At 38.4% G+C, this 130,564-nt stretch overlaps 9 protein-coding genes, 2 long non-coding RNA genes and 1 other non-coding gene across 21 annotated transcripts; 8 read left to right on the forward strand and 4 right to left on the reverse strand.

The window, feature by feature from the left end:
- The first annotated feature begins 15,330 nt into the window (after positions 1 to 15,330).
- On the forward strand, positions 15,331 to 17,832 carry rad51ap1 (RAD51 associated protein 1). The gene is made up of 9 exons (XM_087786620.1): positions 15,331 to 15,562; positions 15,637 to 15,680; positions 15,837 to 15,972; positions 16,134 to 16,237; positions 16,379 to 16,465; positions 16,563 to 16,655; positions 16,725 to 16,892; positions 17,232 to 17,369; positions 17,450 to 17,832. The coding sequence occupies exons 1-9, from the start codon at positions 15,546 to 15,548 to the stop codon at positions 17,584 to 17,586; spliced, it is 924 nt and encodes a 307-aa protein (XP_087642746.1). The 5' UTR covers positions 15,331 to 15,545; the 3' UTR covers positions 17,587 to 17,832.
- Positions 17,833 to 18,865: 1,033 nt separating this feature from the next.
- Positions 18,866 to 24,843, reverse strand: ada2b (adenosine deaminase 2b). The gene is made up of 9 exons (XM_087786039.1): positions 24,540 to 24,843; positions 23,595 to 23,814; positions 22,653 to 22,863; positions 22,426 to 22,553; positions 20,802 to 20,892; positions 20,183 to 20,291; positions 19,918 to 20,075; positions 19,079 to 19,281; positions 18,866 to 18,953 (listed from the first exon to the last, which is right to left on the reverse strand). The coding sequence occupies exons 1-9, from the start codon at positions 24,841 to 24,843 to the stop codon at positions 18,866 to 18,868; spliced, it is 1,512 nt and encodes a 503-aa protein (XP_087642165.1).
- Positions 24,844 to 26,370: 1,527 nt separating this feature from the next.
- atp6v1e1b (ATPase H+ transporting V1 subunit E1b) lies at positions 26,371 to 31,063 on the reverse strand. The gene is made up of 10 exons (XM_087786622.1): positions 30,978 to 31,063; positions 30,782 to 30,845; positions 29,397 to 29,462; positions 29,135 to 29,244; positions 28,836 to 28,902; positions 28,679 to 28,768; positions 28,512 to 28,580; positions 28,277 to 28,371; positions 28,117 to 28,204; positions 26,371 to 26,914 (listed from the first exon to the last, which is right to left on the reverse strand). The coding sequence occupies exons 2-10, from the start codon at positions 30,812 to 30,814 to the stop codon at positions 26,852 to 26,854; spliced, it is 681 nt and encodes a 226-aa protein (XP_087642748.1). The 5' UTR covers positions 30,815 to 30,845; positions 30,978 to 31,063; the 3' UTR covers positions 26,371 to 26,851.
- Positions 31,064 to 32,121: 1,058 nt separating this feature from the next.
- LOC148083412 (uncharacterized) lies at positions 32,122 to 37,300 on the forward strand. 3 transcript variants are annotated; one of them, XM_087785746.1, is made up of 2 exons: positions 32,122 to 32,252; positions 36,319 to 37,300. In XM_087785746.1, exon 2 carries the CDS (start codon positions 36,483 to 36,485, stop codon positions 37,119 to 37,121), a length of 639 nt encoding a protein of 212 aa, XP_087641872.1. In that variant the 5' UTR covers positions 32,122 to 32,252; positions 36,319 to 36,482; the 3' UTR covers positions 37,122 to 37,300. The 3 variants fall into 3 exon arrangements, with proteins under 3 accessions (XP_087641872.1, XP_087641871.1, XP_087641873.1); XM_087785745.1 differs by lacking the exon at positions 32,122 to 32,252 and adding an exon at positions 35,190 to 35,329; XM_087785747.1 differs by lacking the exon at positions 32,122 to 32,252 and adding an exon at positions 35,369 to 35,457.
- Positions 37,301 to 42,261: 4,961 nt separating this feature from the next.
- Positions 42,262 to 46,079, forward strand: spic (Spi-C transcription factor (Spi-1/PU.1 related)). Of its 2 annotated transcripts, none has more exons than XM_087785748.1 (4): positions 42,262 to 42,279; positions 42,967 to 43,119; positions 43,182 to 43,284; positions 44,621 to 46,079. In XM_087785748.1, the coding sequence occupies exons 1-4, from the start codon at positions 42,274 to 42,276 to the stop codon at positions 45,088 to 45,090; spliced, it is 732 nt and encodes a 243-aa protein (XP_087641874.1). In that variant the 5' UTR covers positions 42,262 to 42,273; the 3' UTR covers positions 45,091 to 46,079. The 2 variants fall into 2 exon arrangements, with proteins under 2 accessions (XP_087641874.1, XP_087641875.1); XM_087785749.1 differs by having other exon boundaries at positions 43,185 to 43,284.
- Positions 46,080 to 46,516: 437 nt separating this feature from the next.
- On the forward strand, positions 46,517 to 49,474 carry spi2 (Spi-2 proto-oncogene). The gene is made up of 4 exons (XM_087785750.1): positions 46,517 to 46,725; positions 47,532 to 47,611; positions 47,684 to 47,819; positions 48,633 to 49,474. Exons 1-4 carry the CDS (start codon positions 46,629 to 46,631, stop codon positions 48,938 to 48,940), a joined length of 621 nt encoding a protein of 206 aa, XP_087641876.1. The 5' UTR covers positions 46,517 to 46,628; the 3' UTR covers positions 48,941 to 49,474.
- A 2,465-nt stretch (positions 49,475 to 51,939) lies between these two features.
- On the forward strand, positions 51,940 to 78,131 carry mybpc1 (myosin binding protein C1). Of its 6 annotated transcripts, XM_087786629.1 has the most exons (32): positions 51,940 to 52,196; positions 55,770 to 55,796; positions 56,755 to 56,811; positions 57,669 to 57,875; positions 58,339 to 58,383; positions 59,408 to 59,449; positions 59,862 to 59,897; positions 60,369 to 60,479; positions 61,211 to 61,359; positions 61,436 to 61,553; positions 61,628 to 61,679; positions 62,467 to 62,523; positions 64,284 to 64,447; positions 64,533 to 64,665; positions 66,676 to 66,800; positions 66,865 to 66,970; positions 67,517 to 67,683; positions 67,769 to 67,934; positions 67,992 to 68,098; positions 68,185 to 68,321; positions 68,456 to 68,615; positions 68,696 to 68,800; positions 68,863 to 69,051; positions 69,566 to 69,700; positions 70,415 to 70,582; positions 70,655 to 70,743; positions 70,810 to 71,005; positions 71,126 to 71,265; positions 71,343 to 71,502; positions 71,991 to 72,127; positions 72,224 to 72,410; positions 77,557 to 78,131. In XM_087786629.1, exons 1-32 carry the CDS (start codon positions 52,175 to 52,177, stop codon positions 77,652 to 77,654), a joined length of 3,792 nt encoding a protein of 1,263 aa, XP_087642755.1. In that variant the 5' UTR covers positions 51,940 to 52,174; the 3' UTR covers positions 77,655 to 78,131. The 6 variants fall into 6 exon arrangements, with proteins under 6 accessions (XP_087642755.1, XP_087642752.1, XP_087642753.1 ...); XM_087786626.1 differs by lacking the exon at positions 57,669 to 57,875; XM_087786627.1 differs by lacking the exons at positions 56,755 to 56,811; positions 57,669 to 57,875; positions 58,339 to 58,383; positions 59,408 to 59,449.
- Positions 78,132 to 79,534: 1,403 nt separating this feature from the next.
- Positions 79,535 to 88,147, forward strand: chpt1 (choline phosphotransferase 1). Its single transcript, XM_087786630.1, has 8 exons — positions 79,535 to 79,932; positions 82,602 to 82,749; positions 82,817 to 82,958; positions 83,024 to 83,108; positions 84,002 to 84,133; positions 84,199 to 84,357; positions 85,036 to 85,161; positions 86,892 to 88,147. The coding sequence occupies exons 1-8, from the start codon at positions 79,687 to 79,689 to the stop codon at positions 87,006 to 87,008; spliced, it is 1,155 nt and encodes a 384-aa protein (XP_087642756.1). The 5' UTR covers positions 79,535 to 79,686; the 3' UTR covers positions 87,009 to 88,147.
- A 291-nt stretch (positions 88,148 to 88,438) lies between these two features.
- Positions 88,439 to 109,945, reverse strand: gnptab (N-acetylglucosamine-1-phosphate transferase subunits alpha and beta). Of its 2 annotated transcripts, none has more exons than XM_087786631.1 (21): positions 109,687 to 109,945; positions 109,202 to 109,287; positions 107,628 to 107,747; positions 107,187 to 107,237; positions 106,511 to 106,713; positions 106,296 to 106,360; positions 105,997 to 106,131; positions 100,652 to 100,813; positions 99,851 to 100,030; positions 99,593 to 99,763; positions 98,921 to 99,044; positions 98,652 to 98,852; positions 97,118 to 97,965; positions 96,350 to 96,549; positions 96,069 to 96,288; positions 94,812 to 94,925; positions 94,657 to 94,742; positions 94,490 to 94,588; positions 94,263 to 94,430; positions 92,718 to 92,808; positions 88,439 to 89,239 (listed from the first exon to the last, which is right to left on the reverse strand). In XM_087786631.1, the coding sequence occupies exons 1-21, from the start codon at positions 109,846 to 109,848 to the stop codon at positions 89,168 to 89,170; spliced, it is 3,558 nt and encodes a 1,185-aa protein (XP_087642757.1). In that variant the 5' UTR covers positions 109,849 to 109,945; the 3' UTR covers positions 88,439 to 89,167. The 2 variants fall into 2 exon arrangements, with proteins under 2 accessions (XP_087642757.1, XP_087642758.1); XM_087786632.1 differs by having other exon boundaries at positions 109,202 to 109,307; positions 109,660 to 109,945.
- Positions 109,946 to 121,068: 11,123 nt separating this feature from the next.
- trnaq-cug (transfer RNA glutamine (anticodon CUG)) lies at positions 121,069 to 121,140 on the forward strand. Its single transcript has one exon. It is a non-coding gene; the product is annotated as a tRNA-Gln (tRNA).
- A 3,411-nt stretch (positions 121,141 to 124,551) lies between these two features.
- Positions 124,552 to 124,947, forward strand: LOC148083419 (uncharacterized). The gene is made up of 3 exons (XR_015710759.1): positions 124,552 to 124,618; positions 124,685 to 124,747; positions 124,868 to 124,947. It is a non-coding gene; the product is annotated as an uncharacterized LOC148083419 (long non-coding RNA).
- A 3,275-nt stretch (positions 124,948 to 128,222) lies between these two features.
- Positions 128,223 to 128,929, reverse strand: LOC148083420 (uncharacterized). The gene is made up of 3 exons (XR_015710687.1): positions 128,754 to 128,929; positions 128,626 to 128,671; positions 128,223 to 128,279 (listed from the first exon to the last, which is right to left on the reverse strand). It is a non-coding gene; the product is annotated as an uncharacterized LOC148083420 (long non-coding RNA).
- Between the last annotated feature and the right edge of the window lie 1,635 nt (positions 128,930 to 130,564).

Genomic DNA, 130,564 nt, shown 5'->3' on the forward strand with positions numbered 1-130,564 from the left:
TTAGTTCCTTTAAGTGCAATAGAAGACAACTTTTTTTTTAATAATCTCTTATGGTTCACATTAAGTTAATAAGCCAAATCGACTTGATTTGCTGCGTAAGTGTAGACGAGACGAGCAGAAACTGCTGCTCCATCGACTCGCTGTGATCGATCAAGAGTGAGTCAGTTAATGAGACGCTGCTGAGCTGCACAGATGAAATTGGCTAATCGTCGTCCAAAGAAGTCACGCTGAGGCGGCTTTATCTAAACTGCACCGATGCATAAAGACGTATTTACAGAGCAGTCAGCATCGCAAGCTCAAACTATCTCCCTCTTCTGAAAGTTGGTCTCTCCAAGTTTAAATTTAAGGTGAAATTTGGGTTTATTCCCATTAGACCCTCTGATGTTCTGAAGGAGATAAAAATGAATCATGTCATGACAGAATGAACGGACGAGAAGAAGAAGGTAAGAAGCGTTTGACTCTCGTCCTGTTGACTCTTGAGCTGGAGTCACACGTGCAAACATGTGTCCGACAGGACGAGCAGGCAAACATCTTTTGGACATATTTAAAAAGTGTTAGTAACTGGATCCAGGAGTATGTAAAGCTCTTTCAATTACAGTTTTATTAACAGGGGTTACGGCGACAGCATTAAACAACAGCTGGGGAGACCCTGACGTATATACCAGGATTTCTCTGGAATGACATTAGAACGTCTGACGGGGACGGTTTTAAACCTCTGGCCCGAAAATACCCGCTTCATTGAAGCAATGCACGACTAATATTAAATCACTGAATGATCCATGTTTATTCGGTTAGTCCTTTCACAGCTTCCTGAGGATATATATCGCACTAAAGTGACTCTAAAGTTTGTCTTGTTTTTCATAAATCTAAAGAAGTTCTGCTCAATAAATTAAAAACATTTTATACTTCTAGAACTGCTTGACAACCCTCAACCCTTTTGACACCACAGACTGTTTCGATGTCGACATCCGGACCCATCTTTAAATAAATAGTAAAAAAAAAAAAAAAAGCATTACAGGGAAAAAAATGCTTGTCAAGTGCATGGAAAATACATCTTACCATAACGCTGAATCAGCAAGATCTCTGGGAAGAAATCTTGAAAAAAGTCCTTTTTAAGACATTAACTATGGAAGATACTAAAAAATGTTCCAACCCAAGTTGAAACATGTGACTAATATTCATAATTACATGGTGTGATTCTCACAGCTCAGATATTTTCATCTTTACAACCCTGTAACGGACATGATGACACACCGGGGAAGTGATTTTTTGTGGCCCAACCTATTGTTATTAAAAGTATATTAATGTTTACGTCTATATTGTGACCTGTAAAGATGCCATGGTTTAAGATAAGTGAGTTAGCAGATTAACTGTACAACTGACATTGATTGAAATTGAAAGTAAATAAATGCCTTTAATTTGTAAAGAGCCTTTAGAACCTCAAAAAATTAAAGTTCAGTTTAAGATAATGTATAAATAACCTACTAAGGTTTTACTCTCGGCATTTGAAAGAAAATTTCAAATAAAGAAATTGAAAAAATAAATAGAAAATAATGTTTTTTTCAACAATAAAAAGGAAAATCAGGCTTAAAATAAGTTTCTCCTCTTTAATTAATGAACAAACCATTGTCTTGAAATGTTGTGTAAATATGCTTTCCTGTGATTTGGAACTTCCACAAATGTAAGTGAAGTTGGCCACATATGTCTTTGCCACTGCAACTCTAAATGTCAGCAGGTTTATCCGCCCACCTCAGATCGGCCGACACATTATTGAGCAGCCTGCGGAGAAGCGCTGATCGATCGAAAATAATTGGGTTTCCATCCACGAAAGCAAAAGCTTGTAAAATAGTAAGATGCCACCACGCAGTGAACTCGTGGTTGGGATTCTTGCTGAAACAGCTGATGCATAATTCAACAGCCCAAACTGCCCTGTCCTCTGCTGCTTTGTAGAAGTGTGACAGGGAGGTGAAGGGAACACGCTACCAGAATACGCACCGAGTTTTAAATATGCTCCTTCACTGTAAGCCCGGGCTGTAGTACGGAGACAAAAGGCAACATTCTGCACGAGAGTGACCCAAATATAAATATCTTTTCCTGGGAACAGCTTGTGCACTTTGCAGAGAAAGATGTCCCTGCTGCTAAATCTGTCCAGCAGTGACTAAGGAGAAAAAAGCAGAGGTGACATAAACACTTTTTTCTCTTCTGAGTGATACACCAAACTGCAGGCTCTGGGACCACGAGTAAGAGAAAACTAAACTAGTTTCTTTCTTAGATTCCAGAACAGTTCTTTTTTCTGAAATTGTGAATGTAACTGTGAATGGTCGTGTTCGCTACACAGTGTGTCGACGCTTTAATTGCCTGTCACCACAGCCATCGATTTGCTGTTGCCTGTGTAAAGCATGTTCATCACGACCTGTTCCCCGGAGGACTTAGATTCTTTACTGTTCACTGACCATCAGGTTGACTTATCTGTAACACGTCCACAGTCAGACAGTTTTTCTCATCCCATCTTGCTTCTTCAAATAGATAAAAACACCTCACGTACTTGATACCTTCTGCTTAGTTTGAAGAACAGTGGTACCTCGTTGAAACTTCCATCCTAAAGTGGGCGGATAAACTGTAGCTGACATTTAAAGTTGTAGTTGCAAAGATATGTGGCAAACTCAACTTACATTTTGGGGAGTTTCAACGAAGTTTCAACATCAGTGATCTGATCCAGCCTTACACCCCAGCTCGGGCTCTGAGGTCTGTGGATCAGAATCTACTGATGGTTCCTGAACACTTTGTCTTATGTGTCATGGCTTTTTTAAAGTATATAGTTTTAACTGTGTATTGTTTTTGATTGTTAAAGCACTTTGTGACCCAGGTCTAGAAAGGCTCTTAACAAATAACCTTTTCTTACTTACTTATTTACTCGTTTATATCTGAAAATCCCCATCATTAAAACAAATCTGAGATCTGAATCTGTTTTTTTTTTAACTTGTTTAAAACAATGTTAATTTGGACTTGCGAACTCAACATATAAAGTTTCATCCCTCTCAACAAGCCTCTCTGTAATGCCGACGTGAACAGCTACGTTAATGCTTTGCCGTCCAGACAACCAATACCAGCTGTTGATCACTTTTGATACGATACAATAAATAAAAAATGCAGCACTGTGTGCCAAAAAAATGCAAAGAAGCAAGAGCGTTTTTTCAGTGATAATTGGTTTCCTTGCAAACAGTCACATTTTTTCCAATTATTAAAATTGTGTTCTTTCTATTATATTGCATTTGTATTTTATTTGGTTTATCTTTGCTGCTGTAAACCTCAAATTTCCACTCACCCATCAGATCTATTGCCATAGTGACCCGACTGGTCAGTATGTACCACCAGAATGATGCACGATTCATTTTATTTTATAGCTGAATTACTTAGAATAGTTTTTTAAGCATCCAAGAATAGAAAACCAGTTAAGATGAGAAAATGTACATGTGGCAGAAGGAGCTTTAGACGCTTCAGTTTTCAAGACGATTTTAACTGTTGTGAAGGCAGTGTTCTAACAGTGAGGGTATCCAGAAACAATTACCCTTAAGCTACTCTAGCGCTGCTTTAAGATTAGATTTATGACTCACATATACACAAGAAATGTATGAAAGAGACATTTTAACTTCATTCGTTGGACAAAGCTATCTATAAGATCCTTCGTGAATTATGCCATACATGTGTAGAATTGTTCTTCCACCAACTTCAAATCATTTGCATCAGTGCAAGTTCAATCATTTTAGCAACAGAGGCTAAAGTTAAAAAGTTGACACATTATAGCAAGAAACACTTGCTTAACACAATGGAAACAACTCAACACATGATGGACAATTTTGTGCTGTGACTCAACAACTGCACAAATCAAATGTAGGCCATCTTGAACAGATGCTGTAGAATGAAGAAGAAAAGTCTCGAGACTCTCATCTTTTGATATGACGTTATAAACACAATATACTTGTGTTGAACTTTGGTAATAATTATACAATCCTTGAAGAAAAAATTTCACATTTCCGAGCGACTTGCTTTCTCAGTGCAGTCTGAATGCATGTACTTCACCTCCCACTGATGATTAAGAGACAATTCTATTAATCTTTCTAATATTTATTTGAAAAAACACATTCAGTGATGAGGTGGTAAGAGCGTATCTGAGCTACATAAGGGAGACCCTGGACAGATCACACCTATTCCGTAGTGCTGCGTCTAATTGGAAAAACAATTTCCCAAAAGGAGACCTCCTGAGGGATCAATAAAGTTCCACCTACCTACCTACCTATTCTAGACCAGGGGTCACAAACAAACGTTTTGAATTCAATATTATAATGTTTAAATGTATGTAGTATCAAGTTAAATTGTTAATCTTCTGTTTATTTACAATAACTTATACAAAGTCGTCAAATTAATATAATTTAGAATTCATAATGTATTATAAAGCAGAGGGGGTCGAATTCAATCAAACAAGGGGCCAAAAAAATACTTTTGCCGTCTTAGTCGCAACTGAAGCAAAATGTACAAATTGTCAGTAACAGTAAGTATAAGTCTGATTGCAATATTGTTTTTTATTGTTGGAGGCTCAATCTATTCTAACTTTCTCCGTGTTAGACAATCTTTATCACACATTCAAGCACATTTTTTCCTTCAACATAATTTTGACTGTAATTCAAAGTATCTTTATTATTGTTGACATCAATAAACTGTGTTTCTTAGCTTATGTTAAACACATACATCTTTATAGGTCAACATATCAACATGTACATTAATATACTTTGATTTTGAGAAAGCCATCTGGGAGGCCACATGAAATAACTTGGCTGGCCAGAGTTTCTTTCAAAGTCAGAATCAAACTGTAGAAGCCCTTCAAACCACCCATGACCCTTAGAGTGTCTATCAATATACACAGTTCTAGAAAAGACTTGTCGTACAGACTTTTTGGGTCAAGGTTGACACTTTAAGAATATCTATAAAAGCTCTTTTCAAACGTTGAAATCAAGCGTTCTTGTTCGGCGCCTGCAGCACCAACCTCTACGACACCGTTGACAACTTTTTCATTGACATTCTGTCAAGAGAACCAGGTACAGGATCAGTGTCTTTCAAACCTGTCGTCGACAAGTCAACATCTTCCCATCTGCGATGATGTTTTTTACACAAATGAAAAGATGCTCCGATATAAACAACAGGTTTATTTTCAAACGACATGAATCGGCGACACGATCCTGGCCGACCGACAGGTACAAGACACTCGTCTGTTTACTTGGCCCCTACGAAGTCAGACATTTTGTTTTATGGCTGTAGGAAGAGACGGAGATCACAGGAGGTGTCAGCTGCTGAGTCTGCAGCCGATTCCTGTGGCTCCTTTTCCCTCACTCCCAGGAACCCAACACCGAGCCCGGCTGCAGTACCGAGCAGGAGAATGCGAAGAATTCGCTCACACATTTGCTCATTGCTTTGCACGTTCTCACCCCTATATGATGAAAACCACACCGCCACCCTGAGGCTGCTACCACCTTGCTTCCCAGAGGGAGGGCCGGAGGCAGCGGGACGTGAAGACAACAATTTGGCTGGTGAGGAGAGCGTCAGGAATGACCTGCTGCGGAGGGAGTGAGTCATCCTGGACGGAGATCCTGTCCCAGAGCCAACACAACAAAGATCAGATCAGTTATTTTTGTCAAGGCTTGGCTTGGATGAAATCTATATCCACAAGGAGTTGATCAAAGGCTGAGGCACGTCCGCCTGCTAACGCGGGGGTTACTGATAACAAACGATATTCTAGAATGATCCAGAGGATTCGGTGAAGTCATCAGAATCGAAAATAACTTAAGAGCTTGAAAGTCAAACACAGATATCCCTGGGAAAGAGTTGACAGTTTCATGAAGTCGTAACGACCAAACGATTATTACACTTTACTAAGAGCTAAACGTAGATTATATTCCACTGCGACATTGCGAGAGAAGTAAGAAATATTATTAAGAGATATATTCGATTGAGGACTTTGATACTGACGAAGCTTAATGGAGGCAATGAGACACATTAGTAAAAGGCAGGAAAATATTTTACCAGCTTATATCCAGCATTGTGGGGTAATGTGTAGCCTTCATGATGTTACCTTTATTACACATCAAACAGATGATCTGTGGGATTATTAATATTATTTTGATGTAGACAGTTCAGTTTCTTTATCGCTGAAGCAATACCTACATACTGTACTTATACTGTACAAGCTGAGTGATCGAGAACAAGGAGCAGCTGACCTGTCAATCGTCTCAACTATGCAGCATCCATCTCATCCCTGTATTTCATCACAATAATTACAATTATATTAAACTTTCTTCATTCTGTCTTTAAGCCGTTGGACCCATTATGTTTGTTTTGGTGAACTTATGTGGCCCTTACATAATTAAACTGGACAGATCTGATTTAAAACATGTTTTCTCAATCAGAATGGTCAGTAGAAGAACAGAAGAAGGGCTATGGAAATCATCCAGAATTGGGTCGATGACGAAATTATACTGAATTATTTTAAGCGTGTGATCTACAATACAGGCCAAAAGTTTGGACAGACTTCTGAGCTCATTAAAAGTGCTTCTCTCTTAGCTGATTGGTTCTTTCCATTAAATGGATTATATTGTTGTCCAATATTGCTGAATTAACCAGATTCACAACTAAGGGTCCAAACACTATTATTAAGACTAACAAATCCACTAAGTAAAAACCATTTCAGGTGACTTTATTTTGAAGGTCATCAAAAGAATGTCGAAAGTCTACATAGCAGTCATCGGATAAAAGGGTGGGTACTTAAAAGAAACTAGATTATAAGAAAAGTATTCAGTTATTTCACACTTTTATAAGTACATCATTCCACCAAAAACAATTTCCTTCTACTGAGAAAAATCTCTAAATTTAGGAAAATGATGTCACAACATGATGTGGAGCTTGTAATCCATGCATTTTTGTCTTCTCGTTTGGACTATTTAAAGTTTATTTTTGTGTCTAAACAAGAAGGATCTGTCTCGCCTGCAGTTAATACAAAACTCTGCTGCGAGACTTCTGACCAGCTCTAGTAGAAGAACTCACATTTCCCTGATCCTTAAAACTGCATTGGCTGCCAGTTTCTTTCAGGATCAATTTAAAAATTCTGTTTTTTATTCATGGTCAGACCTTACACCAGAGATCTGATCCAGTCTTACATCCCAGCTCAGGCTCTGAGGTCTGTGGATCAGAATCTGCTGATGGTGCACACGCTTCCGTTTTCCTCCCTTTCCTCCCATTCCCTCTGTTTTGTCTACTGACTCCTTCAAGAAACATCTTAAGACCTTCTTATTTGTGCAGGCTTTTTCCAAATGTTCTCGGTCTGCTCTGTTTGTCTCCATGTTGTCTTGGCTTGTGTTTTTTAAATTTGTATGTATTTTTAACTGTGTATTGCTTTTGATTGTTCAAGTGCCTTGTGACCCTGGTCTAGAAATGCACTTTACAAATAACTATTACTTAATTACTCACTTACTAACACATATTCAGTCATAGTTTGGTGTATTCAGCGAGAATCTATTATGTAATAACCATGAAAACTAAGAAAAAGCATTGAAGGAGGTCTGTCCAACATTTTAGCTTGTATGTCTATGCATACGATGTATATCTTGAAAAAACATAGTAGTATTCTTGTTTTATTGATAAATTTACAATCAGCAAACGAGCTGACATATCAAGGGAAGGTTTATATTTAATACAAGCTGAAGTACCCCGCATTGCCCAGGTATAAAACATACATTTTAAAACCATTATGTATTACGTTATGATTGAATTTCATCAAAATTGTACATATTTTTTATAGGGATCTTCTTCCATTGTGTATTGACCTAATGGAGTTGCCTCCCCCCTAAAACCTAGGGGTGGAAACAAATTTCTTAAAGGGGCTACACCGTATATTGTGACTTTTTTCAACCTCAATGAAAGAAAGGACAAAAAAAGAGAGTATTAGGATTATGAACTTAAGAAAAAAGGAAAAATAAAAAATATATAATGCTTTAAGTAACGCTTTGACAAAGTATAACAACGTAATCCAGTTATCATTTAAGATAAAATTGATATTGCATTGTGTATATATATATTTAATATTACATACATTTTATTAACCAATAAATTACAAACAAATTACATTCAATTCATTTAAAAATCATTTTTGGGGATAAGAAATACTAAAATAATTTGACCAAGTAATACGTAGAGAAGTTTTACTAGTAATTAATAAAGATAACTTTTCTCAATGAGAGAATCAGGACCACATTAATACTTCCAAAGGACAGCATGTGGCCCCCAGGTCAGGTCTGTCTTGCACATTTGGTTCCTCTTCCAAGAAGTTCTCAACTCATGGGTTGGGGAGTCACACTCATTGCTAAACATTTAAAACATAAAAAAAAACAAGTATGCGTTTCAAAGAAATAAAAATAAATTCTAAGACCTGCAACAAAACTCTAACCTCGAGAATACGAGTGAGAAAAGTCACAGCAAACATAAAAGTTTATGCTTTGAGCATATGTTGATTCTCAGTAGTGACTCACACGTAGACACCCCCCTCTGGTGTCAAATTTAGGCTAAAGCATCCACTGGTGTCTGTCAGCAGCATAAATCACTGCATTGCAGCATTGCTCTCTCAGAAGGCATCTATTGTCGTCTTTTTTGATGTGTGCGATAATAATAGACGTTTTTAGTTTTGACACAGAGAAACAACAAACGTCTGAATCCTTGTCAACCAAAACAAAAACAGTCACATGACCTTCAGTTACACTGTTACCTGTGATTCCAACACACTTCAATTGATATTGAATCCTGATTATTGATATTTAATAGATACATTGATTGAGGAACAGGGTAGATTCATACACTTCGGAAAAAACTCATCATCATGGAGAAGTATCATTTATGTATTTATTAATTTTGTACAAAGAAAGACAAAATTATTTTGGCTCAATAACAAAATTAATATGTGAACAGTCGTGCACTTTAAAAAAAACTCGATTAGCATGAAATAAAAATATTTTTTTAATGCTTGTTTAATTCAAAGGTAGCAAACAAGATGCCTTCTTACTCAACTCAACTTTATTTACAAAGCAACAACAGCAATAAACAGTAAACACATTAGATTAATACAGTAAAACAAATAAAAGGCACTAAACAACAGGAGAGACTGATGCTGAGATAACAGCCACGGAATAAAAGTGGGTTTTGAGACAAGTCATTACACTAGGAATAACACAAACAAATTGAGAGCACAGACATCCGCCAAGCAGCTCATTTACACACATATTGTGATTTCACTTTCACCGATTATTATTGCAAAAATGTGTTTATTAATATGTTTTATCGATGTTATTTAATTTTCCATTATCATTTATATAAGTGAGCCCAATCTGACATAAGCGTATGCAAGCGCAAGAACAGCTAGTTCTGCCCCACAGAGAGTGACAAACCTTCTAGTGATTCCTGGATCCAAACCATAATTCAGAACACCATGAAAATGGAAAGATTGCTTCCTTTACCCACTATAAATATTTTCTGAAAGTAACATTTTGACCTAATCCTACATTTTTGGAGATATGTTCATCAATGTCCACTGTTGAGTCATGTTAAGAATGTGTCAGGGCCTTATCTTAAACGTCTCTTTGGCCAGCAAGACCCATCAGTTAAAGTGTTTGAAGGTTACATCTAAATTAATATTTCTCACAGGTGACATCGACCCTCAGACGAATAAAGATAAAATAAGAAATAAAAGATCTTTGAAAGCCTTCAGGACGTGATCGTAGGTCCGAGGACGCTTCGTCAAACAGGAGGTGGAAACAGAGAAACTGATATATGGGGTCAGTCAACAAGTGAGACAGCCATGTATCCCAGGCATGAAGCCACGTAAGTCACCGGGGTCTCATGTGCTGCGGTGCTTTTTTTCTCCTGACCCCGGTGTTAAAAGGCCTCTCTAATGAGCCTGCTCCCAGACTGGCCTTTGAGAGCCGGGCTTGAATGCAGGAACACAATGCTGCCTCACACTGCTATGTTGAATAGTGTCGTTGCACAAACGTGGCAGCTCTGAATTATTGCTGCTCCCTTTGATCCTTTTTTTATCCCGACCGCCTGGCGGTCACTTCGTATAATCATGTCGCGGATTCTTCACCCAGAACTGGACCAGTATCACCACCAGTTGCTTGTCGACGGAAGACACAAAACTTTGATTTATAAATCATGTCATTATATATAAAAAAAGAAACGTAAAAATCCTTTATTTCCCAAACAAAAATAAACAATATATAATGTAAATAAAAATATACTGTTCCTTCTTAAATTAATTAAGGGAGAAAAACACCATATAGTGTATACCTCTGCCAAGGAACTCAGATGACTATTTACTTAAAAGGAGTCAAACTTATGCCAATCTTAACCCCTAGCCAAGCAGTTCTCAGCTTTTGTTTTATAAGATATTTGCACAATGTTTTTCAGTCCTCCCTGACAAACGCAAGGTCTTTTTGCATGGAAACAACATTGGGATAATTCGATATTTTTATGAGATTATATATGAAATAGCAAACTTTTGAATGTATGCCATTTTCCAAATTTATATTTATATACATTTAAAATATAGCATACACCATAGACTGCTTTTAATTTTCCTCATCTGACCAGCACTGACCCACAAGACCACCAGCAATACTAGCTTAGCCCATGTTGTGTAAACGAATAATAACATGTTTTGTCACCACGATCACATAGAGTGAGACTTATTTTTATTTATTTATTTGAATTAGGACAATGCATATTCATCAACATGTCAGCATAGAGCAACAGCGTAAATATGCCACAGTTAGCACAATAGCTAATCTTTTGTCCTAAGAAAAGGTTAGATGATAAAGAAAAGAACATAAATACAAGAAATTATATGTTACAGTTAAACCATATACAAGTTACATGTAGGTTAAGATTTGGAAAACTTTGGAATCCAAGACAGAAGGAGAAAAAAAGACAGGTGAGTAATCTAACTGTGAGTCTGGTTAGTTTTCAGCCATTGTTTCAGTGCCATTTTAAATGCTGAATAGGAAGACCAAGTATAGTAGTAGTTGTATAACAGAAGTTTCAGTAGTGAGAAAAGGTCCAATAAAATTGGACAGATTCAACTTAATTAAATGCTGAATTTTCTTAACTGGCTGCTTGAAGTTCAAGTTGGAATCAAAGACTACACCAAGATATTTAAATTGTTTCCACCATATCTAATCTCTCACCATTGACCAGCACAGATGGTTGTTCGCCATCTGCTGGCTGCCGAGAGAAAAACATACAGACTGTTTTTTTTAGTGTTGAGCTACAGACAAGAGTCTTGGCACCATGAATTGCAGAGACTTCACATTTTGTTTCATGAACGTACAAAACAGTGTCATCAGCATATAACTGTACCTTTACAGCTCTACACACATCAGGTAGATTATTGACATATAGACTGAATAAAATTGGTCCGAGTGCTGAGCCTTGTGGGACACCAGCAGTGCATGCAAGAAAGGCAGATTGACAATTATCTATATCGATTTTATAGTTCGATACGTTTGATTTAGTCGATTATTTTAAATATGTTTATTTTTGCAGTTAGTAGCTGTAAAGAATAACATCACCAGCATCCTATTATCGATTCCATATCCTATTATCAAGATAAACTTTAGATTTTACCGAAAAAGGTGTGGAAAAGTTTCAGTTTCAGACAAAAAAAATGAAATTAGCATTCTTGTATACATTTTTAAATGAATTACTGTGTTTAATGGGAAGTGACAAAGCAGATAAACAGGCATATTTTCAAGTGTTTTTTAGCTTTGTCACTAAATAAAATATCTCTATTTCTAACGACAGAAACCAAGTTAAACTAATGGTGGGTTCTGCTGCATGAAATACAAATGTTGAAGTGACAAGTCTTCATACTGAGACCTCTCATCTCCCCTAGCAATTAGCTCTGTGGCCGCCAAGTGTCTGCTCCAAAAAAGCAACATGCCAGTGATTGCGTGCATTTAAAAAAGACAAAGTCCTAGAAAACAAACTACCCCGGAAGCCCGAGATTGACAGATGTGTCTGCCCACTCTGGTGGACCGGCTGAGGCGGTGGTTTTCGTGGTCGCCCCGCTGGAACACGGATGAAGACATTCTGGCTCAAGGCCATTTCTAGGTTAGCATAACAACACCACGCTGACACTACTGCCCCGCCGGATATCCGAAACAACTCGTCAGGACGTGTCAATAACTGACATCCCAGACACTTGACCGACAACTTTGCTGACGCATTTCTGCACTCAAATATCAAAAAAATGTCTGCGAGAGGAGAGTCCTTCCGTCTGCACTCATTAACCTCGAGAGTTGAAAAAGAAAACAACAACAGCACTCCCCGGAAGAGCCATAGAAGGAGAGAAGGTGGCGGACGGACAGAGCCCCACACAAACTACCACTTTGAGCCGGACACAAAGACTGTATTCACATCAGTGGTTGAGGGGAAACTGCCTCCTGACCACTTCCAACTCACTCAAATTGTGTTCAGTGACAACTTCAGCTCCACCCGGAAATGCAGCGAAATGTCCAAAATTCAAAATAGCAGGTTATTAATGGAGAGGATGGGATGTCGCATCACAACCGGAAGGTGATTTATGGTCCTTTGACCTAGATGTGGAATATTGTCGTGACACATTTAATCAGGCGACTCAACAACGTTCACTTTTTTGTTGTTGACTAACTATTTAAGTTTGAATTTTTTCCGAGCTACTTGGGGCGAGAGACAAGACGATCATCTGCAGAACACTGTGTCTTAATAACAAGTGTTTTTAAATCAGATTCCTCTAAAACCCACGGAGAACAAAATAAATTAAATTTTAAGCTTGGTAAAAGGCCTTAAAAAATGCTTCCACTGCAAAAAACATTTGGGAAAGTAAAAAAAGAGTATTATGTATTAAACATTTTTCTCATATTTAGAAAATTATATGTCTTCTCTCCAAACAATATATGACAGATGTCAATATTCTAATATCATAATCCGAATTATTTTTATTGCCATCAGCAGTAAGTGTAAGTAAGTAAGTAAGTAATTTTTATTTGTAGAGCGCTTTTCCAGACCAGGGTCACAAAGCGCTTAAACAATCAAAACAATATTCAATAAAGTATATACTTTAAAGGGAAAGATATAACCGTCCACCAATTAGCTTGGTTACAATTGTGCAACATAAAATTTAAAAAAAGAAAAAAATAATATTAATTTGAAAAAAAAAAGAAGAAAAATACAGTTCAATTATTTTCATAGTGCAGGTTATGTTAAGTTCAGACATATACAGTAAGTTTGTGTTCATCAGTTTGATGTTCGAAGGGGAAGAAAATAAATAATAATAGGATTATAATATTGAGCAACAACAATTTAAAACAAAAAATGGTTTCAAAAATAATTTCTAATCTGAAATGTATTCAAAAGATCATTTTCTTCTGAAAAAAGATAATTATGATTATTAGACGAAGGTACGGTAGCAGCACTAACTTCTGACTAACTACTAACTTTAAATTAAAAATACCTGGTGATCAAACTTCAGTTTGTTTCCATTTCTCTGGAACAGCGCACACGTGCATTTGTTTTTAAACATATAGCGTGGGATCGCAATTTCCACCGCAGCTATACACATCATGTCCTGTTCCCTGTTTCAAAAAAAGAAAACAAATCAAACGGTGGTAAAGAAGAGCTGAAGTCCCTCAGATTAATGAGACCTCAGGTCGGGAAATGTTGTCCAAACACATGAACGCGTGTATGGAAGCATGTTGTGACCACACTGTTTGCATGACTGGACCTGATATTTTAGTCATGGCTGTAGGCAGCACTGGAGGAGTTTAGGAATGTGCGACCACACTGGCCCCATCTCTGCAAGTCCGTCTGCCCTGGCCGGGTACAGAGACTCGGACACATCGCATCCACGGACGTCTCCTCCAGGTCCAGTGTGTGACAAACCACAGTCGACAACCACCCACTCACAAAACTGGAAAATGACAACCCTGGAGACAGCTGCCGCTCTCTTAGTGGAATGGTAATGACCTAGACGTTCTAACTTTCACTGCACTTCAGAGGGATCCGTGATCGTTTCCACCCAACGCGTGGGTGACTAAAGACATGGCAGGTTCACGTCAACCCAGAGATAGAACCCTTTCTGAAAACTTTTGAAATATTTCATTGCTTAATGTTTCCCAAGAGAAATATATTTTAAAGATTTAAATTTAAATTCTAAATAGAGCTTACAATTTTCTGAATTAAATAAGTATTTATGTTGTCTTATGAGGCATTTAATTCAAAATACATTTATATTCTGATCGTTAAGCTTTAAGTCATCTGTAACATTTTCACGTTTTTGTGCAAATTGACTTCATATAATATAATATTTGAAATGAAAAGTTCAAGTTCAAAGTGTTTGGAAAATGTGCTGTTATAAAGTATGATGGTTAAAAAGGTACCTCGTTCTTTCTGTGTAATACTGCCATCTACTGCACGACAAGTGGAACATCATTTTGTGGCTCAGATCACCGACCAACTCTGTGAACATTAAAGTGAAAATAACTTTTTATTTTTTAATACAAAGTTAAAAAACTTGAAATGTAAGTTGTCCTAATGATAATGCATTACTCCAAACAGATTTTTATTAAAATAATCTGAGAGTAGAGTTGCACTTTAAATACAATTCTGGTTCTTTATACCTCTATTGTCTTCTGGGACATTTTTGACAGAAGCAATTCGTGACACAATGAAGAAACTTAAAATTGTATACACATAACTTAAAATATTGTTTATATGTGTAACGTGTTTCTGCGTTTTTGACTGTGAATTTTATGTCAATAGATCAAATTTGCGCAAGTTTCTTAACTAAATAAATCGCTAAAAACCATATAAATTGCAACCCTAAATTCAAGTTATGTAGACATAACATGTATATTATACATAGACATAGACATGTCTTTTAAATTAAACATATAACTAAGTGGAGTAAGAAAAAACAAGTGAGTTTACCTGGTGAAGCACAACCTTCCGAGCACCTGTTCACAAACTACAGCTGTCAGAGATCGCAGATTCGTTTGGGCAATTGTACACGTAAATATCAGCACAAATATTTAAATAAAAAAAACGTCTACTGTATTAATATATTACTAATTAAATGACTTCACTCTTTCAGATCAGGATATTGGGAATATTAAAGATAAACTATAAGATTTGGCGAATCTGCTGTGGGTGTTCGTCAGATGCGTAAACAATGCGTCACTTCTGGTCAATTCAGGCGCGCAGTTCAACTCTTGCGCTACTTCAGATATTGTACTTTTATTTGTAAATATTACCATTGTTTTAATCGCTAGTATTTCAATTATCACCCTATACGGAGTCAGCGTCTTGGAAAGTTGTGTTTGACCGATGAGAGTTGAACCGTTTGTACAGACATAAAGTGAAACTGGCAACATGATGTGTTAGCTTGATTCAGCTAATAGTTATAACGACTTTAAACAATGGATCGACCACCGAGGTATGTTGCTATACATTGATTCGACACACGGAATTGAATTGTTTTATAACACTATTGTTATTTTTGTTTTAAAGGAAGACGAAGGCGGTAAATTATTGTGACACTAAAGACTTCGATGGTGAGTTCAGTTACACGATAACGGGACTCTTAAAGCTTCAGTGACACAAAGATTGTGTTTGTGATAGTACATTTGATTATAAACATTAAAACGCATTTAAATCTGAAGTTTAATTGACGATTTTAGATAGTAAACAATGAAACGTTTTCCTCACAGATGAAGATGATTTTGCGTGTGCACCTCCAAGCAAGAGGATAAAGGACGGAGGGAAAAACACTGATCCGAAGAAATCCTCAAGCAAGTCCTCAAGTCAAGACTCCAACTCCGAGCTGTCACAAGGCCTCAAGAAGAGGTGGGTGGTGTGCGTGCGTGCATGCTCCTTTTAATAAGTAACGGATATTTGTTCATTAATAGATGGATAGATAATAACATTCTGACACAAAAACAATAATTTGATCTGATCGTATTTTTGTTCAAAATATCACAATAATTTCTCTGTTTGTATTTTCAAAGGAAGCCTCTGGATGAGAAGCTGCTTGACAGAGATCTTGAGGCCGCCGTCGCTCTCTCGCTTCTTAATAACAGTTTTGTAAATGAAAAATCGTCACATGGAGAAGGTATGTTGTGGCGACAAACACTTGCATCACTATTTTAGTCACAGTTGACTTTTAAAAATTGAAGTTGCTACCGTGGTGATGCATTGATGATTCTTACATTTTTAAAGATTTGTTCATTCACATGATTTCAAATGTCTCCAGGGGATGCTGCCAAAACACCAGTAGATGTGACCTCAGATTTATTACCTCCGGTCCTCTCCAAATTCTGGGAGGACACACCACGTGAAGGTAAATTCTTCTTTTATGTAGCCTTTTATCTGTCACATTTAATTAGTGTTCTGTATGTGTTTTGACTTTAAATTTTTATGTATTTATCTGTCCGAAGACTCGGCAGTACAAGATATAACGGCACCCGCACTGACCGACCTCAAGAAATCTCCCAAAGAAGATGATGATTATTGTCCCAGACCGACACCAGGTTGGAATTGCATCATGTGGCATGCTGAGGCTGGAGCTTCAACACACTGACGTGAAACTGTTGTGACAGAGTCGGAGAGTGACGAGGATTATAGTGAACCGGAGAGCGACGATGAGGAGTTCACAGAGAAGAAAGTGAAAAAAACACCAAAGAAGGAGATGGCAGTGAAGCATGAAAAACCAAAACAGACCAAAGCAGTGAAGAAAGGGAAGCAGACCATGAAAACACCCACAACAGGTTTGTACTAAAGACAAAATAACTGAATATCTTAACCTGTTATTGACGAGCTACTAGATGTTTACTAGATGACTATTAACAACAGTGTTGTATCAAGTACTTTTCGACTAAGGATCATGTGGAACGAGGGAACATAATCAAATAGATTTTAAAGTGGATCATGAGGGCCTGTTGAATGCCAAACACAATTAATTAAATGGAAGTAAATGTGTTCATGGTTTGATCAATTGACAAATAACAGAGATTGTAAAAGGTCAAAGGCTGTTCAAATCACAATCTGGAAATATAAACCAGGAGGAAAACATTTTTCTTAAAGAAATCTTGACTGTGTCTCAACAGCTTCTGCAATAGTCAGAAGTCCACCAGCAGCTAAACCTGCAGCCAAAGGGTCCGCCCCCTCTTCTACAGCATCTTCATCTAAACCTGTGGTACCTCTGAGCCCCGCGGGAGCTAAGATACCAAAGTGGACCCCACCAGGTCAGTGAAATTACCAACAATTAAAAAAACACTTCAACCTTTCAATTATTTTAATTCATAATTCTGCACAATTTAAACAGGTCAGGTTGGTAAAAGTCCTTTAGCATCTCCAGGCTCGGCGGTCAAGTCACCTGGTCAGGGTTTGCGACTGGGATTGTCCCGTCGAGTGCGAGTGAAGCCTCTTCATCCCGGTGTTGGAAACGTGACCACATGTTAAATATTTCACCAGCATCTCTTATCTAAAGTTACGTTCCTGCTGAGGGTGTTTTTCGTCTGGAGTGGTGGTCAGTACTACAGTGGAACATGTTTATCGTGTGCAGCAGTGAAAAGACTTGGTAGCTACTGACCACTGCAGAACGAGAACTCCCAGTTTATGTTTGCAGTATTGTGCCAGTGATCGTCAGCCTGTAGTTTCTCTGTCGACACTTCTTTTAATGAATCAAATGTTTTCTCCTGTGACGTTGTATATTGTGTAAATATGACAAATAAACTTCTGAACAAACCCAAGTTTTTTCTTTATTTACTCTTGGGTCCAAAATGTGTTGTCTAGTTTGGTTACTTTCAGCTGGAGCATCAAAATATGATTTGTTACTTTTCTTCTCTCAAACAACATAGTTTACCTTTATAAAAACAAGTTTAACTAATTAATTTCTTTCCTGAATTGTATCCATAATGTACATAACATTATAACTACATTTTTTAATATTAGTACTTTTTCCCATTTTCTATTGCATATTTTATTTAATTATACTGTTTCTTGTGATTTGTAAGAGTAACTGGTTATTTATTTCCAATATAGGGCCAAACACTGTTTGGACTGCTCCCCCGAGGAAGGAGATTAAGAATTATATTATTATTTATTTCATTAATTTCTAATGAAAAAAAAAGGATGTGCCCTCTTTAATGTAATGTATGATGGTCCAGTACTGCAAAACAAATGTAAAAAGTTGTAAAAACATTTGTAAAGTTTTTCACTTCTGGGCCACTGTAGTACTGTCTAATTTATTTTATTCAATGTATATTTATTTACATTTCTTTCCTGTAATTTAATCACCAGAAGAAAAAAAAATACTGTATTGTGTTTAGATCAAGGGCAATAAAGATTTTTTATTCTGTTGACATCCACGTGGTCTAGTTGGACCGTCAAACCCTAAAAATCCACTTAAAGTTTTCGTCAATCAACTATAAACCATTTTTGGAGACTATCAAAAGCTCTTTGTTAGGTGGTCATAATGTTATGGCTGATGAGCTCTCATGATCATGGGTTCATTGAAAATGACAAACATGCCAGGGAAAGAAAAAATAGGTATATTTGAAATTTATTGTAGAAAACACAATCATCGTAAAAAGTAACTTCGATTTACACATAACCAGTTTTATGATACATTAGAGTTCTGTCCCCTTTTGTTTGTGTTCCTTTCGGTTCTTTTCCAAGTACCTCAAAATAAGGTCGCGAAGTGTGGGCAGACATTCCCGCGGTCCAAGTGAGATCCTTATCATGTATTATCCGAAACGAAGATGTCCCATTTGCTCTGCCACATGACCCGGCCCGTTTCCTTAAGACGATCAGGCAGCGAGCTGAACCTGCACGCACAAGAGTTCCAAGATGACATCACTTATTAGATTAGTCCGAATGATGATCAAAATTAGAATCGGCCCACAGACAAGGCGATATCTGTAATCGTGTGAGGAGGCATTGGTCAGCTGACCTGATGGAGTTGATGGCCAGTTCCTTCAGAGTTCCCAAGTTCGCCTTCAACCCTCCGATGCCCACGAAGGCTTGATAGAAGTCGTAGGAAAGGCCGGTGTTGCCGAACATCGACGGGTCGTCTGAGCTGATTACTATGGGGTGACCTTCCGACATCAGCACGGAGGCCGGGTGGTTCCGGAGGTCCGAGACCAGCTTCAGAACCTAAGGAAGAAGAATCCTTTGTAAGAAACTCTCTTCACAACATGGACTTCATCCACCTTCATCACGATGTGTTGGTGAGGTATCATGATACAGTGTCTTCATTGTGAAAGACCACTAGATGTCACTCTGGCGATAAAGGCCTTCTCAAACTTGTCATTTGAAAATGATACCAGGTTTCATTGTATTAGTAGATCATAATCAAATCTTATAAAACAGAGAGTGACATCTAGTGGCCTTTTAAATTAAGGGTACTGTATCAGGATACCTCATCAACTAATCACTGGTTTCTTCTGTTTCTCCAACAATCTAAAAGTTATGACTGAAGATGTGGAAAAAGGTGGACAGATTCCAAACCTCCATTGACGCAGCCTCTGTCTGACTTTTGAAATCCAACCTTTAACCCTTGTGTTATCTCAGGGTCAATGTGGCCTGAAAACAAATGTGTTTGTGGTATACCTTGTGTTACCTCTGGGTCAAGGTGAACCACCTCCTCCCCTGCGCATGTATTTCTGGAAGCCTAGGGAGGTCGCTCAACTTGACCCCGAGATAACACAAGGGATACCTCAAACAGGTTTGTTTTCGGGGCCCTCGGGTCACCTTGACCCTGAGATAAAACAAGGTTTAAAACAAACTGACCTGGTTGGAGATGGGACACAGCTCCACGGCTACATTTCTTTTCCTTGAGAGTTCTTTGGCGAGCGGGTGGTGAGCCAGCGCATAGCCATGACCGATACGTGAGGTGTTGAAGATCAGAGCGTCCAGCATGTTCTGGTCGACGTCGGTGCCCTCGGTATCTGGAAATCAAACCCCTCATTATCATCAAAGGTAAAAAGAAGGAGATGAAGAGACGCTTACAAGTTCAGTTCACCATTATCGACCAATCATTTGAAACAAGTGTTACCCGTCTCTCCTGCGTGGAAAAAGAACGGCAGCTTATCGCCCAGTTCAGCCGGCAGAGAGAGAGCCTCCCTGAAGTACCACAGACTCCTGCCACTGTCTTCCCTGCCAACCTTTAGGAAACCAAAGTTTAGTTCGTCACGTACATGGGCAAAGTTTGGCCTAGAGTCCACATGAGTATTTATTCAGGCTCTAATGAGGTCAGAATTTATTTTTTTTATATAATATATTTCATTACTAGTTGAACTCTATAACAAGGTAAAAAGGAAAAAGACACCCCTCCACTAAAACCAAATATTTTGAAAAAAAATGTGTTTAATATTGTGTTTATTCTATCATTTCTTGCATAACTACACAGCAAATCTGTTATTTAATTACATTTCTAAGGCTCTGTTTCTTCAGCCTCTTTTTTTGGCCTGGCCAATGAGGAATATATATATAATTAATAAATAAAACACACTATAAAATACACACAAGCAATAATATTGTACATAAAAAAATGGGAACCCAAACCCATGAGATAATACTATAAAATTGAGGATACAAAAGAGCACAAAGAGATCAAACTTGAGGAATATAATTGCAGTTTTCTATTATAGTTTAAATATAAACTTTTCTCTCACCATGTCGAATCCTGCCACGACGTCAGGGAAAGTCTTCTGCAGCTGCATGGCTTCCTTCACTGCCGATTTGACTTCGGCGACGCTCAGAGCTCTGAGAGAGGAAAACCAAATCATGATCATGAATGTTCAATGGAATTAGAGGATCTTTAATGAGGAAGTACAGGTTTGTCCTTCATGAGAATGTCAAACAGTCATCTGAGGCGAAGCTTGTCTTAAGACAGGAAATTAAAGTCAGTTTCCACCAGTAGATGTTTTTTTTTTTCTTCCAGAGCTTCATCATCTGATTTTAAAAGAGTTGTTTGTTGCTATATATTAGATTAATCGAGTTAATCATAGAAACATGCCTCGTGGAGAAAGACTCAAGATGAAATGATTTGTGAGAACACATGAAACCCAGTTGTGTGATTTAATATTCTGCAGCACATCCATCAAAATAATGAAGTCACTTTATGTGCGTCACATCTAAGTAGATAAACGATTATGATGACAGGGTAACCTATTTAGATGCTAGAGTTTAAGATAAGTTAAGGAACCAGGTTAATAGATTATTGTATTAAGTGTAAAAATTTGATTCAAGAAAAGGAATTAATACATCCTGTTTGGTTGATATAAAACGTGCTCCTCAACCAAGAGTGAGAAAATATTTTGGCCTCTTGTATAAATGAGTTTGACAAACTGATCTACACTAGTGAACTTAACTGGCTCCTCATTTGACAGGAAACGTGATTTTTGTTCCCTTTGAATTTTGGGGAGGCTAACCTAACATAACAACCTCTGTGCAGGTGATTTTCTGAGACTCTTGTGGTTGTCTCTGTGTTATCTTGACCTTTTAAGTATTTATTTTATTGGGTATTTTTTAATTGTTTAAGCGCTTTGTGACCCTGGTCTTGAAAAGCGCTCTAAAAATACTACTTACTTACTTACTTACTTAACCAGCCCTCAAAAGAAAACAATATAAAACAAATAAGATAACTTAAGATAACGCCCACCTTGTTTAAGTGCTTCGTGACCCTGGTCTAGAAAGGCTCTTTATAAATAACCGCTACTTACTTACTTACTTACCTTCTTTTGCATTTACTGATAAAAGTATCTTTCCTAACTTAAGCTCAATCCCAAGATCATCATAGAAGATTGTATCTACATTCATCTGCATTTAACCTGATTTTGATACAACCATATTGCGGGCTAAACTAACAAGTTGTTAGGCCGGATTTGGCCCACATGCCAGGTTTTTCTGATTACAACTAGAGGGCGCTAACAGGTGAAAACTAGCCTAAACCCAGAGCTGCAAAGCAACTAATTACATGTTCTCATTTTACTGTAGTTTCAAAGTTTTTCTCTTAATTCTATTAAAAAAACAGTATGCATTGTGAAAGCATAGGATGGGTTAGGTGATCTTCAAAGCGCTGTGATGAATGGGCAGGACAAATTCGATTGATATATCACCATTAAATCATTTTGAAATGGCAACTCAAAAATAATTGGACGATGTTATGTCAGCACTGAAGGTTCCACGGGAGAATGAATGTTTCATTTTTGTGTTCCAGCATTTATTTTAAACGCATGTTCTCCTGCAGGTCATTTTAAGCAACAAAGAGTTCAGTGGGGTCGTGTTTCAAGATACCTGTGGACAGAGATGATGATCCGAGCGCCGAGGAAATCTGGATGAGCTTCAACAAACTTCTTGGTCACCTCTTGAAACATCCTGAGAGTCCAGACCTTGTCGTGGATGGTTCCGTCGAGCTCGTAAGTCTGGAACACAGATGTCATGTTTCAGATGCGTCGAGGTGATGGACGTGATGGTGACACACACACACACACACACACACACACACACACACACACACACACCCTGGAAAGTCCACTCCGGAGTTCCAGGTACAAGATGTTGTCCCGGTGGAGCTCCTCCAGTCCCTGGTATAAGAAGTCCCTGAGCACCGGAGCATGCGTGACCAGACCTGCTGTGGCGATGAAGGCCTTCTCAAACTTGTCCCACACCACGTCCTGGTCCGGGTACTGACGCTCCGGGTCCTCGGTGACCAGAGTCAGCTGCTGCATGAGACTGTGCAAACACAAATGATCCGTTTAAAAGCAGTGGTTGGCAATAGAATGACCTCGGGGGTCACATTATATACTGCAACTGTTGTGAGGGGCCTTTACATTTTTTTTTTTAATTTTAACTTGATTTATTTTTTAGGAAAAATTACTGTATTTTCTGTGGCTATTGGAAAAAAACAATTTCAATACCATTTTAATAAAGTTTTACCTTACCTTACCTTACCTTAAAACAAATGAGGGAAACAAAAAATATAATGAAAGACTTTGACCTTTAAAAACCATTCATTGAAAAAAATATGATCTGTATATTTATGAAGGTAGTTTTGTTTTTTAATTATTCAGTAGTAAAGGTTGCTTTAATGAAAAATATATTTCAATAAAAAAATAGTTCCCCCCCCAAAAAAAATTAAGATTTTATTTATTAACATTTTTTGTTTGTTTAAAGTGTTTTATTTTAATTTAAGTTATATTTTTTTGTGTTCAGGCTTGTTGAGTTTTTTTTTTATCGTTTTTTAAATGAAGTTTAAAAACGTTTTTTTTATTTAAGCTGATTGATTAAAATTGAAAATATTTGTTTTATGTAATAATAAAGAAACCGATCTAACTTTATATATATTCACTGTAATAAGATAATAAATAAATAAATAAAATCGTTAGATGTCTTCTACTCTGGTCTCATGAGGGCCCACATGTGGCCCCGTTAACGTGTGTGAATTAAACATGGCTTCCACTCACCTGTTATCGAAACCTTCTGGATCTTGTTGTCGGAACCGCAGGTTCTGCAGCAGCTGCCAGTAGAAACAGTCCCAGCGCGGGAAGGGTTGACGGTCCGAGAACAAGAACCGGACCGAGTTGTCCCACGTGAAGCAGATGTAGCAGTTCGGCCTGTAGGTGGCGTTCTTCACCAGCCACTCAGCACTGACCAGAGAGGAGCTGTGGATGTGGAGGGCGCCACCTGGTGTCAGGAGAGGAGATCACGATCCTTATTTAGATTTAAATCCAAAGGAAAAAAAGAATATTCATGGTGTACAAATACTCGGTGCCGTATTGGTTCCAGTTCTGACGCAAACAGTAGTTACCAGAACCATTTTGGTGTTTGGTGTCATTGTTTTTCAAAGGAAAAATACAAAAATTCACCATGTATTTAGAGACATAGTCATGACAGTGACCAGACCTCGGACACATACATACACAATTTAGTTCTCAAAATATAACACAACTCACACAAAGCGTGTTTGTTATTCCTTTTATATTATTGTCAAAAATGTCTATAGAAATATATGTTGCCCTGACACTGGCAAGGACAAACATAAGATGTTAAAAAATGTGACAACAATTGGTTTAATTATATTTAAATTTGGACTAAGATATGAAATGTATTTCCAATAAATATTGATGACTTTATAGTAGATTTCAAATAAAATCGATGACCTTTGGCCAGACTTTGTCCGGGTTTGCTTTATTTCTATCAAGTTTACCATTAAATCCCATAAAGAATTTGCACATTTGATACATATATACAAACTCTCATTCAAGCTCATCAATAAAAAACAAGCTGTACTATTGTACATGTTTATCGTATTGTATTATATAGATCAACTTTTGACGATCCGCTTTGGGAACGTCTCATGAGAAGCTGTCACTTAATAAATAAATAAAAATCATGAAAACCTTTCCCACCTTTTGGCATCTTCTGCAGCAGCTGGAAGATCCTGCTCCTCTGGATCAGAGGCTTGGCCTTGAAGAAGTGGATAGCGGGGGGGAAGAGGACCGCCGCCATCTCCTGCTCCTTCAGCTGATGCAGGTACGAGTCCAGCTTCTGCTCTGCCCGGCTCAGGGTCATCTGACCGCCGGTCTGCCTGGAGGCCTCCTGGTGTATCAGGGAGTCTCTCTTGGCCGGGTCGGGCATCGCCTGAGCTCCCCCCGACAGCGACCACAGGAGGGACGCACAGGTGAGCGCGGCCAGGTAGCTGGGGAGGGTCATGACCTCGTGGGATTCAAGAGGTGGTCCTCCTAGTACGTCATCATGATCTTAGTCACTGTCAATGAAAATGATGAGCTTGTCAGAGTTTAAATGGAAAACAGACAAAAATTACAAATCGAAATTTTAAGTAAAAATGTGACAGTAAACTTTGATTGACGATACCAACCAATAGACAAGTTTAAAAGAAATTAAACTTCACCAAATATAGTTTTCTTTTGTCAAACCGTAAAAGAAAACATTGTATGTTTAAGATTACAAAACACTGGAGAAGTTTACAGTGGTAAAATATTTGGGCTTCATCATAGATAAACAAATGTAATTTAAAAGGAAAACAACTTAAAATTGGAAGAAAAATATGTATTATGGTTAATCCAAGTCCTTTAAAAAGTGGCAATAATATTAAAGAACAAAAATGTTACGTAAATATCTTCAACACCTGATGAAGAGCATAGCAGTCGTAGAGAGTCTTTACTAATCATGTTCTCAAACTACTTCAAAGAAATATGAAATGATGGAAAGCTACTGCTCCCATGACATAAATTACCCTCAGCTCAGCCACAAGATGTAATAAATATTATGTTTAGTGAAATAGAAGAGTACGAGTAAGTAACAGATATAATAAGACATGATATGCATTGAGATCTCAAAGAGAATAGTTCTTATCAGTTGAATGTTGTCTGAATACAGACCAAAACTGAATTGTTTTTATTGACTCAGTGAAAATTATTGTTGTTTAAAACTCAACCATTGTAAGTGTAAGACTTAGATAGAACAAAGAACATGTTTGATATGAAATGTACAATAGTTGAAAACTGACTTCAGTTAAAAATGTCTTGATTCTAGTAAAACAAAGTCTGTGATGGTACATGTATGATGTATACAAGCAGAAATGTCTAGGATTGTTTAAAATCACAGTTTTAGGAACAGACAAGTTTGAAAGAAATAAATTAACAAAAAAATAAATAAAAGGTTACGCAACTAAAGATAAAGGATTATTTAAATGAAAACTTAATAAATCTGAGCATTTATATTATTAAATACTAAATTATTATGGTACAAACCCCTTGGGAACTACATGTATATATGCATTAAAAAGTCATTTTCAAATGCCTTAAAACTGTGATGCATGAAAATATTTTAGGTCCATGATCCTTGAGCCAGAATCCATCAGCTGACAAGGAAACATTTTTGACTAACTAGAAGTAAAAAAAACAAACATCAGGCTGATGCTTCATCCGCGTGTTCTAGTTGTTAAAATAGTAAAGAAAATACTTACGAGCAGGAAAAACTCCTCCGTCTCTCCGTCTTGTTGTCGACAGGCGACTGCCATGGGGAAGTGTGAGCAACTGCTCGGAGCAGCAGGATAATTGGGGCATTTTTGTCTGACAACTACCATGTGATGAACTAATGAACGAAGCATGAATGGTTCACCACGGAAGGAGAAAATGCCGAAATGTGTACGTCGCCTCGGCAACGGTGAGTGAGGTCAGCGTGCGGGTGATTACGGGACAAGGAATAAAAGCAATAATTAGATTATAGTTTATTACGTTGTACAACGTCACAATAGAACATTTGGAGGTTGGAGACACAATCAAGAGAAGAACGAAAAACAGCACACACTGATAATTTAATCTTCATATACATACAGTACTGGAATGATAGCACACACTCTTTCATCGTCGCAGGTAACATCAATAAATTATCTCTTCAGGTTCCGCTTCTGAGTCGTAAACGTGCGTTTTTCTGCAAAGGATGCGTGACTCGCTCTTTGTCTTGATCGAATTACGGAGCGACTTGGAGTAAGAAACCCAATTGTCTGGACCGTAAACCAAAAAACCTTCAGCGCCCCCCTTGCACAGAGAAATATCCAGAAATACAACCACGGTGACTCCACAAGCGTTTCATTTTGTAAACCCTTTTTTTTTTTTTACAGACAAGAAGGACGACGTCATTCAAATGATAAACAATAAAAAAAAGGAGATGTTTTGCAGGAACACGGCGGCGCTGCTCAGTCCAGGAACTTGCGGTTTGGGTTGGCACCGAAGAGAGACACTCGGATGTCGGGCATCATCTGCAAACATTAAAGACATAAGGACACCGTCTCAAAGTGGAAGATTTTAATTTGTGAAAAAACAAGGGTTTATTGGCCATCAAATCATATTTGATTGGTTTGTATTTTAATAAAGTGTGTATGAAATCAAATATTTAATTTATATTTACAATTAACCTGCAAATATTCATGGAGTTTGATAATTTTTGTGTTGCTAATATACATCTGGCCGCTAGGTGGCATCAGTTGTTACATCCCCACAGCAAATGGAGCAGTTGAATCCTGGCGATTGGTGAGTATGAGAGGATACAGTCGACTCCAGCAGCTTTTAAAGCTGATGTTTGGACATATTTCGGTTGTCAAACAAATGAAAACAGTTACGACTTCATCAAGAGTCATGTGGTCTGTAAATTCTGCAACACAAGTACTCGACAATACTACACATGTTCACACCTTGTTTCTACAGTATCTCAAAAATAAAAGTAGACCAAGGTTCAGGTTCATATTGTGATCTATAGAGATTCCAATGTTTAATTTAGACACAGAGATTATGGATGTCAACAATTATAAAGAGACTTCACAGTAAAACCGATGTTGAAGCAGAGGAATTTGATGCGTCATATGTAGAAGAAATACAGATAATTAAGATGAATTGAGCCTCAAAGAATGTAGGACAACATCAAACTCATACCTCCTGTTTGTTTTGAGGTTAACACCCATGTATATTATGAATGGGGTCTTAGTTTATCTTAAGGTTTGTTTAACACTTTGACTGTTTGTCTTCATTATTTATCTAAAGTTACCGGTGTCATGCTTCTGAATGTATTCCTGTATAACATCATTGTTATTTTGGTTGTCTGGTGCCGTTATTACCATATTATACAACACCTGAGACAAATAGGTTGTTATTGGCATTGACGATAACAAAATAACGGTTGATAATGGGACAGAAAACAGTTGATTTTCACTCTCCGAGCATGTGCTCGAGCTAGTTTAAAACCACAGATTCTGGTCCAAATGCATCGTGGTGTATGAAAATGTTTGAGCTCTACTGCCACCTGCTGTACTCTTGTGCTCACAGCTTCAACTGTATTTGAAATGCCAAAAAAGGTATACATTTATGAATAGATCAATAAAGTTTTACCTTACCTTACCTTATATAACTATGATAAAATGAATAAATAAATAAATATTGATGTACACGAGGCAACGACGGCAATTACCTGCTGAGCCATCAAGTCCAGTCTGCTCTCCAGAGTGTTGGCCACCTTGATCTTGCCGTCACTGTTGTAGAGCTCGATTCCACCGGATCTGAGCAAAGAAGACCAAAGAGTGACTCTCAGAGTCTCCGGGAAATGTTTCCACTGCAGGATCAACTCTTACATGTCCGGAGAGAGAAAGTTATCCTGGTCAATACGAACTTCCAGATTGTTCTTCACTGCAGCTTTATAGATCGGAATGTTCCTCTGGATGGACGCCTGGAAAAATCTCACTGTTAAAATGTATACTTTCATTTTCAGATGAATTTAAAAGACTGAAAAAATGCATTACAGTGTCAGAGTGTCTTACTTTCACAAACTCATTTGTAAAACAGAAAAGGTGCGACATGGTCACTCACCTGGACCATCTGTACGTCCTGTTTACGGCAGCGCACGGTAACTTTAGTCTCCAGAAGCTGGTAAAATCCCTGACAGGACACACACACACACACAAACACACTTTAATGATCTCGTTCACAAACAGAATGATCAACACAAAGTGAAATATGTGATATTTTGTACTAACCTGGAGCAGCAGGCCGTCCAGCAGAGATGAATACCTGGACTGGTCTTTTGCGATGTTGCAAAGTCGCTGACGTGCCTCGTTCAGCATTTCCTGTAAACAAAATGTTGAATTATTTTTTGTGTTTGTTAGTGTGTGACAGCGCTGTAATCTTATATACCGAGATCATGTCATCACGAGCCTTCAGCACCTTCAGTCGGGCCTGGTTCATCAGGTTGGACATTTGGCTGAGGAGAGAACAAACAACACACACAAAGGTTCCGTTCATAAGAGGCAAGTGTCAGTTTGTTTGTGTGCTAACCTTGGAGACGTTAGCTTACAAAAGAAGGACGGAACTACTAAACACAATTAGGGAACAGGGTGTCGTGCATACAGTTGTCGCTTTGTTAGATAAAGAAGAAAAAAAAAGTGGATAAGGAAGCAAGGGCGAGTGTCCTGTGATGTCGGGACGTGACTCACATTTTCTTTTGCTGTTCGATCTGCTTCTCCTTCTTCTCGTAATACTCCATGATCTTCAGCCTCTGAGTCTGCACCAGTCGGCCTTTCTCGATGTTGAACTCTTCCTCTGCCTGAAAAATATATTTGTTCCTCCTTCTGAGTAAACTTCTTCCACATTTTAAAAATATTCAACAGCTGAACCATCATTTATATCCCAGGACACATGTGTGTGTAGTCCTTGCATGTACAGTTCAATTCAAACTGGTGTTGTAGGCAAACATACCTTTGCATCAATTTCTTCTGCCTTCTCATTGGCCTCTTGCTCAATAAAGGCCATCATGTGCTTGATCTTTTGGGGGGAAAACACATTTTCAGTCAACATAATTATGTCAAACAATTTAACCAGTCATGAATGACTTTGGTCTCAAAATGTTCCATGAAGACTATACGATTTCAAAACCTATTTTTGTAAAACCCGGACACTTTGCTTTGAAGGTTCTATGTGGAGATTCTCAGCTTCACCACTAGGTAGAAGAAATGTCAAGCTAATACCAAAGTTCTTTAAGATTTTACTTGTTTTGTTTTAGTATTAGCATCACCTTCTTGAACAAAACGACAAGTGAATCGCATTCAACTGCTAATGAGACACTTGACATAATCAGATGTGGCCAGTTTTCCTGCTTTTAAACACGTTTGTCATCATTTGATGTGATAAACTAAAAACATGAATACTAGATGAATATTAGGCTGTTGAGAGGCATATTACGAGATGCTATCATTTTTAAACTCAAATCAACTTTCTTCCTCTATCCAATTTAATTTAATATCATTTCTTAATCTGCACCGTGTTAATAGTGAATTTAATGTTGCTCAACTCTACCAATGCAAATTCCCAATTGGTGAAACCCTTCACTGATAATGGCAATAAAAACAATTTTCATTCTGATGAAGAACTTGATTCTGAACAATATTTGTAATTTAAAATAAGGATTGATGGATTTTTAAACTGTCATTCCACTCACAAGGAAATGGGGGAAATTTCTTCCTAGGGCCAGTGAGACAGCGATAAAACATGTTTGTTTTCAGTGAAGATAGGGATGTATATTTGTACGTTTCTTGGTAGTTTTATTGTTTTAAATGACTGGGAGGTACAAAGAGCCATATAAACTCTTTCCGGTGTATATTACACAATTCATATCGACATGGATTTGACTTCTTTGGTGCTTTGGGATCAGAATGAAACGTTCAAAACGACCAACAAATCACCAGGTAACTCACGAGGCCACAACGACCATCAAGTCTTATCAAACATGATCATAGTCCCAGAAGTAGTTTCATGTTCCTCATCAGGCCTGGCATGAGTTCATCATGTGACCCACCTGAGCCTTCTTCCTCCTCTGCGTGTCCCTTTTCATTTTAAATGACAAATATATAAATCTCAATTGTAAACGTGATCGAATAAGACTGTAAAACACTATTAATGTTTAAAATATCTTGCTTGTTTGATAGCTAACATAATGCGAGTCCCTCAATGTCATCCTGTATTTACACACCCCTCAGTGATATTCCAGCCCCCGGAGAACGTGTCACGAAACACCAGCTAGAAATAAGACACTTCCACTCATGATCCGAGGTGACGTTTCTGCAGAATAAATGCGTTTTTATTACCTGTTTCTGAACGTCGGCATCGCTGAGCGCCATGGTTGCTGCTGCTCGTCAGATCCGCTTAGGCCTGTCAAACACACACACACACACACACACACACTTGTGTGTCACAAACACACTACTGTCTCCAACACGTGTTTATCGATCTGACGAAGGACTCAAATATTGCGACGGTGGTGACGGAATGACGTGTACTCACTTGGAAACAGTAAAGAAGGAAGGAATGAATTAATCCTCGCGGTCGTGACTGTAAAGATGTCTTCGCAGGGTCAGCTGACTTCAGCGCGTCACGTGATGTTTACTGCCGGGTTCATAGCCAATCAGGTGGAAGGGAGGCAGAGCCGCTTTTTGACGGCTCGGACGGAGAGCGTGAGACTTTAACTACAAATACATAATTTATACGCTTATTCCTTATTATAATGTTTGTTTTATTGTGCTTGGCAACTTCCACAGTGTGCGTGTGTTCGCGTGCACTCGCTCTTTCTAAACCATAAAGAAGCGTTTTCCTCGATTTGACCTTTTACTGAAACAAAATGATTGACTTATCATTGAAATGATAAGAAAACAGTCTGAGCTCATAAATCTGTCTGTCATGTTTTTTCCATTATGTCACATGATCAAACTGATCATCTAGTTTAAGCGCTTTGTGACCCTGGTCTGGAAAAGCGCTCTACAAATAAAAATTACTTACTTACTTACTTACTTATATAAAACCTATTTTTTTCCAAATCTTTTTTGTTTTAGAGGCAATACACACTCACAAACATTACAAAAAAAACCCAGTTTTTTCAAAATATATGTATATATTAAATTTAATATTAAATAAAATGATACGTTTTTAAATTATCTTTCACCTCATGAGGGCCAAATACGTGAATGCGCACTTTACCCAGGTCTGCTTTATACGAAACCTTTTGTTTTTCTAGCATTATGAACTATCATTTTAATTTTGAAATATTCGAAATAATTCCTTTATCATTCAAATTATTTGTGAAAAAAATGCAATTCACCACTACAAGTGACCTTGAGTGTCAAGAAAGGCACCTTTAAATAAAATGTATTATTAATATTATTACATCTGCCCAGGAGGTGGCACTGGAGCTCACATGTTTCAAGTTTCTGTCATGATTTTCCATGATGTCACATGATCAAACTGATCATCTACTATTTGCGTGGATGAATTACTAGCTGGTTGACCCAGTTGTCCGGCTTCACAGTCCAAAGTGTTGAAATAAACGAACGAATAAACAAAGTTAAAGGAGCCACTGAGCGAGTTCCTGCCAAAGCCTGTGTCATGGATTTGAGCAGCGAGTCGGGAGGGAGAGAGAGACAGGACAGGGAGGGTTGACCAGCTTGTTGTGCATCTTGTTATTTCGGTGCCTCAGCATGCATGTGTGATCTCTGTCTCTGTTTGGTCTTTGCCATCTGACCTCTGCTATCGTTTGTCTTCAGAGTGACTTCAGGAGAACTTCAGGTAGGAGACACGTGGGTTTTCTTCTCTTCACACATATCTGAGTGTGTCAGGATAAGTGATTTCATTTTGGGGGGTCACTATCTAGCGGCTCTGTGTGTGTCAGGTGTGTTATCTATAACTTTGTCAGTGTAGAGGTCATCAGCGGTCACCCCTCTGTTGTGAGGGGCTCGTGACTGTGGAAATAGACGTGATGAATATCACTCAGAAGCAAAGTCTCTTCACACTTGATTTAGCAGCGTGAAGATCATTGTCACTGCTCTGGGATCAATCAGAATCCAATTACCAAACTAGGCCAGGTCGGCATGTGTGGGGATCAAACAGTGGAGCAGGTTGATGAGTTTCCTGGCGAGGACTCACACGATCCTGCGTGGACCAGGATTTAAATGTTTGTTTGATGCTTGTGTTACTGGGATTAGTGGCCGTCACAGGGCGGAGTGTCCACGAGTCAGACAACATGGCAGCAACCTACAAGTCACTTGTAGGGTGAGTGTGTGTGTGTGTGTGTGTGTGAGGGGAACATTCCAGCTCTTGTTTCCACTCAGGAAAGATCAATACCAATATAGATAATGCTTAAGACCAATATGGGAAAAATGTTTCACCTTCATTAATATTAAGCATTAAATCATCAGGCTGAGAGTCTTCAGACTGTTTTAATATTTATTGTTCTATGTTATTAGTAGGAATGTGTATTGGCAAAAATCTAGATTAACAATACATATCACTATACAGGGGCAATGATAATATATTGCGATAATGTAGAAACAAGGATATATTTGTAGTATTGTCGAGTACTTGACTTGGTGTTGCAGTATTTACAGACAACGTGACTCTCGACGTAGATGGTGGAGATGACTGTATCCTCTGGTCCTCAGTCATCAACGGGATTCGAGTAGGGTTGTCATGTTCTTTTAGCTGTGGAGGAGGTTATACCTGCTGCCATCTAGCGGCCAGAAGTTTAATTGCAACACATTGGGGCCTCGGGACAAGAGCATACAGTGGATTGTTTGGACCTATTTTGTTTAAAAAATAAAATAAAAACAGTAACGACTTCATCAAGAGTCATGCAACACCAGCATATATACATATTTCTAGAGTTAAGAGGTCCAGCTACAAGTGAACTATAGGAAGAATTTAAACTTGTTGAGATAAAGGAACACAATGTTCTCATGACGGTCAGGTGAGATGCTGTGAAGTGGAGCACACACAGACCTGTGTGCTAAATGTCACAGTAGATGCCGACACTATTGTGTTACATGTCGAGTTTATGCTTCACACGGTGAGGAGAAACATTGTCAATGTTTTAATACTATACTATGTTTCTTAAGAGAAAGAAAAGAAACCACATCCTGACTCGTAGATCTAAATAACACCAGGATGGACAAAAATAATTCGTTAAAGCCATAAAACGTAAGATTAAACATGTTGTTTCTGGCGACCCTGCCTGTCAGAAAAGTGTAACTGCAATGCCGTAAAACCTCTGGTGCTACATAGTCAAATACAGTGTTTACAAAACAAGATAGACTCTTTTAGCTTAGTGGTCACATGACACTCGCATATCTCTGGGCATACAGACATAGTTACACAGTGAAGATCATTGTTAAAATAATAGCTAAAGATTCTACCTCATGAGACATGAATGTTCAACATTATAACAAATGAAAAGAAAAGTAACAATGTTGAATGTTTCTGATTCAAAAATGTAATTTTTATTAGTTTACATAATGTATACACAATTACTTGAAATTCAAACCTATATTAAATAAATCAAACTCCTTTATAATTTGTCAACAGGGTTCCTGTTGGAAACAGTGCGACCTTGTGGTGGGAGGCTGGAACTTCCACAGTCCTTCAAGAACACTATATATATAGCTATAGGTATAGCTATAGCTATATAACAGCTGCTTGTCATTATCACATGTAATAAACTAGTTTCCATTGAAAAGACAGACACGCAGCAGAGAGACAGACGGCGTGATGTGAACGTGAGAAGGAGGGAGGATCTATTTCGGGTCTGTCACGCTGTTAAATACTTCCTGATGTCACTGAGGTGACACTGACGGTCCAAAACCTTCAGTCTCAAGACTTAAAAAGCCAACGGCTTGATACGGTTTTGTGAAAATGAGAAGAATTTGAATGATACACTTGAAAACGTGACAAGATGACACAGGTTTAATAATGTTAATGCAGGTTCAGGCTATAAATAGAAGCTACAGCACTGAGAGCAAGATTTTCCACTGTAGCGTCAGCAGATGAAACCTGCTTTTGAGTCAAATGTTTTCCTTGTAGACATTTTAACCAGTATTTATCATATTATAAATCTAAATGATACAGTGAGTTAAGTGTGGAAGTAGTACACAAAAAAAGAAGTAGGGGTCAAAGGTCAATGCGTGAGGAGGAGGGGTGTATTCATCCATCACTTCTGTCTGACAGACTAGTTGAGGAAGTGTCACATGCTGCTCAGATCAGCCGTGAGAAAGTTATTTGTGAGACACTGGAAAGAAAGAAAATTTATTTTCCTTATAGTTTTTGATGGTGGGGGGGGTCTCACTTAAGTGATCCTACCTGAGGATGGTCAGATGACATCCCATTGTTTGAACTGTGTACTATTGTTTAGTTTAACCTGGAACACAAACTTTCAACCATCTTAACCTTTTCTGGAACTGAAGCGCGTGTGGCAATAATACATTATTGAATAAACAGCGCCATCTATTGGGTTTTGATCAAACGTACACAACATGATAATACGTAACTGATGACTTTGATACGTCAGGAACTCTCTATACATCGTTATGACTTATTCCATGATATTTGATTTTTGTGATGCATGACAGACTTTATGTTTTCTTTAAAGACATAATTCAAGGACTGGACGTAGCAAATAAAAATAGATCTTCAGACAATTCTTCCTTTAATCCTTTATATTTATCTATGGCTTTTATCTTTTCAATATTCTAACTACCCATAGTATCACATTCATTTTAACACTTATTTTTTATACAAATTGCTTTTCCTGTACTTAGTTGCAAATATGGAAATATCCAAACTTGATTTTTTTTGTTCATGCGGGACTCAGAGAGGTAACAAGAATAGATAGAACTCCTTAAGTTAACTGTTTTCTATGATAACATCGACTCCCTTGAATTCGGAACCACATGCTTGTGAAGCAGCTGTTCAGAGCAGCATCTGGATCCAAGTTATTTTGCCTGTAAGATGGAAAATTCAATTTGACACAGTATTATGTTTTAAAAGACACAGTGGCCTATGAAGATGCTAGTGTTTAAGATTAAGCTGAAAATAACATACGTTTATACATATTTCAAATCCTCTAGACCAGTGACGATGGGTCGGAAAGTATTGCAAGTGGGCCGAGAAATCGTTTCCAAAATGGTATCTTTTTTTTGTTGGAGGGTACATGTAATTATTTAAAATTAAAAATACACATAATAATTTTAAATGTTCAAACTCGTTACATTTAAAAGGATATTAAACATTTTCAAATATTCTTTTTCATTATATTGTGTTCCAATATGTTTCTCCTTTATTGATTTCAGTCCTTTATGTTCAATCTTCAACAAAAAAAAGTGCTAATTATAATGCCTTTATATTTATGGGGTTTGGAGGTGAGCCGAGAAGGTTTTTGAGAATTAAAAGTGGGCCCTGAGTTGTAAAGGTTTGGAGACCACTGCTGTCGACACAAAAGGAAAATTGATTTGGTTGACTGCAAATCATGCTGAATGTAACCCCCAGGATTTAATACAAAATATTGAGATGGGAGTATTGTTAAGAGTTTCCATCATAGAAGGTTTGAACACTTCATTCAAGGCCCTGACTTTGACGCCCATCGCTCTCTCAACTATGTCAACTAGCAGCTGCTTGAGCCATGTGACGCCTTATAAGGATGTTTTTACACCCCTCAAAAACATATTCCAAATAATGTATATATAAAATAGTAGGTGTCTTTATGCTTATTGACGTTCATTCATTTTCTACTGTTAATTCCAGTAACTGGGGAGGTAGGGGGGACAAAGTACACTTGACAGTTGATATGTCTTCCATCTTCTTGCAGTAAACATCAACCTGGAGGGAAAGGCCCCACTGGAGCCCGTCAAGGGAGGAGGAGGTGGCGATGTGGACTCCCGAAGCTCCAGCCCTCCTTCCTTGTGCCACATCAATCCTGAAAGTCCAGAACCGTGGCACAGTGAGAGCCTGCTTGCGGAGTCCTGGTCCACCATGGGCGATATGGACCCCGAAGATGCAAAGAGCCTGGACAGCAGCGACGCGTCGGTCCTGCCCGCCGAAGGAAACTACGTGTTACCCTCTGACATGGTCCACGTGGACCGAGAGGAGGCTGAGATGCTGAAAGTGGAAGCGGAGGACGGAGCGAGGGAAACGGAGGAGGAACAGGAGATGATGTTTACAAGTGTGTTGAGTGTGTTGGGTACTGAGAAGGACCTCGAGGCCATCAAGCAAGAGGAGAACCTTGAGGCTCAGAAGAAAAAAGAGCGTGGAGAGTTCATGCAGGTGGTTCCTCCGATGGCGCTGCCTCCTCTACCCATCGTCAGACTAGATCCCCCATCCGCGACGTCCACCCCTGACCCGGCCACCGTCTCAGAAGTGGTTTACCCCACGTCCGGCCTACTTCCTCCTTCCGTCCTCTCAGTGAAACCGGAGATTCAAACTGTGGAGCCCCCGGAAAAATTCTCACAGGTTCCACTCTCAGATGTAGATGCACCTCAGGTGGAGTCCCACGAGGAACCGGAGCGCTCAGACCCCCAAAAAGAGATCCCGGCGCTGCTGTGCGGTGGAGCGGTGCTGGTCGCTGTGGTGGGCGTGGTGGCGTACGGAGCTGTGGCCTACTGCAGGAAGTAGGGAGTCCAAGAACTGGGATGGTTTCTTCTCCCAAATCGAAAAACTCTTTCACAATCTCATACCATCAATTCTATTGGTTGGTTTTGGTAATTGGAGTCCTACCTCAGTTCACCGTCGAGCTTGTGGCCTTTTGTTTGTTTTGTTGGCAGCAAGTCAATAAATCCGGAAAATATTACCAATGAATGAGTGTTTTTAAATTGCTTTACAAAAAAAAAGAAAAGCGTACAATTACATGATTTTAACAACTTCTGTGATCCGCAAACGGTGACTCCCCCGACGTCGGCTTAAACCAGAGATGCTAAAATGAATGCACTGTTAAAGCGTCACTGGACTTACTGGTTGGATCTATCAACCATCAAACCTGTCGAATGAGTTACTATACAATTAACATTTCAGTCGCATAAAAGTTGATTTATATCACTAATTAAATTGTATATTATGTTTTACTAAGCTCCTCCTTACATCACTGATCTGATCCAGCCTTACACCCCAGCTCGGGCTCTGAGGTCTGTGGATCGGAATCTACTTATGGTTCCACAACACACGGCTCAGGAGCAGAGGAGAGAAATCTTTTCAGGCTGTTGCTCCTAAGCTTTGGAACGATCTTCCTCTCTCTTTGCGCTTGATGGATCTACTGACTCCTTTAAGAAACACCTTAAGACGTTTCTATTTGTTCAGGCTTTTCCTTGAATTTCTCGAACTCCTGTGTTGTTCTCAGTATTATCTTGATCTTTAAAGTATGTACTTTTTTGAGTATTGTTTTGATTGTCTAAGCGCTTTGTGACCCTGGTCTCGAAATGCGCTATATAAATAAATATTACTTACTTACTTACTTACTTACATTTTCCATTTCTTTGGTATTTCTGATTGGAAATAAAGACCTTAAACATAAATTGATAAGAAAAGCATTAAAAAAAATGAACAAATAAGCAACATTATCTGTAAATAAACTTTACAATGAAATTGATCACAAACACCCTTGCTAGATGGTAAGTCTTTCATACTTTTAATTATCATTAAAAGTATGAAATAATATGAGTGCGTTAAGGAAATCATTATGAAATTATTGACATTTTCATATAAATAAAAACAATATATTTTATAGAGAAATCAGATTATTTTTGTTAGGTCAAGTTCATCAAGTAACTGCATCTGTGCAAGAGTGCTTTGAGAAAAGATGAATAGTCGTGACATGAAGTGACATCTGAAAGATTTATAGGGATGAATTGATCAAAATTTCTGAATTTTTTTCGCTGAAATTCGATTGAAATAATCTGTTGTCGGTGATAAAATAATTAAAGAAGCTATTTTGTTGTTAAAACCAAAACACAAGTGTGAAATGACGATTCCTCTGCAATGAATTATACGTTTTTATAATGATAAAAATAATCAAACACATTTATTTTAAAAAAAAAAATCCTGAATATTTGGTTTGAAAAATCAAATGAAATATCAATGCTCTTAAACATAAACATGAACAACAAACAAAATATGCGCAGCAAAACTATCATACACAACAATTCATTAAGCATAGCATAAGTATTCAATTGAAATTCAAAACCCATTTGATTGTAAGATAAATGGCAGTGAGCACGGAGACATCGGTTATTGCCCTGCGGTCACTTGGCTTGATTATCAGTCGGTGGCTTTACAACTTCTTTATTTTCATCCAGTGCCAGTAAATGGAGAAGTAAAATGCGGGTTGACTGGGCTGCGGTCAGCCAGCCGGCTTCACATCAGTCCCAAAGATCACGCTGATACTGAACCGAGAAGAGGAAGGAACAGGCTTCTTTGTTTGGACTGATAATTACAATGGAGAGCAAGTGTGCAGAGAAACTGAAAAACATCAGCTTGTAGTGTGTTTGAGATGGAAATTACTTTTCAAAAGAGGCCGTATGATAGTGAGTGGAGGATTTATGTAACTTAAGTTTAAAGAAAACAACATATAAAAATAAGCACGATAAATAATGTAATAAAATATTTCCACATTGATCAAAAAGGCCCAAAAGTATCTAAATATAAATAAAATAATTCTGAAATGTAAGGTGAAATTGCATAATATTAGGGAGGAAAAACACAAATGAATCGTCAAACTGTATTCACAAAAAGAAGCAGAGGAACATGAAGGCCAGATAAACAAAGGACCTGCGCTCAGTCCAAGTTCAGTCAAATGCAGAAGGTAAAAAATGAGCAAAAGGATTTAAGAAAACTGTCTTCACGTCTATTAACCAAAAGGCAGAGATGCAGGGAGGTGAAGAAGAGAGTGCAGGCATGACAATGGCTGGAGACGACTGACAGGGATGATCTGTGACAGGTGAGTAGCAGCTAAAGGAGAGTGTGAGCTCAGAAGACATTTAATGTGATGGAAAGGTTGAACCAGCTAGTAAAAGAAGATGTGAAGATTGGTTGCAGCCTGTTACAAGGTTACATATTTAAACAAAAAACACATTTTCTCGTCCGATCCATTTGTAACTTTTGATATAATCGGGGGAGCAATGAACTTCAAAAATCTAAAGAATCCAATGAGATGATGGCGTCCGGCAACATGCTTGCCTGCAGTAGCCTAAATAGCTCATGTGTTTAAAAAATGTTATTTTAACTAATAAATTACATTACAAAAAATACATTTCTGTCCTCCTGTCCGATCTCCTACAAATGTGAAAATGTGAATGTTCATGTTGATATTGTGACCTTCAAATATGCCAGTGTTCAAGCTAAGTAAGTAAGTAAAGAAGTAAGTATAAAGCACCTGAACAATCAAAGACAATACACAGTTAAAATATATACTTTAAAAGATCAAGACACATAAGACAAACACAAGAGTTCCAGCAAATCAGGGAAAAGCACAAATAAGAATGTCTTAATATAAGATAATGACATACTTCCAATAAGGTTAAAACTAATATATTTTGATTGTTAATATCTTGAACAATCAAAAACAAAACACAGTTAAAGTACATGCTTTAAAAGGCCAAGACAAAAACAGGCGTCACAGAAAATTAGGGAAAAGCACAAATAAAAACGTCTTAAGATGTTTCTTGAAGGAGTCAGTAGATCATCAAACACAGAGGGAGAGGAAGATCTTTCAAAAGCTTAGGAGCAACAGTCTGGAAGGATTTCTCTCCTCTGGTCCTGAAGAGTGTTCAAGAACCATCAGTAGATTCTGATCCACAGACCTCAGAGCCCGAGCTGGGGTGTAAGGCTGGATCAGATCACTGATGGAAGGAGGAGTCTGACCATGAATAGATCTGAAAGTAAGAACCAGAATTTTTAAATTGATCCTGAAAGAAACTGGAAGCCAGTGAAGAGTTTTAAGGATCGGGGAAATGTGAGTTCTTCTACTGGAGCGGGTCAGAATTCTCACTGCAGAGTTTTGTATTAACTGCAGGCGAGACAGATCCTTCTTGTTTAGACTTGAAAATAAACTGTTACAATAGTCCAGGCGAGAAGACACAAACGCATGGATTACAAGCTCCAGATCATGTTGTGACATTATTTTTCTAAGTTTAGAGATTTTTCTCAGTTGAAGGAAAGTTCCTGGTCAGTTTTCTACAGTGTTGAACTAGAGACATGTCTTTGTTAAATACAACACCCAGGTTTCTCAGGCTCAGTTGGACAGACTGACCTAAAGTCACCCAAGTACTGACTCAACCCTGGAACCTTATCATCAGGAGAAATAACCAGAGTTTCAGTTTTGTCCACATTTAGCTGCAAAGTTTGAGTGTAAATAGTGTGAGTTTGCATTTACTTCACTGACTTTTGTTTACCTTGTGTATAATCAGATCCATCTAAGCAGTCTTTTTATCACAGTGTGATACAGGTAGATTCCAGAAAGGTATGTCTGTAGGTGTGTGTTTGTGTGTTTGCACACATGTGAGTTAGTGAGTTTAGTTGACAGTAATTTCTTTGTCTCTATTTAATGGCCGTGACAATCGTACACTGTGTTATTTATGGAAAGAGACAGAAAGTCTTTTGTGTTCAGGGAACCACACACAGATACACACAACTGCACACAGCAGCCATGCTTCATTTCCAGCCCAACAGGTTGTGGTTTTGGGAATTGATGTAACGGACACAAACACTGTACAGAGGGCTGGAGATCAGGTTTGTGGTCTTTGTCAAGTGTTTTATCACACAAAGGCACATGCAGGAAACATACGTGTGCCCGACACACACACACACACACACACACACACACACACACACACACACACACACAAACACACCCTCTAACAGTAACTTGAAAAATTAGTTATGATAGTGAATGTATTCCAGGTCTAACTGCTGCTCCACTTGCCCGTACTGAAAGAGGAACTTCGGAACCAAGTCAGTTGGTATTTAAAACCGTAAGGCTTCGGAGAAGTGGAAAAAAAGAGTGAGCATCTATTTAAGAGTGAGCTGCATCACCACCACCACCGCCTCTGTTGCTTAACCATTAACTTTTATCGCGTGTGTTTACAGCTTTCCCACCAATTTCATATTCAAATCCACCTCATTTTATGCCTGATAATAAAACAATCTGGAGATAAGTGTGAACTGAGTAAATAATCAAGGGTGGTCAATATGAAATACTTCACCCCCCCCCCCCCCCCCCCCAAAAAAAAGTTTTTGGGTTAGATATTTTAATGCAGCCAAAAATATTCAATTGAGTTGAGTGTTTTTAGCAGCAAAAAGTACATGTTGTGACTAAAGGAGTTAAATGAAAACTGAATTTTAAAAAGTAACTAGCATTCATCACTATTTAATAGATTTTAATTGAATCCATGAATAAAATGTTATACAAGATTTAAAACTGACATAGTTAATAAAATGCATATTTATCTTTAATACATTATTAATACAAAGAGTCATAAGGTTAATATAAGTACAGTATTTTCCTTGGAGGATTTGTGTCATTCATTTGTATAAATACTACATATGGTATGAATAAAACGTTTGCTTCTCATTTAAAACACTACTTCAACGTTAATATTATTGTTCAGGAAAAACACACTCAAAAAAATAAGTGTAGGACGGCTGAAGAATATGAGACCAAATTTAAATTGACCAGCCTCTACTGGATTCATTAATAGGTACAGGAGGCGACGTACACTATATATACACCCCATGACAAAATGCTCACCTGCACAGGTGCGGCACACGACAGACACCAATGATGGTGAGTTGATTACTTTCATTTTTTGGGGGGTATAAATTTAATATTAATGATTTTTTAATCACATATTCAGGAATACATTTTGTAAAAATCTAGTTATATTATATTCGATTATAATTATGGATTTTTCGAATTATTTTTCTAAATATTTATTATCTAGAAAGTATACTATTATCTAATCATTTATTTTTAAGTGTGAATAAAACAGATAATACATTTCATACAAATTAAAATGTATCTTAATAATTATTATAATAATACAAATTTGGAGAAAATTATGCATTGTAAATTCTGATTATTCTGATTAAGTTTGGATAGTAATGATAATGAAAATGTATGTATATATTTTCTATTATCATTTGAAAAAAAAAATCTACTTATTACAATGTTTGACTTCAATATTTAATTAAATTACTGGGTGGAAGAAAATCAAAATATACCGATGTTCATGTTGATGTGATGACCTATATAAAGCTTTACGTTTTTAAGATAAGATAAGGGACAGAGATAATGGATGTCAACAATACAAGATAAACTGAAATATTAAAATCCAACTCCTTGCAGATATACATTGACATTTGACTATTATAACATGTGATTGAATTAGAAAAAACCTCTGATCTAGACGGTTGAATCAAAATATGTGAAGAATTCTGCTGCTCATGGACTCATTTCTCCCCGCGACTCCAGAGCTACGCGGATCAAGATATCAATCAACATTTTCAAGATGCCATCGACGTCATTCAGCAGCATTCTAATAACTACTACGAGTCGTACTCCTGCTGCCTGGTCACGCACCCTGCAGACGTCCCGCCGGCCGCATACGAGTGGCACGAGGCAGCTGTGAGCGCCGAAACATTCACGCTCCTCCTGAAGCTCATGAACTGACTTGTCTCCTCTCACAGCAGGGGTCGAGTCAGTGGCTCCCTGAATCGTCGGCGACTCACTCAGTGCAGACCGAGTCTCCTCGCTACTTCTCTGTCATATCACCGCCCAGAAGCAGTAAAGGTATTGAAGCTAAGCTAACACTGTCGGTGCATCTCTGACTCTCATTGTTTACCTTTTTTAATCACTTTACTCTTAGATTTAATGTTTTTATTCAACGTTTTCATGAAATCCATCCAACTATCTCTATAGTCATCGATTCATCTATTCATCTATTTATCTATTCATCTTTTCATCCATCCGACTAGTGATGTTCTGATGAAGCTTCATGAAGTAGTGTCATTATTTTCAGAGTCCACTAGATGGCGGTCTCTGCACTATTTTCTTTTGTTTTGAAAAACTTTTCTAATGAAACATCACATCATTTTTAAACTGATGGCACCACCTACTGACCTCTAAACAACATGACACTGTTTCATGAAGCTTCATCTACTAAGCTCTATACCCTTCAGAAAAAACAAGAATACATAAACTTTTATCAAAGAATAAAGTTATTAATTGGGGTAAAAGATTGCTGTTAAAATGTAACTTTAAGAAAATGTAACTTTAAAGGTCGTCACTAAAGCTGGTTAACATTTGTCACCTGGAAATAGTTTCTAAACAGTATATGTTCTAGATCAAAAGTCAAAATAAAAAAGTAAAATCAAGATAAATGTTTTAAAGAAAGGTTTTTGTTGTTTTAGATTTATGTTCGTATGATCGTATCTATTGAGATGTCACTGTTTAGAAAAAGCCAATGAACAGATGATCTATGCCAACTGTTGAACAGGGAATGTAACAAATGTAAAAGTCAACAAACAATTTGACGGGATTGGATTGTGAAGGACGACAAACAGAACGTTTCTCAATCAACAATATATTAACCAGTTACAAACTTCCTGTAACTGACAATGTTTTTGTCCCGCAAGCTTTGAGTATATTAAACTTTGATGTTAAATTTAAATTATTATTAGATGTATTTTCCTCTTTCTTTATGTATGATTATCTTAAATTGAAACATAAACAATTGTACTGAATTTAATTGAGGAATAAGTGACGATTTCCTGACTGACTGAATGGGACAAATATGAAGATAACATTTCAATGTATACAATCAATTCAAAATAGAATAAAAGAATAATAAGGTTGTTGTAATTTCAGTTTTTTTTAATCTAGACACATCTGAACTGCTTATACATGAAAAATAAAATAATATATAATAATAATATGTATTTATATATGGACCGAGAAAATTGTTCACCATAACAGAAAAACAATACAATTCAATTAACGCATGCATTAATTAACTATATTTCCTCTTTCTTTATGTGTGATTCCCAAGCATTTAAACAAGAATCAAACTCTTCTCAGGTGTATATAAAGTGATCTTAAGTCACCTTGTGAGTGTTTTAACCCTCAGGTCGTAAGAAGCTGCGGCTCTACGAGTACCTGCACGAAGCTCTGGGCGACCCCAACATGAGCGACTCCATCCAGTGGACGGACAGCAGCAGCGGCATCTTTCACTTCATCTCCAAAAACAAGGAGAAACTGGCCGAGTGTTGGGGTCAACGCAAGGGCAACCGCAAGGTCATGACGTACCAGAAGATGGCGCGAGCCCTGCGGAATTACAGCCGCACGGGGGAGATCATCAAAGTCAGACGCAAACTCACCTACCAGTTCAACGCCGACATCCTGCACAGGCTGGGGTCCGGTCACGGGTTGGGGGGGCTGTCTTACCCGGCCTTGCATGAGGAAGTTCACCCCCTGCAGGAGAGTCCTGCGCAGCACAGTTACGGGTCCGTCGGGCCAGACTGGCACACTTGGTACAGTCACTACCAGCTGCAGGAGGACTACGACATGGCCAGCAGCTTCACCTCCACCAAACTGTGAGGAGAGAAGATGTTAGGAAGTTAAAACTCCTCCAGGGGCCACGTTATATACTGTGACTGTTGTGAGCGGCTGTCGAGCCATAAGAAAGGAGTAGAGGTTGGGAAAAGAAGATATCATTCTAAACATCAAGGGAAATAATCCCATGAAATAAACTTAAAAAATCCAAATTGTATATTTATTTGTAAAAAAAAGATCTCAATATTAACTCAAATTATTAAAGTCCAAGAAATACTGAAGAGAAAGAGGGGAAAGGCCTTAAAAAAGAACTTAAGCAAGTCGTATCATAAAGTAAAGATTTAAACTAGCTATTATTCAATTACATTTTCAAGTAGTTATAAAAGGAAAAATACTAATTCGAGTGGAATATTCAATCATACTTGCTAATTTAAAATAACTTTTGTTTTGCCACTTAATGTCAATAGTGTCATAAAACAACGTTTTTTTGGTTTGGAATGATATCTCACTGAGCGATGGAGAGACAGGAAGTGTCAAGAGTTAATGTGAATCCAGTTTTTCCTTCTCCAAACTGTAACAGAAATTCTCTTTTTCTGACGTGTCCTCGGATGCTTACAGTTCCCAGTTAAAGTAGCAAAATACATCTGATTTTATATTTTTTCTTCTTTTGGAAAGTCTGACTATTAATTCCAGTTTTCAGAATATGTTTTACTTCTAGCAATCGTTATCCCCTAAATTAAATGTAAATTGTCCGTTTCTCATTTATCCCAGTCAATGGGTTCAAAAGCGAGACAACTATACTTACAGTAAACGTTCCTCGCTGTTGAACCCCTAAGTTAATTTAAATTATAGATGTAAATAACATGATAATTCCATAAATAAAAATTCAATTATTGGAGGATAATGATGTTAATAATTTAATATGATATTAAAAGATCATACGTTTAGTAATGTTTTTATGTGAACTCCCAATAATTGCCTAATAACAATGTAAATAATTTAATCATTTTCTATTTAATTATTTTACTGTTTTACTTGCTGAGTTGACGTTTTCAAATTTTTAATAAAAACGTTTCTATTAAAAGTTGGTTTGTGTGAATTATTCGACCAATTTGGGGGCTGTCAAGGTGTGTGTTAAACGTGTCTATAATAATGATAATTCATTTGTTTTTAAAGAAGTCTTAAACTTTGAGCAGAAAGGAGCTTAACAATAAAATGGTGGACAAACTGCATTGACCACCATTGTTGTGAAACACTGCTACAGTTACAAAATAAGAAACGAAGACACATCCTGAGAGGAAAAATGTGGCAGCAAGTGTTGTTTTCCTGCCCGCGATCTGTTGCGTGGACGTTGCCTTCAGGCCGGGTCTTATCTGCCTCAGCGGGGAGGATGTGGTCAGTGCTGGAGCTCTGTGTTAATCGTCTGAATGCTGCTGGTGGTTGGTGTTCATTGTTCCTGTGGAGGAGACAACATTGAGTTATGAAGACAAAACGCTCCTGCAGGGGTATAATAGGACCTCCACACCGTCTCACGCTCACTTAGCTCCGCTTCCTTGATAATCACATGAACGCTGAACGACAAGATGATGTGTCAGGACTCTTGCCAGGGCAGCCAATCAGATCTGGAGGTGATCTTAGAGTTTCTGGGGGAATATTACAGTCAGAAGGCCGAAGATACTGGTGAGTAGAAAGGTTGCTTCTTTAAGTCTATCAAGTTCACTTTAACAAAAAAAACTGACTTTTTGGATAGTGACAGCAGGTTAATATGATTGATTATTTTTTTAAATTTAGGTATGGATTTAAAATAAATGATCAAATACTATAATAATATAATTACATACAAATAATACAAGTCTTTTCTTACTATGAAGTAGAGGAATAAAATAATTTAAAAAAGAAAAAGGGAAAAAGATGATATAATCCAAACTTCAAAAAAGATACTAGAACAGAAAAAAGCAAATTATATTCAAAATTAGCAATAGATGTGTTAAAGAGACATTAATGAAAATATTACAGAGTAGGATACAAAAGCTTATTTAAAAAAGAGTAAGACTCTAAAGTGCAAACATTTATTTTACATAATTTAAAATGTTTAAAGAATCTCGTAATAAAGTAAAACAAAAAAACTATACAGACATAAGAAAACACAAGGTTAAACAGGTACTTCTGCTTATTTTTGAATATACACTACAGAAAGTAGATCACTACAAGAAGTATAAATACACTTGGGTAAAAAGCATCACTGAATAAACAAAACAAAAAAACTGACAAAAACATGACATTAAAGTAAATGAATTCTGAAAAGAATAATAAAATAAAATAAATAAATGTACGTACAATTATGATTTTTTAAATATAGGTGCCTAAGTTGATAGAACCCTGTCAAATTGTAACTATTATGGTAAAACGAAGAGCTTTTTTTAATTGTATGTTTGTTAATATTGTAATTTATATGTGTACATGCTTGGTTGTTTTTTTTTCTCCAGTGTATTTGACAGAAGACTCTGAGGCTCATAACCAAGTGTACCTGGATGAAGTCTCGTGTGGCCAGTACTGGACGACACCTGTGAGTCACCAGTTTCATGCGTGTAAACCCAACGATATGAAACAAATAATACAACATCTGATGTTTCAAAAGGACATCAAACCGGATCCCGAGGTATTACTGGCACACGCCGCCTTGTCAGCCAAAAGCCAAAGTTCCTCACCTGCTCTGGCAAACTTTGCATCAACAACGGTCGTCACCAAACACCAGGTCACCAGGCTGGGGAGGGGTGAGTTCTCCTTTTACCTTTATTGCCTGAGGGGGAATACCTTCCCGTCAGCAGAGTCAATATCATGCCCTGCCTTTACTGTGAAATAAACCCCCACAACAAAGAGGTTTCTGGAAATTGTTGTAAAGAGCTGCAGTCGTGCCACAACTGTGCACACAACCAGGACATTTGACAAATGTGCCAAAATTTGCATTTAGGAGGGAAGCGTTGACTGATGATATTTGAAGAGAAATATTTACTACTAAACAACAGTTTGCCCAAGGAAAATATAAAAATACACTGAACATATTTGGACGACAAAATGACTGAAGAACAGGCAGCAGAGGGCGACACTCACTGTTTAGGTGAATTAAAACTTCTTGACGGTAGGTGGCGCTATGGTACAGTGCACAGCGAGCAAAAATGGGTGAGAGAAACCAGCTCAAGTTTAAATGCTTGGTTATTGATTATTTTGATTAAATAATCAACTAAATAAACACAACATTAGTAGAATACACCAAGATACATACTACTTCAAAGAGAAAAGTATTAATTAGTTATATTTAGATTGTCGTTATCATAAAAATAACTAAATAAAAAAAAACATTGTAGGAAACAATGTATGATGATATACAAAAAAAATACTAAATAAATTAAAATTGCTTTAACAGTAAATACATTTATCCCATTTTATTTTGGTTACTTTTTCTTTTCAAATCTGTTTCAAAATTGTGTCGCAGCTATTTTTTTTAACAGGTTTTGAAAAAATCCAAATATTGAGGAAAAGTATCCTCATTTTACATATTTCAGAAAGTATTTTCCTTCTCATTACAGGTGGGAAAGTGCGTCTCTTTCACTTTCTGTTTGAGATGCTGGAAGACCCGACCATGGCCCACTGTGTGTCTTGGGTCCCGGCCTCTGTGGGGGTTTTCCGCTTCTCCTCCAGGAACAAGGATCAGTTGGCTGCTCTGTGGGGTCAAAGGAAGGGCAACAAGAGGCCGATGACCTACCAGAAGATGTCACGAGCCCTGAGGAATTACGCCCGCTCTGGTGAAATTTTCAAGGTGAAGAAGAAGCTGACGTACAAGTTCAGTGAAAGCACCTTGATGTCGCTCCACAAGTACAACAGAGGACAATTCTGATGCTCAAGTATTCTATAGAACGTGTTGAAACTTTATATTTGAGACATTTTTTTAATCATTAGTGAGGTTCCTTTTTTTCCATAATTATCTGGACTGTGTGTGTAAGTCAAATAAAAAAGTCACAAGTTAACATAAGACCATTTGTTACATAACTATATCTGAATGAATATCCATATCTGAAATCTGTTTATTTTGGGCTTCAAGCCTCCTCAGACTGGGATATATTTTTGTGCAAGCAGCTCTGGTTGGAATCAGGCCCTGCAATTTAATCTGCTAACAAATTATGAAAACAAAGTGCTGACCCTTTCAGAATAAAATTAAAAACAACTTCAGTCCATAAACATGTAGATGAAACGGTGAGAAGATTTGAATTTGAACCTTGTTTATCTCCTGGGCGTGTCTTAATTAAGGTTGGCTGCCCTTCTGGTGCCCACAGATAAATCTCTCAACAACAAGTGCTCCCTTCACTGACTGTGATCTGAACTTAAGCTCCTTTTTAGTCCTCATGTTTATTCAAAACACTGTCTTTATCATTGCATTCAATGTGTTAGGCAAAGGATTGAAATGATGATTCATGTGACTACAGTGATAATCAGGCCAGTATTAGGACAGCGTGACGCCTCGAAGCAGCTGGGACGGAATGATACTTTTGAATTTTTCAGCTCGGAGGTTCTCTGGATGTCAAGTTACACTAAACCAATGGTAGAGTTGCACTTATCAATATCTAACACATTAGTGACTCATTGTACATGTACAAAAACATGTACATTTACATTCAATCACCTATTGTCTCTGCCCTTCTACCTCCTTCTTTGCTCGCTTCCAGTACCATGAATATAAAAACTGGTGCTTTCAGGTACACCATAATTACTAGTGGCACAATTGAGATCAAGTATATGAGGAGGATTTCTCTTTTATCCTCATTGTAGACTGTCATGGTTGGAGGTGAGACTAGGTGATCGTTAGATCAACAAGCGGATCATAGCTGCAGTCTCAGTCCTAACGTCTCTGTGTCTGTCTGTTGTAGTTAAAAAAGAGCTGAGCCAAAAGACAAGAGTCTTGGTTTGCCAGTCCATCCATATTCCTACTCTCTTTTATGCTCATAAATTTTGGGTTGTAACCAAAAGAGCAAATTATCATAGAGATGAGATAGAAAGAGACTTAAAGAAGAACAGCAATACGTTGAGAGAAAGTCAGTTGATGTGGCTCGGGCACATTTTTAGGATTTTCTCATGGGCGCCATCTCCGAGCAGGGTTCCTGGGATATCCTACTAAGAAGAACCAAGGACAAATTGGAGGGCTGGAAGGCAAGTCTCGGATAAGAGATAGAAGATAGATTAATGGATGCTTGACTTTTAAAGTGGTTGACCTTCAAGCAACCTCTTTATTATTAATTGTATTTTAACTACATGATAATCTGACAAACAAAGGTATTCTAAAAGTCTTGCCCCTCAGGGGTTCCCCAATCTTACTTAGTCCCCCAGCAAAAGAGAAACAGGCGAGGGATTGTCGTAGGAAAGGGTATTTATCATCCTTTCAACCAGGGCTAAAAAACTATTCAGAGGACATAGAGTACTGGTATGCTTTAGGACATTTCATTTCTTTGAGCCCAGCAAAACAACAAATCACTTTTCACCAGCAACCCTAAAAATAATCCACTAAAAAAGCCTAGGCCATTTTCAAAAATAAATTTCTCTTGCAGAATGAACTGGCCTCTCAAACAACAGATGGGCTCAATTTTTTTATGAACCAGTTGGTGTCACTGCACTCCGCCTGAATCCCCTCGATGGTCCTTTCCCTCCCTCCCCAGTGTGACCTCATGGCTATATCACCACTATGATGTGAACTCTTGGCCATTTCAGACTGTGCTAAATGGTTTTGTGTTCTTTGTACCAGACCCACATGATACTCGTCTAAGCCTAGTATTTACTGCTGGAGCCCGCTTCAGGTTATAAATGGGCTAACTGTGTCTGTGCCCGTTACCAAGAAAGGTCATACAGATCATACAGAGTAAAGCAAGGCAGCGGCACAATGAAAGACTTCCATATGGAAACAAGATGGGAATTTCGCTGTTTCCGTATGATGTCATATAAAAGACACTAAAATGATTGAGTAATTATTTAGTTTATTACACAGTTTTATAACATCATGATAATAAGTAAGGTAGCTTTGGGCTGCTTGTTTGAAAAGCAAAGCCGTGCTGTGGCTCTCAGATCCACCAGCTTTTACATTGCGCTGGTTAAGCTGGGCTACCTTAGTTCAGGTCACACATGATTTATAACTTGTCTAGACGTGCTAAAAGGATTAATAGGGATCAAAGCAGCTGCATCGATAACACAATTGGCCACCAGATCCCTTATTTCTTGATACACCTGTCAAATGTCAAGGTTTATGAAAGCTTTCTAACTATAGGCTGTATAACCGCAAGCCAGGCATCTCCCCCTTCACTATTATTCTGCCCGCGCAGAAAGCCGGCTGTTCTTGGATTGCATTCCCCCTAGATTACATTTTTATCTGCCATCTGGAGGGAACAACATGCATGCAATTTCTAGACGAACCCAAAACAAACTTTGAATCAAGGGGGCAAAGGTGTGAAAGAAGGAGCTGAAGACATCATCTAGTTAACCTGTAAGGGTGTTATCAATTTAAACAAGGATTATCACAGAGAGGCCTGTTCTCCAGACAATCACTAGACAACACAAGACATGCTACGAAAATGAATGAAGAAAGAACTCACATTAGAGTTCAGCAATCTATCCTTTCAATATGCACCTTTTTAAAACCACCCAAATCAACTGTTTTGATTTTTTGGGTGGCAAGACCAACTATATCAGGGTATCCACCCTCCAGCTGAATTTAGAGTATAAACTTGACATGTAAACAAAATCCTTCATGACAAAGTTGGCATTGTGATGCTACAATGTGGAACAGACAGAGGTGGGGCATGCCGCCCTTCTATATAAGGTCTGAAATCCTGTCCCCCATCGATGTGTCCCCTACCCACACCCCCATTTCTACCCCCGCTAAGATTTCCACACTGTATCCCAGTACCCTCTTCATCTCCCATCACTCTGGTCCAAGGGCGCCCAGGGTTTTATCCTTTTCTTTCGTATCCTCATCATACTCCCTGCCGGACTTAAGGTGCCCCCTTCGCCATCCTAGTCCTCCCTCTCTGAACAGGCTTTTTTTGTCTTCTTTTGGCCACCTGAAGTTGTATTTGGGACGCGGCTCAAGATGCCAGAGCCCACCAAGAAAGGTAGGAGGATGGGACATGCATGTTGCAAAAAATTGCATCCAGATGCATTTTTCCTTTTACAACAAATATTACATTTCAATAAAGAACCACTTTAATTTCATTTTTTTTAATGCTAAATGGTGCAATAATTATTTTTTGTGTTAACAATATATTTGATATAACAATAACTTTGACAATGGTGTTGCATTACTGATACAAGGTATACAAGATGGGTCTGGAAGGAATCCTGCTGTTGAGTGAACTGAAATGTTGGGGAAATGACTGAGGGTGATTAAGAGTTTAGTAACGTGAGCATTGACATTAACGGGCTAAATTTAAAGACATTAAACTTGCTTGATGATTGTCGTTAATGGCGATCAACGAGACGATATTCCACCTCTAGTCACTCGCCTCTGCATAGCAACCCCCCACTCTTTCCTTGGCTCTTACCCACATGACTGTCATCTGCAACATCATGTCCATCAACATTCCTCTTTAATCCTCCTCTGTCTGTCATCATAAGTCACGATTATGTCCAGACTACATTTGCTTTGCTCTTCTGGCCAACCAGACATGCCCATGTAGAGGAAATGAACTTTTTTTGGAAGGGAACATGGAAGGCGGCCTCATTAGAGCTGATACTCGTTTTAATAAAGACACCCTAGGGAGCCGGCATCATTAACATTAAATGTTTGTCTCTAAAGATATCATCTCTCCATCTTAAGCAGTTTGGACTCCTTGCACTCCGGTTGAAATGTCTGCATAAATGTAACAGAAATAGAAATGTATTCTTTGTAAAGCGGTGAACATTGTTCTTAATCCATTTATTGGGCCATGAGCTAAGGAGATGACTTCAAAAATGACTCACATGGATTTCTAGTAGTTATTCTTATTAGATGTTTTGATTTCAGAAAACTCCATATAATTGCATACTAGCATTCTAAACAATGTATCCATTGAAAAAACATTGATTGAGTCAGTAGAATGTGTATAAAAGAGAGAAACATGTCATATCCAATGACAGCTCACACTTCTGTGATACAGCAGGGATTTATTCTTGACATGGTGCTTTGAACTTGTGACCACAGGATCATTGTTGAGTTTAGCAAAAAACCATTGCATTATTTGTAACAGCACATTTGTAAGCCCTCCATGTGTCAGTCTTCTCCCTCGGGTGGTTTTATGTGGTCAGAGCAGAGGGGCTGCCACGGCGAGGCCAGCTTAAGTCCTGAAGTAATGTGAAGTTCAAGGCCAGCTCGGCCTCATTGACAATACGTCTTGTACTGTAAATGAACCTCATGTGTTGCCATAAAGGTCCCTGGGCCCTTTAGTAACAACGCAACAGATAAATAGAAGCAGCAGATTCCAGTGCTGCCCCAAAGACCCTCCACAAATAGCTGCAAAGCCCAGCGGAGTGACCAAAGGAGAGCAGAAATGTATTGTTCTTTAAATGAGTCTGAACAGCTGAAGAAGGAGGAGGCTGTTGTTTCAGACATCATAAAAGTCTGATCAGGAGATGATGAACAGGGTGTTGATGATTGAGTTGCCGACAGACCTCCTGGGACCGAAATTCTTTTCCCTGGAATATTTTAGAATGAGCAGACTTTTAATCCGTACCCCTTGTTCCTCTGCCATCCCCTCCTCCCCTTCCACGAAGCAAAAACAGACACCATTCCTCTTTCCTGAAACTATCCTTCCATCTCTCAGAGGTCAGCCACCCTCTTCAACATCTTACAGTCGAGAAGTTTTTTTTATTACTAAGGTCGCCTTTACACTCAGTCTTTGGCCATTGTAGACGAGCTCCTGTCTCTACCTCTGGATATTTATTGTGGCCAAGGTCCATCACTCTCTCGGGGATCTGATCTTTGACACTGTTTTAGGGTGTTACACAACACAACAACACCCCATAAATCAAACCGGTGTACAGGTATGGGGTGAGACTTGTCAGCAACCATTTGACCCCAGACCTCTTAATAGTTCCAGATGCAGTTTTCTTCCATTCTAATTATAATAACAATAAACGTTCATGCCACTGCTTCAAGTTCATTTATATTTTACACAAAAAAAAAATCTATATTTAGAATGAGAGAGGCTGCTGGAGCGCTGGCTTGTGATGGAGCCTGTATTAGCCTTGTCTGTCTACACGCCAGCAAGGACAACAGCTGAAAATACCTGGAGCTCTGTCAGCTGTGCCTCAGAGGTAAAACAAAACCTTACTTTGCTCTCATTATGACTGTGAAGAGACACAGAACAGGACTGGACATGGATTTTTAGAAAGCAGACACTGAGTTGAGGTTCTAAAAGATCCATGTTTGTCACATCGCTTCGTCCTGCTATTCAAATGATCTACCATGGGGGTGTCTACAATTTGCTCGGGTGGGAGATACTTTTAATACACCATGCCATCATGGTCTACCATGATTTCAGTTTTTCCATGTCCTGTGATCCGCCTTTGAGATCTGCCTATCGGAAACCATTGCAAGATATCACATGCACTGTGCATTAATGATCATTGGCCAAACAGGGCATCGTCCATAAATGACCGCAAAGCTTTTATTAAAACATTAATAAGTCCCTGAAAGAATACACTTTAAGAGATTCCTTAGGAGTTCCAGGTATTTTAGTGCTACAACCAAACTAAGGCTCTCCCTAAATGAACTGAGGAAAGCATTGCTTGTGGATTACCCACATTTGCCATAATGGATTAATCAACAATTCAATGTGTTCTTTGAACAGAGATTTACATCAGAGATTAATATAAGATGCCTGTCACATACTGTGGCACGTTACCAAAGGTTGGATTCGGAGTCAGATTTAATAAATAGCACAAGCAACTATTTGACAAGATGCATATCATATCGTGGCACAAGCAACTTGGAAGAATTAAGTTTTATCAAAGTAGCATAAAGGCTTTGTAAACTTTACTGTTTAAGGTCAAGGAGTGGTTGTTGCAGAGGCAAACCGGCAATAACTTCTTAAGCGTTAAGGCCACCTGAATTCCACCAGTGCCATCTCCAGTTCAAAAGCTGAGAACTCCCTGAGGGACTCTACTCGGCTGTCATCCAGCTAACATGCCCAACCTTCACATGACATGTTCCTTGTTCCAAGTTGGAAGTCGCTGAGGTGTAAGTTGGTCCAAATACCTCCCCATGGAAAGGAGTTTGGGAGCCCCTTTTAGAAGCGCATCCGATAGGAGATAATAGTAGGAGCCAATAGTTGTGAAGACGCCCGGTCAGCACTAAAACAGAGCCCTAGGGATGGTGTGGGATACCCTCAGATGAGATAGGGAGGTTTTGTTAAGAGGATATTGCTTTCTCTGATAAAACTCTTGGCTTTGTTACACAACTTCTTGACTGTTTGTGGTTGCAATTTACAAGTACAATTAGATACAACTCCACTCCTGAATGTGAACAGGACTATCACATTTGGCAATGTTATACAAAATGGTTACCACTTTACCTCGACGGCAGTGATTTTAAAGGCCTTATTAATAGTTATTTTTTGATTGAATAATAAAACAAGACACAAAAAAAACATCTTTCAAGTTGGTCCAACGTGTCCATTGTAATGTCATTTCCTCTTCCTCTTTCCTAGATGAGATGCCAAACGGCCAACCAGAAGGTAAGTGGACCTGATAACTTAAACTAAATAAAATGTGCAATCATTTATCAACAATCGGCTCTAAAAGGTGTTTGCACTTTTATGGTTTCAATGAGCAATCAATGAAATTTAGTCATCAGAAATGTCAAATGACGCAAAAATTCAGCAGTGCGGTCGTGCTCCTGTGGTCAAGGGTGATCAGCAACATTGCCCAGCCTGTCAGCATCTCTTACATTCCTTTGGCCAGCCAGCTGATCCCCCTGTGTTGATTCAGCTGACACCCGACCATCCCGTGTGAGGAAGATGCTGTCACGCTACAGGCATTTTGCCTACAATGGGGTTTGACCTTGAAGGGGCATCGACTCGCGAGTGCAATTTGCTCAGAGGGGTATCAGGCCTAAAATACATTAGGTATAAAAGTTATAAAATGTTATCCAAGTGTCCATTTTGCATTGTGACATTTTGCAACACAGGTTGAAAAATCTTGTTTGAATCATAATATAGAAAATAAAGTAAATAACTATACTAATCACGAAGGGTGTAACGGTTCAAAGTTAGTGTTATTAGAATGGGAATAATGGGGAGGGGGGTTAAATGATAAAAAGAACTGAGTTCTTATGGGAACAGAAAAAAAAAAGAAAATTTATTTGGAAGTTCATGTGAATTTGAAAAAGTTTGGGGCAATAACAAACCTTTACCCCCTTCGTACTTAACATCTTGATTAAAATCCTAATTTTTGTTTACATTTTAACACAAACATTTAAACAAAAATCAAACAATATTTACATGATCTTAAAGGAAGACTGACATGAGTAAATGAGATCCCATGTGTTTTTGTCCACATAGAAGCAGGTCAGTTTGGGAGTATGTGTGTGTTTCTGAGTCACGTTTGCTTGCTAGCGTGGATGTACAGATGTTGGAGCTTTGTGCATATGAAAAGCAGCTTTTCCTTCCACCAACATATTTGTCACACACTCAGACAGTAAAGAAGCCCCTCGCTTACCAGAGATTTGCCTGGAGGTCTCTCCAGCCCCAGGTAGGTAGACCTGACGTGCCTCCTGTTGACACCTGTCACTTCTGCAAACTCGCATCACGGGTTGGTTTGGTGTGTGCCATCACGAGTTTGGTATTTCGACGTAATGGGTCTGCAACAGCACTGTTATTGTGAAAGGTATGATTTTGAGGCAAAATGAAACAACACTGTGGCAAACGGTAAATTGCCGACCAGATGTGCACTCATGTGTATTGAGCAGAACTTGGTCGCATGCTTTTTATGAATGGCGTGTTTGGCAACATTAACATGAAAGTTTTATGTATCTGACTCAAATACTTCACGCCTGGTCTCCAGCAATGACTTCAAAAATATGTGAATACAGTCAAAAATAAAATAAATAAATATGAAATGCTTCCATTTAGTCTATCTAGAGTAGGATCAAGATAAATGTATTCAAATAGTGGTAAAAAGCTAAGTGATGTAAATAGGAATCTACCTCTGAAGACAGGCTTTACTATTACCTCAAAAGAAAAAAACGAATATTGAAGATTACATTTATTAGAACTAAGTATATTCTAAAATCAAATTCAAAATGTTTTTTTATTCACAACAAAGTTTTGTAGTTCTTATTTAGTTAATATATTCATAATCTATTTAAAAAAAAATATGAAGTCAGTGAAGTTAGTTTAACTAATATCACTTGACAGTATTTGAAAGCTATGACCAAATAGGTTCTTATTAACTCTTGAAACCATAAAGAGAGAGCATACTAGTTTACATAGGTGTAAGTCTGTTTGGTCATCAGCTGTAAATACTAATGTCAAGCATTGTCTTGCAAAGCTGTCTGTGTTCGTGCTTGTTGCCTGCGGCTCCAGCTTGCTGCTTTGTCTGCTGTACAGAGGCAGCAAGAGAGGGGGAACTGCCAGTAGGGGCTGGTGAGAAGAAAGCAGGATCCCAAGAGTGTGATAAAGTAGAGGATGATGAGCCGAGCATTACTGAGAACGGCTCGAGCCGACCGCAGTCTGTTGGGGTTGGGTTGAAAGAGCAAACACAATCTGCTTCCACTGCTATACGTGAGGAGGCCCCATGCTCTCCCCCGCCTCATGGTAAGTAAGATTTATTCATCTAGACCTCACACAGGTAAACGATCCCTACATCCTCCCAGTATAGTCCAGTTTAAGTGAGTAATGGAACAATCTTAACATGTATGTAACACTGTGCAACACTATCCAAATACCATAATACCCCAAAAAACATTTGAGAGAGAGTTTATTCAATATCATTGTCAACAGCTTGAGAAAAGTTTAGAAAAAAGATTTGTTCTTCACATTAAAAAATAAACCTCATGTGTCACTGAGGTTTATTCTTGAGAGGTGAGTGGCACCTTTTACAGGACCCTGTTAGAACAATCCTAGGTCCGTTTCCTGCACCTGTATGCACTGCTTGAGCCACGACAGCTTGTGTTGCCTTCCGTTCTTGTCACGCATGTGGGAATCATTGGCTTGCTCTTGTACGATTCAAAGACATTTTTTAAGGTGGGTCTATTTGTCAATGACACCTTTATTGCAGAAGACGATGCTCCAGCCACTTGCCCATCCCCAACACTCCCATCAGGTTTGTAATAAACTTCATCTCACGTATTTATCCGACTTCATGAGAAAAAGAGAGAAAGGGAATTTAATTTAGACTACATTAGATTATCTTATGGAACATCTGGCAGCCAGTGTTGTTGAACCATAGCTCATTTATTATGTTTTTAAGTTAAATATGTAAAATACCCTAATGTTTGTCTGACTACTGACACAAATGTGGCAATGTTTCTCCAAGCACATTTATCTTTATTTTTAATGAAATAAAGGTATAATGTGGCTTTTATAGTTCATGAATAATGATGATACTCTGATACATCATCATGGCTATTCCATTTTTCCTCAATAAATCCTAACAAATGATTCTAGTTAAGCTAGTTATGTTAATTATAGTTGTAGGATCTAATACTAAGAGACAGCTGTGTTCCAAATTATTATTTTGTTTCTAACATTAAATGAAGTGAGTCTTGAGTATCATCAAACAGAAACGTTGTAAACCATCTCCCCGAAAGCAAAATTAAATAAAAATAGATGAGTAATGTAGGGAGATACCACATACCTCTGCCAAAGAATTAATATAAATAAATCACCAAATACAAAATTCTTTACAAATCTCTTGATTGTGAATCAAGCTTTGGTCACTGAGCTAACACTGATGCCCAAATAATAACCCTTAGAGGGCTTCTAATGTGAAAATCAACTACGTTTCAAACGCTAAAGTCTTCTTCTCCAAGATGCAGTAAGTCTCTCATCATGACAATGTTTTATAGTTATTACTACTACAAAGATCTCCCCTCGCTGACATCTTGGTAAACCTCAGGTTACGATAGCGAGAGGCCATTATCAAGTATGTGATTTTGACAATGTTGTTGTTGTTGTTGATGACAGCCAACAACAACATTAGCTCCTTGGCAGAGGTAATAGATTAGAATCTTTATCGATGTCTGACTCTAGCTAAAAAGTTGATGCAAACCTTTGAACAGTTGTAAGTAGGAACACCATAAAAATAACCCTAGTTATTTTAAATAATGAATGTGTTTCTTTCACAGAGGATGCCAATTCACTCAAGAAACTCACAATTGAGCTTCCTCGTAAGACCCTTCTGTTCAATTTTCACCATTTTAGTGCCAAAGTGGCAGCCCTTCTTTACAGTGACCGTCTGAGTGTAGACAACATGCTGGAGACATGTTTTGGTGTGTTTGGAAGATAGTTTTTACATTTAGAAGAAGTGGGTTATTTACAATTTCTTGCTAACTATTTAACACACATGTAAACCCACATTTGTAATCCCAGTCACAGATTACTACAATCACCTTTTCTCTACACATAAATGTGTATTTATGTGTAATATAACCCTGTTATCTTAGCCTGGTCACAGTGCAGAAACACTCACTAATCCTATCCAGACTAATCTTGTTGTCTTTGATCAGTGTGTTTGCTTCAGTGGACTTTACAGTATTATTCTTCACAATATGCTGTAAATTTCTCTCTGTCTTTGTTTAGATGATAGCGTTCCAGCCATGGGAAGGAAAGACTCAGGTAATTAAGTGGTAGTGAAATACACAGTATGTTGATGATACTTAGCTTTATATTATAAAAAGACGACCAACCTTCCATCTAATTGTGAGTAAAACATAAAGTGCTTATCATTTCATTAAAATATTACAATTCATTTGTCGTCAAAGTTAAAGTCAACTTTTTGGACATTTCCAAGGTAACACACTCATTGAGAAACACAACAGTGTTCTGTACAGTATTGCCCCATTTTTGGTACTTCATACCCTGCTTCACGCTACCGCTGTTGCAAGAAGCTTCTTATACCCTGCCGCTGAAAGTGAGGAGATGTGTGCGTGACTCCTGTCTGTCAGTCTGTGTATATGTTGTGGTGATACTAGAACTCAAAGAGGGAATCCAAAGGTGGGTTTTGCGTAATTTGACACGGTTGTTAGACATGCGTTTTTTATAAAACCACAGCACTGCATCATGCATATCTTTCTCCTGAATGAGCAGTGTGGTCTTTGGGAGAAGGTCAGGCTCCAGAGGACCTGGATAAGCCCATCGAAACCCCTCCGCTGTCTACCCTGCTGATAGAGCAACCACAGGGTGGCACTGTGTCTGTGGGTGAGTATCAGAGCTATCCATACAGAGCAAGACGTGCCAAATTGTTCACTTAAATATGCAATATTTCCATATATTTGGTCAATGATAGAATTAAAGGGTCATGTTTTGGGAGATGACTTGTGTTTTAAAGACACAAGTTTAGTATTACACCGAATAGTAACTGTCCTTGACAAGGTGAGTAGTAAACTATCGAGTTTATGTTTATTTATCTGAAAATCAACGATTTACTTCTACGTAATCTAGAACAAAAATAAAGTCATTTATTCAAACCACTAAATATTTACTTCAACAATTAGCTAATTATATGACAATTACAGTAAGATGGGTTTTTATTCTTCTTAATTTAAGCGTTTTAGTTTAACTTTGACATTGTGGTACAAATGGTGATGTGACCAAATCTTTTACGTAAGAACTTGTTTTTGTCACAACCAAAATAGAATCTATAGCTATTAGAGATAATGTTTTCAAGAGACAATGAAAAAGTTCATGAATATGCTATAATTTCAACCTTCATTAGGATCATCAACCTTTTTATTATTAGCAAGAATGTACCTTTTTGAAGTGACAAGTGTTATGATTTTCATGTATTTTTCTTACATGCTTTAAACTATGGCTTGTCAGGTAGCTTTCTGCTTCTCTATTAAAAATACATACTACAAAATATACACTTCTTCCTACACAACAATGACTTATACATCCTATAAGAACATATTAACCGTTTGTCCATTTAGGGGGTGATATCACCTTTGTCGCAAAAGTGGAAGCCAAAGATCTTCTCCGCAAACCTGCTGTTAAGTGGTTTAAAGGAAAATGGATGGATCTAGCCAGCAAAACAGGAAAGCACTTACAGCTAAAGGAAACCTTTGACCGCCAAACAAAGGTACCTCAAGACTAGCACTTGATCACCTGTGGCAGAAGGACTTCAGAAATCTTAATATATGAATTATTTTTGGCAGATACACACGTTTGAAATGCACATCATCAAGGCCAAAGAAAACTATGCAGGAAACTACAGATGTGAGGTGACCTACAAGGACAAGTTTGACAGCTGCTCCTTTGACCTGGAAGTGAAAGGTTGGCCAAATAACACTGATATGTTGGCAAAGTCAGAGGTATATGATAAATTGTGTGTTGAAAATGTTTTACAGAAACTGTGCAAGGCTCACAGAACTTTGACATTCGATCAGCTTTCAAGAGAAGGTAATGAAAGAGTGGCGAGACAAATGAGAGATATTGCCAATAAGTATTTTAAGTTGAAATAGGATACATATAATACATCAGACTGATTTATTATTTACATTCAGTCATCCTTGCTTTAGACATTTAACAGTCAACAGTACACCAATACCTCTTAATTTAATCAATGGTACAAATACTCCAATGAAATAACTTTTCTGTGTAACTTGGCAATTTTTAAAAGGACCAAATCAAGTCTCTAAAATCTCAACATATTGTAATTTATAAACTCCTTTTGATATATATTGTATGATCATAATAAATCATTGATGATATCAGAGACTTTAGCCTTCTTAGGTTAATACAAGTTTTGTCAACAAGAAAACAAGAATTCTTGATTTAAATGATATCATTGTCTTTAAATACAAGAATGTTGTAGGATTAACCTCTCTTACAGGTATGTAGAAACCATGTAGTGTTTCAAAAAGGCCAACGCTTGCATCTGAGCTCCCCCTTAAACAATGAGTACAAAAGTAACACAAAGCATCCCATAATAATTGTTGTCACACCGTGGCAATACCAACTGGGACCAGTCCTGATGTGCCTTACAGAAATGGCCTCATTTAAATCTTAACAAGACAACAAGGATACAATGTGGCGTTTGTGTAAGCAACAATCATTTGTTAGCAGGGAGCTAATACACTGATTGAGCATCAGAACGTTTGTGTTACTCTTTTAGCATTGTTGTTTAGTGCTTGTATCTGTCTCATTTTTGACTGTGTCTTTATTAATGTCTCCTTGTTAACAACAGCAGTGAAGGACAAGAAGATGCAGGAGAGCTTGACTTTAGTGGTCTCCTTAAACATAGGTGAGAGTCACACCCTGAACTTTTGGCGAGTGGAGTTGACGTATTTTCCTCTTTTTGATTTTTTTCAAAATGGTACACGTATTTCAACGGTACAACGAGGATATCAATAATATTTTAAGAATACACTGACAATGTTTACCAGGTAAATTTTATATTTATTTCTGGGCTTGTCTCTTCTTCTCCCCAACATATTCAGAAATCAAAGGTTAGTAGAAAGAGAACCATAGGTATTAAACTTTTAAACCTTACTGCGGGTGAGTACTGTAATCCTGTAGACTTCCTGGCATGACTTGTAGCTCTCGGAGTGGGACGCGCAAGAGTGTTGGCCTCTTGTAGTAAGGTAACACTTCATTTGCAGGCAGCATTCCTGGTAGCTTCACTGGCACTCTGAATGATGAAATGTTGTCATGGCCCCATAAACACATCAGCTGTCATTAAGCTGCTTTATGAGACCAAGAGCACCATTTGGGAATCATTGAGTATGTGCTATTGGGCCAAACAGGAAATGATGCTGAAAAATAGTGTTATCGCTACACTTGAATTTTAATAAGGAACATACAGAAATATCATAATGCTTATTTCCTGGTTGCTTGAAAATAAACAGCTGTAAAACACAAGCAAATAATGGAATAATGGTTTATGCTATTTATTCTGAAACTTTCAGACATTTGGGAAAATGTCAGTGAAAGAAGGTGTTAACTGAAATATTTGTTTTTTAACCTTTCACTCATGTCATTTTAATAATAAAAGTAATCTAACAACATCTCTGAAGTGACGACTCAAACTAACAGCGTCCAAAGTGATGGGCAAAGTCTGATTAATACTGGACAGATGGATTTAGAACGTCAAATATGACTCATTTGAACATGAACCGGACAACAAACTAAAATAAAATGCCATTATTTAAGACTTCACTTCCCATCATTCATGTCTTAATATTGCAGATCATCACCTAGATGAAGTTAAAACAATTGCATTGTGGTCTGTGACGAGTCAGCATCAAGCTTAAAGATCATCACTGACCATTATAATATAGCCTTCATGTTAATTTATTTCATTTAATCAGGTTCAACCAAACCTCCTCATGATCTTATAATTCAGACTTCTTGTCATCATCAATTATTTTGTTAATGAAAATCACAATAACCATTGTTTGTAACCACCATTTGCATAATATCAGCACTACTATCTAAATAGATTTAATCACTTTATTAAAGACTATCAAATTCAAAAAAGTCATATTTTGTTTGATTCCTGCGTGCCTGATCATCCTACAGGTCAAGTGATCCAATCACCAACCATTAATAATGTGGCGTTCAATTTGGAAGGAGGCAGAAGCAAATTAACGTCTTAGAAAACAAAACCATTCTGTGGGCTTTTTTGTGTCCTCAGCACTGTCCACCAAAACACACATGTGAAAAAAGAATCCCAGTGGTGTAAAGAGCATATTTGTGCTCCATTATGCAAACAATGCATTTGATTTTAGTAAAATGATATCAGTAAAAGGGCATGATCATATTAACCCTTAACATGACCAGATCAATTCGCCCATTTATTTCTGCAACATGTTCTGAGGAACAATTTTGAGGCATCAGTCTAAAGTTGTGTTACGTTATTCACTTAATACTTGTTGTTTTTTTCCAAGGAAAACTAGAACGTTTTCCTCAAGCCTAAATATGAGCACTCAGAAGAAGATCCTCAGTACATGTTGCAAACGCCAAATATGGATTAATCCCTAACATATATCTGGTGTAAAATAGGGAGCCAAAACAGGATGACACTCCCGAAGTGGACGTGTGGGAGATCTTGAAGGGAGCTCGGCCCGATGAGTACGAAAAGATTGCCTTCATGTACGGCATAACAGATTTGAGGGGTCTGCTCAAGAGGATGAAGAAGATTCCCAAAGAGGAGAAAAAGAGCGAAGGCAGGTTTTTTATATTTTACTGGCATGATGCAGAAATCTATAGGAAGTGAAGTCGCCTGAAACCTTTTTGAAAATCTGATTATAGCTTTTGCAAAGAAACTGGAGCCTGCCTATCAGGTAGACAAAGGAGGAAAGATCCGCTTGGTGGTGGATCTGGCAGACCCCACTGTGGACCTGAAGTGGTACAAGAACGGACAGGAAATAAGGCCGTCTCCCAAGTAAGTGGTGACACCAGTTTTGGTGTACTGTATGTCTATTCATCACTGGTGTACAAATGAAAGACATACATTCTATGTGTTTCATTTTCCATGTTTTCTGATATTATGCGTTTCATCACTGAATTAAAGGCACATTGGTTCATATAACAATTATTTCCAGTCAAAAGAAAGTCACAAGTTAAAGTCATTGTAATACGTAGGTATTGGCAAACTAGATCAATCACTGAAGCAAAACTAAATAAAAAAAGATATAAGTCAGTCTTTTTTTAACAGGTTAACAAAGTTAAGCAATGTATACAAACCATATAGGAAAATAAAGTTGAAATATAGTAGATTTAAGTAACACAACATGTATACATCATAACAAATTATTTTACTCATAACATTGCTTCATTATTGGAGCTGAGCACATCCTTCGATTTCAAGAAGTTGTGACAAAGTTACTAAAACTGAACTACGTATACTATAGTTAATCAGAATACATCTTTGCAAAGAATTTTTATATGTGAATATTTGTATTGAATATTATGTGAATATGTTTGTGTAAAAAAGGAAAAGGGCTTGTTTTCTATTAATAAGGAGTAATTTTAATAATCATAATCACCAGAATAATAATTTTACATTTTAATTTTACATTCACAGAAACGTAAGATCGGTCCTATGACAATTGCTTGTGTGTTTAACGCAATTGAGCTATTGTTTAAAGTGCTCTCAAATTGGAATCGATTCTTTATGTTGCTGCTCTAGTCTCTATATGTTGCTGCTCTAGTCACTTTATGTTGCTGCTGAAAACATGTGCTTAAGATAATTGTACCTCATTACTCTCCACCTCTTCCCTTAGGAAATGTTTCAATGTTAACCATTGATGTTACTTAGTAAACAAACACAGGCACATTTTGAGTGAAAACTGACTGTACTTACAATATGACCAGATCTTCTAGATCTATATAAATGTAACAATGGTGGGTGAATTGTTGACATTTAAGCTATTCAATGTACTTTTCTGTGCAGGAAAAAGGTAATAACTCCTTTACAGGTCTTTAATCAAGTGTGGCTTTCAAAAATTATCATTATAGCATTTCAGGAGAAGAATTAGACCAGGAAATAAAGCGGTACAGTTAATGGAACCTACAATGAGGGGAGTAAAGGCGTTTAATGTTGGGGATCCAAATGTCTTTTCAAGCTTTGTGTTCTAATCAGATATTTGCTGTGTAAAGTTGACGAGTTGTAATACAGAGGGATACAGGAATGATTAGACACCTCTTCCTAGAACAAAAACTCTAATCTATCCATGCCATTGATTTGTCTTAGATCGAGCAAGAGTTTAGCAAAACTCTGCCGAACATCGGCTATGTTTAGTGAGTAAGTTGGCCTGTCCATAACTTTCTGATGGGAGAGACCACTTAAATGGAGTAGTAGCTCTCCACACCCGAAATGACCCAGGAATGTCTCAGTGGGAGATCATTTCGACAAGTTGTCTTTGCTTTGCTTTCTAGATTTTAATCAAACGCCACACAAGGTTAAAGCCATTTGGGAGGTTATTGCTGTTTTCTGGCTTGGTTTCCTGTGGCTTATATTCCGGGACACCATGTCTGAAAGTCTCTCTTTCGTAACCATGTTACTATACCTGCATGATGTGTCTCTGTCTTTGTCGTGTCTTGACGCTCCTTCCTGTCTGCCATAATTACTTCCTGTGCTCCGGCTCCATTCTGGTTTTGCTGCTGGCCTTAAGTCAAAGGAAGTAAGTTCATTCGCCTGGTCAGTTGTCCCCACTTTGTGATCAACTGCAAATTTGTGTTTGCTTGCTACAATTAGTGCATGCATTGCATTTTGGGACTTAAACAGAATTACATTTTATTGAAGTCAGCTAATGAAGTTTCTTTTTTTACCCCAAATGTGTTTTTGTCACATTATATTATTATCACATGCCACATTTGTGATACAACTATAGTCAAAGTGCATACACATTATTTGATCCTCAAGTGTTGTAACGACCAACTGTCTGCGTAGGTATATATTTGAGCACAAGGGAACACAAAGAATTATGGTCATCAACAACTGTTCCCTAAACGATGACGCTGCCTACTCGGTAGCAGCAGGCGACGAAAAGTGCACCACGGAGTTGTTCGTCAAAGGTATATTAATACATAGTTGCAGAAACAAATGTTAGTTTTGTCTTAAACTCTTGTGTTCTTGCAGAGCTGCCAGTGAAGATCACTAAAAGCCTTGAGGCAGTTAAGACTACAGTGAATGAAAGGATCGAGCTGGAATGTGAGGTTTCAGAGGAAGGTGCTCAAGTTAAATGGTGAGTGTTCGTGTCATCTTTCACCTTTATGAAGGTACAGCTAAAAGTTGTTTTGCACTTTAAAGCCAAGTATTTATCCATTGGTTTACTTGTATTCTTACCTATGTTGATCTAAGTGATTTAACCTTTTGAGACCATTCCTTTTAAACATCGGAAGTTGAATTTCTTTGAAAATGCCTCAAGGGTCCCATCAGTGTATCTTACGGGCCATCCATTTTTGGCGGAAAAAAATGAATAAACAATATATTCCATACTATCTCAGGTATGGTACGGTACGGTCTCTTTCGTAGTTTGCAATGTCCAATATTGATGCCGTATGAAAAGATTGGTTGCTTCCAAATCATTGTTTAGAATGTTTGAATATTTTACTTAGTAGCTTTTGTAGAATTCCTGCCAATTTCTTTCAATGAAATTGGTGTAATTTTGCGATTTCGCAACAAGATGGTGCATGTATCATGTGGTGTCATTTTGCTAAAAGGCAACAATGTAATGTCTCTGCGAGGGGAAACATGGTCTAAGGTGGTGAAATATTAATTTCTCTTTCAGGATGAAGAATGGCGTTGAAGTTCCTACAGGAGTGCGCTCTAGATATAGAGTAAAGAGCGAGGGAACTAAACATTTTTTGGTGATTGATGATGCTTCAAGAGAGGACACCGGGACTTACTCACTCATGGCCACTGGAGGCACAACTGAGGCTCATGTACAAGTTGATTGTAAGCATGATATTTCAATATATAAACATATATATTTTTATTTAACACTGTCTTGACAGTATAGTTCAATTACCTTTTTTTTTAGTGAAACCACTGAAGATCTACCAGGACCTGGTAGATATAAAGGTGTTGCTGGGTGAACCCATCAAACTACACTGTGAGATATACCCAGGCAACGTTCCAGGCCGCTGGTATAGAAATGGTCAGCTGATTCAGCCCAATGATCGCATCAACATCCTCCACAGAAACAAGTAATTGATTAGTTTTGTCATTCAAGTAAAATGCAGCTAAGATCCATACCATTTCAGAAACCACCGCCTTGAAGTTGCGACCAGCTCCCTCCATGACTCAGGAGACTATACTTTTGTACCAGAGGGATATTCACAAAGCCTCTCGGCTAAGGTTCACATTATAGGTAGGTCACTCTGACCATTCTTTTATAATCACTTTATTTATTCAAATGATTTATTAAACCAATGTATGTGCTACGTTACTTTACAGACCCTCCAAGGGTACATTTGGAGAGCATGAACTTCCCAGACAACACTGTGACAATTGTAGCAGGAAATAAACTTCGCTTGGAAATCCCCATTAGTGGAGAGCCAGCTCCCAGGGTGGTGTGGATGAAGGGAGAAAGGGTGAGCTCACATTTAACTGGTTATAAGATGGCTCAAATCCTTTAAGAACTAAAAGCTATCAACAGCTTACCAAACCCAACCCGGCTTTCTGGTGTACACACTAACACAATAACCTAATCCAACTATTTATCCAGGTAATTCTTGATTCTGGTCACCGTGTTCGCGCTGAGACTTATGGTGATCAAACCAGCCTGACCATTGATGTGACAGAGCGAGATGACACCGGCAACTACAAGATAGTCCTACAGAACGAGGCTGGAGAGGCTTCAGCTTCTGTTAAAATAAAAGTTGTTGGTAAGAGGCTCCTGAAATAATAAATTTTTAAATTAACATTTGTGTTGTTATATCATTTTAATGATGTTTTTTATTTGCAGACATCCCTGATGGACCAGAAGCTCCCTTGGTACCTGTGGTAGGAGGTGATTGGTGTTCGATGACATGGGAACCCCCAAAATATGACGGAGGCTCGCCAATATTGGGTAAATATTGTAAAGGTAGTTTAATCGCTCTGTTAAATATTACAATATGATGTGTTTTCAAGGTTACTTTATTGAAAGGAAGAAAAAACAGAGCTCAAGGTGGATGAGATTGAACTTTGACCTGATCAAAGAAACATCTTTTGAACCCAAGAAAATGATTGAGGGCGTGCCCTATGAATTGCGGATCTTTGCTGTCAATGCTATTGGTGTATCCAAGCCAAGTGAACCATCCAAAGCCTTTACACCACTGGGTGAGTTAACTAAATATTTTTGTTTACATCAAATTAGCGGTCAGACACCAGGCCTTTGAGCTTTTACTGTTAGGCAAGTTCACATCATCTGACAACAAGTTCATAACAATACAGAATATGTAAAAGTGTAGCCCTTGAAACATGTGTTACTGATCTGCCCTTGGAACCCAAGTGACACAGCTGTTTTGTCCATTCCTTCCATCCCAAAAATTTTGAATCTGACCTCCACTGAGCATGCAGGAGCTTTAGTAGATATTAAATATGTCTTTATAACGGCTGCCAAACCATCTGCGGATTAGACTTTTGAGAGATTAGCTCTTTAGGGGGGTTCAATGTGAGTTAAATATACTTCTATATAAGAATAGATGGCTGTGGAGGGGACTAATGTGATCTGAAAGAAGACTTATTGCATTCCTACAGCAGCGAGTGGCGCCTCACTCTTTTGTGTTGGCTGTCTGATGTCTCTGTATTTGTTCGATGGCTGTTGACAAAAATAACCGTCTTCTTCTAATAGCTGTGACCAGTGAGCCTACAATGCTGGTTGTGGATGATGTGACTGACACAACAGTGACAGTTAAGTGGCGCCCCCCTGAAACCATTGGTGCTGCTGGTCTTGACGGTTACTTAGTAGAGTACTGCATCGAAGGGAGTAAGTTGTTCTTGCATTCTCTCGTCATGGGGCAAGTGGTGTCCAAAACTTTAAATTATAAACTAAATAAAATTACTTATAGAAAGACTTCCCTGATCAGGGTACTACAGTGTCTAAACCGCTGAAGCAACAGGTAGTTAGATCAATGGCATTCCAGAGTTTTCCAAGTTCTAATACTTCTTACGATGCCTACCAACTTTTATTTAGTTATTAGCTGTTTAAAAGCCATGGGAAAAAAGTCCAACTTTTGGTGATCAGGATTCACGGCCACAATCTAATAACTTCTAAATTGGTCCATCTCCTAGAGATTTTGGCATCTAATACTAATAACATTTAGAAACATTGAAAGAAATTAATTTAAGCTTAAGACAAAAATATGCTTCATAGTTTAAAAAACGATTCTATGATATTTTAAATGTAATTGATTTTTTTTACTACTTTCTACTATTGTAACTAATTTGTTTTATTTTGCGTACCAATACACTTTACAATCATTACAATACAATAATTATCATACATATTCTTTATATTTGCTTTTTAAGTCTTCATATAATAGTACTTTATACTGAAATTAAATTAAATTGAACTAGGATTTATTTCCACTAATAAAGGATATTTTTTTTCACATATTTTGTGATTTATATTGACAATCTTAAAACTGTAAAATGTACGACTGTGATGATTTTTCTAATCCTGTTTTTTTCTAAATTCCAGCTGACGACTGGATTGTATCCAACAAAGAGCTGACAGAGAAAACCAAGCATACAATCACAGGGCTGTCTCCAGGATCAAAAATCTTGGTTCGTGTGAAGGCTATCAACGCCGCAGGAGCCAGCACCCCCCGAACAATTCAGCACTCCGTCCTCGTAAAAGAGGTTATTGGTGAGAAATACATTCTGTGGTTGCATCACCTTCCCAGTTGGCAAAACATTCTCCGAAATTTCATCTCAACAGAGCCCCCTAAGATTCGTGTCCCAAGACACCTGAAACAAACATATACTCGCAGGGTTGGAGAGGCAGTCAACCTGGTGGTTCCATTTATGGTAGGTCCTAATTTGAAAATAACATCACTTGATGCACTTTGTTAAACCTCACAAATTAACTTTCAGGGCAAACCAAGGCCCAAGGTGAACTGGCTAAAGGAGGGGAAACCCATTGAACCAACCCATGTCAGCATTCGTAACACTGACAACGACAGCATCATCTTCATTCGTAAAGCAGAGCGTAGTCACTCAGGGAAGTATGAGATGACCGTACAGGTGGAAAACCATGTCGACACAGCCATCCTTGACATACAGGTTGTAGGTAAGAGCTATTGTAATGGATCACCTCCTCTTACAACTCTACCCTACATATATATCTTGTTGAAAATAATAATATTAATTAGAATAATAATTTCCTCATGGTTATATTTCAACTTTAAAGATCTACCTGGACCACCCCTGACTGTAACAATTGAAGATGTTTGGGGAGGAAATGTGGCCCTTGCCTGGGCTCCACCGAGAGATAATGGCAATGCCCCCATTATAGGCTACACCATTCAAAAAGCAGACAAGAAGACAATGGTCAGTAATTTGTAACATAATTATTGTAGTATTATCCTCACAGTATGGATTCTAACATGCTCGGCTTTGATCAACAGGAATGGTACACATGCCTTGAGCACTATCATCGCACCTGTATTGCCATCACAGAATTGGTGGTTGGGAACGAGTACTTCTTCCGTGTCTACTCAGAGAACATGTGTGGTCTCAGTGAAACAGCAACACAAACCAAAAAGAGTGCTCTTATCGTCAAAGAAGGTACAACTGGCAGTGATATTGTCAACAATAGGCCACTTCATAGGAATTTGGTCATTTCTAGATTACATGACAAGATTACATTGGGAACCCACATAATGAAAGTGCAATATTTGTAAGGTAGATCATAGAAGAATGGTTCATTTTTGTAAAATTGTTTCAGGATAAATGCTATTCAAATACAGTATCATTCTGCCTTTTAAATATTGTTTGGATTTTGATGCATTTTTTAAACATCTTATTAAGTTTTTTTTAAAATATTTTTAACCTGTCATTTTTAAACTAAAATTGAAACTTTTTGCTGATGTTTTTGTTTTTTGGTTCGGAAATATTTTTCTCCTTTTTTATCCCTTCCTAACTGATGTCACACGCACAGCACTTGATGAATAAAGAAACGTTTTCTTTCCCTCATCACTTAGACAAATCCCTCCATGATACCGCTTTGCGATCGTATCATGCACAACCCCATTCCTTTCCCCTTACCCCAACAGGCATGCAGATGAAAATTCCAGAGTATAACGACCACGACTTTAAAGAGGCGCCCAAGTTCACCCAGCCGCTGATCAACACTTTCGCCGTCGCGGGATACAATACAACACTCAACTGCAGTGTCCGGGCCAATCCAAAGGTATGGATACGGTCCACTTTAAACTGCTCGTGCCAGTACAAAACCAATGATACAGATGTTTAAATGCCCAGTCATAATGTTTTGGTTTGCCTGTAGCCCAAAGTGTACTGGATGAAGAACAAGATCATAATTATGGATGACCCACGCTACCGCATGTTCAGCAACCAAGGCGTCTGCACTCTTGAGATCCGGAAGCCCAGTCCTTATGACGGTGGCATGTACACCTGTAGAGCCATCAACGATTTGGGAGAAGACCTAGTAGAGTGCAAGCTGGAGGTCAAAGGTTAGTCTGATCCAGGATGTGGGTTCTATTCCTCAAACGGTTGTCAGAACTGGTTTCCTGAAGATTATATTTTAGATTAGAAATAAAATCTAAAAACAACTAAAAGTCAAGCTGGTGACAAAAGATATAGTAAACTCTCTAGAACCAAAGATAGTAATAATAATACAAAGATCTCATGTTCAACCAACAGAACTGTCAGAGAGGCTCAGAAACTCTTTGTGAAAACGTTGTGTCTTCCCAAAATAAACATGGCTATTAAGGATAGGAAACGCTAAAATAATTATTGACAACTTTGATAGGTAATTAAATCTCACACACAGTGTAACTTATATATTTATATATTTTATTTATGAACTAATATACAAGTCAATAAAAAATGGCCGCCTTGCTGAAAAAGCAAAAAAATGGCAGATGCAGTGAGTAGTTAAACTAATAAAAACAAAAATTACTAAAGCTTTTTCAGAAGGTTTAGAGTAGTCATTAATTCAAAAATATGTTCAACTCATAGAAGACTGCTGGGCAGGAAGAAGAAGTGCATTTATAACTTCTCTCCAGATCACTAGAGAATAATGGCAAACTAAAGAAAACTAAACCGTTTGATTATGACTATTCCCATCTTAATACGTTTTTAACAAAGAGAACAGCTAAATAATAATATAAGTGTATTAAATCAAAATGTGTCTGCAAACATGTACAAACAGTATTATTGGTTAATGGTTCATGTGTGCTGTGTCAAATGTTATGCTTTCACAATGATATTTGATTAACTTGATTCCAACAAACCTTGTTCGTTTACAACCTATAGAAGAAATAAAATGCCACCTTAGTCACATAAAAAAACCCTCTGACTTATGATCTTGACTGATGTTAATTCTTTCTTAACGGATAGAAAAATACAAAATAAGAGCTGATTAATGTATGCCTCTATGTTTCAACTTAATAAAGCTTGTATAAAGAAATAGAAAGTATTCTTCGTTTATTAAAACAATAATAATAAATGAAGTAAAATATAATGATGAAAAGGCTTTTTTGTCCTTAGCTTGACTTTTACAATTTGTTAACTATGTAACATTTATGAATATAAATACCAGAAAGTAACTTTGGGAAGCCCATTCACGATGTCACAGGGTTATAGAGAGAAAATACATCTGGCCATATCCGCAGTGGACATGTAAGTATCAGGTCTTCATCGCACTTAATATTCATAAATTCATCTTTATTATTTTTGGTAAGTTTATACCATAGTGAAAACCTTTTTTTTTAAAGCACTTTTAAGCACTGTTGAACATTCACCATCAGTGGGTGTAAATGTGATCAAGTCGCCATGTAAGCTACCTGTGGGTAAAAACTTGAATTTATGAAGAGTGCGGTGTCTGACCAAGAAGAGTACAATTAATCTGTTCATGTTTTCATGTAATAACTGGTGACACTACCATCACACATGCAGAGGTTCACCTCCCTTCTTCTTTATCCAGTTCAGCTCATTCAGTCATCCCGTCCATCCTCACCACACACCGCCTCCACACACACGTCAGTAGATGTAACATATAGAGCAGTAACGAGTTTCTACAACCTAAGTTAACTCCTCATTTAAAGAGTTCAGTAATTCCCACGCACACACATATAACTCCATGTAAACATTTTGTTAACCCCTGATTCTCTTCTCTCTCCCCCAGTCCAAACTCAAGAATTGTGAATGTATGTTCTCATAAAAGGTAAGCTTTCATATGGATTTGCATATGAAGCTTATTTCATTCATTATGCATCTCTCAGTAAGCCTGCTACCCGCGCTTTCAACCGGAGTCACAGAAAAAGTGTAATCTGAGATAAATGTGATGTGCATGAAAACCTTGAACCCCTCAGCGGTCGGCTGTGTCTTTGACTGCACATGTTGATTTTTCGAGTTTGGTTTTTGTTGTGGGATATAATGTTGTCCGAAACAGACAGGTGAGTAAACATTTTAACCTTTGGTTTTCAAATATCTGTTGAGATAATAGGTATGCTTCAAGAAACCAACAAGAAAAAGTAAATCATTGTGTACAAATGGGGTAGACACTTTCTTTTCTTTCATTAGGAACCCGGACTGCAAACAAAACCTGCATATTTCATTTATCTTTGAGCTGCTTTTATTTTATTTTGGAATTTTAGCATTAAATTGAAAAAAGCAAAAGAAGTTAAAACAACATTGTTTCCAAAATGTAATATTTATATTAATTTCAAAATAAAAATGTACACAAATGTTGAACCTCATACGTGAGAAAATCTGTTACTATTTACAGTTTACTTCTAAAACCTAGCAACATTGTTGCATTAAAGAAATAAGTCCATCAATAAAAAATGAGATTTAGATAGAACTTTATTGATCCCTCAGGAGGTCTTCTTTGGGAAATTGTTTATTACAAATCTATTGTTTATAAAGACAAACTATGTAACCCTCAACAAATAAAAGGTAAAGGTACTGCCGAGGCATATCTGGTAGAACAGGTTTGTTCCTCAGTTGAAACAGCATTTAAAATATATTCGATTTTTTTAATGATAATAATGATTAAATAAAGTAGTTTTAATTTGAAGTTGGTGTGTAACCTAGCGAAGTGTCTGGTTGTTAAACTGTACCAGGTAAGTTACAAACATTTAGCTGAAGAACCTCAAGATAAACAAACGTACTTGCAGATAATACTTTGGCCCCTCCAGTATGATAGTGTTGCATGTTTATGGCACAAGCTTGTAGAAGTAGAAGAAGGAAGTGCAGGCAGGGTGGAGTGATCTGTGAGAGAAAAGCAGCCGATAAGAATGAAGAAAAAACTTTGAAGGACAGTAGTGAAGATTTTCATGATTAATGCTTAAGAGACAGATAACAATATTAAATAAAATAATAATAAATAATTTTACTGCAGCTCCTGATATGACTACTTTTGTGGTAAATATTACGAAATAACTGTTGCATTAATGCCAATATCCATATTTTAATTGTTTAATAATTACTCCTAAACCAAAGAAGTAGTGTAACAAAAGTTAGATTTCATGTCTTTCACAACTAAATATCATCTCCAGGTTTGAAACCATTTAATTTAGATCTAAGGGACAAGTCATACATTGTATGTGGTGCATGCATGTCGTCTGGCCTGTGCATGATTTATTAAGGTATCTAATCTGTCTTAACTAAATTAAATTAAATATGTTCCATCTGCACTTAATCTTCTGCTTGCATAACAAAACAAATTAAAGCACTGTATCATTGTTTTAATTTGATGAATGCACTTACCAATCATTCTTGGTTAGTATAATCAATTAATATATACCAGAATGAACCAGTTACCAGTTGTAGTGGTTTACAATTATCCCATGATCTCTTGAATAGTCACTTGTGACCAATATTTGGAGGTTTGCACTCTGGGTTTCTCATTTATCAACAGTGTGTGTGAAGATTTCTGAGAAGAAAAACAACTTTCTGGAAATTGGTTGGCAATGGAAATTCAGTCTGTAGAAAACTGAACTGAATCTGAACGTATTCTTATACATATGTATAAGCTTGGAGTATTGACTGTATCTGTCCCACCTCCAGTTATACCATGTATGGATGAGGGTTTCATACTTCACCACATGTTCACATAAGTTGTATGATCTACGGAACAATAAATTCACTTCATGCTTCATTGATATTAAATTATTTATTTTTTGAAACTTCAGCTTTCAAATTTGACCAACGAACGCACCTGAAATATATATAATATACAAACATTACCTGAATATAAATATATGTACACAGCACTTTGTTGTTTCTATGTATGTCAATCAAGTGTGAAGTGTCAAACTTTTTTTTTTCTCTGCAAATCCTTGAACTACAATGAAGGTTGAGTGTTTATTTATTTCGCTATCATGGTGTTTTATCATATTCAATATCATATTATTGAATATTTGTTTGCATCTGTATTGTTTTGTGTAAGTGTCTGTGAATGTGTGTAGTAAGAATGAGAATCGTTATTACTTTTTTTTTTTTATTCCGGTGTCCATAAAATCAAATTATTGAAGGACGTATTCATTATAATTAATTTTTTGACAAGATAAATTATAGTCGAGAAAAGCTGTCAACTTACATATTTTAACATTAATTACTCATCATTATTGTGACCAAAAGTTTGTTAAATATTAAGATATATTGAAAGAAGTGTCTTCATAAGGTCTTTCTCCCATCAGGGTTGAAGAGTGCTGCAAGTTAACACATTATAAAACAACAATTATACAATTTACAAGGTGTCACAGACCATTGTTTTCACCCCAACAACTCAAGAAGACCAACAAACACAAGCAAAATATTTTACAAAAAGGAAACTTGCAAAAAGATAAAGTTAACTTATATATTAAAAAATAATAATTACCAGGATTAAAAAAAAAAAAAAAGGATACATATTAGGTTTGCATTTAATTACGGGTAAAAATGTGATAATGTGAGACCGTGAAAATAAAATCCTTCGGATTTACGGCCATGATGGATTTTAATCTACAGTATGCACTTATATTTATCTGTGTGATCGTGTGTGTGAATGTATTTATCGTGTCTTTTGCCTTACTGTTTTATGTTTAATAATAAAAGAAAACAATCCTTAATTTAGGTCCTTTCTTCTAGCTCAAATGTACTATATATTTGATCAGCGACTGCATTGTTATGCATTATCTGTGAATAAGACATATTCCTATGACTCCTATGGCTAACAAAAGTTAGTCATTAGAAAGAAATATATCCACAACCTTTTTTCCTACACATTTCTAGGACTCTTAAGTTATACGTTTCTAATTATCTGCTTAGATCTGTTTGCAATTGTCTGGTGATCTATTTAGGTTGTTGTTAGCCCAATACAGTTTGTGACTTGAAGTCAGTATTAGAACAGCATCCTGGTTGTGGTTTACACATCTTATCAAAGTGTGATTGGCTCCAGCACTGACATCAGATGCAATATTATCTACAAACATTGTTTTCATGGAAAAATCTGACATTTCCTTACCACTGTTGCCAAATGAGGATCCTGACATTGACTATTCTGCTGTTGCTCGATCAGCCTGTTGCCCATCACCTCTTTTTTCTTTTCCTTGCAAGCTTGTTTTCTGCACACGACCCGGCAACATTACAAAGTGTCCTCTTGCCTCCTAGGTGGGTTCACCTTCTACGAGCTCATGCAGCGGGGCGTCCCTTTACACCTGATCGACAAGTACATGAGCGAGACGAAGATTGTGGAGCACGAGAAATAAAATCAAAGACTGTTTAGCTTAGACACGTTTGAGCCTCTTTTCACACTAAGAGAGAGAATGCGGAGAAAAAAGAGGGAAATGATGGAATGGATGCAGGTGGTCTGTAGTGTGGCGTGATGTGTGCTAATTTGGACGTAGTTACTGTAGAAAAAAAATGCCTCACTATCATCTTTGTCACCCTTTTGTTTTGAACCGTCTGCATTGGTTTTGGTTCTTCCTTCTGTGTGTAAAAATACAAGCAAAAACACATACATGCAGTATTTACTATTGATTGTTTCGAAAGAGTCTGTAAAGAGGATGACGTCTAACCTGCTCTCTGGTGTTATTCACAGTTATATAATCCAGCAGTGAGCTTTTGTTCGCGAGTTGCATGAAACCATTTTGGTTCCCCATTGTGATTTCAGGGTTTTGCCTTCAGCGCATGCCTTTGTAATTATGACTATGAATATGTGTTGAAAAATAAAAACTTTTACGAAAGATTTTCCAACGTTAATTATTAAACACATGTGTAAATCATTCTCTTGAGTTTGTCTTAAACAAGAAAAAAACAAATTAATTATCATCATTTTCGGAGGTTTGGCCATAAAATAAAAATCCTTCCAGACTGTTGCTCCTAAGCTTTGGAAAGATCTTCCTCCCTCTGTGTTTGATGATCTACTGACTCCTTCAAGAAACATCTTAGGACGTTTTTATTTGTTCAGGCTTTTCCTTGATTTTCTGGAACTCCTGTTGTGTTATCAGTTTTATCTTGACCTTTAAAGTATATACTTTATTGAGTATTTTTTGATTGTTTAAGCGCTTTGTGACCCTGGTCTAGAAAAGCGCTATACAAATAGAAATTACTTACTTACAATAATAATTTATAGCAAATGAAATAAATTCAAACCAAATACTTATCACAATGTTTGAATAAATTAAACAACTTAATAAATAAGTAAGAACGTAAGAAAACAAGGTTAATTTTAATTGAGGTAGCCTTAATCTGTTAAATAATACTATGAAATATATATTAAGACAATTACGACAAGAGAAAAACTAAACCTAACGAATACAACTGTGTAATAGAGTCTACTGACTCCTTCAAGGAACATATTAAGACGTTTTTATTTGTTCAGGCTTTTCCTTGATTTTCTGGAACTCCTGTGTTTTTCTCAGCGTTATCTGGACCTTTAAAGTATATACTTTATTGAATATTGTTTTGATTGTTTAAGCGCTTTGTGACCCTGGTCTAAAAAAGCGCTATACAAATAGAAATTACTAACTTACACTAATAATTTCAGAATCAGAATCAGAATCAGAAACCTTTATTAGTCCCGCGAGGGGAAATTCGGTTTAACAGCAGCAAGAGAAATAAAAACACCCAGAAATAAAAACGAGAAATAGAATAAAAGATAAATCTGCGCTATATAATATATACACAATCATATTTACATAAATAACAATTTATAGCATATGAAATAAATTCAAACCAAATACTTATCACAATGTTTGAATAAATTATACAACTTAATAAATAAGTAAGAACTTAAGAAAACAAGGTTGGTTTTAATTGAGGTAGCCTTAATCTGTTAAACAATACTATGAACTAGATATCTTGACCTTTAAAGTATATATTTTATTGAATATTGTTTGGATTTTTTAAGCGCTTTGTGACCCTGGTCTGGAAAAGCGCTATATAAATAAAAATTACTTACTTACTTACTTACTTATATAAGAATAGAAACAGCTTTTTTATCCGAATATTGCACGTAGAATAAAACATTTGTATTTTTAAATTACCCGCCGACATTTCAGAGTCGCGTCTTCCGGAAGTTCGTGTCCTCGTTTGGAGTTCGACCTGAAACATATCTGGAGTATCGCACTGCATATGGTTCCGCTGCTGAAATGGCCTACTACCTTCAGCTCCATATGAGCAAATGAGCGGCTTTATTTTGGAGCCGTGTACGCGAAGGTAGCAGTCTTGGAAGAAGAAAAGGGGATTATTTTTGGACTTTTATTCGCAAAAAATCTTGAGGAGCGACCCGGCAGAAGAATGATGGCCCAGCAGCTCCTGTGGTCGGAGCCGCTGTCACCCGCGCAGCTCAAGCGGCTGGAGGAGCACAAATACTCCGCCACCGGACGGTCCCTGCTCGAGCCTCCGTTCCAGGTCTACTGGAACTGGCTCGTAGAACAGATCCCGACGTGGGTCGCCCCGAACACTCTGACCATCGTGGGTCTGGTGGTGAACATCTTGACCACGCTGGTGCTCGTGTGTTATTGTCCCACGGCCACAGAGGAGGTGAGAGAAGCTACACAAGTTTAGTTGTGTGACCCTGAGGGGAACCGGACTGGAACGCGGAAACTACGACCAGTAATTCAATAAAAAGATTGTTGGGGAACAGAAAACTAGTTCTACTTGAAACATGAACTGTATTTGTTTCATAACTTATTCAGGAAATCAAAACATTTTGGAAAATGTAGAACTAAAAGTGTTAATAGCTGAACGTTTGCTTATTGTTCAAAATGATTTCCTATAAAATGTTTAAAATGTTTAAATCTATTATAATAATGTCCTTTACTTCTAGCCATGTGTTACGAGCGTTTTAAATAAGATTATGTAGTTAAGAGGTCGCACCATGTGTCCTCTGTGACTCTCTGGAAGGGAGGACAGTGTTGTTTGTTGTTGTTGGTCTGATCGTGTCATGTATTGTTGCTGACCAATGTAGAGTCAGTGGAAGCACAGTGGACCCTCTTGTTTACTGGGAACTCACCAGAGAAAGAGAGGTTGTTTTTTTTTTACCCCTTTTAAGGTCAAAGTTCACACGTGGAACTGCGAGGTTGACAAGCAGATGGGAAGAGGTTTTAGTCCTATTGATCGGCTGTTGAAGATAGTTCTTCAAAGACCCAGGATATATTTATCTTTATATTGTTGCAACTTTATTATATAACATTAAAAGCAGTAAATGTTAAGTGGAGGCAAATCTGCTCCTACAACTCACTTTATTTTGCTCACAAGAGCTTTTAAGAACTATTACATTCTAGAAACCAGACCACTCTTGTCGTTCCACAAGCTTTTTTTTCTAGAAACAGTCGTAAATTATTCATTTTTTGGTACTTAATTATTAATTTTACAGCCTTGGGCATTACGATTTTCAATGTTTGGATAGAGAAGCTTTATGCTAAAATGATCTATTAATAGTTCAAATGGAGACTGACTTGCATTCTGTTTAAAATCCCTAACTTTTTTGGGCCCTTTACTGTATGTGCCCTGCTTTAGAAGGATTTTAACTGTTAAAAAGTTATATAAAAAATAATGCTCTTATCCTTGTGAGTGCATGAATTCATTTGTATTTCTTTTAATCACAACCATTTCCAGTGAACACCATTATCAGAACAGCTGATCACTACGGTTTGGTCGATAACATGTTCTACTGTGTGGCTGCCTTGTTCTCTGTGGTGGGAGGAAAGTGGAGCAACCAGGGGCGTTAAAAATGACTTTCCTTGGTTATGACGGTGTGATGTTAAAACATGGTGCTATCCCGAATATAATTTGCGATGACTCCACACATTTATTTATGCATTGGTCACATGGTTCTGTTATTCAGAATAGAGTGATACACACACATTTAAATAATTGTGCAGCTGGTGTATAACCTTTACCCTAGTTGGAAGAAAACACGTGTGGTTTTGGACAATTACCACATTTTCTTTTCCTTTTTCATCCATGTATCATTTTTTCTGAAGTGCTTTAAAATAAAGATTTAGTAAATAAAACCAATTGCATTTAAAGTTGTATTAAGATTTAAAGCATTTATTACAACCTTTTTAGTTTATTGTCACAGTTAATTATTTTCTGTGCACGTATTCTGTGCAAGTCATTTAATCAACATATCTATTCCACCTTTCTAGTATCATAACCTTTTTTTCCCTGCTCACAAGATGATATAAGTAACGTTGTCATAATGTTATGAACACATTATTGTTGTATCTATATTTGTGGCAAAATGTTTGTTAGTGTTTCCTTATTTCAGAGTGTAGACTTTGTTGTGACTGGCTTGAGCGTGCATATTTAACCGTGTCTTTCCATGAATCAATAACTGGGCATTCTCTGTGCTAGTTGTTAGTTTGACCTCCTTATATCTCAATGGAAAACAGTTTGTGTAGCATTTCCACGAGTGCAATGTGCACTTAGTGCCTCATAAATAACGTTATAAGGACGCTGACGTCTCCGTTAGGTTATTAATGACTGTTTCTTGTTGTCAATTGTAAAAACAGTATTTTGGATCAAAGCGGCCATTCGTGGTACAAGACAAGTTATAAGACTTTTTTTTTTTCTTTTTTTTTTTTTTCAATAAATGCATCACATGCTGATCTATCTTAAGCAAGTAAAACCAAAGACCCAGAGGCAGCATTAAGTGAATGTTCTTTTCATAAATTCCTTTTCACCGTTTCTAAACAGCACTGCAACCATTTACACGGCAAGCCACATACAAAACTGAAACTAAATAAATGCAGTAGGTCAAAGAGAAAAATGAGCGATCTGAACCTGATATATAATGCATTTTATTTTTACAAGCGTCATTTTTTAATGTAAGCCTTTAAAAACGTTATAATAGAAGTGTCCTAAATAAGTTCTACATATTTGATAAGATCCGATGCTGCTGCGTTTAAACCACACTCTTTGGTCTTAATCATGTCAATGTTTAACAGTGGATACAAGTCTAGAATTTCTACCAAGTAAAAAGCAACTCTCTTGGACTTGTGACCCACTGTGAACTATATTTACAGGAGCGATCAGTTGATCACTCATCATCAGAAGAAGTCCTATAAAGCGGACATCATTAATAGTCATTGTTTTTGTTGCTACCTGTCACACAACGGTCTCTGTCAGGATGAGCAGTTCGACAAGATGTTTCTCTGCTCATTTCAAACTGTAGTTATTGACCTTTGTATCCATCCTCTGTCCAGGCTCCGTCGTGGGCCTTCATCCTCAGTGCCCTGGGGTTGTTTGCGTACCAGTCTCTGGACGCCATCGATGGCAAACAGGCCCGAAGGACCAACAGCAGCTCCGCCCTTGGGGAGCTGTTTGACCACGGCTGTGATGCCGTTTCCACGGGTGCTTTTTCCTGCTCTCTTCACGTTAGTTATATATTTTCTCTAAATGTCTTTCCTGTCGTCTTCAGTCTTCGTCGCCGTCGGAACATGCATTTCCTGTGGCATCGGAATATTCCCCGACTGGATGTTCTTCTGCGGCTTCATCGGCATGTTCATGTTCTTCTGTGCACACTGGCAGACGTACGTCTCGGGGACCCTTCGCTTCGGCCTGTAGGTTTTCAAACACGCACATCCTAAACCGTTGACACCGTTGATTTGACTTGTGATGTGATCAGGGTCGACGTCACCGAGGTACAGATCGCCATCGTCATCATGTACTTGATGTCGGCTGTCGGAGGGGTCGGCCTGTGGCAGTGCACGGTAACGCATCAGAAACCTTGACACGCACAAAAACCTACACGAACAGGAAATGCGTTTAGATTTTTGACCAGATTTTAGTGGTAGTATTTGTGTACACTTACTGTTTTACTCTCTGCTGCCTCTGGAGGTTTGTCTTGAGGAGTGAGCAGGTAAATAATAAGATTCCACTGAAGATGATTAAGCTCTTCAAGCTGAAGTTATTTTGCATTTCAATTTTGCTTGGCCTGTCTGCACAATAGGTGTGAGGAAAAAAAACATACCCTTTTTATTTAAATATTACGATAAGTTATTTTATTTATATATCTTTGGCTTTGAAATATATCTTTTTTTAATCATAGTCTTTTATAGGTTAAAAGCTTCAATTAAACTTCCATCCGCCAAATGACAGCAGTCATTACAAAATCCCACAAGATCTTGCCGATGACTGGAGACAAGAGGATACAGTCGACTCCAGCAGCTCTTAGGGCTGTTTAGAGATGTTTTGGTTTCAAAACTAAGTTTACGACAAGAGTTATGTGGTCCATAAATTCTGCAACACCAGAGTCAAGTACTTGACAATACTACAATTTTATTTGTTCAGGCTTTTCCTTGATTTTCTGGAACTCCTGTTGTTTTATCAGTTTTATCTTGACCTTTAAAATATATACTTTATTGAATATTGTTTTGATTGTTTAAGCGCGTTGTGACCCTGGTCTGGAAAAGCGCTATACAAATAAAAATTACTTACTTACAAATTAATATTGTTCCTACAGTATCACAATATATCTATTTTGGTGTGTATCGTATAGCCAGATTCTTGCCGATACACAACTCTAGGCTGCATTGATATTTAACATAAGATGAAGATAAAGTATATCTTTGCTGCCGTCCTGACTCCAGTTCTGCTCCCACAGCTGCCTGTGCTTGGTTTGAAAATGTACTATTTCCCCATCCTGGGCATCGTCGGCGGTGCTCTGTACTCCTGCTACAACTACTTCTACGTCATCATGAACGGAGGGGTGGGCAAGAACGGCTCCACAGTAGCTGTAAGTTGGCAGCCGAGGCGCAGTCATGCTTGGCACCGGTGTCGTAACAATGTGCTCATGTTCAGGACACCAGCGTGTTGAGTCCTGGCCTGCACATCAGCCTCATCCTCACCGTGGCCTTCATCATCTTCAAGAAGTCGTCGAGCCAACTGTTTGAGCGTCACCCCTGCCTGTACCTGCTGACGTTCGGCATCGTCATCTCCAAGCTCTCCAACAAGCTTGTGGTGAGCCGTGAAACATTGTTGGTTGATTCTGGTGATGGGAGTACGGAAGTGTGTCTGTGCCATCAGTATAGGGAATGATTGAATTTAATATTTAAAATGTTGAAACTTTAAAGTTTATATTAAAAGTTTTTTGTTTTTTTCTTAAATTGAATTGAAATGTTTCTATAAAAGGTTGATATTGTTTAGTGTTTTTATTTTATTTTTTTAATTAATTAATGAATGAAAGAACTTGTATATTGAAAGATTGAATTTTTATTATTTGTATTTTTTTCGCACTAATATACCAACATTTTATATAGAATTTAAAAGGCTACAAATTTAAACATAATGGATTTCAAATAATATTTTTATTTTATTGAAATGTATTATTATTATTATTATTGATATACAAATATGAAACTATGTTTACAAAAAGAAAAAAAACAATAATATTAACCAATTTGAATATATTGTTTTTTAAAAACGGCAAAAATTCAACCCACATTATACAACTTATTAAATGTAATTATTCACAAGAAATAATCCAACTTTTCAATTAAGAATATAAAAACAAAATGCTTGAAAAAAAGACACTTTTTCAACAACATTTCCATAAAAAAGACAAAGTTTGGACCCATATTTGTAGGTATATGAATATTTGATCCAGGTATTTAAATCGTCTACTTTTGACTTCTACAGGTTGCGCACATGACTAAGAGCGAGCTTCACCTGCCAGACACGGCCTTCATCGGGCCGGGCCTTCTCGTACTCAACCAGTACTTCAACAGCTTCATCGACGAGCACATTGTTCTCTGGATCGCCATGGTGAGTGTGCTGATGACCCTGACTGCATGTTTACCTTTTAACTATGTTGGTGTCAACCCTAGTCGTGCTGTAACATCTGAGCTTGTCCTGGTGTCTTCCAATCTAACATTTACCGTATTAAATCAAAATACTTGAGAACCTCTGACAATTAATTGCTGTATGCTTTTTTTTAAGAAACGTGATTAAAGTCAATGTGTGCTGGATGTAAAGAGATAGACAGGTGGCGCTAACTTGCTGTAAGCCTGAGTTTAAAATGTATACAGTATAAGATGTTGATTCTGTATTTGAGCCTTTCAGATAGTGAATGTAGATATACAAGTTTGATTTTATTAATGTTTATGAGATCGATGTCCTGTGAATTGATTGCTTTTGCTACACGACTCGGAGTGGAACGGTCAGCGGATTGTTGCAGACGGTCACATGACTTGGAGCACGAAGGGAAAAACCCAATGTGGAAGTGAAACGTGCAACTCTGTGCGTTCTGTCAAGCCAACATCCGATGTTCAGATTTTCCTTCAGAATCTAAACGGCAGTTCAAAGTTCACAAGGCTGCCCTCTTTTTTTTTAAATGACTGGCGATAAACTTCCACATCTGGAGCAGATCTAATCTGTCGTCTCCAAAACAGCCTTCAACCCCCGACCGATAAGACTCCCTGATAGTATTGTAGGAGCCAGTGATGCATTTCAGCAAAACTGTTTTTTTGTTTTCTGATTTATACTGAATATATCATATTGTACTGACATCACAACATTTTAGTTAGCAAGTACGTCTAACTAGCTAAGAAGTTGAAACATTCTGACTTATCAGACGGATATTAGTCGGTAGTTTCATATGATATCAACATTTGATTGAAGTAATAATAAAGAAGATAAAAGAAGAGATACTACTAGTAATAAGTAAGGGTGTCATGATACAGGGGCAGCAATTCAATATGTTGTGATACTGATACTGTGAACAAGGATATATTTGTAGTATTGTCTGAGTACTTGACTCTACTTGACTCTGGTTTTGCAGAATTTACAGACTGCATGACTTTTGAGGAATTCGTAAGCGCTTTAATTTGTTTTGAAACCAAAATATTACTAAACATTACCTTTAAAAGCTATTTGACTAGACTGTATCCTCTCGCCCTCAGTCATCGCAGGGATCTCACGGAATTTCATTGTTCCATAAGCTGTGGGGAACATAATGACTGCCGCCATCTAGTGGTCTGAAAATTAATTGGCACATAAAAATGCACTAACTGGTGAAGGTATGCTAAAAAAAAGTTAAATAAAAAATAAATAAATGCACAAACAAGAATATTTGCATTTGTTTTATTTACATATATTTTATTGAAATAAAAAAACATAAATAAACTATGCTGAACAGTATAACATGATCTAAAGCCATTTATATAAATGTATATCATCTATACAATGCTGTTGAATATCGATACAGTATTGTGATATTTAAGTGTATCAATACTTTCTTACACCTCTAGTAATAAACTTGGTCTCAAAAACGAATAAGACAAAGTTATTAAGTAAGTTATTTTATCTTTGAGAGACCAAATCCTGGAGGAAAAAAGGAAAAACACCAGAAAAACACTGGGGTCTCAAGACATTTTGTTTGTTGTCAATTGTTGTGCAGTGCATTATGGTTCTACTTTTGTTGGGCTGGATCGTCACATGAACTCAAAGACTCTCCCTGGCACCTCAAAAAATAAATCTAATCGCTCCCTCCACAGGTTCTGTCTCTTGTGGACCTGACCCGCTACTGCACAGGCGTGTGCCTCCAGATCGCCTCCCACTTGAAGATCCGGGTCTTCAGCATCACTCAGCCAAGCCCCGCCCACCGGGACTGACCGCTTGCCCGGCGGGAGGAGGTAGGGGGGGAATCGGACACCTCACCCCTACTGAAAGCAGACAACGAGGACGGGCTGTTGAGCCCAGACCACTGCAGCCTGGACAGAGTGACCACTCTGGATTAAAACTACCAGCAGAAGTAACAAGATGGGGGGAAAAAAAATCACTAAAAGAATTTAATCAAAGAGGATCCTGAGCTGTAGAAGCTCCAGGAGCAAAACATGGACCCAAAAATACTTCCTGTTTGGTCAAGGAAAATACCAAAAAATACTCTGGATGGATGTTTTTGCTGATATCAAAGATTTGCTGATGATGAACGTTAATTTAAAATAATTAAATGTATGGAAAAAAGCGGAGGGCTTGTGAGATGAGAATTTTTTAAACAAAAAAAACATCCTCCTTGATATTGTCAAAAACAGCCGTTTAGTTTTCTTAAAATATTTTTATTTATTGGTTGAATGTGAATCCGATTGAATCGAAAGAGTTCTAATTTGAAATGGGGGGGGGGGGTGTAATGTGGACGTGCAGGTTGTCGCAACAGTTGACGTTGGCGCCGAAAATTACGACGAGCTAGCAACAAAGCCTCTCCACGTTTTATCACATCCGCCCGGGGAGAGTGAATCCATCGCCGTCGACTTGTGACGCGCCAACGTCAAACTTGCTTTCTCTTCTTCTCCCTAAAGGGCTACCAGTTGAAACGCTGAGTTGATTGTACAGAATTCAAGTCGCCTTAAATATGTTCTGTAATTACTGTTAAATTTGTGAATATTCAACTCTTAATAGCTTTGTACATTTATTTTCCTTCTTCAGCAACCGCCTGAGTTTTTCACTACACTGTTTTTTGGGGGGAGTTATGATCAACTCTTTTATAATAATATTTCTATAATCTGAGTTCAGGTTAATCCAGGTTCATAGGGAATAAAATGTATACTTCATTGGAGGTGGTGGTGAGGGGAGTACTTTTATTTAGTTAAAAGAAAAATCTCGGGATTAGACATATTTGGTGTCTTGAGGTTGAATTTTGCAATCAAGAAACTATGCAGTGAAATGTACAACTACATGTTGCACTGTCCAAAGTTGGATCACATTTTTACTAACTAGTGTGGAAATGATTGTAATAAAGAAATTATTTTTCACACTCACTGGGTTGTTTTTTGGTGCAATAACGACAGATTTAATTCTGCTACACGATGAGTTCATCACAAGGTCACGCATCTTCTAGTGATGCGTCCATGAGGCCTCATGAAACAGCTGATTAGGTATCATGATAGTGTCTTCATTTTTGAAAGACCACTAGATGGCGCTCTCCGGTTCAATCAATTGGTAGCTCAGAGAAAGATTACAAAGTGGTTTAATGGTCTTTCAAAATAAAGACCCTGCATCATGTCCCGCAGCAATAATACACAACATTCATAAAAAGAAGTCGACAAGCGTTGGGAGTGAGTTTTATTTCTTCACCACGATGAGAATAAATTAGAAGACATGTCCAGGGTCTGAATTTCAGACAGGAGTGGGTCTGCCGAGAGACCACATGGCTGCAGCGTCACTCGACAAAAAACACACTCAAAAGTACCACATGAATAAAAGTCCTGTTGTTAAATCCCCACACGACAACAAGAACACAAAGATCTTAAAAAGGAATGCAAAAAGGAAGGCACTTCAAGTTTCCAGAGTCGTACACGAGTGACAACGCATCAATTATTTATTCCTATACATCCAAGTTTAATTTAAAGCGACTGTGCAGCAAATTCAAGCAATATTTTAGTCAACTCTTGATTTCTTTATAAAAATGTGAAACTTCCACTGCGCCCGTCGTCACGTCTCGAGCAACAAACAATAAAGACACACTTATTCTTCATTTCAGACGCCGTCAGTTTTGACGGGCGGACTTAAATGCAGACACGGTGCCATGGTCCTGCGTTTTTGACACTTTCACAGTCCTGGCAGGACATGTGAGTGAGGGGCTCCGCAGCAGCGCCGCCGGGGGGTCTTTAGTGTCACTTTGGGAGACCGGCGGAGGTAAGACAACCTAGACGGACCTTTTCCCGGCGGCTCTTGATCAGCGTCGTCCCATCGTTGTGTGTCGTCGCCGTCTCGTCCTCAACACAAACACACACAGGACTGAACGTTCCATCAGCAGACAGAGGCTCGTCGCTCCTCACACGCGTTCGGGGTTGATGTCCTGGGCGGCTCGGCGTCTTGGGAACAGCTTCCTCTTCAGCATGATCAGCTGCCAAAGTTAAATAAACCACATTAAATATAAAGTAGGTGTTTATAAGGGAGGAAATTGAATAGGTCCGCGAGAGGCCGACAGTTTATATTTGAAGGAGGACGTCTCAGTTTCACTCCGATAAATAAACTAAGAAAAAAAAAAGTTGAGAGAAGAAGCCGACACAAACATTAAACCAGTGGGAATACTGGTCCCAGTGGTGGACATTCTCCGCGGGCCACTGCAGCCTATGACCGCCCTCTGCTGGACCTTAACTCCTTTTTTCTTTTACGATACCTTTGCACTAAGAAGTATTTTTACTTCAGTAGACCATTGCTCAAACTTCCTTTAAAAGCCCTGTTATCCACTAATTACATGTATTATTCACCTGTAAAATAGTCACCTGTTCACACTCAATAAAAGAGACTCCGACCTTTCCAAAGCAGGAGCTGGTCATTGACCTTTGCTCAGTCTCAAAGAAAACCATAAGCAACACACTACGCCATAATCCTGCAGTGCACGCAAGGCCCCCCTGCTCACGCCAGCACATGTCCAGGCCCGTCTGAAGTTTGCCAAAGACCATCTGGATGTTCCAGAGGAGAAATTGGAGAAGGTGTGATCAGACAAAAATAGAGCTTTTTGGTCTAAACTTCACTCGCCTTGTTCGGTCTGAACTTCACTCGCCTTGTTCGGTCTGAACTTCGCTCGCCATGTTCGGTCTAAATTACAGTCGCCTAGTTCGGTCTAAACTTTGCTCGCCATGTTCGGTCTAAATTACACTCGCTTAGTTCGGTCTGAACTTCGCTCGCCATGTTCGGTCTAAATTACACTCGCCATGTTCGGTCTAAACTTCGCTCGCCATGTTCGGTCTAAATTACACTCGCCATGTTCGGTCTAAACTTCGCTCGCCATGTTCGGTCTAAATTACACTCGCCTAGTTCAGTCTGAACTTCGATCGCCATGTTCGGTCTAAATTACAGTCGCCTAGTTCGGTCTAAACTTCGCTCGCCATGTTCGGTCTAAATTACACTCGCCATGTTCGGTCTAAACTTCGCTCGCCATGTTCGGTCTAAATTACACTCGCCTAGTTCAGTCTGAACTTTGCTCGCCATGTTCGGTCTAAATTACACTCGCCTAGTTCGGTCTAAACTTCGCTCGCCATGTTCGGTCTAAATTACACTCGCCTAGTTCGGTCTGAACTTCGCTCGCCATGTTCGGTCTAAATTACACTCGCCTAGTTCGGTCTGAACTTCGCTCGCCATGTTCGGTCTGAACTTCGCTCGCCATGTTCGGTCTAAATTACAGTCGCCTAGTTTGGTCTAAACTTCGCTCGCCATGTTCAGTCTAAATTACACTCACCTAGTTCGGTCTGAACTTCGCTCGCCATGTTCGGTCTAAATTACACTCACCTAGTTCGGTCTAAACTTCGCTCGCCATGTTCGGTCTAAATTACACTCGCCTAGTTCGGTCTGAACTTCGCTCGCCATGTTCGGTCTAAATTACACTCGCCTAGTTCAGTCTGAACTTCGCTCGCCATGTTCGGTCTAAATTACACTCGCTTAGTTCGGTCTGAACTTCGCTCGCCATGTTCGGTCTAAATTACACTCGCTTAGTTCGGTCTGAACTTCGCTCGCCATGTTCGGTCTAAATTACACTCGCCATGTTCGGTCTAAACTTCGCTCGCCATGTTCGGTCTAAATTACACTCGCCATGTTCGGTCTAAACTTTGCTCGCCATGTTCGGTCTAAATTACACTCGCTTAGTTCGGTCTGAACTTCGCTCGCCATGTTCGGTCTAAATTACACTCGCCATGTTCGGTCTAAACTTCGCTCGCCATGTTCGGTCTAAATTACACTCGCCATGTTCGGTCTAAACTTCGCTCGCCATGTTCGGTCTAAATTACACTCGCCTAGTTCAGTCTGAACTTCGATCGCCATGTTCGGTCTAAATTACAGTCGCCTAGTTCGGTCTAAACTTCGCTCGCCATGTTCGGTCTAAATTACACTCGCCATGTTCGGTCTAAACTTCGCTCGCCATGTTCGGTCTAAATTACACTCGCCTAGTTCAGTCTGAACTTTGCTCGCCATGTTCGGTCTAAATTACACTCGCCTAGTTCGGTCTAAACTTCGCTCGCCATGTTCGGTCTAAATTACACTCGCCTAGTTCGGTCTGAACTTCGCTCGCCATGTTCGGTCTAAATTACACTCGCCTAGTTCGGTCTGAACTTCGCTCGCCATGTTCGGTCTGAACTTCGCTCGCCATGTTCGGTCTAAATTACAGTCGCCTAGTTTGGTCTAAACTTCGCTCGCCATGTTCAGTCTAAATTACACTCACCTAGTTCGGTCTGAACTTCGCTCGCCATGTTCGGTCTAAATTACACTCACCTAGTTCGGTCTAAACTTCGCTCGCCATGTTCGGTCTAAATTACACTCGCCTAGTTCGGTCTGAACTTCGCTCGCCATGTTCGGTCTAAATTACACTCGCCTAGTTCAGTCTGAACTTCGCTCGCCATGTTCGGTCTAAATTACACTCGCCATGTTCGGTCTAAATTACACTCGCCATGTTCGGTCTAAATTACACTCGCCATGTTCGGTCTAAATTACACTCGCCTAGTTCGGTCTGAACTTCGCTCGCCATGTTCGGTCTAAATTACACTCGCCTAGTTCAGTCTGAACTTCGCTCGCCATGTTCGGTCTAAATTACACTCGCCATGTTCGGTCTAAATTACACTCGCCATGTTCGGTCTAAATTACACTCGCCTAGTTCGGTCTGAACTTCGCTCGCCATGTTCGGTCTAAATTACACTCGCCTAGTTCGGTCTGAACTTCACTCGCCTTGTTCGGTCTGAACTTCACTCGCCATGTTCGGTCTGAACTTATGAACTCGCCTTGTTCGGAGGAAGAAGAAGGTCAAATTCAACCTGAAGAAACGCAGTCAAATGCGTGTTGAGAGGAGGACGGATCGGGACATGTATCGCGAGATCTTGGCCAACAGCCTCTTGCTTCAGTAAGACCATTGAATATAGGTCGTTGACTGTGGCTTTCAGCATGACAACGACCAGAGACACACAGGGCAACAGATTTAGTCCCCAGGCCTCAGAGTTTGACACATTAATAGAAAGTCTTTGGAGGGAACTAAAAGGTCTGTATTTCCCAGCGACAAGGACCTGAAGAAGATCTGAACGGAGGTGTGGGCCAAAACCCCTGTTGCAGTGTGAAAGCAGAAGGTGCATCTTAATGATCTCTTCTTTTACCAGACATATCCATCAGTTTTATTGGTATTGCATCTTAAACACCGGCTATTTTAAAGGTCACCAACATGAACATTGTTCTACTTTGATTTCGGGACAATCATCATGAAACAGATTTTTCCTCCGGGCCTTGAGTTCGTTTTACTTCGTGATGGACAGTTGCAGTATCTAAAGATGCATGTAGAGGGGCAGCAAATGTGTGTGTGTGTGTGTGTGTGTGTGTGTGTGTGTGTGTGTGTGTGCACTGACCTGCTCTGCAAAGAAAGACATCACCGTGAAGATCACCAGTGTCACCAGGACGCAGTGTGTCCAGAACTTTAGCTTGTCTCGGTACAGTCGCCTGGAACACAAAAACTGACATTAAGAGGTGGTCACGTGACGGCGCGCAATGTGATGCAAGGCAGAAGTCAGCAGAATTCGGAGGACAGCACGTCACCGCGGCGACAAGGTGACATCTGCTATCAGCATGTGTCCGTCACTCTCGTAAGTGAGACAGAGGGAGCAGGATTAGCACTGAGGTGGTCTTGCAAACATCTTACAGCCGTCTGAAGCAGCTGCTCTAATTCTAGCACGTCAAAGAAAAACTGGCTTGGACCCCCCCTGAGAGCAGGAGCTGGATCGCTCAGTAGAACCCACCGGAGCCCCCTAAATTTCCCCACGGCCCCCGAAAATTTTACTGATTACTTTTAAAGCTTGCTGTGGTCCGGCTCCCCCTTATATCTCAGACATGCTGACCCCCTATGAGCCGGGCTCGCAATCTCAGATCGTCGGGCAGGGCCCTGTTAGATGTTCCAAAGTCCAGGCTAAAATCAAAAGGGGACAAAGCCTTCTCCATCAGGGCACCTAGACTTTGGAACGGCCTGCCCGAGGAGATAAGACTGGCCGAGTCTGTGCCTTCTTTTAAAAACACGCCTCTTAACCTTTAATCAATGGGCCTTTACTCAGTGTTTTATCATTTTATTTAATAATATTTTCCTTGAATGGAATATGTGTTGTTTTATCTTGATTTATTCCTGTTCTGTTTTAATTGACTGTGTCTTGTTTAACTGTATTTGTTTGCTTTTATTAAAGCACTTTGTAACTACGGTTTAAAAAGTGCTAAATAAATAAAATTATTATTATTATTAGATAATGAATAGTCACAGTTCACTCTGGGTCAAATCCAAAGGCCTTGATGAAATAGTTTTGTATCATAATACAGTGTCTTCATTTTGAAAGGCCACTAGATGTCTCTCTCTGCTTTATAATATTTGCCTTTGTTTCTTGAATAAAACTAGCCTCATTTTGTTAGAGTGACATCTACAATGTATCATTAGTTGTGTGTATTGACAGGAATACGTCTCACGATACAAGGGCAATGATGCCATATATTAAAGATACTGTAGTAACAAGGATATATTTGTAGTATTTTTGAGTACTTGACTCTGGATTTGCAGAACTAACAGATCACATGACTCTTGACAAAGTCATTTGTTTTGAAACCAAAATATGTCCAAATGGAGTCGACTGTATCCTCTTGTACCCAGTCTTCACCAGGATCTGGCAGGATTTTATCGTTCCTCTGGCTGCAGAGGATGTAATGACTAGCGGCCAAAAGTCTAATTATAACACAAAAATGAAAAAAAAAACACTTATGAATATTTGCATTATTGTACATTTAAATACATATATTTTAGACACGCTTTGAGAGTTTAAACTTAAAAAATTACGATAAAAATAAAATATGATTTAAAAGCAATTTTCTTTTTTTTTCAAACGCAATATTAAAGTGAAAACTCTGGCCGTCAATTATACCATTCCTGGAGCTCGTCCATGTGCAGGAAGCGGTTGCGATACTCTCTGGGAAGCTCAAATTGTGAAGCCAGTGGGAACATTGACTCGTAGAAGTCCCTGAGCACAGCTTTGACTGTGGCGGCATCTTTATGGCTGTGGTCAATGTTGTCGTTCAGGCAGATGAACTTCCTGTTGAGCACAGAGGCATTACTTCATCTCAGCCTCACACATCTGGACCGACTCCTTACCTGGGGTTCTTCCTGATGTCGTCCAGCTGTCCCACCACGTGGGACACGTTCGTCCTCACCATCTTGAAGGCGATCTCCTCCTCCCCCATGATCTCAAACCTAAACCACAAAAAGCAAAAGGTTAGCAGCAGCAGCAGCTTCTAGCACAGGATCATTCTGGATCTCACTGGTATTTGTTTCTGTCTTTGAAAGCTTTTTGGATGCGCTCGTAGATGGGTTTGCAGTTGAGGATGAGGCCTTTGGTGACAGGAGGCTGTGGACACCCACAATTACAATGATTTGAATCCCTTAGATAATGTTTTTTGAGCTGATTTGAGCTCACCATGCTGGGGTCGTAGTAGGCCTCCTGAGTGGGGTTGACATGGTGAAGCTCGGTCAGGTTGTTTGGGAGTGCTTTAGAGCAGTTGATCAACATCTGCTCCAGACTAGTCAGGTCCTACAAAAAAAAAAAAATACTGGTAAACACTTCTTTTATCATTTGTTTCCCAAGCAAAGAGTGACCCGACAAGATTAATTGACTAATTAATCAAATGAATCGTAAACAAACTGTGAGGGATTAAATTGAGTCCTGTGATGCGAGACCGAAATGGCTCTTGGCACCGCCGATGAAACTCCTGGTGCCTCCTAATCTTCACTAATCTGACAGAACAATGATAAACCTTCACTTTGGGAGTAATCAAGGACTCCCAAGCAACATTTCCTAGCAGCTGCTGAATCATTTAAATCTGTCTCTCGTTTTATCCTCAGAGTGAACTCACTTGTGTGACCTAAGAAAACTGTCGAAAAAATAACTTTTCCTTCACAGTACGTATAAGATTTTTCAAATGTGAGTCTATTTTTAAAAGTATAACTTAAATAATTATCAAAAGTATGTTACAAGGTCAAACAAGGTCACACAAATGGACACGTTTTTATTTGTTTAGGCTTTTCCTTGATTTTCTGGAACTCCTGTTGTGTTATCAATTTTATCTTGACCTTTAAAGTATACTGTATACTTTATTGAATATTGTTTTGATTGTTTAAGCGCTTTGTGACCCTGGTCTGGAAAAGCGCTATATAAATAAAAATTACTTACTTACTTACTTACTAACACAAAGATCGAACAGACATTAAGAATCAACTTTTAAAGTGCCTCAATCTATTTAAATCCATTTATTTATTTAGCATCAACTTATTTTTTCCCCCATTCTTTTTTTTCAAGAATAATTGATGTAGGGGACAAGATTAATAGAAAGAAAATAGAAGAAACGTCTTAAGTGGTTTGTATCATATTTGCATGATTTATACATAGTTCTAATTTGGTATATTCCATGATAATTCCTCTCAAATCCCTTGTGTTATCTCAGGGTCAAGGTGACCTAGAGTCCCGAAAACAAATGCATTTGTGTTATCCCTTGTGTTGTCCCTGTGTCAACGACCTCCCCGACTGCCAGAAATACATAAATACATATACAGTGGTGGAGGTTGTTGACCTTGAACCGGAGGCCGCACAACGGTTAAAGTTTATCATTAGCTTCTAACATGTAGGTGAGAATGCGTTGAAGAATTGGATGATTGTCTTATCGTTTCTGTTACGGACCTGCAGGCCGAGGGGGAGCTCATGAATCCTGGTGGCAAGAGTCCGGATCTCCCTATCCGACAGAATTCCCGAATGGTCCGTGTCGATTTCGTCAAAAACGTCAGAGACGTTGAGTTGCTGCTGAGTGCTCATCAGGAAATAAAAGTAGGAGAAGGCGAACTGCATGTCCTCAGGGTGGCGCACGCGATGCCCTGACGTCTTGTCGAACTCCTCCGGGAACCTTGTGGAAAACCATCAATGTAAGAATTTGTATCCGTGAAAAAAATGATAATGAGACTTACGTGTCCTGCAGCTCTTGCATGATGAGCCTGTCAATCATGTGCGGCATGTGTGCAGGCACTTTGCGGGACGTGAAGCCAAACTGACCGTTAAGCAGTTTGTTGACGTAGCGCAGCGAGTCGGCAAACGTGTCCGCCAGCCTGCGTCCAGTGGAGGCGCCGTCGCTCTTGTACTGCAGCTCCCGCTTCAGACGCTCTTCCTCCTGCGTACACGGTGACTTTATAATTAACAATATAAGAAGATATCCAATGAATAAGTATTGATATTGAGTCATCTAGTAGAGGTTTGGGGGAAAAAAGAGTTATATTTCAATTTTATCATAGTTCTTTTATGGTTTAAATATACATAAATTGTGTATCAAATAAAGTATAAATATATATTTCTTATTTACAATTAACATTCACAGATTTAATTTTTGTTTTGCAAATTAACTTTTTGTCACTAGATGCAGAAGCTAAAAGAACAATGCAATCCTAAGGACGAGAGGATACATTAGACTCCAGCAGCTTTTGAAGCTGATGTTTGGACATATTTTGGTTTCAAAGCAGTAGCAACTTTGTCAAGAGTCAAGTGGTCTGTAGATTCCATAATACCAGAGTCAAGTACTCGACAATTCCACAAATATATCCTTGTTACTACAGTATCGCAGACCATCTTATCGTTGCCCCTGTATCGTGATACATATCGAATCTTCATATTCTTAACAATACACACGCCTATTATTTAGTGGCTCTTTTCATTAGATGGTCAAAAAAGTCAGGGGTACACACATCTAGCAGTGGTTGGAAGTACTTCCTCCTCTCCCAGGGCAGGAAGCCTCGGTCAGCAGAGACGAAGTGTTGGAGTCTCCTCCCCACTGGTGCTGCGCCCGTTTGACTCTCGGCACTCTTGCCTTTGGAAATGCTGCTCAACACCTTGAACGCCCGAGGCCTCACAATCACCGGGCTGACGGTGTAATGTTTGGGAGTGTCTAGTTGCTCATCTGGAGCTTGATGAAGGACAGGTTTGTCACTCGAGTGAGTGTAGGACTTCAGCAACTCAGCCTTGGTGAGGTTGAAACCCTTTACAGTGATGTCGCCGCTTAGAAGTTTCTCCTCCAGTTTGTGTAGCTCTGCCCGCACCACATCGGGCAACAGTGACTCGTTCAAAGCCGGAACCTTGACAAATGTGGGGTCACTGATTCCCTTCCTGAGGATCTTTGGACCTCTCTTTGCTTCTGGGACATCAGAGAAAACTATGGTTGGCTCGTGTGTTGTTGTTGTCTCTGGCTCCTTGTTGCTTTCTTTGCTCGGGGTGTGAGTTGTGTTGACCTTGGGGAGCTCTCGTGTGTCGACGACCACCGTGAAGATCATGTTGAATTCGGTCTCGTCCTCTTTCTGGAAGGTGATATTGTACTGGATGTTGGTAGAGTTGTAGCCGGGGAGCAGGAGCAGGTGGACGGTCTTCCACTTGTTGGCCACAGACGTGTGTCGCACCACTGGGTTGTCGCCGACGTGCGCCTCGGAAATCCTGTGAGCTACTTTTCTGAAGCTGAAATATGGCCGCAGCTCGCCTACTGGGAGTGTGTAGGTGTTCTGGCTTTTCAACAGGGTGACTTTGTACAGTTCTCCAAACCGATCTGGAAAGATTAATCACAGAGAAGGTATGGAAGGTGACCAGTTCCATTAGAATATTGATTTGTTCAATTTACTGTTGGTTTTTATACTTGCATTTACTTTCCTTAAATATAGAATTGAATTGAATCATTTCTATATAAGAATTACATTTTTATATTGCATAATTTAAATAAATAATTTGTATATTAACATTTTTTTTATATATAATTGTATTAAATCACTTGAAATATTAATTTTCTTTTACACATAGTGTGATGTTGCAATTATAATAATAGTAAAAAAAAAATTCATTTAATATTTCAACATCTTTTAAACTCAATATTAACATGTTGGTATAAGAGTGCAACCAGACAATACCAAAAGATTATCGATCAACTTGATCGAACTTTTAGTAAATCATGGTTGCAATATTAACATTTTAACATTGAACTATATTATCAAAACAAAGGTAATGACTTTTAAAAAATAATAATAATAATTCAATCTAGATATATAAAAAGGATCTCAATAAAACAATGAAGGAGGCCAAAACAACAATTGGGAAGAAAATGCAATTCATTTGACATCAGTCACTACTGTACTTGATAACAAGTATGTTCTATGACTTGGATCTTTTAACAACGTTAAAATAATTCCAGAATCAACAGAGAATGAATAAAAATGCAACATGAACTCTTTAAATCAGTACCTTGTCCACAGTCTCCCACATCAAAGCCACAGTTGAGGACGTTGCAGGCCTGATCACAGAACTTGTCTGCTAACCAAGAGTTGGCACAACCCTGGTTACAGTAGGAGACTCCGCCCAGACCGGCACCGAACTGCCACATCTGGGCTCCAGCTCCACCCCCGACACCCACGCCGGCCGGAAAGCGACTGTTGGCTGCTGTTCCTGTCGTGTCAGAGGTCAGAAGTTATTTGTGTACAACATAAACGTGTTGTGCCCACAGATGTGTGTACCTGTGCAGTCTCCTCCATCCCAGTCACAGGCGGAATTGTTGCACGCCTTGTCGCAGTAGCCATCTTTGATCCACGATCCCGGGCAGCCCTCAGCGCAGTTGGGAACGGGCCAAGTCAAATACACCTGGTGAAGAGTGGTCAGAGACAAATGTTGCTTCGAGTCTCCAGGTTGTGAGACAATGAATAGGACATGCAAACTTCCTTAGGGGTCACATTATATACGTACTGTGACCATGGGCTGTTAAGCCAGAAAAAAGGAGGGACGAAGAAAAGGTGCTTAAAATGAAATGAACACTTTAATATTTTAAAAATACATCTATCAAATGCATTACAATAAAATAGAAATATCGAAAATAAAGTAAAATAATCTCAAATACTTATACAAAAAAAATGATATATAACATTAATTATTTAAAGAAAAAAACATTTGTCCATTTTTTTGGGGGAATTATCTGATATATTTACAAAATGGACAAATTAAAACGAGTAAGAATTTAAAAGACCTAACAAAGAACTTTAACAAATAAATTTGGATTTTTATACATCAGTCTTTCTTTTTTTACTTTGACCTTATCTTGGTTGCAAAGTCTAAGGGCCTCATGTGGCCCCGTCCATATTATGCTGAGCTCTGCATTTGGGGGTCGTACTAGATGTAATGTTCCGGCCGCTTACCTTCTGACCTTTCGAGTGGCTGTAAAAGTCGTCAGGCCAGACATCTTTACCAAACATCACGTCGTCATTGAGGTAGATAAACTTCTGCGAGAGTCCGGGGATGCGATGGATGTGGGTCTCAATGGAAGGAGAGCTAAAGGTGGGCAGGTGGCTTTGGTTCATGAAGACGTCCTGAGATTCAAATCACAACATTTACCATCTCTTGAAGTAGGCCGAGGGTAAAAAGACGTATAATCCTTGTAAACGGTAAAACGTTACCTGGTGTGTGACGACGGTGACCCGCGGGCTATCCAGGTTGAGCCAGGAGGGAATCTGCCCGTTGGTGACGATAAAGATGTGTCGCACCCAGGGGGCGTGTTTCTCCACTGAGCGCAAGGAGTAGCGAAGCTCCTCGTTGTCCTCGAATCGACTGGCTGATACGTCTTCATCCTGTTTGGACTGTCAAGCCAAATAATGTCAACATTGCATGCAAAGTGACCATCTTAGCAATACTTTGGACAATATATATTGAATATAGTCATATATATTGATAAATTAATGAGAGAAGTTTTTTTGTTTTTACACATATAGTTTGATAGTCTTATTATAATAATAAAAACATTTTTGGAATGCAATAAATGTTATTCATAGAATTAAATTCAATATAAAAATGCTGGTATAAAGTGCCCCCAGCCAATAGTTTTGCTTTGGAATCATAATGAATGGTTGATACCAACATTTTTGCATTACATTTAACGACTATGAATAAAAAAAACAACTGTATTTAGTATATTATATTTTAACTATAAGAATCAAACTTTCAAAATTCAAATAATAATTAACAAAAACAAACCTACCTATCTTAAAACGTATAACATATAACAGTTGGATTTCATTATTTAAAAACCAAGATGTATTTCGAAAAAAATGTTTAATATAACCATTTTAAGTTGCAACATTTGAAATGCACTCAACCATTCAATATTATGATGGAACTGATGTACTTCCATACGAGTGGATTAAAAGCTGTGTGTGTCTGTCATATACGACATTCGACTAAAGAATATGGTGAAGTTGCACCTGTGAGATGGCGGTGAGGTCCCAGAACATGTATGCGGGGCTGATGGTCAACTCTTTGCCGTCGATGGTCAAATTCTTCTTGGCCTGCTGGCTGAGATCCGTGAAGTCCTGCTGGGTCTTCAGGTGGAGAAGAGCGATGCTGGCCTCGGAGTACAACTCAAACTGAAAGAAAAGGGCGGACATTGTCTAACTATTTCTTCACCAAATTACGTTCATCTAGACATGTGCACATCACGTAAAAGCAGAACGGGTGGAGTCGAAAATGTTTCTTTCATTAGGAAAAATAACAAGTCAAAGTGATGGGCGACCTCTGAACTATGAGCTATGGCTGGGATGTAGAACAGTGAATAGCTTTGAGGGGTTGATGGGTGAGAGTTTGGAAAATTGTGTGATGTCATCTTCTAAGCAGGGGGTGTAGAGGGGGGGTATATGTCAGGAACTGGCGTTTATGTGATGCATGCGAGAGAGATATCCCTGTCCTCACTCCACTCCAAACTATCCGTCCCTCCTCCTCTCCACTCTAAGCCTCCCAGGAAAAAATGCTCGCCCTCCTATGAGAACGACGCCCTCCATAGAGCTGGTGCGCCGCCAGACTCGGCCCCTGTTTTTAGGTGAGGATTAACCAGGTCTTACAAACCAAGGGGGGTCAGGCCAGGAAAACTCAAGGCCCCGCATCAGGTTGCCGGCCTTTTATAATAGCTCTCGTCGTATAATACACAAAACAGAGGTGTGTGTTTGGCTTGTTGTGTGATACACACACACACACACACCACATCTAAGCCTGTCCACTGACCACATCCTCTGAAACATACCTTATCATTTAACTGACTTTAAAAATCAATATAAGATGCGTTTATCCAGAGATGATATTTTACTGACAGGTGGCAGGTAAAGAACCTACTAAAACTCTCTGTCTGAAAATTAAAGGGTCTCAGATTTTACCCTTTTATAAAGATGCTATATGTTTACATTGCACGAGTTGATCTGAATCTACAATCTCTGCTTTGGATCTGAAAAAGTATTTAAAACAGAGCTTGGATACTTATTTGCTTGAGAGCTTTGACTGGCAGTTTGCGGTTTAAAAATTGAATCCACCATCTCAAGATTGCGAGGCTCTTGACAGCTTTCGGTAGAATCACAACTTGTGGTTGTGTTTACGGTCTCGCTCTGACACAGCTTGTTAATGTAAATAAGTCATCTGCAGCTGGCACACCGGAGAGGTTTCAGTTACTAAATTAATATCCTGCAGACGAAATGGAAGGATAATTTTAGTTTTTAAGTAGCGGAGGGTAGAAAGGATGGCTTGTGAACTCCCATTTGTGGAAGTCAGCAGGACTAATTAAAATAAATATATAAATGATTTAAGCATCCTGCTGACAGTGAGTAATGATATTCGATGACTGAAGATATATGATGATGATTATGATGAGGTGATGATAGATGACATTAAAGTGAATTATTAGAAACCAATTAGGTAGGCAGATCCGCATTAACAGTCAAGTTTACCGTTAGAAGGGAAATCTTATCAAAAATATATATTATAATTTTCATCAACAAATATAAACTGTTCTGCATTATAAATTGTAATACAATTCTATGAGATATACTGTATATGAGATAAATATAATACTTTTACAAAATAATTTTCTCATTACAAGTAAACAATATTTGAATGCCCTAAAGCCATCAAATAACCAACAGCATTGAGTAATATTTCATTTTTGGAAAGGGCCACCAAGTCCTTTCATGTGGTCCACAAGTGATTTTATGAACTATTAATCTCTAGATTAATACTAAAAATTATTTAAAAATGCATACTAAACAGTTTATTTTCATGTCTAAACAAGAAGGATCTGTCTCGCCTGCAGTTGATACAAAACTCTGCAGTGAGAATTCTGAGCTGCTCTAGTAGAAGAACTCACATTTCTCCGATCCTTAAAACTCTGCAATGGCTGCCAGTTTCTTTCAGGATCAATTTTGAAATTCTGGTTCTTACTTTCAGATCTATTCATGGTCAGCCTTACACCTCAGCTCGGGCTCTGAGGTCTGTGGATCAGAATCTACTGATGGTTCCTGAACATGCCTCAGGAGGAGAGAAATCCTTCCAGACTGTTGCTCCTAAGCTTTGGAACGATCTTCCTCTACCTTTGTGTTTGATGGATCTACTGACTCCTTCAAGAAACATCTTAAGAACTTTTTATTTTTGTTTGTTATATGTGTCTTGGCCTTTTAAGGTATATATTTTAACTGTGTTTTTGATTGTTAAAGCGCTTTGTGACCTTGGTCTATAAATGCTCTTTAGAAATAACCATTACTTACTTACTAAAATGAAACTAGACTTTCAACAATACATGTTACTTAAGGACCCATGATGTTCTACAACCTATTTTGTCTTGAGTCAGTGCTAAAAGACATCTTTTTTGTACATTATTTTTAATTTGATTTTTTAATATTATTTTGATTTTTTTTATAGAAAAAGGTTACCTGCTAAAATTTGTCATTGAAAGTTAATATAGAGACATTCTGTTTAAGCCCCTAAATTGTTTTGAGTTTAAAACTTTGGCCCCTTGCTGGGTTGAGGGTCACACCCTTGCTAAAGCAGTAAAAATGTTCAAGTTAACTATGTCAAATTAGTCATTTAAAGCGATAAAAGACAAGAAAAATACTCGTGTTCATTTTACGTCATAATGAAGCAGCATGAGCTAAAGGGGCAGCTGGTCATGTCATGGGGCAGATGATCGGGTGTTGTGGGGCAGCTTCCATCGTCATGGCGAAGGCGGTAACATGGGTTATAAATAGTGACAATCTCTCACCACTGGATCCATGACTCCACACCCTGCACATCACAGCTCTTTAGAGAAGCTGGTGATGAAACTAGGAAACATCTTGAAACCCTGTATTGTACAACTGTGGACCATCGACACTCGAGGATACTGCGCACACATCACAGCCAAAAGTGCAACAGGTAGCTCCGTCAATGTATCGGGGTACGCAGAAGGTCAACGAAATCCTGCTGACCTTTCCCAAGTGCCGTCTGGCGCCGCGCCAAACAGTTGTTCCTCCGTTAACCCTCCGAACCTCAAGCTTAGGTTACAGCTCGAATACCTCCACTTATCACATGAGCATTGACACTGCGACAACCAGGAGTCGCCCGGTGTAACGACTGGCTTTCACGACGACATGTAGGTTAAACACCCGTTGACCTACATATGATATTGATGGTGACATCAACTACTCCATTGTTGCTCCTTCTTTTTGTGACTAGAATTGTAAAACAATCAGAAATGATTTGACCGATTTCTTAATCGTCACAAAAACTCTTTATTTCCACACGATTAGAAGATGATCTCGAAATACACGTTTATTAATTCCGTTTAAAAATGAAATGAAAAGCATTTAATTTCCAAAGTAACATTAGACATTAAACGTGTCCTGGTCACATCATTTAAAAAAAAAAAAAATAATATTGGGGTGTCATCGTCTTCCATCACCATAAAATATGGAACTATATTTTAGCAGAGAAACAAGCCAAGGCCTAGCACTGATTTAACATCAGAGTGAGTTTTATTTTTTCATGCACTACATATTTGTTTTAATTGTAATCTAATTGTCATCGTATTTACCTGCCACACCTTGAAGGACGGCCCATGACTACGTTAAACCAGTCCTGCTGTAAACAAGGTTGTTGATCGCTGATGTAAGAAGTGTGGAAGCATAATTCGTAATCAAAGATAATTTATTAAGAATTTCTGGGTTATGACTAAAGTCCAATAATAATTGTAAAACTATTTTGAATATATCACTACATTCTTTGCAATTCCTTCAAAAACAAAAGGTGGAAAATAGAAAATATACGGGTTAATATTGTTATGAAACATATTATGAAGCATGATTGATAAAGTAGCAGTTGTATAACATTTAAAAACATATTTGATGGAAATCTTAATTTTAGACTAATCTCTTTAATACCTTCAGCTTTTTGTACGAGTTATTTATTGCATTAGAACCAGTCCCACATGCCTCACACACAGCCAGGCTCAACACATTAGTAAAACTTTCGCAACATTCTACAGGGAAACGTCCATCTGAATAAACCTCAGCTCAACACTTAAGAGACACACACTGATCAGCATCAGACAAAAACTCTGGACAAGAGAAAACGCCCAGGTTTAGCACCGTGAAGGATTCTATTCCTGAATGGAAGTAATTTCACAACATTGTGTTCTATAATAAAAAAAAAAAAAGGTATGACTTCCATGAACTATTCATGGACCTAAAACTGAAACAAGTGTATGAATGTAACAACAACAACCTCTGTTGGCGGATAAAAGTATAACAAGAGAAATAACATTTTTTAAAACATTGACGATCGACAGTCTGCTATTAGAGATTATATACAGTATTCACTATTTATTAAGAGTAAAAAAAAATTGATTTTATTTATAAATTTTTAATACTCATTCAAAAAAAGGAGAGAGTGAATCATCATCTTCATGCAGAATAAAATCAAAGTTAAGTCATAGCTTATCATTTTCCTATTAAGATTAATTATGAGACCTAAAGTAAATTAAGTCAATAAAGTTTTACCTTATCTCAAATCAGGAGCTTTATTAGGTCTAAATTAGTTAAATGATATTTGTGATTAAAGGGGCATTGATTAACATATTACTGTCATCATCTTTACAGCAATGAATGTGCAAAATTATACTCCGTCAATCGTGCAGAGTTTATTTGGGATTTTAAATGGAGACATCTTTATCTAATAATGGGATTCAGTAATAATAATGGGTTTCAGTAGCTACTTTTGTGGTTATTATATCAGATAAAATTAATAATAAGAATTTACTTTTTTATTAATGTTGCAAAGATAGCACCACTTTTCAGTACATAAATGCTTTATTGCACAGGTGTCAAACTGGTCCAGAAAAGGGTTGAGACGATGCAGGTTTTGGATCCAACCAGTCAAGCACATACGGTTGAACCAATCAGGCGACTGTAGACAGTAATCAATTAATTGACAGTCAGGTGTTGCTTGTTTAAGCCGACACCTGATTCGTTAACTCATGTGTGTTTGACTGGTTGGAACAAAAACCTGCACCGTCTGGGCCCTTTTCTGGACCAGTTATTGAAATGAACAGTGTTTAGAAAGCCTCAGAGGTCTCTTTGTGTCTCTTGATGTAGCCTAAATCTAGGCCAATCTTGTCTAGCATAACCTAGATTACTTTTTCCACAGCAAATACTGCAATTGGGATACAACCAAATGTTGATTTGGATCACTAAATACGTTTTTTACTTCTAGTGACTAAAACAAAAGATTTTAAAATAAATAAAGTTAAAAAACTGACCTGTTTGATCTTGTCGGTAATGCCTGATGGCAGTTTGACTCGCAGGGACTCTGTTTCTTTAAAAGTAGCAGGGAAGCCACTGAGGTAGGCCAGAGTCTGCATCCGGATCAAACCTGGAGCTTCTTTGTCTGTCGTCTGGAAAACAATTAATAATAAAATGAATGTCGATGACAAGTTAATCCTTTGTCAAATAACATCAATCCGTGAACAAACTAATGCAGTACTTTCGCATGCTAAAAATACTGACTAAATGATTCTCTTATTATTATTATTATTATTATTATTATTTAAGAACTCACCAAGTAACATCTGGACACGGAAAACTTGTGATCCTCCTTTAAAACAACTGAATATGCTTCCTCAGCTGTGGGAGAAACATGAATCAAAATAAGCAATTCTGTCAGTATCTTTACATTTAGACAATCATTCCACTAGATTTCTGTCCACATATTGGATATTGAATAATTTTCACGAATGTAATCATTTTTATCTGCATGCCTGGGTGTCATCTGACCTTCAGCCTGTGAAGAGAAGACTATCACTGAAGCACTAGTGGATGGCTGGAAGGGCTTTTTCATGGCGAGGAGCTCCTTGGCAGCAGAGAAAGACGGCGATATTGATGCAAGATCTTTGACGGTGATGTTGGCAGGCAGGGCTGGATCTAGTGCCAGCATAGGCGCCACGATGCAGTGGGACAGCAGACATTCTGGCTTCACACTGAGGAAACAGAAATGCTCTTAGACTAAAAGCTTAAAAGAAAACGTTGGCTTCTTCCCAATATTTTAGTGTCGATATAGTTATTTTCAGAACACTAAGTCACAATAATCGCCTTTTGATCAATATAAAGATGGCTTCAAACATATATTCAATTACTTTTACATTTTCATGTAAAGAATGTGTGTCATCACCACACATGACTGAAAGACATTAACCTTTAAATATTTTGTCACATAATGTCAATCAATTATTATTATCAATTTACATTTCTGGCTGAAGTTGAAAAAAATTCTAAAAATGATTTCTAAAAAAATACGAGGTAATAATACATGTTCATGTTCTGATATGAATCCAATTTTCTGTTGGCTATGCATTATGTTTCAACAAGAATTTTATTTTTACATTTTAATTTAATTTCAAAAGAAAAAAAGAAAAAAAAAGGTACGGGACAAAAATAATGGGCCGACACTCACCTGTTTTTAGGAGATTCTGTCGCTGCACTGGAATTCTTTCCCAAAAGGTCCCTGTGATAACAGTCAAGTCATTAAAGCAGCAACAAGAGATGAACCCACACCATAATGTAACAGGAAACAAGATAGGGATTTTAATGTGTGATAAGAATGTACTCCAAGGTAGAACTTTAACCTCAGAAATGAGGAAGTGAAGATCCTGATAATGATTTTCAGTGTAAAAAGTTTCCGGTAGAGTCATCCATTTTCTTTATGCGTCTGTGCTGGTTTTTTTGCCACGATTTCCCCCCACAATTCTCATATAGGTCGTCTAATTTGCAGAATGAAGATTTAAAATTTGGAGTTTTATTGAAGTTGAAATTGATTCTTTCCCTGTAGTAAACAAACAACAATTGTGACATCTGTGAGCTCATCAATCCAGTAATTCATTTAGAACACATCTACCTCAGAACCTTCTGCTCTTCCTCCAGTTGCTCTTTAACCAACTTCAGCTCCTTTAGCAGAGCCGTGTCGGTGCCGTTCACCCATGTGTAGACCACGTCTATAGGCATCGGCAGACAGAGCCTTTGTGAGAGAGAAAGAGAACATGCGTTATTCAGGAAGTGATGAATCATCCCTTTGTAGGCTGCTTTGATCATGTGAGTGTAGATATGAGCTTATGGTCACTTTTAAAGCACATACGTGAATTTATGGTCAATTCTGTGCAAAGGTTTCCTCAACTCAACTGGAGGTGTAAATCTTACTGCTCTTATACCATTGATTTATGAAGACCAAGTGCTACCTGGTTCGCAGTGCAGCTCCTGGCGTTCAGCTAAAGCAAGAGTTTAAGTTATTTCTGAGTTTATCTGTGTTATTAAAATGTTTAGTTTTGAAGATTTAATAATATAATTCAACATTTCTATATGTAATTGTAAGTGTTTGATTAAATCATTTTATTCAATAATTTATATCTTGAAAGGTCAAATTTGTTTTTTTTTTTTAAATAATTGATAAAACAATTCCGATATTTTCAAAATGAACTTTTATAATGCATGAGTAAGTAAGCGATTATTATTTGTAAAGCGCCTTTCTCAGGCCAGGGTCACAAAGTGCTTAAACAATACACAGTTAAAATACATACTTTAAAAGGTAAAGACGACAAAGACAGTAACACAGCAGCCGCAATCCGATGATTCAAAAATACATTTTCTAAATTCATAATTTAAAAAAAAATAAAAAAGTACCCTTTCAATATACACTATACATTCCCCAAAGGAATATTATCAATTAATACATCTACAAATTGTAGAATTCAATAATTCCAAGCCCAAGTAGAAGAACTCACATTTCTCTGATCCTTAAAACTCTTCACTGGCTGCCAGTTTCTTTCAGGATCAACTTTAAAATTCTGTTTCTTACTTTCAGATCTATTCATGGTCAGACTCCTCCTTACATCAGTGATCTGATCCAGACTTACACCCCAGCTCGGGCTCTGAGGTCTGTGGATCAGAATCTACTGATGGTTCCTCGCACACGGTTCAGGACCAGAGGACAGAAATCCTTCCAGGCTGTTGCTCCTAAGCTTTGGAACGATCTTCCTCTCTCTCTGTGTTTGATGATCTACTGACTCCTTCAAGAAACATCTTAAGACATTATTATTCGTGCAGGCTTTTCCTTTATTTTCTGGAACTCCTGTGTTGTTCTCAGTGTTATCTTGACCTTTAAAGTATATACTTTATTGAATTTTGTTTTGATTGTTTAAGTGCTCTGTGACCCTAGTCTGGAAAAGCGCTATATAAATACAAATGAATTACTCACTTACTTACATACATTAATAAACAACATAATTGCAATTTCAAATCAAAATCTAATTTTTTAACAGTAGAAATACTAAATTAAACCATTATTCTGATGGCGCTGACAACCTTTCAGACCCACAAATGAATGTTGAGCTCTCTCGCAAATGAAACAGAAAGTGGTGGATGTCAGATATGAGTGAGTGAGTGTCAAGGTCACTACAGTATGCAAACGTATCTTACCTGCTCTGATAAGATTTACCACCCAAATTATCTCTGTAGGAGTCAAACAAAACATGATACTGGTCTCGACTCCACTCCACCACCACCTGTAGGAAGATGCACGTCACTTACTTCAGGTCTTGCAAAAAACAAAGGATGATAACTCAGTTTAAAGTCAAGTCAGAATTAAATGATTTTAATGCTGAAAATAAATAGAATTCTACGACAGGCGTATATATAATGAGGGGTTTAGATCAATATTTAGAATGAAAACATGTCGAGGCTGAGACCCGAAAGTGTCTAATGACGTTATATATTTGCATGCTAGCAAAGGTTTGTGATAGCAAGAGGAAATTCACCATTTTATCTGATCTTTTTTCTAAAAAGGTGAAGATTTGAAACGCGGTCTGGTGGGTCGTTGTGACAGTGTGTCACGACAAGCTAACCCGCCGGTGTCTCTCTAGACTAAGACGGATCACAGGGTCCAGGAAGAGAAGGAGACGCACCTCGCCGAACTGGAAGGCGGACACGATCATGAGGACGATGCCGCCGAAGCACAGGTAGAGTCCGTATCTGTGGGACAGACAGGTGTACGTCTGCCGCTGAAGGAGCTTCAGCACCGAGTTGACCACTACCATGTTTCTCCGAGCTGAACCATAGCGCTGCATTCATTCATCCGAGGAAACGCCGCAGAAATCACACAAGTAAACAAAACACACTCAAGACTCGTCAGGTGACGCCAGTCCAGAACTGCGGGACACGTGACACGCCGTAACCAACTTCTTCGGTCACGCTGTCTCTCGCCGTAGCGCACAATCGGTATCGCCACCTAGAGGTGAGGAGGGGAACAGCGCGTTTAGCATGTTTTATTCTCGACCTGTTTGACGTCCTGTTAAATCGCAAGTTCTAAAAAATAAACCATTTCTTTCGATATTTTTATTATTATTTATATTTACATAATTAATTATGTATGATGCATGAGCTAATCAATTACTCTGTTCATTTCGAAGATAATGTACAATTTTAAAAGTAATAAAAGACATTTTCTTACTTATCTATCCGTAATTATATCACCAATATCCCCAGTTCATAATTATAATTATAGGCGCTAATTAATAATATAATATAATATAATATCATGTAATGCAATGTAATACAATACAATGTAATGTGATAAAATGCAATATAATATAATATAATATGATATGATATAATATAATATAATATAATAGAATAGAATGTATAACACATATACTGAATTTTATTTTTTTTTAATCTTTATTTATTTCATTTGTAATATTTGATTAGTTTACTCTGTACGCCACCTCAACAAAATCCTGAATTGCGTTAACTGATTCTAAATGTATAATTATCAGTTACACAATAAGTATCATAATGATAAACACTAACAATTTTCTGAATATCGCCCAGAAGTGAATCAAAACTTCACAAGCTTCAAATTGTGCAGTTTTAAATTTTACCATAATTTCCATACATGTGACCTGGAAAACCGTGTGTTTGTGTGCTTTCTTTATCCCACATTGTGTACTATTCTGATTGCTCTTTTTTGTAGTCTGAATAACAGTTGTCATTTGGTTTTGTTTGTGTTACCCTTGTACACAATATTATGGTAGTACTTGTACTGAATACAGGCTGTGGTTTTTGATACAGTATATATCTTGTTTTCTACAGTATTGATAAACTATTTTTTCAGTTGGGTTACTCTATATTATGTACTTTTATAGATATGTACTTCATCTACCCTCATGTTATATTATGAAATATTATGTTATATTCTATTTATTTTTACAAGAACACTTTTCAATGACTCTTGGATCAGTGGTTAAACATCTTCCCTAACTATCCTCTCCTTTGCTAGTTTAGTTTCCTCGCTTTTTATACGTATCATTTAAATGTTTCAGATTTAGGAGCCTTTGAGCCTTAAATATATATATTAAAAAATCTGTTTGTGTTTTGCTGTTTCAAAATGAATGTGAAGCAGAACATCTATGAACTTTCCTTGAGGAGCCTTTGAGCCTTAACATATATTATTTAAATACAATGCCCATAGTTGTTAAAAACGGTCAATAACATATAAAGGGGCTCACTAAAGATGATACAAATCAGTTTTCTCTCCTTTATTTCCCTTTCCCCTCCATTTTTACTCGTTTCTTCTTCTTCCCCTTCTTCTCCCCCGCTAACAGACTATTGTGCTCCTTTCACAGATCACAGAGTAACATTATTTAGACCAATCAAGTTACGAGACCTGACCAATCACAGGCGCTAAACTCATTCTCAAAGTGGACCTGACTCCTCCCCCTGCTCGCTCATCTACCTCCCCTCCCTCGGTGCATCTGGAGTTGCGTCACATAGAGCGGACCTTGAGTGTGTACCTTGAGAAGGTAAGTTTTTAGATATTAATGTTTACTATATTACTACCTAGTCATGTAAATAGCATGTTCTTCAACGCTAGTTTTCTAAACTTATGACACACTACTGCTGGTCAGTAACGACGTTCAATACGCGCTTATGTATTAATGAAACCCGCTTTAAATACATTTCAGTAATTTAACCAGAAAAAAATTTACAAGTTTTAACAATTAATTTATTTTTTTGGTTGTGTCTTTGTCCGTGGAAGTTAGGCCTTGTTTCTTGTCTCCCGTTAATAACAATCACGCTCAAGGAGAGGTTATCTGACTAGATTTTTAATTGTTTAAATTTGAAAAAGATTAAAAATGAAATTATAATGTTATGTTTAAAACTTCCATGGTGAAAATAGGCGTCGTGTTTTTTTTATTTTTTCTAAAGTTATTAGGACTGAAACTAAACACTAACAATTTCTGAATATTGCCCAGAAGTGAATCGAAACTTGGGCAGTTTTAAATTTGACCACCATTTCCATACATTTGACCTGGAAAACAGTGTGTTTGTGTACTTTCTTTATCCCACATTGTGTACTATTCTGATTGCTCTTTTTTGTAGTCTGAATAACGGTTGTTATTTGGTTTTGTATGTGTTACACTTGTACACAATATTATGGTAGTACTTGTACTAAATACAGGCTGTCGTTTTTGATCCATCTTCTTTTTCACAGTATTGATACAATATTTTTTCAGTTGGGTTTACTGTCTATATTATGTACTTTTATAGACCTCTACTTCATCTAACCTGATGTTATCTTATGAAATATTATGTTATATTCTATTTATTTTTGCAAGAACACTTGGATCAGTGGTTAAACATCTTCCCTAACTATCCTCTCCTTTGCTAGTTTAGTTTCCTCGCTTTTTATACGTACCATTTAAATGTTTCAGATTTAGGAGCCTTTGAGCCTTAACGTATATTATTTAAATATAATGCCCATAGTTGTTAAAAATGGTCAATAACATATAAAGGGGCTCACTAAAAATGAGACAAATCAGTTTCCTCTCCTTTATTTCCCTTTCCCCTCCTTTTTTTTTACCCTTTTCTTGTTCTTCCCCCTTCCCTTCCATTCCATCTTCTCCCCCGCTAACAGACTTTTGTTCCCCTCCCACAACGTGTGGTGTTGAGAGCGAGCGGCGTGGGTTGTGGCCAAAACAATAACCCTTTTTGTTGAATACTGCAAATAAAAGAAGCGATTTGTGCAAGACAATCGTCTGGTCATTGTGAGGAGGACCAAACGTTACAGTATGAATGAAACCCGCTTTAAATACATTTCAGTCATTTAACCAGAAAAATATTAATACGTTATTAACAAATAATTTATTTTTTGGTTGTGTATTTGTCCTTCGAAGTGAGGATTTTTTTTCTTGTCTCCTGTTAATAACAATTACGCTCAGGGAAGGGTTATCTTACAAGATTTTATATTATTTAAATTCGAATAAAATTAATAATGAAATTATATGTTTTAAACTTCCTTGGTAAGAATAGGCATCGTATTTTCGTTTTTCTACAGTTATTAGGGCATTGTAATGAAGCTTTTCATATATTCACAGTATCGTTTACACGTTTTACAAAGCTACAGCCTTAGAAATTATAAAGTAATTCACTTCTTTTTGCCAATATTAATATAAAAGGATTTATTTCATCACCACGCAATACAAATATGTGCAACATCAAAGGAAATGAATAATTTGGGGATTTAATTAAAAAGTATCACTTCTACAACAGTTGAGTGCTTAACCTAAGAGCCACAAGGCCATAGGGGATGGTGAGTGGATGGCCAGGTGAAAGGCATTTGCCACTACAGGCGTCTGGCCCTCTGGAGCAGGCCACAGACCAACTCCACGACTATCAGAAGGTAAAAAATTATACATTCATAAATACTTATAAACTTTGAGTAAATAACGCCAAAATATCTCCTCAGATTGAGAAGTGCCTTTTGCAGACCCGTGGACAAACGGTCCTGTTCGGAGGATCCATTGCCTGCTCTTGTGGCTTTCACGCCTCTAAAGTAATCTTTTTAATCATATAACATAAACACGAGATTACATTGTGAGTACACATGTGTCGAATATTAGTTACTCTCAGCATTATGTTACGTTATAAAACTATAACATTGCTGTCCTAATGCTACATTATTGCTGTTGTCGATCCAGTCTGGCCCTGCAACAACAACATCGGTGTCCCATGCTACAGAGAAGGAACCGGGCCCTCACAGACTGAGGCTTTGGCGACACTACGGTCATTCTTGAGACCTCCTCCCAGTTTATCGAAGGTGAATAAAAGTATTTTTTGATTTCATTGTGCTCTTATCATTATGGTCTTGAAGTCTAATCAAATGTCAAACATCCGTGCATAATAATATAGTTATACACCTATAACACATGCATCTGGTTTCTTGATCTCTGCCCACAGGTAGACACAACACTTGTGAAATTTTATGAAGCCTCAATCATGATCTAATACATTTTTTTCTTTTTGTAGTTCACAAAGTCTCGCTTTGGAAGGTCCAAGTCAGCTCTACTAAAACCAAATTTAGTGAGCCGCAGACAAAGTCCTTCTCCTCCACCATCACCCAAGCTTCCTAGCTCTGCACCACCAAGCCCTGCACCACGTAACCCCGCTCCACGCAGCCCTGCACCATGCAGCCCCGCACCATAAACCCCTGCAAATTCCCCCTTGCCCCCCCACCATCCTCTAAGAGTAAATCATCTGTGGCCTTCGGGAGGCCTCCCACCACCTTAACAGCCACTATCAGGACACAGAGCCCCGGTTAAACTTTTGTTGTGAGTAAAATTAATTTAGACATGAAGTGATATAAATATACCTCACTTCCAGTGATTTACCAAATTGTTTTCCTTACAGGATGAGGTTGTGGCATCAGTCAGAAATGACAGCGATTCTTTCTGGTTGCCATTCAAGATGCCAAAACCATCCCGAAACAAGACCAGAGGTGGATCTCAGGTACGCTGTTCCACTCTGGTCGGCTGCGACCAGACTTGAAGCTGTGGTATGAGCCTCCCGTTCCGGCCCTGATTTACCACCAGACCCCAGCCCGTGACAGGTTCTTCACCCATCGTTTGATGGTTTGGATGCCCTATCACCTGTGGAAGGTTAGGGTTTCCTGTCCATTCTGTGGGAAGAACCTCACTGGCTATGGTGTCCACAAAAAGGCCCGGAAAGTCCTTGACATTGACAGGTTCTACCTAATGGTGACAGAGACTCTCAGGTGCACTGCCTGCAGCTTGAGTTTCCTGTCATCAAGTCAGACTGTCCGGGACCAGCTCGACCTGCCTCATCAAAAAATGTTCCGCTTAATCCTGACTCTAAAGTGAGTACACTAGTGAACAATTCTGTGTAATGATGATCCATTGAGCTTGACACTGATAGCACTGTTGTGAATTTTAGGTTTGCCTGTGACATCCATGTCATCAGGCTTCTCAGAGACAGGACCCTACAGCCCTGCCAGATTGAAGAAGCAACTTAGGGAGAACCACGGGGAGGAATGAGTCTATAGATTGGCTCATTATCTTGGAGAGTGTGCTGATTTTGTCAATCGACCAAGCCTCTTTCCCGTGGTTTGCCAAGAACCCTCTGAGCCGATCGACATCCCATCCAGTCGCTGGCTGCTCTCCGTCTATGGCAGGGACATCCTCAGCCGTCTAGACAACATAAAGGCCAGCATTACATCGAGGTTTGGGAAAATCCTAAAGATGGACTCTACCAAACAGGTAGCAAATTCTTCACCTGTTTTGAAACTGATATATATAGATATATATATATCTATATATATATATATATAGGGACAAAGGTGTTAAAGAAGTACAAATTATGTTAATTAAGTAGCAGATAGAAAAGCCCATGGCCTATGATAACGTTATATAATCACTAAAAAGCTGGCCGGACATGGACGGGGGACGGCTCTCTGGGTAACCTCAGTTGGGAATGAGGCTGGCCAGATTCTTACCAGTGTCCTCACCGTGCAGGAGGGGCCTGGACTGGACCGTATGGTGGCTGGACTCATGCAGCGATACCACCAGGCAGCAGTGCCGCCCCCTGTTTTGCTCTATGTGGACCGTGGCTGCTGTAAAAAGGATGGGACTTCCAGCAAGCTACAGGAGAGGTTTGGAAAGTGGCCAGACCTTCAGGTGCGCCTAAACATTTGGCACTTTATGCGGCGAATGTCAGTCGGGTGCACCACGGATGCGCACACTCTCTACCCTGCCTTCATGCGCTCCTTGTCTGTGTGCATCTTTGAGTGGGATGCGAAAGATGTACAGCTCTTGAGACAGAGACAGGAGCTCATGCTGGAGGGAGTTCCTGGGCTCACAGATCTTCTCGTGGACAATAAGATCTGTAAATGGGAGCTCACATTGTACTGCCGGAGGAAAACACTCGGTGAGCAGTCCACCATCCGGCACATGGAGCAGCTGCTACATGAACTGAGAGGCTCAAATGGCAGAGACCTCATGGGTGTACAGCTATTGAATGACGAACGGATGGACAACATCTGGAGGGTCCAGAGACGCAATGTGCGGTGCATCAAGGATGTGCCAGGTGTGCCAGGTGTATCTCCTGGAGGGCCAGGATCGGGGGACGGCTGCAGTTGCAGGCAAGAAGTCGTCCTTGTTGACGTACACCAGAGATGTGGCCACCTGTGTCAACATCTTCAGCCAGTGTTTGCCAGGCAACTTGTGCCATTTATGCCACCTACCATATACACTGGTATGTCTTGTGTGTGCTTATATTTGCTATAGGTGAGCTGCTTGGGGTTGACTACCTGTTGAGACAGACGGGGCACCCTCTGAGAGTGGACCCTGAGTCAGAAGAGACGGAGGAATTATTACATTCCTGTGATGAAGATGAAGAGGAGGGCTACGAGGAGAACACAAACATAACATTCGTTGATAGCCCCAGCTTCCATGCTTCAACCCTCACCTCCGTCATTCCTGCCCAGACCCTGCCACGTCTGTCTCCAGCCAGCCAGCTTGTTGCTGCCTCTTGGACTGATGCCACTGCAGCTTCAACGTCTGCAGCGTCAACGTCTGCATTTAATGTTAAGCACACAATTGTGTATGTACATGAGTCTAAAAATTGTTTTGTATTTATAAGTTCAGGCAGTGGACGGTGCTGGAATACCAGGCATGGACAGGGTGGACAGTCTTGCCAAGTATCTGGTTGAGCTTAGGTCACTGTCATCCCTAACCCTGAAGAATGAGCAGGTGAGATATATTCTCTCATACTCTTCACCATAACCAAGTTGTTGTTGTTTTTTGTTTCCTAACATATCCAATGCTCTCTTGACTTAGGTTAGCAACATTGTTGCATTGTGGAGCGGCATGCTCGAGTATGACCGGCAGAGGGTTGTGTTTGCAGCCAGGCACCAGGAAAAGCTGCAGACTGGGCGATTTAAGGCATCCTAAAGAAAGGAGTTCACTCCAGGAGTGGACAGTGTAAAGAGGCATGCGCTATCTTCTTCTGGTCCGCTTGCTCAGACTCCTGATTGTAGTCGGCTGGTTGAAACCATCTTTGTGCGGCTGTGTACCATCCATCGCAGTCCCAAGAAGAAGTGGAATGGTACAAGGTCCAACTGGGATCTAATCATGCTCGACTACAGTTAAATCAGGAGGCTTATTCTGAACAAATCAGAGGTTATGGAGCAGACCTCCATGCAGCTTGTTGATATTAGCCACACTACCTTGGTCATGCGGCACTATGCCAAAATCAAGAAGCAGGAAACAGCAGTAGCAGTACATGTTCTGTGTCTGCCCAGCCTCCCGTCTGTGGCAGCCGACCCCCTGGTGCCTGCTATTGTCCGCCCTGAAGCTGCACCACCGCAACCAGGTCCAGGGCACATGTACAGCTTGCCTGTAAGCACTGTGGGCCAGGCAAGGATAAAGAGAAAGGACCCTGCTAACCACTCCCCCATCAGCTATGCCTTTCCCCAACCACGGATGCTCCTAATGACACAATCCGTCATTAGTAGGCCACCTCTAGGTCTATGAGTCTTCCTCTGTGCCCCTCCTGCACCTGCACTGTTTCAGCTCAAGCTCTGGTTAGAAAGGTGACCCGCAAAGTGAAGGACAATACATGTAAAAAGTGTGGGCAGTTCAGGACAAAAAAGATGGTGCACAGTCAATATAAGGGGACAATTTACATCCCTTCCACCGAGACTTTTGAGAGAGGATATTAAAAAGAAAAACACAAGATAATGTATATAAATTGTTTGTTTTTTTACTGGTTTTGGTTTGATGTGTTGAAAATGTGTTACTTCTGAAGTGTGTTTTACTGACTGAAAAAAATATATATATATATATATATATATATATATATTTGAAAATCTGTGTTTTGCGGTTTCATCACAGTTAGCAAACATTTTTTTCTGTTAGGAAGATATAAGGATCAAGCAAAAATGTAATATACTTACAAAAATGATACACACAGAAAAAAAGAGTATGTGTGGTGAGCTACATCATCATTCATTACATTATTATAAGTTAATTCTGGCAATAATGTGAAGCAGAATATCTATGAACTTCCCTAAACGTGACAAACATTATTTATATACAATGCCCATAGTTGTTAAAAAACGGTCAATAACATATAAAGGGGATCACTAAAAATGGAATAATTTAGTTTCCCCTCCTTCATGTCCCTTTTCCTTAATTTTTTCCTCTTTTCTCCCCCTTCCCTTCTTTCTCCCCCCAAACATCATGTTCCCCAGCTTACTGCAAAGGGTTTTGTTGGCCGTTTGTCACGTGCCATGGCTCCATTGTTTTAGGGTTATTGGCACCAATCAGGAGACCAACATCTGCATAGATTTCAGGTAAGAACACTTCTGCCAGATAAAGCCTGTTCCTTAGATGCTGTTGTTTTGGAATGTTCTCTTTTTGTCGAGGGATAGTACTGCGAGTGAACACTTTGGATAACTGGATGTAAGACTCGTTGAAGCCCGACACTTCTAAATCAGTAAGCATAATAGTGTTTTACAGCTTCTGTCCATTGTTGTTGTCTTGGCACGTTGTATTTAGCACAATCTGAGTTCGCTTTTCTTTAACATCCAGGTTCTTTCGCAGTTCTTCTGTTCTTCTTTTCCATGTATGCACTTGCAGTTATCATTTCATCTCCAAAATGCTTGAGTCTTTTTGCCTCTCTGTAAGCCTTCCTGCGGACAAGCTCCTGAGGTTCATCGTCTGTGTATTATAGCAGGTAATACAGTTCATCTGATTCATGGTCAGTCTTTGTTTCCATAGTCTGCTCAAAAGCCCTTATGAAGCTCTTATAGGCCAGTGGATCAGCTCTTCAACACAGGTACATCTGTTACTGGTAAATGTGACGGTTGATTTTGTTTCACCAGCATTTCAGTTAATTCACTTTGTTGATTCATTATATGCACAACTTTGCTTTCAATTATTGTATTGAGGCTGCTCTTGTCGTTTCTCTTGGTCTGCTGCTTGATGGCTGGAGAACTTGTGTTCGTGGCTGTCATGCTCTTGTGAGAGGTATGTTTTGAGTGCGGCCCTCAGTTTTTCCCAGTAGATGGGGCCAGTGTACTTGCATATGCATTCATACCCTCTATGCCAATCTCATCATATTGACTGAGGACTTGAACTTGCGCTCCTTTTTTCCGCTATTGTTTTTTTCAAATGTGAGCTTTTCTAAACTGGCTATAATTTGGGCTGTTTCAATCTCCTTTTCGGCGACAATACATGCCTTATGCATTTCAAGTTCCTGTTTTGCAGCCCTCTGTTCTAATGCAGCCACATGTGCGTCTTCTGTAGCGCACACAGATTGTTTGGATAACACACAGAGCGCCAAGATTCTGACCAGGCTTTTGATGCGCGTTCTCCCACATCAATATCATCGACATCCACCAGAGTATCTTGTTTAGATTGTGTGCTTGAGTCTCTTAACCATTTATTGGTTTCATCCACAAATGCTTCAATCTGTTTGAGTTTTGGTTCTACCAAGTCTCATAATTTTTCCTCTGGATGACCCGAAACACCTTAAATTAATTAGTCTGTGTAGCTTTTCCTCCAATGCTTTTTCAGCTTCTTTACTCACTCGTTTTAGCTCCTCGTCCTTTGATTCCATGATTTTTTTTTCATTTGATTCTCTGTATCCATTTCTCCAGCAGCTCCCACTTTTCCCTTGTCTTCAGCCATTGCGCTCACAAAGGGCTATCTGTGCATAAATTGCGCAAATCCTTTCTTTACAACAACTTCATCCAAACGCACAGTCTTGACTTTACTCCAGGAAAGTTTGCAGGAAAAATAGTCCAGTGAGTATCCACGGATTTATAATCCAAATTCAAATTAAAGGTCACACAGTTCAATCAATGTCCATTGTCCAATTTATCTCCACCGCATGAGATCAAAGGCTTGTACTCCAGTGTAGCTGCTGCACATGGTTGTTGTTCTGGTCATTGTTCTTTAGCAGCTTGTGTGGCTACACAGGCTTTAGGCCTAGTCTTGTCAGGAACAGATTTTCTACTAATGCCAGTGATCTGCAGGAGTGTAAGGTTTCTCACACTGAAGACCATGAGAAGTAATCCATTGAAGTCCATTTAATTTCCATTGAAGCAAAGAAAAATATGTACGTAACAGTTCTCCTAGTTGACTGGTAGAAACTGTGTGTGCTCCCACACCTGCAAGTACTCGTCAAGCCTGCTCAACTCAGGTGTCCATATAAAGGCACCTATACCTTAGATTTTACCTTAGATTTGAAACACGTTTTTAAACATATCTTTTTAATTCTATGTGTCAATGTATTTGTAATAGTTTTATCAACCAAAATATTTAATGTTTGCTTTTACTCTCCAAGTACTGCTCTCACAGTAGGGCTATAGACTGTTGCGTCATTAAGTATATTCCAACCTTTTTTTAAAACATCTTACTTGTTTATAACCATATCCCTAGTAGCAGAGTGGCGCAGAGGAAGCGTGCTGGGCCCATAACCCAGAGGTCGATGGATCGAAACCATCCTCTGCTAGATTGGATTTTTGTCTCATTCTGTAGTAGTAAAAACCGTACGTCTATATACATATCATTTAAATATTATGGATTTATAAAATGATCGAAACACGGAGTACGTACATCGCTCCAACACGACGCCACTTCCCGTTCCGGTACTTATGCTTTGCTTTGTGGAGAAAAATGGGCAATCAGTGTTTCACAGGTCGTTTATTCGCCGCTCCAAGTCAAATAAAATACAAGCTTTACAATCGCGACCGGACACACCTTGCTTCGTTGTTTGATCTATGATTGTAGAGCATTAAAGACATCCTTAGGCCGCTCGTTCAAATCCGGCTCGAAGGAAAAGATATTTCTCAAGGTTGAAAAGATAAACCTTTGGGATATTTTAGAGACTCTTTGATCAACAGTTAAACCTGTTCGCTATCTTCACTTTTGCTTTAGTGTACTTGATTATGAAACATCTTGTTTACACGTCATGTAGTTACCATTGGTTCCATGGTGTAATGGTTAGCACTCTCGACTCTGAATCCAGTGATCCGAGTTCAAGTCTCGGTGGAACCTCTTGATTTAGAAGAACTGCTGCCTCCTTTCATTTTTACTTAGTTCTATTGACTCTAGCGTCGTTAAGAAGTCTTCCAACCTTTTGTTAAAACATCTTGCTGTTTTATAACAACAACTCTTGTAGCAGAGTGGCGCAGCGGAAGCGTGCTGGGCCCATAACCCAGAGGTCGATGGATCGAAACCATCCTCTGCTAGATTGCATTTTGGTCTCATTCTGTAGTAGTAAAAACTGTACGTCTATATACATATCATTTAAATGTTATGGATTTATAAAACGTTCAAAACACAGAGTCAGTACATCGCTCCAACACGATGCCACTTCCCGTTCCGGTTCTTATGCTTTGCTTCGTGGAGAAAGATGGACAATCAGTGTTTCACAGGTCGTTTATTCGCCGCTCCAAGTCAAACAAAATACAAGCTTTACGATCGCGACCGGACACACTAAGTCCCGGCGACTGTACAGGTCAATAGTCCCGGTCCCCGATCTGTAGAAACATCGCTATATTTAAGGCAAATTTCCGGTCCGGGGGATCGTCCCTTTCCGGCCAAATGGTTATTTCAAGTTCCCTGTGTCCCGATCCCCCGTAGAGAGACATCCTGATTTGTTTTCTTGTAATCTAGTCGTTCAAATGTTCTCGGGTGGGGGTTTCCGTCTTTTAGCCCCCCTTTCCCGGATGTGTCTTGTTTCGTTGTTTGATCTATGATTTAAGGTGTGATTTGCAGATAAACAGATGTTTTAAATTACCGGTGTCGTATCTCTAATTCTGTTTCAAGCTTGTCTTGTGAATCAGTCTGAGTGAAATGTTGATTGTGAATGTGTAGTCAAATGTTTAAGATCTTAGATCAAGCGGGTAATTTGTACTTCATATTTTGATTATCTTTTAGCATTCATTTAAGTATGGCGTATACGTATAGTGTTTAATCATTTTAATCTAACATTTATGAGCCTTTGAACGAGGGGACTTAGGTCAGAGCATATGGCGTTTCATTTGTGCCTCTATGTTGAGCGTGCAGAAAGACATTTTGAGCATCTTAGAAAATGTTTTGCGCGTATGTAAGTGATAGTTTGCATTTTATTTTTACTCGCGCGAAAAATAAAGTGGTTTGAGCAAACAAAAATTTATTTTACATGCAATAAATCTCACTTTGCGCACGCTTTTTCTGCTTTACGAGTGCTCAACTTCATCTCCCTGCGGGCGCTCGGATTTTCTTTTTGCGATCTCTCAACTTCTACACAGCGTTTCATTTGTGCCAATGAGTCGACCAATCACAGAGACCGGAGAAAGCTTGTTTCTGATTGGATGTTTGGTTACCAACGGCAGCGAGGTGCCGGGAAAAGTGTTGCATTCAAGTGTTTCTGAACATTTAACAGTTCACTTCGGACCGACGGAAAAAGACGAAAAAATTAAAAATGTCGACTGAACAACAGGCAGAGCCACAGGTAAGTTGTTTTATGACTTTTATGTGGTCTTTATGCTGCGTCAAGGACTTAATAACCCCTCATAATCCCTGACGTTCAAGTACTATATTTACCACGCTAACCAGTGGCTAGCCGATAACGTATGTTGCTAACACTAGCTTATTTGAAATTAGACTTTTCGCTCCTACAAATAACTATTACTATCTTACTAAAATGCACTTGCTCTACGTACAAAAGATGGAGCAGCGAATCACAGAAGCTAATCTAGCGAACCCAGCATTTGGCACCTAACTTCGAGGATAACAAAAACAAAACATTTATTTAGTAGAAGTTTAACAAAAACAAGGTCTAATGATTGCATTGCACACAATGTCTTTCATCTCATTTGTTATTATTCTGTTATGAAGCTCTATTGAGTTGAATCATGGATACTAGCCTGTATTACAGGAAGTTTAAATGTTACATTCTGAATTTATTTAGGGTCAAGGTGCAGTTGAGACAGCTGCCAGAAACCTGGTGTCCTGTCTTCTGGGCACTTTAGCTTCTAGCTCTTTAAGGCCCCCAGAGACGGAGCACCCGGCCCCCAGAAATGTAACAGTGCCCCAAGAAATGGCAAGGTTTGTAAGATATGCCACACATGTATTTTCAAGACAATATGATGAATGACTGTCAGACAATCTTGTTGTGGGTAAACATACTTCTTCTCTAGTTTAAAGTTTAATGCGCACATTTTTTTTCACTCATCTTCTTTTCTTTTCATAGATCGTTTCCTGGATATTTCAGATCCGGTGCCAACAGGGGCAAAAGAAGGTGTTTGACTGCCACCAAGCATCAGATAAAAATTAATAATAAGGAAACCCCTTTCAATTTTTTTCTACTACCAAAAAACACTTCACACACACCTTTTCCAACAGAGGAGCTTGAGCTTTTTCAGGCTGGAATGGGGAGACAAACAGTGATGCTTCCTGAAAATGGTGGCCATGCAGAGGTACAGTGCTTTAACTGCCATTCAAATTCAAGCCTTTTTCATTTGACACAGTCGCTGTCCCTCTCTTCTCTTTGTCATCTGTCAAGATTTCAGTGCTTTTAACAGACACGTTTTTTAAAATGGAGGGTTTGACTGGAGGGTGGCTCTTGCACAAGGCTACAGGTTTGTTTGATTGATTATTTGATTAATACAACTTTAACTTCATTCTTTAGTCTCCAACTGTTTTGGTTTAGTCTTTGGTCATGCTCTAAATATGTATAACATGAATATGAATAGAAAAATCCAGAAAACCTGATTTCAAAGTACTTGCTGTTTTCTCTTGTAACACAAATAAGGTGGCAGTGGACGGCGAAAGCTCACAGTCATTCCACCAGAAGCTGAGGGATATAATGTCAGAGCGTTGCGAGCCACAGCTGGTGGCAAAGCCACGTTTTATATAGTTCCACTACAAGAATCATTGGACACCTCTCCTCTACCTGCTGACTCAAAGCACTTTTCTAAAATGCCCAAGAGAAAAAAATGCCATCAGTGCAATGAAGTGATGCCTTTGCAGATGCTCGCAGTGCACATTAAAAGATGCAAAGGAAAACAGTCTGATGAGACTACTGATGATGTGAGAACAGAGTATATACATTTTCTTTATTAAAATGATGCTCAACATATACATTACTAACATTACTGTTTCTCATATTTGCAGTCCTCTGATGACTTGGTTATTGTGGAGAATACGTTAAAGGTAAATATTGCACATAAACAAATGGAGGCTTCCACTTCTAACATCCTTCTTCCAACCTGTTCACTGTTTATTCAGTGTCAAAACCATCTTGAGTCCAGGCCTTATTTATTTTATCTCTAAGCTTTAGTACTCGCAACAAACATGTAGAGGAGAGAAGAAACAGAACCTTGAGTAATGCGGTGCAAATTAATGAAAGCAGCATATTGATTTACATTTTTTCAACACTGAATCATTTATTTACAGTTCATTTAAAATTTCAGGTGCTTTGCCCAATTTGCACCAAAGAATTCTCAATTGATGACATCACAGTCCATGCTAGCCTGTGTGGAGAGAGGTGAATTCATAGTATGCATAATCTAGTAATGTATGTTTTTAAAACTTCATATTGTTTCATCTACAGCACTGTACCAAATTTCAGAAGTCCAAGTACAGAAGCCAACACTACAGTATCCACGCCAAATAGGTTTGTTTTCATGAGTTTATTCTATATTTTATTATTTATTTTATTTAACTCTTTTTTACTTTACAAATTGCATAAGGCAGTGTTGGCTGATCTTGTACTCCGTTTGTCCTCTTGTTTAAGTGTGGAAGATGTATTGGACTTCCTGGAACAACAGGTGGACAATATAAAAGAATTCCAACTGTGTGTCGACAGAGAAGAACTTCCTGACAGGGGCATTCTCCAGTGGAAAAGGAAAAAAAATGCGTCTCCAACAAGTGCTCTGAAAGTAGTTTTTATTGGAGAGGCTGGCATTGATACAGGAGCACTTAGGAAAGAGTTTTTGACTGGTTAGTTGTACATACCATTTTATTCTGACTTAAAACAAACTCAGGAACAATGTTGCTATTTCCCACAGAAATGATTTCAGGTATTGAAAAGAGGTTCTTTGAAGGTGACGGGAACCAGGGTAAAAATCCCAAATACTCTTTGACCGACATTGATAATGACAATTTCAGGTTGGTGGTTATTACTTTACAGATGAGCCATCTTGGTTGTTTATTATTTGATCAAAACTAAACCATTTTTTTCAATCCAAGCATATCCTTTTTAACTTGATTTTTATTGTACATTGCACACAGAACTATTGGTGAGATAATGGCTGTCAGCCTGGCACAAGGTGGCCCACCTCCTGCTTTTATGAAGGAATGGTGCTACAACTCCCTCTGCACAGGAGCAGTAGACTACCATTCTCTGTCTGAGCAGGATGTGGCAGATCTTGAATCCCGTCTTCTCATTAGAAAGGTATTGAACTAGGTTTGTAAATGTAATATTGAATACACAATATCTAATTTAGTAATGCATTACACAGGTCAGAGGTTCAACAGATCAGACCTTGTTGGACTATGCTGATGAGATTGTGAGCTGTGGATACACCAGCAACATAAACTTGGACAGCAAAGAAAACATCATTAGGTATTAAACTTTTCATTAAAAAAAAACATTTACAGTACATTTAAAAAAAATGTCTATCTCAAAACCAATCAATCTATCAAACCTATCAATGTTTTTGTGTTATTCAAAGAGCAATTGTCCTACATTCTACAACACGGCTAATTCCAATACTGCAGCAGCTTAGGAAGGGCTTGGAATTGTATGGCTTGGTTGGTCAGATGGTTGCAAACCCTAAAGCTTGCCACTCACTGTTTGTTCCTGGAAAGATAACCAAAGTAAGTAAATGTAGTCAATTTTTAATGTTTTAATAAATAGAATATTGTCTTTTTTCATTGTCATTGTGAAAATATTTATTTAATGTTTTTATAGCCTGATGCTGATTTTATGATGATGAACTGCGAGCCACAGTTCAGTGAAAAGGGGACAAACAAGGAAAGAAGTGAGAGGAGGATTATTAATTTCCTCCAGGATTTCTTGCAGGAGATTGAGGAAGCAGGTGTAGTATATAAAGTGTTCGACTTAATGACTCAATCCATATATTTAATTAATTAATCCCCCAATTATTTATTTAGTAGTTTGTAATGCAATATGCATATTGAGGATCTGAGGTTGAATTTAAGTTTCTTCATTTGCCCACCAGATGGCAGTTTGTTATCTGTCCATTGCCTTTGAAACACTTTTATAATTAAACCTCTTTAAAAATAAAGAAAAATATAAATGCTATAAATGAAGATGCTGACCTGCATCAGCCCATCACTAGTTACTAGCTTACTTTTGGGTGACAAGCAAAATGGCTTTTACCTCGGCAGTTAAAGTTAATGTGCCAACCATGTTCTAGAATATGTAAAAGGCTTTGAGTTCATACTGTTCATGCCACCTGACATGCATATCCATTACAGATGATGAACCAGACGATACTGCTGCTGAAGTGCAGCGTCTCACAATTCCGCATGTGCTCCAATGGATGTCGGGGCAGTCTCACATCCCCATCCTTCCTTCTGAAAAAAGGCTCTTTAAAATAACGTGCAATTTTGACCATGACTGTGTGGAACACCTTGGAGAGCACTCTGTGTGTTATCCAATAGTGAGTGCGTGCACTCAGACCATAACCTTTCCAGTGCGACATCTTGGCACGTACAAAGAATTTCAGAAAATTTTGACAGAAGCAGTGCAATATGGTGGTGGATTTCACAGAGTTTAAGAGTAATTGTATTTGTTAATAAGCGTTCTTTTTTAAAACATAGACAATAGATATCGTTTATTGTTTACTATTGACCTCTTAAAGTTGATACAGTGTTATTAAAGTTTGTCTTGGATGACAATCTGTTGTTAATTGACTTGTCAATGTCGAAGTACAGCGCAAGAATTGAATGTACAAGTCGCGGCCATGTGACAAAGAATGTGCCAGAGGATCAACATTTCTCTGAAGTGCTTCCAGGGCTTCATCATCCAGTGGGCACATTATCTCTGGAACTACAACAGCTCCGTGATGGTCCTCTCGTTGTACACTACTTTCCCATTCAATTCCAGGGTCTTGAAGTTCCTTCAGATAAAACAAAAAACAATCAGTTCAATAGGCCTCTAATGATTTCTATGACAACCATACATGTGTGGTGTTTTGGGATCAAGGTATTATTTTTTTGTGTATTACTAAGTACTATTTCACATTTTTAAAAGTGTCAAGTGACAGTTGAAAATGTTTAAGACAAAATGAACAGCCAAATAATCTCAACATGATTTTTGCATATACAAACATGTCTAGAAAATATGATGTGTGTGCCCCACATAGCAAACACTAGTTATGGTCTACAGGAAGGAAGGAGGAAATACCTCTACTCTCACAGCTTCATCTAGATGTTGTAGATGCCCTATACACCACAGTTGTTCTGGAGTTAGACCTCCCTCTGTCCGTAGAGGATGATTATTCCAGCCTTGACTGAAGGTGTTGAGGTCAGCTTGGATTCGAGGGAGAAATATGTAGTGCACACCAAAGAGGTGAACCACATCAGATGTATCCAGCAGACCATCTTCCTCCAGAGAGTGGATGACATCATGGTACTTGCTGCTAACTGCAACCCAGACGTCACGCCAAAGACGCTCTATTCTGAAAAGAAGTAAAATAGGTAGACTTTAATTTATACCTCAGATTTCAATTTAAATAAAATTCCAACCTGCTACAATATATACTTTACAGCCAAAATATCATTGGTTTACCAACACACTGTACCTCTGGTTGTGGACACTCTTTCCTGAGATAAAGCTGGCTCGTCCTGTTCCCTGTGTGGTGAACATGTACTCCGCAATCTGCAATCCTGAGGTTTTCTACTCCCTGATCTCCTCTTACCCTAAAAGAGAAAAGGTATTTTATTCACAAGAATAATTTGACATGGTAACATGTAACAAATTAATTTAAAGATGTTTAAGTATACTGTTTTAAATTAAGTGATAAAAATAATGAGATTTGAAGAACCTCTACGTTCCCCACAAATTAAGTTGTCAGGCCATAATACCTTGATGGTAAGCCATGAAGCTGGACTGCTTTCAAGAAGAATGTGAACGCAGTTGACGCTTTATTATTTGTTGCAACATCCAAATAGAAGACCTGAAATGAAACGATAAGAAATATTCATGATAGGTTTTCTCTGTAGTAAAATAATTACAAACTCCGGTGCTTGACATACTTCCTATACAATCCATGATATATACAAGTCGTATTGTACAACAAAGTACAACGTGACTTGTATATATCATGTGTTTACAAGTAATGTATTTCTTACACACATGTATAGAATAATTGTATTGCCCTGCACAGGAAAACATCACAGCTGCTGATCAGAAAGACATAGCAAATATTTATTTGTAGGAATTATAAAATTCCTACAAATGACCAGCTGTGGAAACCAGAAGAAAACATTCAGTAAAACTTCATCAACAGCTCGAGGAGTTACCTTTCTCGAGTAGCCATCCACTCCACCAAAGACCACGATATTGTACCTGTTCCAGAAGGGTAATATATAATTATGTCCATCTTGCGATTATACATGCCATGCTGAATCTGCAGAACATTTTACTTTACCTTATCAGTTTGTGGTTTGTGTCAATGTGGACCAAGGAGAGAGGGCCTTGGACAGAGTACCTTCGACGCACAACACACCCAAAATCTTTGATTCGTGAGAAGATTCCAGCAGCATCAACACGATGCATGGAGGCCATCATTCTACGCCACTGAACTCGTACACCCATTGACACCAAATGTCCTTGTATCAATCTGTAACCAGCATTTGGCATCTGACCCTTAATCATTAAAATGGTTCTGTCTAACTCTTCATCAGTCATGATGCTATATTTTCCTCTTACTGATAAGCCAAGTTTAGTCATTCTTCTGTAAAGAGTGCGTCTTGAAACGCTGAGGCATTTTGCAATGCAGGCAACAGGGAGGTGCATGTCCAACAAATGTTCTAGCTTTTCCCTTTCAATCATAATTTTGGGGTGACCTGGGCCTGGGCCATTTACAATTTCCTGTTCTATGACAGGCATAGAGTTTTGATTAATCTCCGATTGTACAGTATGGTAGAGGTTTAGAAGACCTTCAATGACTTCCGTTACACCACCTATTTCCAGAGAGAAGTGTTGGAACAGAATAAGTTCATGGTGTGTCAGGAATTCCAAATAATCTAGATTTAGTGGCTGGTGTTCTAATGCAGATTGCAATTTGGTGAGAAGTCTCTCCATCATTTGTCGTTGCAACACATCCTGTTGGACAGAAAGAGTAAATTCAGAATGTAACATTTAAACTTCCTGTAATACAGGCTAGTATCCATGATTCAACTCAATAGAGCTTCATAACAGAATAATAACAAATGAGATGAAAGACATTGTGTGCAATGCAATCATTAGACCTTGTTTTTGTTAAACTTCTACTAAATAAATGTTTTGTTTTTGTTATCCTCGAAGTTAGGTGCCAAATGCTGGGTTCGCTACGTTAGCTTCTGTGATTCGCTGCTCCGTCAACAATTCTGAGATCTTTTGTACGTAGAGCAAGTGCATTTTAGTAAGATAGTAATAGTTATTTGTAGGAGCGAAAAGTCTAATTTCAAATAAGCTAGTGTTAGCAACATACGTTATCGGCTAGCCACTGGTTAGCGTGGTAAATATAGTACTTGAACGTCAGGGATTATGAGGGGTTATTAAGTCCTTGACGCAGCATAAAGACCACATAAAAGTCATAAAACAACTTACCTGTGGCTCTGCCTGTTGTTCAGTCGACATTTTTAATTTTTTCGTCTTTTTCCGTCGGTCCGAAGTGAACTGTTAAATGTTCAGAAACACTTGAATGCAACACTTTTCCCGGCACCTCGCTGCCGTTGGTAACCAAACAGCCAATCAGAAACAAGCTTTCTCCGGTCTCTGTGATTGGTCGACTCATTGGCACAAATGAAACGCTGTGTAGAAGTTGAGCGATCGCAAAAAGAAAATCCGAGCGCCCGCAGGGAGATGAAGTTGAGCACTCGTAAAGCAGAAAAAGCGTGCGCAAAGTGAGATTTATTGCATGTAAAATAAATTTTTGTTTGCTCAAACCACTTTATTTTTCGCGCGAGTAAAAATAAAATGCAAACTATCACTTACATACGCGCAAAACATTTTCTAAGATGCTCAAAATGTCTTTCTGCACGCTCAACATAGAGGCACAAATGAAACGCCATAAGAGCAAGGTTGATGGGCCCCATTGACTGAATGTCATTCATTTAGTAGGGCTTTCGACTGCTGCAGCAGGGTTTCCAACCATTTCATTAAAAAGGTCTTTCTGGTTTTCACCAAAAAGCCTTGTAGCAGAGTGGCGCAGCGGAAGCGTGCTGGGCCCATAACCCAGAGGTCGATGGATCGAAA

Source organism: Callionymus lyra, chromosome 3 (genome assembly GCF_982586985.1).
Source record: "Callionymus lyra chromosome 3, fCalLyr1.hap1.1, whole genome shotgun sequence".
Lineage (NCBI taxonomy): Eukaryota > Metazoa > Chordata > Actinopteri > Syngnathiformes > Callionymidae > Callionymus > Callionymus lyra.

Excerpts from the sequence above, each read along its gene's own strand:
- mybpc1 (XM_087786629.1), top strand. The coding sequence starts at position 52,175 with ATGCCAGAGCCCACCAAGAAAG. Across the intron at positions 61,360-61,435 it reads CCTTTGACCGCCAAACAAAG|ATACACACGTTTGAAATGCA; the intron begins GTACCTCAAGAC and ends TATTTTTGGCAG. Across the intron at positions 69,052-69,565 it reads CAAAGCCTTTACACCACTGG|CTGTGACCAGTGAGCCTACA; the intron begins GTGAGTTAACTA and ends TTCTTCTAATAG.
- rad51ap1 (XM_087786620.1), top strand. Across the intron at positions 15,681-15,836 it reads TGACACTAAAGACTTCGATG|ATGAAGATGATTTTGCGTGT; the intron begins GTGAGTTCAGTT and ends TTTTCCTCACAG. Across the intron at positions 16,893-17,231 it reads CATGAAAACACCCACAACAG|CTTCTGCAATAGTCAGAAGT; the intron begins GTTTGTACTAAA and ends GTGTCTCAACAG.
- chpt1 (XM_087786630.1), top strand. The coding sequence starts at position 79,687 with ATGATGGCCCAGCAGCTCCTGTGGTCGGAGCCGCTGTCACCCGCGCAG. Across the intron at positions 82,959-83,023 it reads GGGACCCTTCGCTTCGGCCT|GGTCGACGTCACCGAGGTAC; the intron begins GTAGGTTTTCAA and ends TGATGTGATCAG. Across the intron at positions 85,162-86,891 it reads TTGTTCTCTGGATCGCCATG|GTTCTGTCTCTTGTGGACCT; the intron begins GTGAGTGTGCTG and ends CTCCCTCCACAG.
- LOC148083412 (XM_087785745.1), top strand. The coding sequence starts at position 35,281 with ATGGAAATATCCAAACTTGATTTTTTTTGTTCATGCGGGACTCAGAGA. Across the intron at positions 35,330-36,318 it reads TTCATGCGGGACTCAGAGAG|TAAACATCAACCTGGAGGGA; the intron begins GTAACAAGAATA and ends ATCTTCTTGCAG.
- gnptab (XM_087786632.1), bottom strand. The coding sequence starts at position 109,852 with ATGAATGCAGCGCTATGGTTCAGCTCGGAGAAACATGGTAGTGGTCAA. Across the intron at positions 107,238-107,627 it reads GAAGAGCAGAAGGTTCTGAG|GGACCTTTTGGGAAAGAATT; the intron begins GTAGATGTGTTC and ends CTGTTATCACAG. Across the intron at positions 94,431-94,489 it reads GACATCAGGAAGAACCCCAG|GAAGTTCATCTGCCTGAACG; the intron begins GTAAGGAGTCGG and ends TGTGCTCAACAG.
- spi2 (XM_087785750.1), top strand. The coding sequence starts at position 46,629 with ATGATGTGTCAGGACTCTTGCCAGGGCAGCCAATCAGATCTGGAGGTG. Across the intron at positions 46,726-47,531 it reads TCAGAAGGCCGAAGATACTG|TGTATTTGACAGAAGACTCT; the intron begins GTGAGTAGAAAG and ends TTTTTTCTCCAG. Across the intron at positions 47,820-48,632 it reads GGTCACCAGGCTGGGGAGGG|GTGGGAAAGTGCGTCTCTTT; the intron begins GTGAGTTCTCCT and ends TTCTCATTACAG.
- ada2b (XM_087786039.1), bottom strand. The coding sequence starts at position 24,843 with ATGACCCTCCCCAGCTACCTGGCCGCGCTCACCTGTGCGTCCCTCCTG. Across the intron at positions 22,554-22,652 it reads TCCGGAGTGGACTTTCCAGG|ACTTACGAGCTCGACGGAAC; the intron begins GTGTGTGTGTGT and ends TCTGTGTTCCAG. Across the intron at positions 20,076-20,182 it reads TTTCCACGCAGGAGAGACGG|ATACCGAGGGCACCGACGTC; the intron begins GTAACACTTGTT and ends TTTGATTTCCAG.
- atp6v1e1b (XM_087786622.1), bottom strand. The coding sequence starts at position 30,814 with ATGGCGCTCAGCGATGCCGACGTTCAGAAACAG. Across the intron at positions 28,769-28,835 it reads CTCGTGATGACATGATCTCG|GAAATGCTGAACGAGGCACG; the intron begins GTATATAAGATT and ends TTTTGTTTACAG. Across the intron at positions 28,205-28,276 it reads AACTTTCTCTCTCCGGACAT|ATCCGGTGGAATCGAGCTCT; the intron begins GTAAGAGTTGAT and ends TTCTTTGCTCAG.
- spic (XM_087785748.1), top strand. Across the intron at positions 43,120-43,181 it reads ACGAGTGGCACGAGGCAGCT|CAGGGGTCGAGTCAGTGGCT; the intron begins GTGAGCGCCGAA and ends CTCCTCTCACAG. Across the intron at positions 43,285-44,620 it reads ACCGCCCAGAAGCAGTAAAG|GTCGTAAGAAGCTGCGGCTC; the intron begins GTATTGAAGCTA and ends TTTAACCCTCAG.